Source organism: Macaca nemestrina, chromosome 12 (genome assembly GCF_043159975.1).
Source record: "Macaca nemestrina isolate mMacNem1 chromosome 12, mMacNem.hap1, whole genome shotgun sequence".
Taxonomy (NCBI): Eukaryota; Metazoa; Chordata; class Mammalia; order Primates; family Cercopithecidae; genus Macaca; species Macaca nemestrina.
The window spans coordinates 59,690,504-59,833,298 of NC_092136.1; the positions used below are offsets into that span (position 1 = coordinate 59,690,504).

General features: G+C 44.8%; 3 protein-coding genes, 3 long non-coding RNA genes and 1 pseudogene across 14 annotated transcripts; 3 read left to right on the top strand and 4 right to left on the bottom strand.

Moving 5' to 3' along the window:
• Window positions 1-3,696: 3,696 nt before the first annotated feature.
• Window positions 3,697-27,521, top strand: LOC105488685 (amyloid beta precursor protein binding family B member 1). 6 transcript variants are annotated; one of them, XR_011610885.1, is made up of 15 exons: window positions 3,697-3,847; window positions 11,834-12,568; window positions 18,778-18,953; window positions 19,053-19,109; window positions 19,193-19,278; window positions 19,389-19,452; window positions 19,917-20,066; window positions 20,430-20,662; window positions 20,948-21,062; window positions 21,207-21,291; window positions 21,565-21,648; window positions 26,439-26,554; window positions 26,689-26,865; window positions 26,947-27,179; window positions 27,369-27,521. XR_011610885.1 is itself a non-coding variant. In XM_071075190.1 (15 exons), exons 3-15 carry the CDS (start codon window positions 11,848-11,850, stop codon window positions 27,112-27,114), a joined length of 2,232 nt encoding a protein of 743 aa, XP_070931291.1. In that variant the 5' UTR covers window positions 3,743-3,847; window positions 9,335-9,384; window positions 11,834-11,847; the 3' UTR covers window positions 27,115-27,521. The 6 variants fall into 6 exon arrangements, 5 of the variants coding, with proteins under 5 accessions (XP_070931290.1, XP_011751283.1, XP_070931291.1 ...); XM_071075190.1 differs by adding an exon at window positions 9,335-9,384 and having other exon boundaries at window positions 3,743-3,847; window positions 26,947-27,521; XM_071075189.1 differs by having other exon boundaries at window positions 26,947-27,521.
• Window positions 27,522-27,648: 127 nt separating this feature from the next.
• Window positions 27,649-32,312, bottom strand: LOC105488684 (sphingomyelin phosphodiesterase 1). Its single transcript, XM_011752977.2, has 6 exons — window positions 31,721-32,312; window positions 30,471-31,243; window positions 29,253-29,424; window positions 28,949-29,025; window positions 28,603-28,748; window positions 27,649-28,446 (listed from the first exon to the last, which is right to left on the bottom strand). Exons 1-6 carry the CDS (start codon window positions 32,030-32,032, stop codon window positions 28,037-28,039), a joined length of 1,890 nt encoding a protein of 629 aa, XP_011751279.2. The 5' UTR covers window positions 32,033-32,312; the 3' UTR covers window positions 27,649-28,036.
• Window positions 32,313-33,418: 1,106 nt separating this feature from the next.
• Window positions 33,419-38,205, bottom strand: LOC105488683 (uncharacterized). The gene is made up of 3 exons (XR_011610886.1): window positions 37,800-38,205; window positions 35,926-36,106; window positions 33,419-34,001 (listed from the first exon to the last, which is right to left on the bottom strand). It is a non-coding gene; the product is annotated as an uncharacterized lncRNA (long non-coding RNA).
• A 3,312-nt stretch (window positions 38,206-41,517) lies between these two features.
• On the bottom strand, window positions 41,518-102,820 carry LOC105488681 (uncharacterized). 4 transcript variants are annotated; one of them, XR_011610889.1, is made up of 8 exons: window positions 102,683-102,820; window positions 98,324-98,430; window positions 86,908-87,007; window positions 77,215-77,306; window positions 47,215-47,307; window positions 45,452-45,616; window positions 43,073-43,803; window positions 41,518-42,079 (listed from the first exon to the last, which is right to left on the bottom strand). It is a non-coding gene; the product is annotated as an uncharacterized lncRNA (long non-coding RNA). The 4 variants fall into 4 exon arrangements; XR_011610887.1 differs by lacking the exon at window positions 41,518-42,079 and having other exon boundaries at window positions 42,178-43,803; XR_011610888.1 differs by lacking the exons at window positions 41,518-42,079; window positions 77,215-77,306; window positions 86,908-87,007 and having other exon boundaries at window positions 42,178-43,803.
• LOC105488680 (V-type proton ATPase subunit E 1 pseudogene) lies at window positions 55,331-56,518 on the bottom strand (annotated as a pseudogene).
• Window positions 61,849-73,554, top strand: LOC139357522 (uncharacterized). Its single transcript, XR_011610891.1, has 3 exons — window positions 61,849-61,987; window positions 63,468-63,519; window positions 73,355-73,554. It is a non-coding gene; the product is annotated as an uncharacterized lncRNA (long non-coding RNA).
• CAVIN3 (caveolae associated protein 3) lies at window positions 101,722-104,272 on the top strand. The gene is made up of 2 exons (XM_011752976.3): window positions 101,722-102,287; window positions 102,816-104,272. The coding sequence occupies exons 1-2, from the start codon at window positions 101,904-101,906 to the stop codon at window positions 103,221-103,223; spliced, it is 792 nt and encodes a 263-aa protein (XP_011751278.2). The 5' UTR covers window positions 101,722-101,903; the 3' UTR covers window positions 103,224-104,272.
• Window positions 104,273-142,795: the final 38,523 nt, after the last annotated feature.

A 142,795-nucleotide genomic window follows, 5' to 3' on the forward strand; every position in this document is an offset into this window, starting at 1 on the left:
TAGCATAAAGCCACTACTCTTGGTAAGTGACTCTAGATGGATTTGCTTATAATTCAATTTTTTCCTGATAGGTCCAAAGTAATAATTTTCAAAACTGCTGCCTCAGAGGAACCCACATTGGTCAGAACTATATGTAGCATCTGAAGTGGCTCACAGGCTATTCATTGGTTGCTCCCACACCATAGAAAGCATCAGAAGAGGGAAGAGATTATAGTAGAGAAAGGATGGGTGAAAGGCACAGGTTGATTCCCCATTGGTCAGGAGACTTTGCAGACCTCAGAGGAGATCAAGAATTCAGTAAGACTGCCTGTGGGTCAAATACATAAGGAAGAAGATGCCCATGTGAACTGCACATGGGCATCCCTAGCTAATTAGACTCCTCCCTTCAACCTCATCATGCAATCTGTGTCCTTCTTACCTGAAGAGATTTCCCTGAATACTGCAGCCTTCCTGCTCGATGAGATTGGGAAGACAAATATTTTGGCATGCTATCTGTAAACGGGTGATACTTCTGGATTTTTTTTTATTTTATCAAAAATAAATCTGGATATCATTTTTTTCTCTACAATTCCATAGCTAATCAACCAATTGATCACTGATTTCTGGGAATTCTACCTCTTGAATATTTATTAAACCTATGCAATTTTCTCCCTCCCTAGTCCCACCACTAGAGTCCAAGCCATCATCATCTTTAACCTGGTCTCTTGCTTCCTAACTGGTCTACATTCCTTCAATTTTGCTTTCCTCCTGTCTATTCTTCCTCAGGAGCTGAAAGCGATCTTCTAAAATGCGAGTGTGAACATGCCCCTCTCCTGCTTCAAACCCTTCCATGATTTACCATTGCCCTTAAAATAAAGGTCAAACCCTTAGCCCAGCATACAAGGCCCTCCTTGATCTGGTACTTTCCCACCTTCCTATTTCATCTTATGCCATTCTCCACTATCACACCTGTGTTAGGCTGTTCTTGTGTTGCTATAAAGAAATACCTGAGACTGGGTAATTTATAAAGAAAAGAGGTTTAATCAGCTCACAGTTCTGCAGGTTATACAGGAAACATGGCACCAGCATCTGCTCGGCTTCCAGGGGAGTTTTTACTCATGGCAGAAAGCAAAGTGGGAACAGGTATCCCACATGGGCTGATCAGAAGCAACAGAGTGTGAGGGTAGAGGTGCCATACACTATTCATTTATTTGAGATGCCCAGACTGGAGTGCAGCGGTGTGATCTCAGTTCACTGTAGCCTCCGCCTCCTGGGTTAAAGTAATTCTCCTGCCTCAGCCTCCCAAGTAGCTGGGACTACAGGTGCCCGCCACCATGCCTGGCTAATTTTTTTGTGTTTTTAGTAGAGATGGGGTTTCACCATGTTGACCAGGATGGTCTCGAACTCCTGACCTCAGTTGATCCGCCCTCCTTGGCCTCCCAAAGTTCTGGGATTACAGGCCTGAGCCACCGCGCCTGCACATGCCACACACTTTTAGATAACAGATCTCACAGGAACTCACTCATCATGGGGAAGACAGCACCAAGCCATGAGTGGTCTGCCCCTATGACCTGAACACCTCCCACCAGGCCCCACCTCCAGCACTGGGGATTATAATTCAACATGAGATTTGATCAGGGGCAAATATCCAAACTATATCAACACCCATACTGACCTTCCTGTACTTCTCCTGCTACTTGGAATACTTTTCTCTTCTCCTGGCTGACCCTTCATCCCTTTCCCTCACTGAATTGTCACTTCCTATGATAGCCTCCTAAACTTCCCAGGCCAAATTAAACCCACTCACATAGCTCCCTGTACATCTCCTTCAAGATACTCATCACATTCCTAATTACATGTTTAATGTCTCTTTCCCCTGTTAAATTTCAAGCTATATGAGAGATGGAACTATCTTGTTTCTTGACCGGTTGCTAGCACCAAGGACAGTACCTCACACATAGTAATTATTTGCTGGAAGAAAATGAATGAATGAATGAAGACACCTTTGTTTTTCTGGGTAATTCTTCATCTTACAACTCAGGTCAGATGTCATCTCCTCCAGGTGAGATGCAGTCAAATCTGATTCGTCTTTGGATCCCTAGCGCCTGGCTTGGGACCTGATACACAGTTCATATATCATAGGCATTTGTCAAATCATTATAAACTATTGGCTGTGAGTTGATAATTGTTGAAACTGAACGATAGGTATATGAGGGTTCATTATATTGTTCTGTCTACTTTAGTATACATTGGAAATTTTCCAGAATAAAAAGTTAAAACATTTATATTTACCTCAAGTAAAATAAAAGTATATTCAAAGATTACTTTGAAGCTTCCGGCTTGGGAAGCCACCAGTAGTTGGTGTCATTCATTGGAATGGATGGAATGGAGCTGTGTCCAGTGTGGGATGTGTGTTGTGTCGTGTGTGTGTGTGTTGAAGAGGGTTCTTTTTCACCCCAGTGAAACTCCTTAGAAGACTAATGAAGGGGGATGAAACAATGAATTCAGGCTAGGTACGGTGTCTGACGCCTGTAAACTCAGCATTTTGGGAGGCCGAGGTGGGAGGATCGCTTGAGCACAGGAGTTCCAGACCAGCCTGGGGAACATAGTGAGACCCCCATCTCTACTAAAATACAAAAAGCCAGGCGCGGTGGCACATGCCTGTGGTCCAGGTACTCTGGGGGCTGAGGTGGGAGGATCACCTGAACCCTGGAGGTTGAGGCTTCAGAGAGCCATGATCTTGCCACTGGGTGATAGAGTGAGACCCTGCCTTGAAAGAAAGAAAAAGAACGAATTCAGATTTGGACATCTTTAGTTTTAGGCACCTTAGAGGGATTAGCATGTAGGGCTTTCTGGATGGTAATATAACCTCTCATTATCCTTGATGGCCTCTGGGTCACTGATCTGACCACTGGGATGTATCCCACTATTCAGGGAGGGCCTGTAGTAAATATAGTACCCCACCATCTTTCCTTACATCTTTACACTTTTCATTCACAATATCCCCTTCCTTGTGAATTTCTACGGGGGAGCAATGTATTCTTGATATTTTCCAGGCCTTGATATCAGCTTTATGTTCAGCAGCAGAGGTATTTCAGTGTCAAGAAACATCGGAGTTACAGTCCAAATTCATCACTAATTGTGACTGCGGGCAAATCGCTTTACCTGTCTTAATCTTAGCATCAGTCTCTGAAAAATGAGGATAATAATTCTGGTGATTTTACAGGGCTGATGTGAAGATTAATGCGCGTCAACGGTTTAACACCGAGACCCGCACGGCGTAAGTGGTCAATAAATACGAGCTATTATTATCAGCAACGCTGTGTCCTCAGAGCCTCCCCACCAGGACGTCGGGTAGCGGTGCAGCAGGAGCGGAGCCGGCTGCCTTCCCGGAATCCCTCCCGGCGCGGCAGCGGCCCCGCACCGCCACCGCCACCGCCATTCGGGCTCCAGCCCAGTCTGCGCGTCTCCCGGCGGGGGTGCGGGGCCAGGGCCCTGCGGGGCGCGCAGGGTGAGTCTGTGGAATCGTAGTGGATGGCGCCGCGCTAGGCGGGGGTCCCAGGAAATCGGCTGCAGGGATGTCTGCTGGAAGGGCTGGAACGCGGGGCTCGCCGAGGTCCTAGGGTCTCCTACAGGGTGAGGCCCCCAGGAAGCTGCGGCAAGTGCCGCGCCCGCCGAGCTCGCTCCCGCGCCCGCCCCAAGATGGCGCCCCTCCCCATCCCCCCGCGCGCGCCTCCGCCGCTCGGGGCGCGGCCCCGCGGCCCGCGCGCTCCTGGGCGGGGGATGTTGTGATGGAGAAGCCGCGGCGGAACCCGAACCCCGCAGCCTGAGCCACCTTCGTCATCTGGGCCGGGGCCTCGCCGCGCAGGTAGGAGCTGTCCCTGCCCCGGCCCAGCCCGGGTCGCTGCGTTCCCATCCCCAGCGGCCGGCGGATCGTGCAGCCCCTACCCCGCGGCAGCCTGGGTCCCCCGGCCGGCCCCATCCCCCATCCCCCAACCCCCAACCCCCATCCCCCATCCCCGGGCTGCCGTCTCACCGCGCGCCTGCGGAGCGTCCCCTCATACCCACCATCGCAGGGTCCGCTCGGGCCCTCACACTGCCCCCTCCGCTGCCCTTTACCTCCTGCCCCTCAGGGTGACTAGGGGCGGGTATGGAGGATGAGAAACCAGGGGCGGTGGGGATTGGGGGAGGGGAGGCCCAGGGCCGGGAAGGGGACGTGGAGTGGAGTGGGCTGGCAGGCCGCGCCGATTCCAGCAGGGGTCCCGGGCCCTGGATCTGTCAAGCCGCATTCTGTTGCCCTCGGCGACCGAGGGGTGTGCCCTGGGGCGGCTGTGTCCACAGCTCAGCCAGGAAGCCTAGCACTGGCAGGAATACTCAGTAGGAGGAGTTTTCCCACTGCCAATTCCTAACCTGTTTTGTATCCGCCTGTGTATCTCTTGCATTCTGAGCCCCTCCAGCTATAGTCCCAGCTCTCTCCACCCTTCAGAGTCTACGCTTGCTATCTTCCTTACTTCCCATTCATTCTTAAAATCACTCCACTCTGTGTCCCTGACACCTACTGAAACTGTCCAGGACAAGGTCACCGGAGACCTCCTTGTGGAGAACTCCAGTAGACACTGTTATCTCATTTACCTTTGAGTAGTATTCGGTGGGGTATGTCAACTCACTCTCATTGACGCGTTTTCCTGCTTTCTGCCCTACAGCATTGTCTGCTCTTCTCAATCTCATTTGCTTCCTCTCCTACTCTCTTTAGATGCTGGTGAGGCTCTTGGCTCTGTCCCGAGCTGTCTTCTCTCATTCTCTGTTCTTTCTCCCCAGATATTTTATTCACTCCCAAAGCTTCAAATTTCATATATATGCTAACGATTCTCAAATTTATATATCCAGCCCAGACTTCTTTCCTGATATCCAGACTCATATATTCAGCTGCTCTCTTGACATCTCCTTGAAAGACAAACAGGAATTCCAAACCTATAGATTCCAAGCTAAATTATCTTCCCTGGTTTTCTCTGTACCCTACTTCCAAATCTGTTCTTTCTTCATATCTCAGAAATGGCTATTTGCCAATGTGGAGTCATGAGCAAGACTTGAGATTAACCCCTCTCTCACCCTCTGCATCTCATTTCACCAAGTTCTGTCACCACTGCCTGAATATTTCTCAAATTCATTCATTTCACTCTTTCCCCACTGCCACCAAAGTTAATCTGGGCCACCACCTTTTTTTTTTCCTTGACTACTTTAATAGCATACCCTCTTGCCTACTTCCCTTTAACTATTCTCAACACAGCACCCAGAGTGATCCTTTAAAAAATGCTTCCACTCACTTATTCATGCAACACATATGATTTGGGCACCTAATATATGCCAGGCACTGTGTTATGTACGTCCTGAAGATACAACTGTGAGCAAAAGAGACTGAGTCCTTGGAGCTGACAATCTAGGAGAAAAATCAAATAAGAATAACATTATGAATGTAATATATACCATGAAGAAAAGCAGTATGGTGCCTTGAGAACGCACAAGAGCAGCAACTAAACTGGTCATGAGGATAAGGAGAGAGGGTCGAGGTCAGCTTCTCTGAGAATGTGACGTTTGAACTAAAATATAGTGGGTGAGTAGAAGTTGATTCAGCTTAGAGAGTAGGAGAAGAGGTCCCAGGCAGCATGGAAATCATGTGCAAACACCTTGTAGAAGGAAAACACATGACGTCTTTCAGGAATCAGAAGAAGGTTACTGAGGCTGCAGAGCAGAGTGACCAAAGCCAGGGGCAGGGAGGAGGAAGGCAGGCGCCAGACTGAGCAGGAAATTTAGGCCATTTAAGAATTTTGTCTTGGCTGGGTGCGGTGGCTCACGCCTGTAATCCCAGCACTTTGGGAGGCCGAGGCGGGCGGATCACAAGGTCAGGAGATCCAGACCACGGTGAAACCCCGTCTCTACTAAAAATACAAAAAATTAGCGGGGTGCGGTGGCGGGCGCCTGTAGTCCCAGCTACTCAGGAGGCTGAGGCAGGAGAATGGCGTGAACCCGCGAGGCGGAGCTTGCAGTGAGCCGAGATCGTGCCACTGCACTCCAACCTGGGGGACAGAGCGAGACTCTGTCTCAAAAAAAAAAAAAAAAAAAAAGAATTTTGTCTTAAGGGCCAGGCACGATGGCTCACGCCTGTAATCCCAGCACTTTAGGAGGCCGGGGCGGGCGGATCACCTGAGGTCAGGTTCAAGACCAGCCTGGCCAACATGGCGAAACCCCATCTCTACTAAAAGTACACAAAAATTAGCTGGGCATAGTGGTGTGTGCCTGTAATCCCAGCTACTCAGGAGGCTGAGGCAGGAGAATCGCTTGAACCCGGGAGGCAGAGGTTGCAGTGAACTGAGATCTTGCCACTGCACTATAGCCTAGGTGACACAGCAGGATTCCACCTCAAAAAAAAAAAAAAAGAAGAATTTTGTCTTAAGGTCTTTATCCTTGGTTGTAGTGGATGTGGAGAGTTGATGCAGTTCAGAAATTTTTCTCAGAGAGGCAATCATCAGTACTTAGGGATGGACTGAACATAGCAAGTGCTGGAGAAGGACGTGTCAAGATGTACCCCTACTTCAGATTCACAGAATAGGATGGATTGTATCATTCCATGAGCCAGGATCCTGAAAGAGGACCAGTTAGTGTGTGGGAGTGGGAAACACGAGTGGGTATATTAGCTTGAGACATCCAAGTGGAGATGTTGAGTAGAAAGTTTAATGTACTTGTCTGGAGCTCAGGTGAGGGGTCTGAAATGGAGATTTGACTTGGGAAATCATCAGTGTATAACTGAACCTGTGGGCATGAATGAATATTTATACTGATTATAGGATAAGAAAGAGGAAAGGGCATGAGAATAAGCCATAAGAAACTCCAGCATGTTATGGCCAATAGAGGAAGATGAGCCAGCAGAGGAGTCTAGGAACCCAGCAAACAATAACAAGAAGTGTAAAAGATGAGATGAGATGAGGAGTGCGGAGATGAGAGTGTGGAGGCCACGGATAGAGGCTGGATGAGAGATTCATGGGGTCAGATGCTGCTGGGAGGACAACTAAGATGAGGACTGTGTCTGTTGGATTGAATGACACAGGGGTCATGTTGACCTTGGTAGGAGCTGTTTCTGAGTCGTGTTGGGACTGGAAGCAGGTTTGGAAAGGGTTGAGGAGTGAGTGGGAGGTGAGGAAGTAGCAACAGTGAGTAGAGACAACTCTATCAGGAAGTTTGCCTGTATGAGGGAGGAAAGAGCAGTGAGTGGCTCTGGAGGAACGTCAGGTCAAGTTGGGAGATAGTGGATCCTATTGAGAAGGAGAGGTTGATTATATAGAGGAGAAAATAGATAAACAGTGGTATAAAATTCCTGGAAAGGTATCATAGGAAGAATCCAAATGATAGGTGAAGCAGTTGGTTTTGGGAAGGAAAGAAAGGGATAGGTGCTGAAGTTTGGTTAGGTTTTTATGTTTGAGGATGTTCCCCAGTTGGATGGCTTCCCTTTCCTCTGTGAATTAGGAGGGGAGATCATCCTCTGAGAGGGGTGGCCCACAGAGAGTTATGTCCTAGTCTCAGGCAGGCCTTCGCTGATGTCTTGGCTATAGCAAGCCCCAGGTTCCTGTAATGCCCTCCTCTTCCTCCTTCGTGATATTCAGTCAACAAATAGGGAATGCTATGGGTGCCAGGCACTGTTCTAGATGTTGCCATTACACTGCGTTGTAACAAGTTGTTCAATGACTGTTTCCCCCTAAACTGAGAACTCCTCCAGAGGAAGAACTATTTCTTTTTTATTCATCACTCTCCCCTGTGTCTAGCACAGTGCCTGGCATATGGTAAGCTGTCAGATTGAACAACTTCTGATTTGGAGCAAGACTTAACCCCAACCCCTGTGGTCTGATACCAGGATCTTCAGGCTTAGTGGCTACTTCTTTCAGTTCCTGCCCTGAGGCCCCTGCCCAGCTGCCTGCCTTGAGCCAGAACCCATTTGGCTCTTTGCATCCTTTGGTAACTCCAATGAGAGGGGAGAGATTAGGTTATGTTCCTTCTCTAAAAAAATTGGACTGAGGTCATCTTTTTGACCTCAAGCAGTGGGGTGTTGGTGACCACACCACCTCAGGCTAGATGCTAAAGCTTCAGCACTTAAACAGTTTCCCCGTTCCTCCTCTAATACTTCCTGGCCTGGTGACCAGATTGGCAGGGCTGCCCTGAAGTCAACTTGGCTCTTCACTGTTTCAGCCTTACAGCGCACGCACCCTTTTCAGATCATAACTCCTAATGCCAAGGAGGTCAGTCTCTGCCTGACTTTTGAGAAACCTGGCTCTGTACACCACTGCTTCAGAGAAGAGTTTGCCATCCTTAAGGTCCTCCGAGCATGGCAGAGTCATGGAGTCTTCTACTTCCTGAAACCCATGGAGATGCCACTCTTGAACAGTGTCTGAGCCAAGATGTTGGTTTAAGCTACCTGCCTCACTCCCTTTTCCTAGATCTCAGCCCTCACCTCTCCGGGATTCCTGTCCCATCTTACTTCCCTCTCAGGGACCCTTTGGCATTATCTGACACCCTCCCAAACGCTCCCTTTGCTCCTCTCCAGCCCATTGGGCCCCACAGCCTTTATAGGTATTTATTCCCAGCCAGTTCTGAGCTTCCTAGATCCTCTCAGCCCCTGTGTCTGTCCCATTCATCCCTTCGTTCCTTCTGCACGACAGCCCAGTCTGTGGCGGCACACAGCACACTCTCTTTGATAATGGGAATGTGAAATAGAATAAGACACCGTCTCAGATATTCTGATCGAATGTGGTCCTGGATGTTGTGAGACACGAAGGAGAGAATAGTCACTTGATGGTGGGGAGAGAACAGGAAAGACTGCTTAGGAGCTGTGACTGCTGAGGTTAGTTTTGAAATACAAGCAGAGGTTTTCACAAGGGGAGACAGAATTCCAGGCCGAGGGAGCAGTATAAACAAAGACCCAGGGCTTTAAGAGTGTGCGACATGTTCCAGAATCTGCCACACTGCTTGTGGCTGGAGTATAAGGTATAAAGGAGGTGGGAGGTGGGGAGAGGTCTGACAGGTTATAGAGGTTGGCTCAAGGGGGCTCTTGGGTGTTCTGCTAACGAGTGCAGACATTATCCGAAAGGCAGTGGTGAGCCCTCTAATTTTCTGAACCAGGGAGTGACACAATCTGGTTTCCATTTTTGGAAGATTACTGTGGTTCTGGGAGGAGGCAGAGCTGTCTATTTTTTTCTTCATTTATTCCAGTGGCCATGAGTTTTCTCATTGGCCAGGAGGAGTCACACTGAGCAGATCAACAGCTACACGTGAGGCAGACACATGCACATAAACCTTTTTCATTTTACAGATGTATGGGCAGCATCGCACTAGGGTCTGAGGAACTAGAGACATAGAAAGGTGAGCTGTGGGGCTGGGCTTAGTGTCTCAAGCCTGTAATCCTAGCACTTTGGGAGACTGAGGCGGGTGGATCACCTGAGGTCAGGAGTTCGAGACCAGCCTGGCCAACATGGTGAAACCCTATCTCTACTAAAAAAAAAAAAAAAAAAAAAAAATACAGAAATTAGCTGGGCGTGGTGGTGGGCACCTGTAATCCCAGCTACCCAGGAGGCTGAGGCAGGAGAATCACTTGAACCCAGGAGGCAGAGGTTGCAGTGAGCTAAGACCATGCCATTGCACTCCAGCCTGGGCGCACTGCGCCTGGAGAGATGGGCAAGCCTTGCTCAGGCAGCTGCAACACCTCTGCTCAGTGCTGAGGACACAGAGGGAAGGGAGGTAGTGGGGAGTCGGGGAAAGAAAGAACTCCTTAGTGGAGGAACAGAGAGATAGGGAACTCTCAGATAAGACATCAAGGAGAAAGGTCTGTACAGTGGGAATTAGAAAGAGCGCAGTGCAGTGTTTGTTGGGACAGTCAGTGAGGGAGAATTGTGTGTTGGTGGAAGGGTCGGGTAGGAAGAGAGAATCAGTGAGGCCATCGAAGGAGGAGAGAGTAATGTGGTAGGGGCTGTCTGAAGGACGGCTTGCATGGAGGGCTCAGAATGAGAGAGAAGTGGGCAGTGGTTGGTTAGGGAGAAATAACTGAAATCGGGGGCTGGTAAGGTTCCAGGGAGAGAGCACTTTCTTGTGGGGGTCCGGGAAGGAGAGCAGCAGAGCAGCTGGAAGGTCAGGGAGAGTGGGGAGGATGGAATGGGGCCAAGGGTGGGTCCCTGGGTGGCGGGCTGGAAGGATAGTTGGGACTGAAACGGTTGCGAGAAGCTGAGCCACAAAGGGCTGTGAGGAGGCAGAGGGAGGTGTCGGGAGGGGAGCTGGCCTTGTAGAACAGGGCGTCCACTTCCCTGAAAGGCAGGTGGAGTTTGTGTGGGGCACCATGAGGCTCAGTAACATAACCAAAGTGTTTTCTGATACTGGCAGAGGAGAGGCCAAAGCGAAGCCTGGAGGAAATGGGGACTGATTCATACATTCATTCAACAAATATTAATAGAGGTCCTGCTCTGTGCCAAGACTACACTAGGCACTAGGCATACTGTATTTAACCAAAAAGGCAAAATCCTCACCAACACGGAGATTATAAATTGTAGTCTTGAGGAGACAATCATTAGACAAAGTAAATAACAAATTGGCTTGTCAGATGGTGACAGGCGCTGGGGAAGAGTTAGGGATTGCTGAGGAGGGACTGAGGTAGCCTGTGGTTTTAAAATGGGTGTTCAGGGAAGGCTTCACTGAGGCTGTGACATTTGGTCAAAGATCTGAAAGGCTGGGCCGGGCGCAGTGGTGCACGCGTGTAATCCCAGCACTTTGGGAGGCCGAGGCGGGCGGATCACGAGGTCAGAGTTTGAGATCAGCCTGACCAACATGGTGAAACCCCATCTCTACTGAAAATACAAAATTAGCTGGGCGTTGTGGTCGGCACCTGTAATCACAGCTACTCAGGAGGCTGAGGCAGGAGAATCACTTGAACCCGGGAGGCAGAGGTTGCAGTGAGCTGAGATCCTGCCATTGCACTCCAGCCTGGGTGACAAAAGCAAGACTCCATCTCAAAAACAAAAACAAACAAATAAAAACCCCAAAAAGCAAAGATCTGAAAGGCTGAAGGGCCCAGGGGAAAGGCTCCCATAGTGATCCAGGACAGGGCATTATAAGGGCTGGCAGAGGGACCGGTGCCCAAGGGGAGCTACTTCATGGAAATTGTCACCAAGATGTAGCTTCATCTGGCCAGTGGAGCCGTGAATTGCAGCCGAGCACCCTCCCTCTGTGACCTGCCTTCCTGTGCCATGCCCTGTAGGGCTGGTTCTGCAGCTTATTTCCTCCTGTCCTCACAGTCCCTAGTATGGGGTGGGCTTGGGGGCTGGTTGAGCTGAGTGACTTATGGGAATAGGAACACAGCCGGAGGAGCTTACAGTGGTGGGGCTTGGGATGGAAGTGCAGCAGGAGAGGGGCAGTCAGCGATCAGTGTCCAAAACACACGAGCCAGTCCCACTCTAGTGGTGTTCCTGGCACAGTAAGCCCCGGGTGGATGAGCTGGGGGGTGGGGAGGCACAGAGAGCCATTGTGTGGAGGCCCTGCTGGTGGGATCGAGGGCGGAGCAGGCACCAGCTGTGCCATCCCAGAAAGCTCAGGGCAGGGGATATAGGGATGGGTTGAGCCTCAGACCTGGGCCTGGCCTGTGATGGGGACGATAGTGCTGGGACAGAAGATGAGCCCAGTCATTCTCATAGGATAGAGAGCCATGGGTGCTAGCCTGCTTAGTGCAGGGAGATGAGGAGGCACAGGGCGTAGCCCTGGGGCAGAAGCAGTGATGCTGCTGTTCTGGACCAGAGGCTCAACAGCATCTCCCTTCCCCACCCCACAGGAGCTGCCAAGGCCATGTCTGTTCCATCATCACTGAGCCAGTCGGCCATTAATGCCAACAGCCACGGAGGCCCCACACTGAGCCTACCCCTGCCTCTGCACGCTGCCCATAACCAGCTACTCAACGCCAAGCTGCAGGCCACAGCTGTGGGACCCAAGGACCTGCGTAGCGCCATGGGGGAGGGTGGTGGGCCTGAACCAGGCCCTGCCAATGCCAAGTGGCTAAAAGAGGGCCAGAACCAACTCCGGCGGGCCGCCACGGCCCACCGTGACCAGAACCGCAATGTGACCTTGACCTTGGCGGAGGAGGCCAGCCAGGAGCCTGAGATGGCACCCTTGGGCCCCAAAGGCCTGATACACCTGTACTCTGAGCTGGAGCTCTCAGCCCACAACGCGGCCAACCGAGGCCTACGAGGACCTGGCCTGATCATCAGCACTCAAGAGCAGGGGCCAGATGAGGGAGAGGAGAAGGCGGCAGGGGAGGCTGAGGAGGAGGAGGAGGAGGATGATGATGAAGAGGAGGAGGAGGACTTATCTTCTCCCCCAGGGCTGCCTGAGACCCTGGAGAGTGTGGAGGCCCCTCCCAGGCCCCAAGCCCTTACAGATGGCCCCCGGGAACACAGCAAGAGTGCCAGCCTGCTGTTTGGCATGCGGAACAGTGCAGCCAGTGACGAGGACTCAAGCTGGGCTACCTTATCCCAGGGCAGCCCCTCCTATGGCTCCCCAGAGGACACAGGTACCTTGTGGAGCTTGACATGGGCATGTGGGAGGGTGTGAGGGCAGAGGTTAGGCCTCTCATATAGAGGCCAGTGCCAGCCTGATGTGAGCTGAAAGCCCATGTCCTGAGGCCACATCAGGCCATGTCCAGGCTTTCTCGTTCAGAGAGTGCTTGGACATTCTGGTAGATCTGACCATCATGCATGCCTGGATGGATAGATCTGTTCATTATGCATGCCACTATGGTTGGTAAGTGGACTAGTTTGTTTACTGGGCACTGACTAGGTAACTGGCCCTCTACTCAGCATTTTCAGGCTTTATCCTCACAGTAAAGCTGTGAGGTAAATACTATGATTATCCCCATATTACAGATAACAAAAAAGAGACCCAGAGAGGTTTAGTAGCTTTCTCAAGACCACAGACAGGCTGAGATTACAATAGAGCTGAGATCTAGACCAGGTCTGAGTCCAGGTCTGAGCTCTTGGCCCTGTGTTACACTACCACCACAGCACAGAGCACAGTGCACTTAGGTGCACTTGGGACAGTCTGCCCCGTTTTAACAGGTCACATCTGTGGGGAGCTGCTGTCAGGAGTAGGATATTGACTAAAAGTTAGAAAAGAAAACCCTTTGGGTAGGGGGAGGAGAGTAGATACTAGGATTCCAGGGCTTAATAATTAAATATGTCCCATTTAAATCAGCTGAGTCTCCACATTTTCTAATGTCATGTAGAGAATACAGGAAAAGCTGAGGAACAAAGGATGGAGATAATGGGCTATAGTCACAACCCTGGAGTTCTGTAGATGGGGGTCTAAGAAAGATTAGGAAAGATCCCCATCCTCACCAGGCAGCGAACACCATACCCATACCCCAAACTGTGCAATCTTTGTAGAGAACATGCAGTTCAAATGAGCCTAGGGCTGCACACCATCCCCGTTCGAAAAACTCATTCTGGACATTTTCAAACATATACAAAAGTAGAGAGAAAAGAATAATGAGCCTGATTTACCCATGACCCAGTTTTACCAATTATCAATACATAACTAATCTTGCTACCTACATGCTGTCTTCCATTCCTAGGCCCAGCGTAGGTTATTCTGAAGCAAATACTTTTATTTATAAATGTTTACAGCTGGGTGCAGTGGCTCACACCTGTAACCCAGCATATTGGAAGGCTAAAATGGTCAGATTGCTTAAGCCAAAGAGTTCAGGACCAGCCTGGGCAACATGGCAAAACCCCACCTCTATAAAAAATACAAAGAAGTTAGCTGGGAGTGGTGGCATCAGCAGCTGTGGTCTCAGCTCCTCAGGTGACTGACCTGAGAGGATCACCCGAGCCCGAGAAAGTCGAGGCTACAGTGAGCCATGGTTGTGCCACCGCACTCCAGCCTGGATGGCAGAGACCCTTTTTCAACAACAACAACAAAGTTTACTTTTGCATTTCTGAAAGATAAAACTCTTAAGAAAAACCCACCATAATATCAATGTACCTACAGAAATTTAATAATAATCTCTTAGTATCATTAAATATCCAGTTGATATTTATGTTTTTAAAAAGGCTGGATTGAGGCTGGGCACAGTGGCTCACACCTGTAATCCCAGCACTTTGGAAGGCTCAGGTGGGCGGATTGCTTGAGCCCAGGAGTTCACAACCAGCTTGGCCAACATGGTGAAACCCCATCTCTACTAAAAATACAAAATTAGCTGGGCATGGTGGCAGGCGCCTGTAATCCCAGCTACTCGGGAGGCTGAGGCAGGAGAGTCACTTGAACATGGGAGGCAGAGGTCATGGTGAGCCGAGATTGAGCCATTACACTCCAGCCTGGGCAATAAGAGTGAGACTCCATCTCAAAAAAAAAAAAAAAAAAAAAAAGAAAAAAAAAAAGTAGAGACAGTGTCTCACTATGTTGCCCAGGCTGGTTGTGAGCTCCTGTTCTCAAACAATCCTCCTACCTTGGCTTCCCAAAGCACGAGGCTTACAGGCGTGAGCCACCATGTCTGGCCTGATCCATCTCTTAAAGTTTCGTTTGATCAAGTTCCCCCTGTCTATTTGTTTTTTGCTTGCAGTTTTGCTTTTGTTTTTTAACTGAAGAATCATGTTGTTTGTCCTGGGTTTTCTATGGTCTGGATTTTTCAGACTCTCTCCTGTGGTGGTATTTACCATGCTCCTCTTCCCCTGGATTTCCTGTAAATTGGTAGGTAGTTCTAGAGCCTTGATCAGATTCAGATTTGAGCATTTTTGTGTTTTGCTTTTGCAAGAATATTTCATAGGTGGTATTTTAAATACTTCTACCAAAGGCAAAGTCTGATTGCCTCTCTTTTCATGATGTTAGTGGCCTTTGGCAGTCATTGCCTCAACTCCTTTTAAAAGGAACAGCCCCTCCTGCACTCCAGCTGATTACATGTGGTATTGGGGTGAGGAAAAATGTAGTCTCAATGCAGCCAGTTAAAGGGAAACTGAAAACTAGATATTGGTGTAAAATAGCCCAATTTCTAAATGTTAACGACAAATTCTATTTTTTAAAAAGCACGGTGCAGGCCACACACAATCTGTCTGAGGCTTGCATCAGTCTGCAGGTTGTAGGTTGCAAGTTTGCAAGACTAGGAGGTATGAGTCAGTGACCAGATAGAGGCCTAGTTGCTCAGTTGCCCCTGGGATGGTCACTGTAGTGGCTGCAACTGTGAATAACCTATGAAGCTTCTAGGAATAGGAGGATAGTATTGCTGAAGAGCTGGGATGGGTTTGCTGGGCAGTGACCTCAGCAAGGATGTTGGAGGGGTGAGAGGATTCTCAAGGATCTTGCACTGGTGGAGACTTTGTGAATTGAGGATAGAGGTGGGGGCCAGCCCAGGAAAGGGGCCAAGTCACTGATTACTCTTTTGTGACTGTGTTGCTATGACCAAGAGGGCTGCAGAGAAGGTTTGTGCTTCTGCAGAAATGAGGCTAGAATTGAGCAAAAATTATTTTCTCCTTCCTATTGTAGGATATTCATAGAGCTATGGATTGAATGCATAAATGCATGAATTCATGAATTAAATGAATGATAAATGAATAAACTTTACTACCTGTGTTGAATTCATACTCTGCTCCAGGCCTTGTCCTAAATGCTGGAAATGTATACTGTGAGGCAAAGATGTTTTTGCTCTCCTGGCCTTCACAGCCTGGTGAGGAGACAAAGAAAGAAACAGGAGGTTATGATCAGTGCGATGAGCTCTCTGGGGCTGGGGAAGTCCAGGAGGGGCCCCTGACCCTGCCTGTGAGAGTGGTGGGGGAGAGGGCAATGGGTCAGTTTTAAAGGGACCTGTATACTGATGTCTGAAGGAGAGGTAGGTGATAGCCAGGTGAAAATCGAGAGAAAGGGAGGTGGGCTGGGAGAGGACAAGGGGCGTGTCCCAAGCCAAGAGAGAGAAGGGGAGTGGCCAGAGGTAAGGCTGAGAGGCAGACAGGGGTTCATGACAACACATAAAACCTGGGGAGGAATTTGGACTTTATCCTGAGGGCAGTGCAAAACAATTAAGAGGATTAAGTTGAAAAATTACTTGATTAGTTTAGCATCTCAGAAGAATCATTTGGGCTGTAGTGTGCAGCTGAGATTGGAGGAGACCAGACAGGAAGAGAAAGACCAGTTAATGATGTTTTTGCAATGATCCAGGTAAAAAAATGCTAGTAGCCTGGGCTATGTTAGTTATGTGGGGTGGAGAGAAGGGGAGAGCATTAAGTCAATCACTGATTCCTGAGCAAGTGAGTACACCTGGCTTTGCCACTAAAGGCATTTGTGGATGAATGAATGAATGAAGGAAGGAATGATATGTAAACATTTAATATATTTTATGTGTGTCTGTATGAATCGATGCAGGAGTGAAGGTGTACGTTCTGGAATAAATGCATGTATGTGAAAGCAAAGGCCTGGGTGGGCTGTGCTTGAAGGGAGATGTGCCAAGCTCCAGAAGGGCCTCCCAGATGGCCAAGCGGGGAGAAGCTGCCCTTCCAGGACAGATCGGAAGGATGAAGCTCTTTGAAGCAGGAAGGTACAGGCTGTCAGGGATGGCAGATGGATTGGTGTGTGTCACTCAGTCAGGAGATGGTGAACTGGTCCCCAGATTCCAGAAGTGTCCAGCCCTCCTGAAGCAGACTGTGGCTGTGGAGGGCATGGAGGCCTTAGGTGTGGTGTTTCTGGAAGGTTTTAGCAGGAGAGTCCCGAGGCAATGGAGGGTCTCTGGGGAACAGCAGGTATTCCCTGAGCCTCAGTTAAGTTTCAGGTGCCTATTGAAAACCTTATTCCATAGGGTGTCAGTTAGGGGGAAGTGGGGGCGGGGAGAGGCGGTGATGGCTGCCTAGAAGGTGGATGGGCAAGAGCCACTCCTCTTTGGGTGTCTGTGGGCCCACGTCATTTGGAAGCTGAGGATGGTGAAGCACCCTGCCTGAATAACTCATCAGGTGTGCAGCCACCTTGGAGTAACCACGCCCACTTCCAGCCCTGCTGTGTCTGGTTGCCCAGCAGCTGGGGTCTTGGGACTGCCTGTCCCTTAGTGCTGCCTCTTGGACCAGTCAGGATTCCTGGTTTCCCTGGTAACGGGAAGCACGTCAGCAGTCTGGGCGCTCCCAGCCGGTCCTGGTGCTGCGGTTGCCGAGGAGACGCTGCAGCCTAGCTGGGCCCTGGCAGGTGAGGGGTGGGGGGTGGTGCTGGGAAGCCCCAAGCCCAGCCTCAAGCTTGCTGGGGCTCAGGAGCTCAAAGCCCACCCTTGGGTTCAAACGGCTGTGCAGGTTCTGGACAGGGGCAGGATATCCGAAGGCCTTGAAACCACACCCTATTTATGCTGAGAGCTATAGGCTCTGCAGCGCCCCAGGCAGCTGGGGTATCCCTGAGGGGCTGAGTCTCCTGGTATCCCTAAGACTGGGCTTGGCTTAGGCACTGAGATAACCACTGGAGGGTGGGATGGAGGTTCAGGATTGGGGGAGGGGAGCCAGGGTGAGGAAGAAGAGGTGTGAGCAGGAGGGGCTGGGGTCTCATGAACCTCCCTTTCTCCTCCCTTCCCCACCCCCTCAAGGAGATTCCCTAGCATGGTGGTCCTGGCCCCTCCCTAGCAAGCTTCAAGCGGGGGAGGATCTTGCCTGGCAGACGCTCTGCCCTGGTGAGAAGGGGGCGGGATGAGTTTTTCTCTGCAGCCCAGCACCAGGCTGTGAGCCCCAGCTGGCTGGGCTGGAGGGGCTTTGAGGAGGGAGGGTGGAGGCAGGAGGGGCCGGGAATGAGCGCCACGTTCTCCCAGGACTTTTTCCTGGCCATCATCCTGCAGGACAGCAGCCCAGGTGAGGGGCAGCACGAGGTTGGGCATCATGTGGGGTGGGGCTGACAGGGAAAGAAGAGTTAGAGGACGCATGAGCGGGTTACAGGGATGGAGTGGTGTGGCACTGTCGGCAGACAAGGGTGTATGACACAGATGCGAGGTATGTGTGTATGTGCATGACATGTTTGCTTGCAACTGTGTGCAGCAAGGGTCAGGAAGTGAGCGTCTGTGGTGTGTGCACACATTTGGCAGGGTTTGATGTATGCCGTGTGTCTGAGTGTGGGTCCACCTGTATGTATGGTCCCCACACATGTGTTAGGTGCCACTGTGGTGTGGTATCTGCACACCTGTGTGGCAGGGGCTCATATGTTTAGCTGCATGTGCATGCCTCTGTGGTGTCTGCATAAGTGTATGGCTAAGGTTGGTGTGTATGTTTGCCCATGCACGTACATGTGCACCTGTGTGTGATACCTGCCATCTGTGCTGGCATTTTCTGTGTTGCATACCCTGGTGTTTGTGGCTGCACAGGTGTGTGGTAGGGCTTGTATGTGTTGTGTGTCTGTGTGTACATGTATGTGTGCAGGAGCTAAAAAGTGTTCCCCTTTGTGTTCACTGAGATAGAGATATGTATGAAAGGAGGTTAATTGGGGTCACCCAACCTTCCTTGCTCCGTTCCTTCCTCCTTCCCTGCCTTCCTCCTTTCCACAGTGTGGCCACATTAGCCACCAACAGGGCCCAGGAAGAGACCTGAGCCATGTCCCCTACTGGTGGCCCCACATGTGGTGACTCCAGACTATAGGCTCTAGGCAGAAGCAGGAATTGTGTTGTGGTATAGCTTTTCCTCCACCCCTTCTCAACCATGGGGTCTCAGAGGGGACCGGGCATAGGCACCAACTGTCTGCTCTTTAGGAAGGCTGACCCTCACCAAGCCTCCCACCTGGCAGATTCCTTCTGGAACCCTAACGCCTTCGAGACGGATTCCGACCTGCCGGCTGGATGGATGAGGGTCCAGGACACCTCAGGGACCTATTACTGGCACATCCCAACAGGGACCACCCAGTGGGAACCCCCCGGCCGGGCCTCCCCCTCACAAGGGAGCAGCCCCCAAGAGGAGTCCCAGGTGAGGCTCACAGGCCTGTTGGTTTTGGGCCAGAGGAGGGAGTATGTGCTGCTGGAGTAGGATAGGACACTCGCTCACTACTCCCTTCCCTCCTCCTAGCTCACCTGGACAGGTTTTGCTCACGGAGAAGGCTTTGAGGATGGAGAGTTTTGGAAGGTGAGTAAGGGGACCTGCTTTACCATGGGATAGCTGGAGGAGGTGCATCACTTTGATCCTTATTCCTCAATCCCCTTCCCAAGGATGAACCCAGTGATGAGGCCCCAATGGAGCTGGGACTGAAGGAACCTGAGGAGGGGACATTGACCTTCCCAGCTCAGAGCCTCAGGTGAGCTGCCAGATGCAGTGGGTTGGCAGTGGGATGGATCTGTCTGGAAGGGGCCTTGGGACAGCTCCATTTATGGGGGCCCTGTGCCAAGTATTACCATCTGCCTCCAGCCCAGAGCCATTGCCCCAAGAGGAGGAGAAGCTACCCCCACGGAATACCAACCCAGGGATAAAGGTTTGTTCAAGACTGACACCCATTCTGAGACCAGGGCCCTCTTGTGTGTAGGACAGCCCCTAATATTGTGCTCTGAGGGGTCTCAGTGCAGTCCCCCAGGTCCTGAGTTAGGAGTTCTTCCAGCCTCAGCAAAGAGCCCTGTGAGTGAGCTGGAGGCACTTCCAATTTTTAAATCAACCAGCCCAACAGACAGGTTGGGGGCCCTCGTAGTCTTGGTTCAGGTGCTTTTTTGTACTAGCCAGGGTCTCATATGACATCTCCCTCACCCTCACCACATCCCCCTCTCCCTAACCACATCCCCCTCTCCCTAACCACATCCTGTTTGGGGAGCTTCTCCGTCTTAGTTCAGAACACCCTGCCTCCTGCCATACTCTGTATTCAGGAACTCTGCTGTGTCCTGTGCTGAGGGCTCTCCAGTTTTGACTCCGATCCTCTGCCTCCTGCCCCTCTTCTGTGTCTGGCAGTGTTTCGCCGTGCGCTCCCTAGGCTGGGTAGAGATGACCGAGGAGGAGCTGGCCCCTGGACGCAGCAGTGTGGCAGTCAACAATTGCATCCGTCAGCTCTCTTACCACAAAAACAACCTGCATGACCCCATGTCTGGGGGCTGGGGGGAAGTAAGGACCTGAGCCAGCAGGGGTGGTACTATGAGAGAGTGTGAAGGGAATTATGAGAGATGGGAGGTCTGACCTGCCCACAAGCAGGCTGGGAAAGGGGCATATTGGCCCTCCATAAGTGGCAGCCCTGTGGGATGGATGAGTGACCCCAGGCTAGGACCTTGCGAGATGGTAGCCTAACAACAGTGGAGTCGATGTGAGAGATGACACGTGACCTCCACTAGAGTGAGGCCTGCAGGGCGGGTGGTCTGACACCAAAGCAGGGGCCCCAGAGCTGTGGCTAACATCCCCTGAGCTGCAGGATCAGAGATCAGCTACCATCCCGGCTGGAGTCCCACTGAGTGCCTGCTTCTGGGCCTGCAGGGAAAGGATCTGCTACTACAGCTGGAGGACGAGACGCTAAAGCTAGTGGAGCCACAGAGCCAGGCACTGCTGCACGCCCAACCCATCATCAGCATCCGTGTGTGGGGCGTTGGGCGGGACAGTGGAAGGTGGGAACAGGGCCTGGGATTCCAGGGTGGGAGTTCATCCAGCATCAGAGTTCTCCTCTCTAACTCTGTTCTTTGCCTCTCTTGTGCTGCTGGACCCAGAGAGAGGTACTATGCCTATTTTCCCCCTCCTGCACCTGGACCAGATGCCTGGAAGCACCCAAGCTCCCCTCTTCTGCCCTGCCCCTTCCAACCTGCTATGCTCCACCATTACCTTCCACCTCAGCATGCTTGCCTGTCTACCCTCCCTCCAGAAGACAGCACCTATGGGGGACCAGCTGTGGGCAGAAGCCCTGGAGGAGCTGTGACGGGCAGGGAGGACGTGGGTGGGGTGGGGACCAGGCTTGGCACTGGATGGTACTGGGAGACACTGAGGTGCCCCTCCCCCAACAGGGACTTTGCCTATGTAGCTCGTGATAAGCTGACCCAGATGCTCAAGTGCCACGTGTTTCGCTGTGAGGCACCCGCCAAGAACATCGCCACCAGCCTGCATGAGATCTGCTCTAAGGCACGGCCCCCTCCACTCCCTGGACTATCTGCCACCTTCACTCTACAAGGGTGTGGGTGGGGTTACTGAGTAGGGTGGGGGGGCCCCAGGGCAATGAGGCTCTAATAGATTCTCCCTGGCTCCTCGCCTCCCTTCCTTCCTCAGATCATGGCCGAACGGCGTAATGCCCGCTGCTTGGTGAATGGACTCTCCCTGGACCACTCTAAACTTGTGGATGTCCCTTTCCAAGGTCAGTGTCAAAACCCCTCCAGGTCCAGCTCAGATTTGTTGGCAAAGGTGGGCGACTCAAGGAAAGGCATGAGCTCCAGGACAGCGCTGATAGAAAAATGAATACATGAAGACTGAATACTCCAATAAGTGGAGGGACTCCGGTTAAAGGGAGGCAAGGGACGAGATGGAAGTAGGACCTCGGCTGGGCAAGTGTCTAGCTTATGCCCTGCTGGTGGGGACTGGGGGTGAGCAAGGTCTCCCACCATGATCAACCTTCTGTTCTTTCCCATAGTGGAATTCCCAGCGCCTAAGAATGAGTTGGTCCAGAAGTTCCAAGTCTATTACCTGGGGAATGTACCTGTTGCTAAACCTGTTGGTATGTGTGTCCTTCTGTACCCAGGGGCTGCTACCTTGATCCTAAAGCTCTGCCCCTACCCTCTGCCTTCCAATACTTCTTCTACCAGACCTTCCTCATGCTTCATGTCTCCCTACCCTTTAAAATGCATCCCACCTCCCTGTACTTCTGTCCTAGCTATATTCACTGTCCTGCTTATAGCAGCAGTCAGCATGCCTTCGCTGAGCATCAGCCACGTGAGTGGTGCTGAACCAGGCACAGAGGGAGACCCCACTCCTTCATCCCATGGAAAAGCTTTGGTGGGATTGGGAGGCAGCTATTAGATGACTGGAAACACCAGACAGCAGCCTGTAGCGGGGTTAAGTGTTACAGCACGAGCTGTGGGCTAGAAGTATCAGGAGAAGGAAACAGTGAGCATAATTGTCACATACGTTATTGTTGCAAATAATTTTTTTTTTTTTAAAGACAAGTCTTGCTCTGTCCCCCAGGCTGGAGTGCAGTGGCATGATCTCAGCTCACTGCAACCTCCGCCTCCCGGGTTCAAGCAATTCTCCTGCCTCAGCCTCCTGAGTAGCTGGAATTACAGGCTCCCGCCACCAGGCCTGGTTAATTTTTGTATGTTTAGTGGAGATAGGGTTTCACTGTGTTGGCCAGGGCTGGTCTTGAACTCCTGACCTCAAGTGATCCGCCCACCTCGGCTTCTGAGAGTGCTGGGATTACAGACTTGAGCCACTGTGCCTGGCCTGATCTGGTTAACTCTTATATTTCAGTGCTGTCATAGTATCTGCTATTTATTTGTTCATTCACTTAACAAATACCTTTGAAGCTTACCATGTGGCAGGCCCTGGACTAGGCGCTGGGAGAACAGTGGCCACAGTCCCATTTTCATAGAGGTTATAGAAGGTTGTGGTAGAAAAAAACCAGGAATTAATAAAATAATCACACAAATTGTAAGTTATTCATTGAGAGAAAGTAGCAAGATAGAACAGAGGAATTTCATCTAGTCTGGGGTCATAAAAGACTTCCCTGTGAAAGTGACGTTTGAACTGAAATCCAAAAAATGAATAGAAGTGAATGCAGTCAAGTGGAATGGAGGTGGGGGTAGGATGGGGGAAGATCAGGATCTACAGTGGGTGGCACTTTGGCACTTCCAAGGTACTGAAAGAAAGCCAATGCAAGATGAGGCTGAGAGCCGGGCAGTGGCCAGGCTGCCAGGTCAGGGATCTCAGGGATTATGTTAATGATTTTTTCTTCATCCTAAAAGCAGCAAGGAGTTATTGAAGTCTCCAAGAGTGCACTTGCCTTAATCGGATTTGAATTTTGAAAGCTCACTTTGGCTATTTCATGGAGGGGACTGTTAGGCGGGTGGAGGTGGATGTGAGCAGCTCAGTTAGGAGGCCGTTGCAGTAGTCCTGGCCAGTAATGAGAGTATCTTGGACAACAGTGGAGCTGAGGAGGAGTTCGTGGATTCCAGAGCTGTTTAGACAGGTATAGTCAACAGGCCTCGGTGATTGGTTCAGTGTGGGTGAGGGACAGAGGCATTAAGGGTGACTGCTAGGTTCCTGGCTGTTGGACCTTCTGGATAGTGGATTCTTTCTTTCAAGGTGGCAGATGTTAGAAGAGGCCAATTTGAGTGTGGAGATTGTAAGCTAACGTTTGGACATGCTGACTTTGAGGTGCCTTTGGGGAAACTGAGAGGCAAAGTCAGGTTGGCAGCTAGATTCACAGATCTGGAGCTGAGAGGAGAGGTCTGGGCTGGAGATAGAAGTTTTGGCATTATTGGGTTGTAGAGGTAATCAAAGCCATGGATGTAGAGTAGCTTGACCCTGGAAAGTCGGCATCCTGAAGTGAGAAGGGAAATGAGGCTAGTCATAGCCTTGAGGCCCTCCAACATTCAGTGGATGGGTGGAGGATGAAACTGCCAATGATAGTGACAACAGGAGAGAGGCAGGAAGAAGAAAAGAGACTACTTGAAGAAGTGGTGGCGTATCATGTCAAAAGACACATAGGAGGAACTCAACAGATTTTTGATGAATGAATTTAAAAAATGAATTAATGAATAAATGAGACTAGCTTCAGATTACATGGCCAGGAAAGCTAGACCTAGGAGTCAAACCCCGGTCATCTTTAATTCTCTGCACTTTCCCTCATACCGTGCTGACTTTCATGTCCAAAATCTTACATTGAAAGAGGGGACCCTTCTTAGAAAAGGTGGGGATTGAACTGAGGTTTTGAAGGAAGGCTTGGATTTGCAGAGTGGAGTGGATATTTCATTTGGATTCAGTGGCACTGCCAAAGACTTGGAGCTAGAGTTGAGAAAAGCATGCTGACCCTTATGCCTTTGCTTTCCTCCTTCTCATCCTCAACTTCTAAACCCTTGTTGGCTCTTCCGGTTGTTACCCCCATTCCCATATGTGCTTCTTTGCATCTACCACTTGACTCAGGTCCTCCCTATGCCAGATCAACTGCCTGTGACCCTTGACTGCTCCATCAGCTCCACACTTTTGGACAAGTGGCCTCTAAACTTACTTCCTGCTTTATCTTATGCTCCTTTTTAACCTCCTTTTTTAACATTAGCCCCTCCAGAAGCTGCAGTATTCGTTCATTAATCATTCATTCATTCAACAAGTGGTAATGAGTGCCTGATGTGTGTCAGGCACTATTCTAGCTTCTTGCCATACATTGATGAACAAAAGTGACAAAGATCCCTGCTTTTATTTAGCTTACATTCTAGCAAGGAGAGACAGACAATAAAATGAGTAAACCATGGAGTATATTAGAAGGCAACAACTGATACAAAAAAAAATAAAAGAAAAAAGAAAAGCACACCAGGATAAGGGGGATTGCATGTGGGGCTGGAGGTCAAGGTCACGGTGTAGGTTTTAGTCCTGAGTTGCTATCAAATCTGACCGCCTTTTTCCATACCTTGCTCCACTGCTTTCACTGCTTCCCTGCCAAACCTCCTAAGACTCTGAGGCCGGGCTCCACTTTCCACAGCCCCATCTACTCAGCAGTTTGACTTTGATGTCCCTTTCACACAACTGAACTTTGAGATTTCCAGTTGCCCTGGCCTAAATGTCATAAACATCACACCCCTCTGCCTGGCTTTTGAAGCGCTCTGCAATATGACCTGGCCCATCCACTTCTGTGACACTTGGTTTTACCAGTTTGGGTGCATTTGCTCATGTTGCCTTGAGAGTGACTTGCTCATGCATCTGGAATTTCTTCAGCAGATAAGCGCTGTGTTAGAATTGGGGACAGAGGGATTAATTAAATTCCATTTCTGTTCTTGAGATGGCCAAAGCCCAGTGTGGAAAAAAGTTTGCCAGCAGTTACAAGATGTTGTGGTAAGAGTTGTCTCAGAGTTGTCTTCTCCCTGCCCTGCAGCAGGGATGGCTTCCTAGAGAACACCTAGTCGGAGCCCTGAAGGATGACAGTCTGGAGTTTCTCAGTCCAGCGGGGAAAGGGCAGTCAAGACAGAGGCTTTTCCCTCAGTTGCAGTCTGTGTCCCTCAAGGACATTCTCTTCTCTTGTTTTGTATTCCCCATCTGCCTTACAGGCCATTTGCCAAGATTGGTTGTTAATAATAATGCTACACAAATCATCTGAAGCTGAGGGAGCAGTAAAATATGAGGCTTGACAGCTCTGGAGAGGCCAGTTTTTGGAAGACTCGCATGCTTTTGGGAGCAGTTTGGCCTTGCTCCAGCCAGAAGTAAGATGAGCAAGGCCAAGATGGGAGAAGACATTCAAGGAAGACATTTGTCCTCTGCCCACAAAGAGTCCACATGGTCCGCTCCTAGTGGGAGCTGAGAGGCACTAAAAGGGGCAGAGGGCCTGGGACTGGACCACAGAGGCATATGCCTTTTGCACTGGCATTGTGCAGAGACAGTAGATCACCTGGGCAGCTTATAAGTGTGGGGACTAGGACTGATGCCTTCACCACACCATGTGCTCCTGCCTTGGTGCTTTGCTGAGTGCAAGCAAAAGTGGGATCCATGAGGGGAAATGTTTAACAGCAGTTTGAGGTAGAGGAGAACATGCATTATAAGGGAAACCTGATTGATCTAAAAGTCAGGAACCTTGGGTTCCTTGGCCCTTGAGCACATTATAGACATTCTTGAGTAGAACCTAAGATCTTGAAAGCCCTTGTAGTTCTGAAAACTAGTAATATAGAGAAGAGGTAGGAGAAAGGCATGGCTAAGAACCCAGGCTCTGGAATCAGACTGCCTGAGCTCAGGTCTCCATTCCTTGATGTGACCTAAGGCATGTTGCCTATCTCTACCATTTCCTTATTTGTAAAATGGAAATCTGTTGTGAAGTTGTTGTGCGGGCACAAATGAGGTAATACACTATGATGACTTAGCACAGTGTGATACAGAGTAATCACTCCTCAAATAGATTATCTTAAAAAATAATTGGGTCTTGGGAGAGGACTGGCCTGTAGGGGCTGACTTGGGAGTTATTGTGGTGTGAAGCAATGTGGTGTCTGAGTGTGATGAGCGCTGAGAGAGCACAATTTGGGGAAGTCAGAACTTTGGGAGGTCAGTCGGTTCACAAGTGTGGAGGAATAGGCAGAGCCAGTGAAAATAACCAGCCTAGGATTCAAGATTTTAAAAAGTAGGAAAATGTCCAGTTACTGAGGCCAGGGGACCCAGGGAAGGGATACTTGGACAGCATTGTCTAAGATGTAGGTTGGCAAAGTGGGGATGGGGCAAAGGCCCTGGGTTTGACTGGGTGGAGCTAGAGTTCTAGGGTAGAGCTGGGGTATCCTCTCTCTACCGTCAATGGTGTCTTGTGTCCATATGTTCTAGGGGTAGATGTGATTAATGGGGCCCTCGAGTCAGTCCTGTCCTCCAGCAGCCGTGAGCAGTGGACCCCAAGTCATGTCAGTGTGGCTCCTGCTACCCTCACCATCTTGCACCAGCAGGTAAAGAGCTGGGGTAGAAGTCGTGGCTTTGCCTTGCCGTGGAGGGGAGACGGGGTGAAGGGAAGAGCTGCTAAGATGGATGTGGAACACAGTGTGGGGTGGTGTTCCTTTTTAACTGAGTTCCCTCCATGCAGACAGAGGCAGTGCTGGGAGAGTGTCGGGTGCGTTTCCTCTCCTTCCTGGCCGTGGGCAGAGATGTCCACACATTTGCATTCATCATGGCTGCCGGCCCAGCCTCCTTCTGCTGCCACATGTTTTGGTGCGAGCCCAATGCTGCTAGCCTCTCAGAGGCTGTGCAGGCTGCGTGCATGGTAAGCCGGTAGGGTGGTGTGGTGGTGGCGTGGCCCCATGTGAGGCAGGCTGGAGAGTGACTGCCCCACTTGCCTCCGCAGCTTCGCTACCAGAAGTGTCTGGATGCCCGTTCCCAGGCCTCCACTTCCTGCCTCCCAGCACCCCCTGCTGAGTCCGTGGCACGGCGTGTAGGGTGGACTGTCCGCAGGGGTGTTCAGTCGCTGTGGGGCTCCCTGAAGCCCAAACGGCTGGGGACCCATACCCCATGAAGAAGCCTCTGCCTTCCCTCCACCTGCTTGTGTCGGGCCCCAGCGAACTACAGGGTGTGGGTCAGGTAGGGGTCTAGAGGCTATTCCTAGGCCTTAGGCCTCCCAAATATGCCCCTCCCCAGTAGCTAGGGTTCCCTGCCTAGGAGCTGGGGAGGGAGAGATCTAATCCCTTCAAGGAAGTCATAACACTGGTGTGGTAACAAGAGGAGCAGGAAGCAAGGCCAGCCCTGGCTCTCCATCCCCATGTGTTTCAGGTGGAACAGGAGGAACTGGCCCAGGCCAGGCCTCATACTCCTGGGACCCAGCAGGGGCAGGAGGAAGGGACTGGTCCAGGCATGGGTCCCTTCCCTTTGCTCCGTGGGCACCTCTACTGTATTGATATCACTAATAAAGTCTGTCTGCACTGCTGTGTGCCTTCTATGCCTGTACCACACCATCAACCCCATTACCCTATGCCTCAGTTATGATCTTGCCCCAAAGATCTCCTTGCCCTGCCTGCTTGAAGGAAGAAATTGGTACAGTCACACAGGGGTCTAGAGTCCAAGTCTCTTATCTTTATTTTAACAGACTGGCGGGATCAGGTCGCAGCAGCAGTACAGGGTTCCTGGCTGGGCAGCACAGGCCTGGGGCAACAGCTCCTGTCTTGTCTGCCAGGGCGGTGTCAACTTAGGCCTCTATTCCACGGCTGTGAAAGGACAGCAGCCTCAAGGCAGTTTAGCTCCTGGGCACAGGCAGCCAAACCCCCTCCCATATCCAGCTAAACCAGCTCCAAGAAAGGATAAGGTCCTGTTTCCCCGGCATCCTTGGGGCCCAGGGACTGGTTCTTCCACTGGATGACCTTGCTTGGTTGAACCACAGCAGCATTTGGGCTTTTTCATCCTTTCCTACATCAAGAACTTTCCCAAATGTGGGCCCTGGGGCCCTAGCAAAACAGTGGCCTTGGCCACAGGCTCTGGGCCTCTGGGAGGCTCCCATCTAGCATCAGGTGGCGGCACAGAGCAGGGCTGTCAGCACGGGCAGAGAGCTGGGCACAAAGAGTAGCCAGACGGCAGGGCGTGCCACAGGGCTCTGAGGGCGGGTGGCCCTTATGGTAGAGAAACCAGAAGGTCTGGAAGAGTTGCATGTCGCCCCGCATGCGATATACCAGGTTGTGCCAAGCGGTAGGCAGTGTGTTGGGCAGCCCATAGGTTTCTCGAGCCTTGTAGAGAAGCTGCCAGTGCGGTATAGCTCCCGGTGTGTTAGCCTGGGTCAGATTCAGGATGTAAGTCTCATGGTCCAAGACTATGTGAGAGCTCCCGGAGTAGTTTCCATCTATTTGGTACACACGGTAACCTGCAAGGAAGCGGGACTGACTGGAGGGGAAAGGAGCAAGGGCAATTCCAGGGAGGGGCCACACATCCTGCCCATGCTTTGCAGGCTCTGGCTCCAACCTCCTTCCTCTATCCCACCAACTCCAGGATAAAGGAGGCTCCCTTCTGCCTCACTCACCAGGATTAAGGCCGATGTAGGTAGTTGCACTGGGTGCTAGGAAGGCTACAGCCAGCGGCCGGCTCAGAGTCTCTTCATCATAGAAGACCTCAAATTCATCCACATGAGTGTGGCCAAAGAACTGAGCAGCCAGGGTGTTCTCATACCTGGCCAGAAAATACTACATTCAGAAGATTCTAGGGAGGGGTAGGAAGAGATCTGGGGAGATAGGATGCCCTTTCTCCAACCTGTTCTAGTGAGGAGTCTCCCCACTCCATGGGACAACAGGGATGGTGAGATGCTCAAGGGAATCTTCAGCCTTCAGACACTCACCCTGTCCCTACTCCCACCCTCATCTCCCTCCTACCTGGCTACAATTCGGTAATAATTCCAGCTCCAGCTCTTCAGACAGTGCCCTGGGGGAATGTGGCCAATTATATGCACCTAGCAGGGAGAGTTAAGGATGGTAATCAGGGCATCCAGGGGTCCAGGCAGCCCTGGCTAGAGAGGGGGACTGAATGAAGGCTTTCAACAGTGACCATGAGCTGAACCCCCAGGGAACACTTGTTGGGAATGCCAGGAAAATCAGACTTCTCTGCCCAGAGGTGCTCCAGCTCGACAGAAGCCTGCTTGTCCCCCAGTACCACTGTGTTCCCACCACTCCCCCTCACTTTGTCTCCTCGATCCTCAGCAGCCTGAAGCTCCCCCACCAGCCACTGGAGCTGTCCTGCGGGATCCGTGGAGTTGATCAAGAGCCAGAAGTTCTCACGGGAACAAAAATTCATATTGAGAGAGATGAGGCGGAGACCGGGGTATGGGGAAAGAGCATAGAACCCCCCAATTCTGAAACAAAGTAAACATGAGAGGTCAACACTTGTTCCAATCCTGTTCCTCCTGTGCTGGGCATTTGGGTGGAGGGTAAAAGCATACATGACATCTTCCCCACCTGCAAAGAGCTCACAGTCTAGCTGGAGACCAAACAGTTCTAATTATTGGGTCTGTGTGACACAAAAGAAAGGCTCCGAGGGCAGAGGACTCCAGGAGTATGGTGGAGGGATAAGAGTGAGCTAGAATGGGAAGCAAGGGCCACACAGAGGGAAGATGACATGAGATGGATAAGGTGAGAAAAATTGCAGCAGTTAAAAAAGGGGAAATCAATTCCAGAGGGCCAACATGAGCAAAGACGCAGCTGAGGCATGGAGAGGTTATGCTGCCAGACCTTTGAAGGAGGGTGGCTAGAGATAAGAGTAGAAAGGGAGGGCTGGAAGGCTGGGTGCGGTGGTTCATGCCTGTAATCCCAGCACTTTGGGAGGCTGAGGTGGGCAGATCACGAGGTCAGGAGATCACAACCATCCTGGCCAACATGGTGAAACCCCATCTCTACTAAAAATACGAAAATTAGGGCGTGGTGGCATGCACCTGTAGTCTCAGGTACTTGGGAGGCTGAGGCAGGAGAATTGCTTGAACCTGGGAGGTGGAGGCTGTAGTGAGTTGAGATCGTGCCACTGCACTCCAGCGTGGGTGACAGAGCAAGACTCCATCCCTGCTCCCCCCCCAAAAAAAGGAGGGCCGGGAGCAGTAGCTGACGTCTGTAGTCCCAGCACTTTGGGAGGCCGAGGCGGGAGGATTGCTTGAGGTTAGGTGTTTGAGACCAGCCTGGGCAACATAGCAAGATCTTGTCTCTACAAAAACTAAACTATAAAAAAAAAAACAATAGCCTGGTGTGGCAAAAGAGTAGAAAGGGAAGGTGGAGTCAGATTAGGGGAGCTGAGTGAAGAGCACTAAGGACTTATGCCAGAGCAATCAAAGACAATGCCCCAGGTTCCCTTCTCCCTTCACTTTCATTCACCTTTTTTTTCCCTTCCTGGGTTTCCATGGATGATAAGTACCTGAGGGTGCGCAGGGCTTCAGCAGGCAGCCAGGGCTCCCAAGCCTTGGCCATCGCTTCGTAGAGCCAGCGGGAGGAGTGGTTGCCCTCAATGAAGGGGGGAGGGAAGCTATTGACGGGTGTGCTCTCGTGGTTGCCCACAGCAGGGTACACTGGCACTGGCCCCAGGAACTTCCTCACAAGTGCTGTGACAGTGGTCAGGGCCCGCAGCTGGTCCTGACGAGTCTGGTGCCAGACATCATGTGCAGGGATGTCTCCTGTCCAGTACACCATATCAAAAGGGCCGGCTGGGCCCAGCCCACTCAACAGGCTTTCCAGGGTCCTCAGGGGCAGGTCACACTTGCTGTATTCGCCCCAGTATCCAGCACCTGGCCGGGACGCGGGCGGCAGGCCAGAACCCTGGCGGCAACACAGTGGGTCGGCACAGTCAGGGTCCATGCCCTCCAGGTAGTCATGATCCCAGTGCAGGTCAGTGAGGAAGAGGACGCGGCTGACAGGGGCACCTGGGGCTGGGGGGCTAGGGGGTTTGGGGGGCGGCTTCGGCACAGTAGGCAAAGAGATGTTCCAAGATGAGAAAATGTCCCAGTGCCCACAGGTGGAGCCCAGGAGCAGGCCGCAGGCCTCAGATGGGCTCAGCACTGAGCGTCTCCACACCTCCACCATGTCATCCTCAAAGAGCTGGACAATGGATTGGCACACGGCAGGTGGTGCTATCTTCAGCAGATTGCACAGCTTGATGGCCATGGAACCCACGCGAGCCACATTGGGTTCCTTCTGCAGTGGGAGGAGCACATGGTGAGAAATCAGAGGCAGAGCAGAGGAACCAGGCCAACCCCTGGCCAACACCCCTTGGGCTTCCATTTCCAAACTGGGGCTGGGCAGGACTCAGTGCACCATGGTGAAGAAAGCTCAGTGCACACCTTTGCCTTCCAGATATTACCCTCTAACTCAGGCAGCACCAGGCCATCACTTCCTCTTTAGCTCAGCAGCCTGTGGCATGAGGCCTTTGCTTGACAAGCTGACTTTCTCAGGCACTGTCTGCATTATTTTCTTACTTCACAAAGGTCACAATGGGGTGGTGGTGGCATGTAGCCATAGGTGTCCCCAAAGGGAAGCAAACTCAGTGACGGATTGTAGATGCCACCCTCTCCATCAGGGATGCATTCTGACCCCAGGGCACCAGCATCAGCCCCAGCCCCCAGCCCCAGCACTCCCTTCGGCCTCCTCCACTGCAACCCCTTCAGCGCTCACCTTCAGCCCAAGGTTGATGGCGGTGAATAGACCTTTGCAGACTGGGCAGGTGAGGTTCCCCCACCCAAAGACATCTCGGAGACGGGGCACTATGCGATGTAACCTGGCAGGATGGCCTTGGGGAGGAAGAGGATGAGCCTCTGCCGGAGCCCAGAGAACCAGAGAGTCAGACAGAGCCAGAGCCAGAGCCAGCGCCAGCAGCAGTACCAGGCCCATCCAAAGGAGTCGGGGGGCTCCGAAGGTCCTGTCTTGTCCCTGCTCCCGGCCGGACCTGGGGCGACTCTGGCGCGGTGATGCTCCGTAGCGGGGCATTGTCAGGCTTCCTACACGGGGCTAGTTCGTTTGTCCCGTCCCCACCGGCCTGGGCCCTAGCTGGCCCTCAGGGCCCCAGGCGGCGCTGAGGACACCCGATTACCCTTCTCTGTAGTCGGCTGACTGCTTCGCGGCCGGCCGCAAAGCAGCTCCGCCCCTTCCTCTTCCTCTGATCTCCAACAGCTGATCTCCCGGCGGCGGGCAGCTGTCAACGCTGCGGAGGCGGAGCGGGCTGGGCGCTCCCGGGACCGCCTCGATTCCGCCCCCTCTCCACGCCCCCCGCCCTGCCCCGGGGCGCAAGGGCGGTGGGGGTGGGGACTCTCCCTGAGGTCACCAGGGGCTCGGCCTTGAGGTCACAGCCGGGGGAGGCCGTGCTTGTGCTTTGGGGCTCCATGTGATGTGGTTGGTGAAAGACGCCTCCTTGGTCCGAATCCGCGCTCAGATTCCCAGAATAACTGCCAGACCGACCCCGGCATTTAGCTGGGGTAAGGAGGGTAGGAGAGAGCAGGGCCGGCAGGATCCTCCCACTGGGTGTGTTGCCTCTGACAGGAAGGTGCCTTCCCTCGATTTCCCATGCTCTGCCACTGGCACCAGCACCCTTGAGTCACCCTGAGAATCATTCACCTTTGATTCAGATGAGGAAACCAAACCTTAGAGATGGTGAAGAGACTAGGAAGCCGTAAAGACCATATAGCCATGGGGACCAATAACATGAGCTGGAACTCAGTTGGGTCTCCCACCTCCGTGTATCCATGACGGTAAAAGTGAGCATTTATGGAGTTGTTTACGATGTGCCAAGCACCAATCCAGGCACTTTATAATTAATAATCTTTAATTCTCACAACAGCGCTAAGAAGTACCTATTATATTGGGGCCCAGAAATCCATACCCAAAATATGGTGGTTTGACTTACTAAGTTAAGCCTCAAGGTCTCTCTGACCTTCCTACACCCGCCCCCTTTCTCCCAAAGCCTTTACCTAGCGTCCAGACCCATCAAAAGGAACAATTGTTTTTTTCTTCCCCTCCCTATAAAACCAAAAATATAATCACACCTGAACAGACCCTTTCACATGATCATCTACTAGTTAATGTGTTCCCTGATCCATTCCTTCTCCCTCAGCAGAATTCCTCTTCCCCTCACTCCCATAACCTGCTTTGCCTGGATGGCACATAAGCTTCTGAACTCAGTTGGGAAGTGGTAGTCACTCTGTGGTTGCCCGTGGACACATTAATAAAATTTGTATGCCTTTTCTTCAATTAATCCGTTTTTTGTGGGTTGATTTTTCAGCAGAATTTCAGAGGGTGAAGGGGAAGTTTCCCTTGGTCACTACTGTAAGGGTAAACTGAGGCTGGAGCCGAACCAGGAACGAAGACACAAGGCAAATGGCAGTGAGAATAGCCTTTATTAGGACTCGTGGGTGAGGTTCCTCGGTCCAAAGGTGCGGGCCGAGGAAGTCACGCTGAGGGAGGAGGGTAGGGGCTTCTTATAACCTGAGACGTAGGGAAGCTGGTTGTGCAAACAGGGCCTGGGGGGTCTTGAAACTACTAGGGCAGGAGTTGAGTAAGGGTCATGAGGAAGGGGTCTTTGGAAACTGTCAACCGAAATGGCTGTTTACCAACTTGGGGAATGCAGGTGAGCTGCAGGTCATGGAGGAGTGTGACTGCCCAGCCGGAACTCTGACGCATGTAAGTCTGCGGGTGTGTACAAGGGTGAAGGGAGTCTTTAACAAAAGGCCTGCTACACCGGGTAATGCCGCCATGTTGAGTCTAGATTCCTGCCTAACATTCCGACCTCTTTCTAATAAGAAAGTGAGGCGACGTGTTCATCTGGCTGCTTCCTGCTGGTATGGGTCATCGTGGGGTTTTTCGGAGGTCGGAACTCGGGTATAGGGGTGGAGCAGCATCTGATTGAAAGTGACCTGGGAGACTTCTTTCATGTGGTCCTGGATGAAGTGGAGGACACAGGGAGCTATGAGTAGCAAGAAGCCAATGATTAGTAAGGGGCTTAGAAAGGGTAGGACTTAACCGGCCACAGACGACTGCCACCACCTAAGTGAGGGCCTCTTGGGTAAGTTCTGTGGCAGCCGCCAGGGCTTGCAGACAAGGTTGCCAGCCCTGGACTGTGGGATCTAACTGCTTGGAGAGATAGGCCACAGCCTGGTATGTGGATCCAACCGGCTGGGCTAGGAGCCCAGTGGCTACCTTCTGGCACTCCTTGGTGAATAGATGAAAGGGCTGAAGGGGGTTGGGGAGAGAGAGAGCAGGGGCAGAAAGGAGACAATCCTGAAGCTTCTTGAAAGAGTTGGCAACCAAGGAGGGGTTGGACAGTGGTCTGGTGGGTGTCTCCCTGGCAGCCTGGTAGAGGGGCTTGGCTAGGATCCCGAAGTTGGGAATCCAATGCCTGAAATACTCTACCAGTCCTAGGAAGGACAAGATCTCTTCCGCATCCTGAGGAGGCTGGAGAGTTTTAATGAGGCTTATTCTATCTGCCGTAAGGCTTTTTGTAGTGGGTGTGAGTAGTATGCCTAGGTAGGTGACAGAAGGGGTGCAAAGTTGAGCCTTAGCCGGGGTAACCCGATAAACTCAGTCACCTAGAAAATTTAGAAGTGTAGCAGTGTCTGCAAGGGAGCACTCCCAGGAAGGACTACATAGTAATAGATCATCTATGTATCGTAGAATGGTGCTATGGGTTAGGGGGCAGAGGAGGATGTCCTGTGCCAGTGCCTGTCCGAAAAATTGGGGGCTATCTCGGAACCCTTGAGGCAAGACAGTCCAAGTCCAGCTGGGCACGGTGGCTCATGCCTGTAATCCCAGCACTTTGGGAGGCCGAGGCGGGCGGATCACAAGGTCAGGAGATCGAGACCACGGTGAAACCCCGTCTCTACTAAAAATACAAAAAATTAGCCGGGCGCGGTTGTGGGCGCCTGTAGTCCCAGCTACTCGGGAGGCTGAGGCAGGAGAATGGCATGAACCCGGGAGGCGGAGCTTGCAGTGAGCCGAGATCGCGCCACTGCACTCCAGCCTGGGCGACAGAGCAAGACTCCGTCTCAAAAAAAAAAAAAAAAAAAAAAAGACAGTCCAGGTCAACTGGGAAGAAATATGAGTGTCTGGGTCCTCCCATGTGAAGGCAAACAGACAGTGGCAGTCTGGGTGTAGAGGGATGGTAAAGAAGGCAGCTTTCAGGTCAAGAACAGTGAAATGAGTGGTGTCAGGGGGAATGCGCGAGAGGAGTGTATATAGATTAGGATCAACTGGAAAGGTAGGGACTACTGCCTCATTGATGAGGCGTAGTAAGGTCCTGCATGAGCATGAGGCGATAGGCCCCAGAGCTTTTCCATACAGGCAGGATAGGAGTATTGCATGGTGAGTTGGTGGGAACTAGAATGTGTTGTCAGAGCAGGCGTGTAATGATAGGTTTTAGTCCCTGTCGGTGTTCAAGGGAGATAGGGAACTGGGGTCTAGAGGGGAACTTGGAAGGGTCTTTTAGCCGGATGCGGACCAGAGTGTGGTGCTGAGCAATGATCGGGGTGGAGGTGTCCTGCGCCTTAGGGTTAATGGGGACTGGAAACGGGAGTGGGGGGTCAGCCTGGCAGGGTTTGTCAGGTGAGAGATGGGGGAAGAGGAATGTGAGGTGTGGGGAGGGGTTGGGTCGGAAGTGAACTGAGGCCCCTAGCTTGGAGAGGAGATCTCGTCCTAACAAGGGGACTGGGCATGAAGGAATGATAAGAAATGAGTGCAAGAAGAGGGAGCCATCCAGGCGGCAAGACAGAGGAGGAGTCTGGCGGTAGGTGGAGGGAGTGCCGTCATGACAGTGGAGGGATGGCTGGGGCCACTGAAGGAAGGCAAAACAGAGTAGGTAGCCTCCGTGTCCATAAGGAAGGATATGGACTTACCTGCTACCTGGAGCATAACCCTGGGCTCAGTGAGAGTGCGAGGGGTCCCCGAGTCTGGGCCTCTTCAATCTTCATCGGTGTTGAGAAGCTGGAAGGCGCCTCCAATACCTGGAGGAGGGTTGTCACGTGGAGGCGCAGTGACCGTCCTTAGGTCGGGGCAGTCTGACTTCCAGTGGCCCATCTGCCAACAGTTTGGACAGGGGCGAGTTGGCTCCTTTGGGTTAGGGCACTGCCTGGCCCAGTGGCCATCGTTGCCCCACTTGAAGCAGGCACCAGGTGGCGCTTGGGTAGTATCTCCTTTCTGGGAGCTCCTGGAGCCAGCCGGTCTTAGGGCTGCTACCAAGGCCTGGGGTTTGGAGCTGTACCTTCTGTTTTAGCGTGGCCTGTCATTGGGCCTCAGCTGCTTCCTCCCTGGAGTTGTAGACCTTGAAGGCCAGTTTGACTAAGCCCTGGATGGGAGTTTGAGGGCCTTCCTCTGCCTTTAAAAAATTTTTTTTTTGGATATCAGGGGCCGACTGAGAAATGAAATATGAGGCCAAGATGGTTCCTCCTGCAGGGGAGGCAGGGTCAAGGTGGGTGTACTGAATAAGTGCCTCAGTCAGCTGGTTAAGAAAAACAGCCGGATTTTCATCTGCGCCTTGGACTACCTCCTTTAGTCTTTTAATGTTGACTGATTTGTTAGAGGCTGCCTGCATACCAGCAAGAAGGCACTGAACCATCATGTCTCAGCGGCAGCATCCTACCTGCCCTACCTGGTAGTCCCAGTTGGGCTCAGCCGAGGGCACTGCCTCGGTGCCGACTGGCATGGCAGGGTCAGTTAAATGAACCTGGTTACCATGCTGCCTGGCTGCTGCTAGGATGCGTTTCTGCTCCTCAGGAGACAGGGTTGAAGTCATAACGACATGAAGGTCGTGTCAGGTGAGATCATATGCCTGGCATAGATACCTAAACTCTTTGATATAATGAGTAGGATTGGCCAAAAAGGAGCCTGCATGCTCCTCAACCTTAGACAAGTCTGCCAATGAAAACGGCACATGGACCAAGACTATTCCTTCGGCGCCTGCCACCTCTCATAAGGGACACAGGAGGTAGGTCCTGGACCGAGTATGGGCTGATACAGGCGAGGAAGAGGAGGAGGTGGAGGTAGGGGAGACAGAATCTGTCGGGTTTGGTAAGGGCACAGGAGGGGGAGAAGGGTGGGGAAGCGTTGACGAGGATGGGGATAACAGTGGGTCAGGGTAAGGAGGAGGTTGGGCAGGAGACCAGAGGGGTGGCTGGGATAGGGTGTCAGGAGGCTCAGAAAAAGAGGAGGAATCATCCCTCTCCTTGCTTGAGGGAAGAGAATTTGCGAGCAGAACTTGAGCTAACGAGCACTGGGCGCAGAGATCTGGGCGAGAACACAAGTCCCAAAAGGCCTGAACAAAGGGTATCTTGTACCATTTGCCTAGTCTCTTGCAGAAGTTGGTCAGATCTGTGAGAATGTTAAAGTCTAGAGTGCCTTCTTCAGGCCACTGAGACTGATTATCCAATTTATATTGTGACCATGCTATTGTACAGAAGAAAATGAGCCGCTTTCGTTTTATGTCTTGGCTGAGACTTAAAGTCTGGAGATTCTCCAAGAGGCACCCCAGAGGAGATTTTCGGTTTGGTTTGGACTGGGTAGTTCCCATGGTCTCAAGGCGGGCAGTCTGGAGGCAATGGGCACGTCCTCCCACTGCCACGCACAGTGCAGGGTACAGTGGCTTCCGGGGAGGTTGGATGTCTCCTAGTCCCCAGTGCTGAGGTCACAGCTGACCGGAGAGAGCCCCTGACGTGGCCGCGCATTTCGGACAGGGACTCCTGGAGGGAGCCTTCAGGACGGGGGAAAAACTTACCCAGCAGTGATCGGATTGAGTCAAATTTGGTGAGACGGCTCCAGGCTTGAGGAGGGGATCCCGGCTCAGGGAGAGGAGAGCCTGCCCGACCCGGCAGGGGTCCGGGGAGGGGGGTCTCCTCCCGGGTTTCGGCACCAAATGTAAAGGTAAACTGAGGCTGGAGCCAAACTGGGAACGAAGACAAAAGGCAAATGGCAGTGAGAATGGCCTTTATTAGGACTCGTGGGCGAGGTTCCTCGGTCCAAAGGTGTGGCCGAGGAAGTTGCACTGAGGGAGGAGGGTAGGGGCTTCTTATAGCCTGAGAGGTAGGGAAGCTGGTTGTGCAAACAGGGCCTGGGGGGTCTTGAAACTACTAAGGCAGGAGTTCAGTAAGGGTCATGAGGAAGGGGTCTTTGGAAACTGTCAACCGAAATGGCTGTTTACCAACTTGTGGAATGCAGGTGAGCTGCAGGTCATGGGGGAGTGTGACTGCCCAGCCGGAACTCTGACGCATGTAAGTCTGCGGGTGTGTACAAGGGTGAAGGGAGTCTTTAACAAAAGGCCTGCTACACCAGGTAATGCCGCCATGTTGGGCCTAGATTCCTGCCTAACAACTACAACTATTATTACCCCTCCTTACAGATAGGATGAAGCACAAAGAAGTTAAGTGGCAGAACAGCAATTAAACCCTAAGTTGTTTGGCAAGTGCTTCTGAGGGATCCTCAGAGCTATCAAGTCCTGTCAGTTCTTTCCTTTGATAATTTTCTACAAGTGTTTTTTTCCCCCCAGTTTTGGGGACATCATCTCAGATAGAGTACTCACAGTAATCATTACCATGCATTTTGAAGATTATGTACTATGCAAAAAACAAAACAAAACAAAAACCATTTTATCTGAGGAAGATGAGCCCCTTTAAACTATCAGGCCCAGAGACGCATTTAAAATGTAACAACAGTCACTCTCCCTCTTCTTTGAGCTAAGTAATTATCTTTTGAAACCACCTGCTATGCTAAGTAGCCATTAAATGCCATACACCTGATAGTTCAACAATGTATAGCCAAGCACTAACCAATGTATAACCAGTGTTATTTCTCTAAACAATGAGAATTCCTGATGAACAACTTTTGTAATCACTTCCTCTCCTAATTCATCTTTTTATTCTTTACAAATGTGAGCCCCTCTTTTGTTGTCCAGAGCACTCCCCTGAGACAACTTGCAAATGTGCCCTGGGTTGCAGTCCTCAACCTTGGCCCTTGGCCCAAATAACCCTCTACAGGTACTTTTCTGAGGACTCTGCATTAACTTAATCCCCACAACAAAGTCGGGAGTATAATTATCCCCATTTTACAGAGAAGGAAAGTAGGATTAAGTAAGTGGCTCAAGATCCCACAGCTAGCTAGTAAATGCTGGAACTGGAATTTGAATGTGTCAATCAAAACATGTCTGAGACAGGTCTCAATTTAGAAGTTTATTTTGCCAAGGTTAAGGACATGGCTGGAAGAAATAAACACGGAATCACAGAAACAGTCTGTGGCCTATGGCTTTCTCCAAAGATGATTTTGAGGGCTTCAATATTTAAAGGGGAAAAGTGAACTGGAGGGAAAGAGGAAGGGTATGGTAATCCACATGTCTCAAGAGAAAAGGAGCAGGTAGGGAAATACTCAATTATGTATTTGTCTGGCACGTTACATAAGATAAAGTAAATATAGTGTGGAGACATTTAACCTTTTGTTTTTTGTTTTTGTTGTTTTGTTTTGTTTGAGACACAGTTTTCACTGTTGTTGCCCAGGCTGGAGTGCAATGGTGCAATCTCGGCTCACCACAACCTCCGCCTCCCGGGTTCAAGTGGTTCTCCTGACTCAGCCTCCTGAGTAGCTGGGATTACAGGCATGTGCCACCATACCCGGTTAATTTTGTAAATATTTAACTTTTTTTCTGTAGCTATCTGCTTAGGAACAAAAGGAAAGGCAGCTTTTTACATGATTCAGTTTTCAGTTTATTTTTTTCCTTTTGGCATAGTGAACTGGGGTCCTGAGTTTTTATTTTCCTTTCACAAATGCAACATTCTGGCTCTATTCTTTGCTGTGTGGGGATCCATTCAGAACACCAGAGTTGGTATAACAATTATTTTAAGCTGAAGATATTTCAGATTCAATAGATGCAGAAATAAACCTTCTGGGAGCTTTCTTCATCTGATTAAAACTTCTGGGAAATGTCGACCTAAAGGGAAAAATCTAAGGCAAACTTAATGTAAGTGTAGCAGGACAAGCCGCAGACAAAACCCCTCAGACACCGAGTTAAAGAAGGAAGGGCTGTATTCAGCTGGGAACTTTGGCAAGACTCACATCTCCAACAACCAAGCTCCCGGAGTGAGCAATTCCTGTCCCTTTTAAGGGCTCACAACTCTAAAGGGCTCTACTTGAGAGGGTCGTGATCAATTGAGCAAGCAGGGGGTTCGTGACTGGGGCTGCATGCATTGGTAATTAGAATGGAACAGAACAGGACAGGGATTTTCACAGTGCTTTTCTATGCTATGTCTGTAATCTATAGATAACATAACTGATTAGGTCAGGGGTGATCTTTAACTACCAGGCCCAGGGTGTGGTGCTGGGCTGTCTGCTTGTGGATTTTGTTTCTGCCTTTTAGTTTTTACTTCTTCTTTCTTTGGAGGCAGAAATTGGGCATAAGAGAATATGAGGGGTGGTCTCCTCCGTTATTTGTAGAGAGTTTATTTGGGCCAAGTTTGAAGACTGCACTTGGAAGCAAAGATTCAAGTTGCCCTGAGTATATGCTCCCAATTAGCAGAAGTCACAAGTGGGTTTTTAAAGAAGAGGCAATTCCTAATGAGGACTAACCTCTGATTTTTTCTTATCTTGCCCAAATTCCTATTGAAAGGGTCTGAGTAGTCATGCCCTACAAACCATAAATTCTCATCAGATGGGTTTTATTTGACCCTATATATTGTGACTGACTTTTCAGTCTGACTCTAGCATAAAATTACATGACAAAGAAGAAAATAAAAATATTTACCCCAAAACTTGTTTCTTTGCCATATATATATATATATATATATATATATATATATATATATATATATTTTTTTTTTTTTGGTCAGGGGGCGGGATGGAGGTTCACTCTTGTTGCCCAGGCTGGAGTGCAATGGGGTGATCTCGGCTTACTGCAACCTACCCCTCCTGGGTTGAAGGGATTCTCCTGCCTCAGCCTCCCAAATAGCTGGGTTTATAGGCACCCACCACCACGGCCGGCTAAGTTTTGTATTGTTAATAAAGATGGGGTTTTGCCATGTTGGCCAGGCTGGTCTCGAACTACTGACCTCAGGTAATCCGCCTGCCTTGGCCTCCCAAAGTGCTAGGATTACAGGAATGAGCCACCTCCCCTGGCCACTTTGAAATGGCCCTGCAAAGTTGTCCTTAATGGGGGAAAATTTACATCTGTAAAGAATGTCTAATAACACAGATAGATCTTTTTCTTCTGGGCCCTCCCAATCCTGAAGAGATTAACTGAGAGTCTAGCACCTTTTAAAGATCTGAATAGGAAACATTATCAACTGTTGTCTCTAAGGGCAGCCACTGTGAGACTTCAAAGAACCTTGGTCTCCACAATCTTTTATCTTAACCTGAACATTTCCTTTCTATTGATCCCAGGTCTTCAGACAAACTCAACCAATTGTCAACCAGAAAATGTTTAAATTTCCCTATAGCCTGGAAGCCCCCCCTCCCCCACCTCACCACTTCAAATTGTCCCACCTTTCTGGACCAAACCAGTGTATTTCTCAAATTTATTTGATTGATGTGTCTCATACATCCCTAAAATGTATAAAACCAAACTGCACCCTGATCACCTTGGGCACATGTTCTCAGGACCTCCTGTGGGCTGTGTCACGGGCCGTGTTCACTCATTTGCCTCAAAATAAATCTCTTCAAATATTTTACAGAGTTTCACTCTTTTCCTAGACACTAAGTTGTTCACCAAGAATTTACATAAAAATAACATAAGCTATTGATTGACTATACCTTGTTCTTTGTATCACAAATCCCAGGAATGTGAAGATAAAGGGTGAGGCATGTCTGACTAAGAACAAACAATTGCACCCCAATTCTTGGTTTTGTGGGAACAAGCATGGGGGTAAGGGGTGGAGTGTATGACTGAAGTCCCATACTCATGTCTTTCTGGGCCTGATAAATTTTGCATACCTCAAATAGTTCAAAGTGGTCTGAGCTATTTTTCTTTTATCAGAAATGAAGACTGCCATACATGTCCTCTTCAGCAAGGCTTCCACTCTGAGGAGGGAGACCAAGAGTAAACTCAACATAAATACCCTTTCCGGGGGAGTTTAATGACTCTGAAGAAGACAGAAAGACCACTCATGCTGGCATAGACCACAGTAGCACACACTTTCTGGTCTGACGTTTGTTCTTTTAAAAACTCTTTTGTCTTTCCTTAAGAAATCTCTTTCTCCCCTAGAACTTTCTCCCCTTTCCACTTCTCCTACTAAGTTAGATGTGTAAGCCTGCCCTTCCTTCCTTCCTTCCTTCCTTCCTTCCTTCCTTCCTTCCTTCCTTCCTTCCTTCCTTCCTTCCTTCCTTCCTTCCTTCCTTTTTGAGACAGAGTTTCACTCTTGTTCAGGTTGGAGTGCAATGGTGTGATCTCAGTTCACTGCAACCTCTGCCTCCTGGGTTCAAGTGATTGTCCTGCCTCAGCCTTCCAAGTAGCTGGGATTACAGGCATAAGCCACTACACCCGGCTAATTTCAACCATTTGATGAGCCAGCTACTTCTTTTGTGGTTCCCCTGTGCATACGAATAAATCCTTTTCTCCTGTAAATTTGTCTTTTGTCAGTTTAATTTACAGGCCCCAGCCACTGAACCTAAAAGGATAGAGGAAAAGGCTTTTCCTTCCTGATAGCTACTTCTTTTTCACAACTGTAGGCTTGGATCTATAATCTTCAAGCATTTGAATTTTGGCAGTAGGAAAAAGAGGGAGGAGGGATGTCATGAACAAAATACAAGGCATGAAAGAGCCTGGTAAATTTGCTATGAAACATAATCTCCCATTTCCCTGTCAGGGATTTCAAGTTGCCTCATTCTCCTTCAATGTTACTGTCCATTCAGGACAGTAGATTCAGGACAGAGATTCACTCTGTCTGTCCTTCCTTATGGAGGACACTGATGACCCCAGGGTCCAAATTTTATTGATCTCCAAGACCTCAGCACATACCCAGTAACAATAACATCTTTCTTGATCACATCCTCTTTTATACAATGTTTTCATACCTGTTGTTTTTGATGGAACCATCACTTGCTGCCATATCACACGCCCTTATCCTTCTGGATAGATGATCAAAAGTCCCTTTTCCCTCAACATGAATGACACTGTTCTCTAGGAATCAGGTTCTAAGACAGAGATTAATGTAAGAGAATTGTATTAGAAAGTGCTCTTGAAATGAACACCTCTGAAAGGAAAGAGAAGAAAGCAGACTTGGGTAAATGGGCAAGTCGATCTGTGATGCTGTCTCAGAGAGGTCTTGTTGGACCCCATAGGAGCACTGAAGTTGGGATGACCCTTCAGAGTTGTCCTGAAATGGGATGAGAGAGTTTGTTTCATTTAGGAAAATCCCTGTAGGGGGCTGATGACTTTCTGTTGAGACCATTCTGAGCAGCTGTAATTGCCCAACAGGTTCTCCTTGTCTGCTGCAGAGACAGAGCCAATCTATCAAGATAAGAATTGCAATAGAGAGAGTAATTAGCCGGCTGTACCAGGAACTGGAGTTTTATTATTACTCAAATCAGTCTCCCCAAGAACTCAGGGATCAGAGTTTTTTAGGATAATTTGGTGGGTAGGGGCTCATGAAGTGGGAAGTGCTGATTCGTCAGGTTGGAGATGAAATCATAGGGTGTCAAAGTGAGTTTTTCTTGTTGTCTTCTGTTCCTAGTTGGGATTGCAGAGTTGGCTGAGCCAGGTTACTGGTCTGGGTGGTATCAGCTGGTGCATCAGAATGCAGGATCTGGAAAATATCTCAAGCACTAATCTTAGGTTTTACAACAGTGGTATTATTTCCAGGAGCAATTTGGGGAGGGTCAGACTCTTGCAGCTGAACGCTGCCTGGCTCCTAAACTGTAATTTCTAATCTTGTAGCTAATTTGTTAGTCCTACAAAGGCAGTTTGGTTCAGGCAAGAAGGGGCCTTATTTCAGGAAAGGGCTATTACCATCTTTGTTTAAAAGTTAAGCTATAAGGCCTGGTGTGGTGGCTCTCACACCTATAATCCCAGCACTATATGGGAGGTGGAGGTGGTTGGATCACCTGAAGTCAGGAGTTCAAGACCAGCCTGGCCAACATGGTGAAACCCCTTCTCTACTAAAAATACAAAAATCAGCTGTGTGTGGTGGCAGGTGCCTGTAATCTCAGCAACTCGGGAGGCGGAGGCAGGAGAATCACCTGAACCCGGGAGGTGGAGGTTGCAGAGAGCCAAGATTAAGCTATTGCATTCCACCTTGGGCAAAACTCCATCTGAAAAAAAAAAAAAAGCTATAAACTAAATTCCTTCCCAAGGTTAGTTCAGTTTACGCCCCGGAATGAACAAGGACAGCTTGGAGGTTAGAAGCAAGGTGGAGTCAGTTAGGTCAGATCTCTTTTACTGTCATAATTTCCTCAGCTATAATGTTTGAAAAGGCGGTTTCACAGCTGGATGTTGATGAAAAGAGGCACACTTTGTAAAATACTTGAAGAGATTTATTCTGAGCCAAAAGTGAGCGACTAATGGCCTGTGATAGAGCCCCAGGAGACCCTGAGAGCACACGCACAGCATGTGCCCAAGTTGGTCAGGTTACAGCTTGGTTTTACATCTTTTAGGGAGACGTAAGAGGCCAATCAATACATGTAAAATGTACATTGGTTTGGTCCAGAAAAGCGAGACAACTGGAAGCAGTGGAGGTTGGGGGAGTCGAGGAGAGGAGCCTCCAGGTCATAGATAGATTCAAAGATTTTCTGATTGGCAGTTGGTTGAAAAGAGTTATTATCTAAAGAGCTGGAATCAATAGAAAGGAATGTCGGCAGGGTATGGCAGCTCACGCCTGTAATCCCAGCACTTTGGGAGGCTGAGGCAGGTGGATCACCTGAGGTCAAGAGTTCGAGACTGGCCTGGCCAACATGGTGAAGCCCTGTCTCTACTAAAAATACAAAAAATTAGCCAGGCATGGTGGCAGGTGCCTGTAATCCAAGCTACTCAGGAGGCTGAGGCAGGGGAATCGCTTGAACCCGGGAGGTGGAGGTTGCAGTGAGCCAAGGTCGGGCCATTGCACTCTAGCCTGGGTGACAAGAGCAAAACTCCATCTCAAAAAAAAATAAAAAAATAAAAAATGAAAAGCATGTCTAGGTTAAGATACGGAGGTGTTGTGGAGACCAAGATTTTTGTTTGTTTGTTTGTTTTTGTTCTGTTTTGTTTTTTGAGACAGAGTCTTGCTCGGTGGAGTGCAGTGGTACGATCTTGGCTTACTGCAACCTCCGCCTCCTGGGTTCAAGCAATTCTCCTGTAGCTGGGATTACAGGCGCCTGCCACCACATCTGGCTAATTTTTGTATTTTTAGTAGAGACGGGGTTTCGCCATGTTGGCCAGGCCAGTCTCGAGCCCCCGACCTCAGGTGATCCACCTACCTCAGCCTCCCAAAGTTCTGGGATTACAGGCATGAGCCACCAAGCCCGACCTAGAGACCAAGATTTTATCTTGCAGATGAAACCTCCATGTAGCAGGCATCAGAGCTGTTATCGGACTTAAACAGGTGTCAGACTCTTAATTTTCTTCTGGATCAGAGGAGAGACCTGGAGGAAAAAAAAAAAGGATTGTGGACAGGATGTAGGTTTTCCCCTTTAAGATCTTTTATTTATTTATTATTTATTATTTTATATTTTATTTTTTGCGATGGAGTCTTGCTCTGTTGCCCAGGCTGGAGTACAGTGGTGTGATCTCGGCTCACTGCAACCTTTGCCTCCCGGGTTCAAGCAATTCTCTGCCTCGGCCTCCCAAGTGGCTGGGATTACAGGCATCTGCCACAACGCCCAGCTAATTTTTGTATTTTTAGTAGAGATGAGGTTTCACCATGTTGGCCAGGCTGGTCTTGAACTCCTGACCTCGTGATCCACCTACCTCGGCCTCCCAAAGTGCTGGGATTACAGGCGTGAGCCACTGCACCTGGCCAGATCTTTTTAAATGTTAATGCTGGTCACTTGTTCCCAATTCTGAAGAGAGGAGAGTATGATGAGGCATGTCCAATCCCCACTTTCGATCATGGCCTGAACTAGATTTTCTGGTTTAGATTGGAATGTCTTTGGCAGACAGGGGAGTCTATCAGTCGGTCAGGGGGCTTAGATTTTTATTTTTGGTTTACATGGGGGAATAAGCCCTTTGTTCCTGAAGGGAGGTCATGTGGCACATCACAGTGTCCACCACAGATTACCTCTTGTGCCACTTGGATTCATTTCACAGAAGTCTGGAACAGCTCCTCTAGCATGCTAATGAGTCTCTCTTCATGGTGGAAGTTAGAAGAAAGATAGTGGAAAGAATTATAGCTCTCTGAAGCCTCTCTCAGGACAGCAACTGATACTCATCATTTTCTTCTTTTATTCTTTTTAGCTTTCCTTCACCCTTAGTGGGCATCTCTGCTGATTTCAGTGGCTTACCTGATGGTGTGATGCAAACTTTCTCCCTGGGGGGTCTGAGCCCCAGTATCCATGCTGTTCTCAAGCCATGCTGCTGCACTTGTCTTTTTACCATCAAAATAGGGCAGGGACTACCAAGAGGCACCCAAGTGGGCCAGCTGGCTGCCAAGCATATCCCCCATGTCTCCATTTTCTAACAGTTGTATTATCAGGATCAACAATCAGGATCCTGATTGTCAAATCAGGATCAACTCTACAGCCACTATGATCATGCCTCTTCTTGCCTGCTGGCCTCTGCACGCAGGAACCCACAGTTCCTAGGCAACAACCATAACCCATTCCCCTGCTGGATACATTTCCCCATTGGGAATCAGAGCCTCTAAAGCAGCAGAGCCTAGAGTTGTAGGGGCAGAAATCACAAATTTCCCACGTTGATTACTGGGAGTGATGGTGAACAGGGCCATACCTGCTTTCTCTCTTTGGTTCTGAACCCTTATGTTTTACCTTTTGGGAACAGAACACCAGGTTGTTGGTTTAAAGTGTATACTGCATGCTAGAAGATGGCACCTCCTCCTCTCTAGGAATTACTTCCATGTTTGTGCTTCAGCTGTGCATCTACCAGCTGATTCTATCACTGTGTTAGGCTGGCAGTTTCTAGGTGGTCTGCTGTAATGTGACCAGTGGATACAATAGTCATATGCCCACTTTACACCTCTTTTGCTGAGAAGTGGTTCCTGGTATGACATGATAGGATTCCATACCTGTTGCTCAGACACTCTGTAAGCCCTTGGATAGTAGTGATGGTTGAGGTCCAGGAGGGGAAAAATTCATTATGAACAAAGTTTTCTGCAGGGCTGGTAGTGGGAAAGGTGAGACAACGTTTTAGAACTTCTGAAACCTATTGTGGAGGCTTCTAGGCTATTGGATAATGACTAGAACTTGGGGAGGGAAAGGTATTTAAAGATCGAAAGCTTATACAGGCCCTGCCTCTGTGGCGAACTGAGTGCCTGGCTTGGAGAGTGACTGGCAGAGGGAAAAAACGGGCTGCCTGGTTGGGACAGAGAACTTCCTAGTTAATTTGGAGTAATTTAAACAGGCATTCGCTTAGGGTATCTACATTTTGTTGTGTCAGGAAACCTGTACAAATAATCTGTACAAGTGGCCAGCCAATTCTTGAGCTGTGAAACTGCAAATGGGATTCGAAATTCCAGACAGCAGTCTAGCACTGATGGGGAAAGGTCTCCCTCTTGTGGAAATTTTAGGGATTACTGGAAAGCTGGTAATCTATACATTTAAGAGCCGAAATCCGGAAGAAATTTTCTCTAGTCAGGCAATTCCAACGCAGTGTATGTAGAACCCCCAATAGTAGGGGCTGCAATTTATTTGTTTATTTTTATTTATTTATTTATTTATTTATTTATTTATTTATTTATTTATCTATCGAGATGGAGTCTCACTCTGTCGCCCAGGCTGGAGTGCAGTGGTGCAATCTCAGCTCACTGCAAGCTCCGCCTCCTGGGTTCACACCATTCTCCTGCCTCAGCCTCCGGAGTAGCTGGGATTACAGGCGTCCACCACCACGCCTGGCTAATTTTTTGTATTTTTAGTAGAGACAGAGTTTCACTGTGTTAGCCAGGTTTGTCTCAAACTCCTGACCTCAGGTGATTCACCTGCCTCAGCCTCCCAAAGTGCTGGGATTACAGGCATGAGACACCACGCCCAGCCAAGGGGCTGCAATTTAAACTCAAGCTATCTGGATTAGAATCCTTGTTCTGCCACTTATTAGTTGTGTGACCTGGACAAAGCACATCAGTTTTTGAGCTTCAATTTCTTTCTGTGTGACATGGAGATAAGAGATAATATAAGGTTGTGAAGATACAATGAGATAGTACTTAGATCAACAGATAAGACAGAAGAAGACTTTTAGTACCTGAGGCAAACTTTTAAAGTTGCATCTTATATTTCATCACCAACTATACAGTATCTACAGCCTTACACATAGTAGATGCTTTATCTGTATTGACTATCATTGATTTAATGAGGTCTAGCTGATAACTTCCCCAGTCTTCCATGCCTTGTCCACACTGTCTATTGTCAGGAGAGAGGAAATCTATGGTTACAGTGAGGTGGAGGCCGAAGGAAAAGTTAAATTTTAAGAACTGCCCCTCACCACCCTGCCCTGTGGAAGATGTAGGGAGTATTTACTTAATGACAATAACTTAGCTCTATCTAGAGTCAGGGAATCATCCATTTATTCCCACCCACCCCTGCCAACACACACACTGTTCTGTGTCAGGCTCAGACCAAGAAGCTGGGGATATACCTGTTAGTAGGAAAGGCCCTGCCCTACAGGAGACTCCAGCTCAGGAGAGGATAGGGGCAAGAATAACATACTTTCCTCCCCCCATCAGCCAGCATGAGGAAGCAGCACAGAAGCAGTGCAGACCTCCTGTCAACAGTCACATGAACACCCAATGTCACCAGTGTTGACAGATGATCTTCCAGTCATTCCTGGGAGAAGGCCCTCCATCGCAGCTGCCTACATCTTACATAGGATGAAGGTCACCTCTCTGTGTCCTGAGATCTTGCCACACTCCAATCACACTGTCTCATGTGGAAATTCATTTAAAATGACTCAGGATACTTGTAAGCTCCACTGAAGCCATCAGATCTTTGACACACAGGAAGGGGAGTGTAATGTGGAAGGAAGTGTCTCAGCCCCGTTCTTGGGTAGGCTGAACAAGGGTGAAATCTAGTCCTGAAAACTAGACAGTTATACATTTTATTTTACCCCATCTCTATTCTGTGAAGAAGCTAATCCTTGGGGGGATATTTTTCAGCTTCCAAATAGAAATTAAACTAGGAAACCAATATATGTGGTTGTGCATGCATATTTGTGTGCACATGAGTGCATGGGTGGTGTGATGGATGGGCACCCCCACCAATGCAATAGCTCTCTGACTTCATCAATGCATCCAATCTATCCTCCTTTTCTCTCTGTTTACCCACCTGCTCCTGGCTTTCTGCCATTTAAAATTATACTTTGTAATCTAACATTATAGTAATTCCTTCGCAGATACGCTCAGCTCCTGCATTCCCCTCTCCTCTGTCATTTTCATCTGGCTGAACTTCAATCTCAAATGATCCCAATCACTTTTATTTTCTTCTTCTGAACCAGAATAGCTGAAATTGTTACAGTAAATTCTATAGCTAGAAAAAGTGATATAATGATAAATTCATGATCCCCAGACTCACATGGTTCCTCAGTGCTGCCTGGTAATTTTTCCATGTTTCTCTAGTCAGCTTGCTCTTTTTCTACAATAACTTTTTCATAACTTTGTAGATCTTTTCATATTCTCTGCATCCTCTGCCCTCACACCACCCACTTTCACTTATTGATTTTGCCTTCTATTTTAGAGATAATTTAGAAGCCATGCAGACAGACATTCCCTTGTCTTTGTTACAACAGATTAAAACCCTGCTTGCATCTGTAGCCATCCTCTCCCTTTCCCCTTCTCTTATATCCTAATATTTTACAGATGATGAAATACAGGTGCAGAGAAGTTATATAGCTTGCCTAAGATCACACAGCTGGCAAGTAGTCGAGCCCAGGTCCCAGTTGATGAAACATCCCTCTTACAAAGGGCTGATACATTTATATTCTTCTATCTCTCAGGGATCTGATTATCTTAGTTATTCCCCCTCTCCTAGTTGAATTTTTTTTTTTTTTTTGAGATGGAGTCTCGCTCTGTCACCCAGGCTGGATGGAGTACAGTGCCACAATCTCAGCTCACTGCAACCTCCACCTCTCAGGCTCAAGTGATTCTCTTGCCTCAGTCTTCTGAGAAGCTGGGACTACAGGTGCGCACCACTACACCTGGCTGATTTTTGTATTTTTAGTACAGACGGGGGTTTCACCATGTTGGTCAAGCTGGTCTCAAACTCCTGACCTCAGGTGATCCACCTGCCTCGACCTCCCAAAGTGCTGAGACTACAGGCGTGAGCCACCTCGCCTGGCCCTCTCCTAGTTAATATTAGGTCATCAGTGACAAAAAACTGAAAATAACAGCAGCTTTAAAGGAGGTCAACATTTATTCCTCCCTCACATAGACACAGCCCATGCAGGACTTGCATGACAACACTGTGATCAGCAGGAAACCAGGCTGCTTTGATCTTGCCCACCATCCCCAAAATGTGGCTTCCATCTTGTGGCTCATGCTCCAGCCATCATATCTACACTCTTGCCAGCAGGAAAAAGAGAGCCCTTTCCTTTAAGGACACTTCCTAGAAGTTGCACAAGACATTTCTGCCTTTATTTCCATGGCTAGAACTTGGACACATTATTCTACTGCAAGGGAAGTGAAGAAATGTCATTTTTGTTCCAGGAGGTAATTTACTCTGCTGAAATTCACAGACTCTACTACCATAGAAGATGAGAGAATGGCTATTAGAGGACAAAGACAGTCTTAGCCACACTGTTTCTGACATTTTCAACCTCTCTTGCTCAATTTGAAAATCCCATCAAGATTCTATCATTAAAAGTCAAAATGAGGCAAATCAACACAAAACAAATGCAAGCTTTTTACTAGACCTAACCCAATATCCTTCACTACCAGTGTTTCTCTGCTCTGTTTAACAGAGAGTATCTCGAAAGAATGTCCTGCACATGCTATTCCCATTTCCTTGCATTTTGACCACCACCAATCTATTAAAATGGCTAAGGCACCTTATGACTTCCACACAAATATATCTAAGGGGCCCTTTTCAGTCTCTTTCTTCTCGATCTGTCAGCAGAATGGGATGCATTTGATTGTTCTCATCGTCTTTGACACTTTCTTCTCTTGGTTTCTCCGACATCTCAGTCTTAGTTTTTAGATTGTTAAAGCAAACTAAATATGGCCTGAGAAAGATTCCATACTTCTATATTTGAATCATCATTGACAAATCGTAACATAGCTTAATAGGCACACAAGATTGAAAACCTAATTTAAGACTATGCATCTGTAATGATAGCTGAGTCTTGGCCAATCCCAGCAGTCATACTTCAACCACTCATAGACTGCTGAGTGTTCAAACTGTGTTCAAATAAGGCAAAGGCCAACCTGTAACCTATCCAGCTGTTTCTGTACCTCATTTCCGATTTTTGTATATTACCTTACTTTTTTTTGTCTATAAATTTGTTCTGACCATGAGGAACCCCTAGAGTCTCTCTGAATCTGCTTGATTCTAGAGGCTGCCTGATTCATGAATCATTCATTGCTCAATTACACTCTTTTAAATTTAATTTGGCTGAAGTTTTTCTTTCAACAACATAAATTTGTCACTAATAAGAGTTTTAATTTTTTTCCAGTTTGATTTTCTGTCTTTTGTATTTTGCTTATGGTAGGTTTTGTAATGTGGATTCTTTTTTTTTTTTTTTTTTATACTTTAAGTTCTAGGGTACATGTGCATAACGTGCAGGTTTGTTACATATGTATACTTGTGCCATGTTGGTGTGCTGCACCCATCAACTCGTCAGCACCCATCAACTCGTCATTTACATCAGGTATAACTCCCAGTGCAATCCCTCTCCCCTCCCCCCTCCCCATGATAGGCCCCGGTGTGTGATGTTCCCCTTCCCGAGTCCAAGTGATCTCATTGTTCAGTTCCCACCTATGAGTGAGAACATGCGGTGTTTGGTTTTCTGTTCTTGTGATAGTTTGCTGAGAATGATGGTTTCCAGCTGCATCCATGTCCCTACAAAGGACACAAACTCATCCTTTTTTATGGCTGCATAGTATTCCATGGTGTATATGTGCCACATTTTCTTCATCCAGTCTGTCACTGATGGACATTTGGGTTGATTCCAAGTCTTTGCTATTGTGAATAGTGCCGCAATAAACATACATGTGCATGTGTCTTTAAAGCAGCATGATTTATAATCCTTTGGGTATATACCCAGTAATGGGATGGCTGGGTCATATGGTACTTCTAGTTCTAGATCCTTGAGGAATCGCCATACTGTTTTCCATAATGGTTGAACTAGTTTACAATCCCACCAACAGTGTAAAAGTGTTCCTATTTCTCCACATCCTCTCCAGCACCTGTTGTTTCCTGACTTTTTAATGATTGCCATTCTAACTGGTGTGAGATGGCATCTCATTGTGGTTTTGATTTGCATTTCTCTGATGGCCAGTGATGATGAACATTTTTTCACGTGTCTGTTGGCTGTATGAATGTCCTCTTTTGAGAAATGTCTGCTCATATCCTTTGTCCACTTTTTGATGGGGTTGTTTGTTTTTTTCTTGTAAATTTGTTTGAGTTCTTTGTAGGTTCTGGATATTAGCCCTTTGTCTGATGAGTAGATTGCAAAAATTTTCTCCCATTCTGTAGGTTGCCTATTCACTCTGATGGTAGTTTCTTTTGCTGTGCAGAAGCTCTTTAGTTTAATTAGATCCCATTTGTCAATTTTGGCTTTTGTTGCCGTTGCTTTTGGTGTTTTAGATTTGAAGTCCTTGCCCATTCCTATGTCCTGAATGGTATTACCTAGATTTTCTTCTAGGGTTTTTATGGTATTAGGTCTAACATTTAAGTCTCTAGTCCATCTTGAATTAATTTTCGTATAAGGAGTAAGGAAAGGATCCAGTTTCAGCTTCCTACTTATGGCTAGCCAATTTTCCCAGCACCATTTATTAAATAGGGAATCCTTTCCCCATTTCTTGTTTTTCTCAGGTTTATCAAAGATCAGATGGCTGTAGATGTGTGGTATTATTTCTGAGGACTCTGTTCTGTTCCATTGGTCTATATCTCTGTTTTGGTACCAGTACCATGCTGTTTTGGTTACTGTAGCCTTGTAGTATAGTTTGAAGTCAGGTAGCGTGATGCCTCCAGCTTTGTTCTTTTGACTTAGGATTGTCTTGGAGATGCGGGCTCTTTTTTGGTTCCATATGAACTTTAGAGCAGTTTTTTCCAATTCTGTGAAGAAACTCATTGCTAGCTTGATGGGGATGGCATTGAATCTATGTATATTTAGAAAACCCCATTGTCTCAGCCCAAAATCTCCTCAAGCTGATAAGAAACTTCAGCAAAGTCTCAGGATACAAAATTAATGTGCAAAAATCACAAGCATTCTTATACACCAGTAACAGAAAAACAGAGAGCCAAACCATGAATGAACTTCCATTCACAATTGCTTCAAAGAGAATAAAATACCTAGGATCCAACTTACAAGGGATGTAAAGGACCTCTTCAAGGAGAACTACAAACCACTGCTCAGTGAAATAAAAGAGGACATAAACAAATGGAAGAACATACCATGCTCATGGATAGGAAGAATCAATATCGTGAAAATGGCCATATTGCCCAAGGTAATTTATAGATTCAATGTGGAATTTTTATTTTATATTGTCAAAATCCTGACTTTTCCTTTTATGGGTTATGTGTTGTGTCATACCTAGAAAGACCTTCTATGCTCCAAGAGAAAAATCCTGTGCTTTCTTCTTCTACTTCATTTATTTATTTATTTATTTTTTTGAGACAGGGTCTCACTCTGTCACCCAGGCTGGAGTGCAGTGGCATGAACTCGGCTCACTGTAACCTCTGGCTCCCAGGTTCAAGTGATTCTCTTGTCTCAGCCTCCCAAGTAGCTGGGACTACGGGCATGGGTTACCATGTCCTACTAATTTTTGTATTTTTAGTAGAGACAGGGTTTTGCCATGTTGCCCAGGCTGGTCTTGAATGCCTAAGCTCGGGCAGTTCGCCCACGTCGGCCTCCCAAAGTGCTAGGATTACGGGCATGAGCCACAGTGTCCAGCCAACTGTGCTTTCTTCTGAAGAAGAAAAAAAATAGAAATTGTGGCTCACATGGATCTTCATTCAGACTTGACGTGTCCCACTGGGAAGCTCTGCTGGCCCCAGCTGGTTCCAAGCATCATTTCTTAGAAAATGTTGCAGATGTCACTCCAGAGCAGGGATCTGCTCAGAGGTGGGGCTGGGCAGAAACCCTGTTTGAAAGGTCTAAGGGCCACACTGGAATGTAGGGATTCACTTTTTTTTTTTCTTTTTTTTGAGACGGAGTTATGCTCTTGTTGCCCAGGCTAGAGTGCAATGGCAGGATCTCAGCTCACCACAACATCTGCCTCCCGGGTTCAAGGGATTCTCCTGCCTCAGCCTCCCAAGTAGCTGGGATTACAGGCATGCACCACTGTGCCTGGCTAATTTTGTATTTTTAGTAGAGATGGGGTTTCTCCATGTTGGTCAGGCTGGTCTCGAACTCCCAACCTCAGGTAATCCACCCGCCTCGGCCTCCCAAAGTGCTGGGATTACAGGCATAAGCCACCTTGCCTGGCCAGGGATTCACTTTTTTTTTAAAAAAACTTTAAATTATTATTATTGTTTTTTGAGACAGGGTCTGACTCTCTGTTGCCCAAGCTGGAGTGCAGTGGCACCATCTTGGCTCACTGCAACCTCCACCTCCTAGGCTCAAGCCATCCTCCCATCTCAACCTCCCGAGTAGCTGGGATTACAGGCATGTGCCACCATGCCCAGCTAATTTTTTTTTTTTAAATAGAAAGAGGGCTTCACCATGTTGCCCAGGCTGGTCTTGAATTCTGAGTTCAAATGATCTGCCTGCCTTGGCCTCCTAAGGTGCTGGGATTACAGGTGTGAGCTACCACACCCAGCTGCGATTCACTTTTGACCAAGAGAAAAAACTTAAGATGAATCCAGTTGTCCATAAAGTGACAAGGAATATCTGCTGCACATTTGAGGATCTTCTTATCAACTTAATACAGAATCTGGCATCTTTACATCTCCTTAGGGCCAGATGACCATAGCCACTCCCAGCCTCAGATACTTTTTTTTTTTTTTTCCGTGTAACTCTTTTAATAAATAAAGCATATTCATGGCTTAGATTTTAAATCACATTTACAGATGAGGGAAAACTTCTAGGCCTAAACAGGTAACAGTAAAGTGACTACTGCTGGAAGGAGTGGTGTGCCACACGCACCTTAAGCCTCAACAGTGGGGACTGCAGGGCCAAACACCAAACACATCACCTCTAGGCCAGACGGAGAGTGGAGACCCAGGAAGCCCATGCGACCACCATCTGCCCCTTCCCCTAGTGCTGGAGAACCAACTGGACACTGTGTTACTTTCAGATGAACTGGAGGTGGGTCCTGATCATATTACATGAAGCTTTCCACCACTGTGAACAATTAGGCAAGGCATGAGTGACAAGAGGGGCATCACTGATAAATACAGAGCAATACTGGGGCAGTAAAGAGGAAGCTACAGAGACATTCGTGTTTCTTCAAATATCAGAAGCTTCCACATCATAGCAGGAGAGCTGAGGATGAGCTCCACCTCCTGAAGGCTTAGTCCAAAAACTTCCTGTTGGCATTTGCACCAAACAAGGCTCCCCGGACTTCTGGCATCATCTGCTGGGCTATGAGATCCAGCCGGCTTTCCAGGGTGTTGGAAACCTTTATTTTACGATCCCCATTATAGATCTCAACTCCACCAGCTATGTCTTCAGGCAGGTAGGACTCCTGGTCAATTTGGACATCAACATCGTTTTTGGTGGCAATTTTGTACATAGGGATTGCCTTCTGCACTGCAGCCTTTACCAGAGGGAAATTTTGTTTCCTGCAATGAACAATTATTCGGGGCTCCAGCAACTGGTACAAACCCTGGAGAACCAGTCCATCCAGCAGCGCTTGGTACCTGGTTGTGTCTTTTACCACCTTGCTGAGTCTCTGTTTTGCTTCATTTAGTAGGTCTGTGATAAGGTCATCTCTCGCTCTGAGGACTTTGAGTCTCACTTAATTCATCAAATTGGACATCTGAATTTTCTTCTGCTGCTCAATCTGTTTCTCTTTCTTCTCATAATATTCCATAATCTTTAGTCTTTGGGTTTGCACAAGCCAACGTTTCTCTATGTTGAACTCTTCTTCTGCCTTTGCATTTATTTCTTCTGCTTTCTCATTGGCTTCTTGTTCAATGAAAGCCATCATATGCTTTATCTGCTTTTGCACGTCAGCATCGCTGAGAGTCATGGCGAGAGCAATGCTAGGTCGGTGAGCAGCAGGCTCGAGTTTACGTTTAAAGGGTGAGGGGAGATGAATGGGCAAAGGGAAGCCCTGTGCAGATCTCGGTTTCCTTTCTCAGATACTTTTAATATATTGATGAATTTCAGATTTATATTTTCATTTCATGCCTCTCTTCTGAGCTCAGACATCTCTAACTTAGCTATGTCCAAAATGGAACTTTCGATCTTTCATTCTGATTTTGACACTGCTCCAGTCTTTCCTAACTAGGGATAGGTGCCTTGGCATACCAGACACTTCGAGTCATTACATTTTTAAAAAAAATTTTTTTTAAATTCTTTTTTTTCTTTAAACCATTTTTTCTTTTCTTTCTTTTTTTTTTTTTTTGTTAGGTAGGGTCTTGCTGTCTTTCCCAGACTGGTCTCAAACTCCTGGGCACAAGGGATCCTCCTGCCTCAGCCTCCTGAGTAGCTAGGACTACAGGCACACACCACTGCACCCAGCTCTTGGAGTCATCTTTGATACTTCATCTCCCTTTACCCCTACATTTTATTAATTATCAAGTCATGTCTGTTTCTTCTCTAAAACCTATCCTAAATCTTACCTCTGATCACCTCTGTAGCTATTGTCTTAGCCTAAGTTACTACCATCTCTATCTTAGATTTCTACAAGTTATCCTAACTGGTTTCCCCTGCTTTCACCATTGCCCCCAACCCCACAGTCGATTTCCCATAGCCCACTCTTCTCTTTTGAAATTGTATATCAGATTGCTTCATTCCCCTGATGAAAATTAATTAATTAATTCTACAAATTAGTATAGAGATCTACAGTGCTCCAGGCACTGTTCCAGGTATTGAGGGATACATTAGTGATGGGGATACATCAATGTTTTGAAACTAAGTATTCAAAAATCCCTGCTGTCATAGAGTTTACAAAACAGCAAACAGTGCCATGAAGGAAAATTAACAATGAAAGGGGTTGGGGAGAGCTGGGGTGGGTGTGCAATTTGAAGCAGGGTGATTATGGGATGTCTCATTAAGAAGACTATATTTGGGTGGCCAGGTGCGGTAGCTCACACCTGTAATCCCAGCACTTTGAGAGGCTGAGGCCGGTGGATCACAAGGTCAGGAGTTCAAGACCAGCCTGGCCAAGATGGTGAAGCCCCGTCTCTACTAAAAATACAAAAAATTACCCGGGTGTGGTGGTGGGTGCTTGTAATCCCAGCTACTTGGGAGCTTGAGGCAGAGGACTTCTTGAACCCAGGAGGCGGAGGTTGCAGTGAGCCGAGATCATGCCACTGTACTCCAGTCTAGGTGACAGAGTGAGACTCCATCTAAAAAAAAGGAAAAGAAGACTATATTTGGGCAAAGATTTGAAGGAGATGAGAAAGTAAGCTTTGTGGATATCTGAGAGAAAATATTCCAGACAGAAGGAACAACACGTGCAAGGTGTTGTGGTGGGAGCACATCTGGGCAGTGCTGAGGAAGAGCAAGGAAATGACAGTGGCCGGAGTGGAGTGGGGAATGGAAGGAGTAGTAAGAACTGAAGTCAGGCAGTCAACGAGAGACTGAAGTCAGGCAGTCAATGAGAAGGCCATTGCTGGGACTGATCTGAAGGCCTTGAGCAGAGAGGTGGCCCTGCCTACCGCACCAACCCCAGCTCCTCTGGTTCCTGCCCTGGTACACGGAATGCATGCTTATTGCTGTTTGAACACACTCAAATATTTCCCTTTTATGGCCTTCACACTTGCTCTTCCCTCTCCCTGGAATCCTCTTCCTCCCAGATCTTTATCCCATGCCTCACCCCTTCACATTATTTATGCTTCTGCTCAATGGATCTTTTCTGACCACAGATTTGAAAATAGCACCCTACCTCCCTTCTGTGTTGATTAGGGTCCTACTAGGAAAACAGGAACTACACTGTGCATTTTCATAAGATAAAGTTTAATACAAAGAACTGGCTACATGGGTGATTGAAAAGGCAGAGACTCCAACCAGGAGAGTGAGGCGACCCAGAGACTAGTAACCAAGACAAGTTGCGACCACCCCTAGGTTGGAGGGACAGAGAAGAGATTTTTTTCCAGGAACAAGGTCACTGTGTAGAAGTGACCTATTCAGCAATGGAGGCTTAAATGAGATGCAGTCACAGTGGAGGCAGAGGACAAGGTGGTGAAAAATCCTGGCAGGCTGCTTGATTCTGACTGCCAATCTCCTACCAGTTGCTCTGAATGGTTAAAGTCCACCAGCTAACAGGAGCCTGGGAAATGCAGCCTGCAGAGATCAGCTCCCCAACAATTCAGAGCCAAGCAGGAGGAGCTCTGGAAGCAAACCTGAGGAGCAGGACCTCACCCTGTCCTTACCCAGTTTTATTTTTCTTTAGGTCACTTATCCCTACTCCTATTCCATTCTATTTTGTTCTACTCTAATATGCTCTGTTTAGTTCTTTTCTGTTCTAGTGTTTCTATTCTACTCTCTTCTATTCTATTTTACTGTTTCTATTCATTTGTTCTCTTCTCTTCTATTTTTTACTTGTTTGCTGTCTGTCTCTTCCACTAGGAATGAACTGCACAAAAGTAGAGACTGTTCACCAGTGTAACCCAAGTAGCTAGAACAGTGGTTGGAATATTACAGGTGCCAAATAATTATTTGTTGAGTGAATTAATGAATAAATTTGCTTGCTGTTAAGATTCAAGAGGGCAGGAAATATATATACTGTGTTCATTATGATACACCCAGTGTCTACCACAGTACCTGGTTGGCATGTGTATTAGTTTCCTAGAGCTGTTGTAAAAAATTACCACAAACTTCGTGGCATAAGGCAACATAAATTTATTCTCGTAGTTCTGGAGATCAGAGGTTTGAAATTAAGATGTCAGCAGGGCCACACTCCCTCTGAAGGCTTCAAGGGAGAATCTGCTCTTTCTGCTTCTGATAGTTCCAGGTATTCCTTGGCTTATGGCTGCATCACTGCAATCTCTGCCTCTGTCTTCAGTGGCCTTCTCTTGCGTGTGTTTCTTATAAGGACATTTGCCTTTGGATTTAAGGCCCATCAGATAATCAAGGACCCTGAGATCCTTAACTTGATTACATCTTCAAAATTCTGTTTTCCAAATAAGGTCACATTCACGGGTTCTGGGACGTGGGCATAACTTTTGGGGCGGGAGAAGCAACTATTTAACCTGCTACAGAACTTAAGAAATGCTTGCTGGCTGACTGGCTAGACTGACTAGTTTCCCTGGGTCTACTTTTGCCCCTGCCCAATCCATCTTCCACAATGCCACTAACCTGACCTTTCTAATTAGAAAAAGGCTTCTTTTCTTTTTCGTTTTCTTTTTTTTTTTTTTAAATCATAACTTCCTACTTGGAAGTTTGAAAAAACTTCTGTGTTTTTCCATCCTAGGGGGAAAAAATTCATACTTCTTAGCTCAGCTACAAGATCTTCCATCTGTTGTTCTCTGCGTCCCTATTCAAGTCTCTCTTCTCCGACTCTCCCCACTTTTCACTTTGTGCTCCAACCACATGGGTGACCAGGGTCCTCTGTACGTTTGTGAAGTATATGCAGTTTCTTCTTCCTCAAATAATTTCCTATCCTTTGACTGTTTGGCAAACGCCTATTCATCCTTCAAGTCTCAACCAAAATGTCTCTTCTATGCTGCCATCCCTGCACACTGACCCCACACCCCTATCTAGAATCCTAATATGTAGATGCTCATTTGATATTTGTTTGAATAAGTAAATGAGCCCAAATGGGATGGGGGCTGAGAAGGGTAGGACCTGGATTGGGCTCGGGTCTGGAAGAAAAGGAAAATGGGAAAAGTCACACCTGGTATCTGGGACAGGTGCCAGTGACTGGTGGGATGCTGGGACTGGAAGCATTTGGCCTTTGAGTAATATGGCCTGAGATAGATGTGATGGGAGGCCTGCCTATGGGAGGTGGCGAGATGGCACAGGGGTGTGTGGTCTGGTGTTAGAGGACCAGCAGATGCAAGGCACAGGTGGGCTGTCATGCTATAGAATCTAGTCTTCTCGGGCCACAGTTCCCGGGATGGGATTAATTAACTCAACAGACCACCTTTGTTATGAGACCTGGGCACAGCTGTGGCCATGTCTGAAGGGGGACCCAGGAGCACAGGCAAAACAAAATGCAAAGCCCCGATGACCAGAGGCCTCTCTGGAGACCAGTGGGAGGGGGACGATAAACGGAGGAAACAGATGGGACCTATCCAGCTCTTGGGGATCAAAGAGCCCCCACAAACACCACTCCTTATGTCCACTGAGTAATGGTCTTTAGTTACCTAGGCACAGAGGGTCCTAAAGGAGAGGACTGTAGATCACTGAAGGGACTTGGTCGTGGGCGTCTGAGAGAGGCTCTGGTCTTTGGGAGTCAAGAGCTGTAGGTCCCGGTCATTGAATGACCTGATTGTGAAGCCAAGCCTAAGTGAGCTTGAATGAGGGGTTCTGGTCACTACAGAGCCTTAGAGAGAGGCCCTGGTCACTGTGCGCATGACCTAGGGGCCCTGGTCACTCGGGGGTGGGACTGGGGGCTACATGAGGGGCCCTGATTCCTGAGGAGACTGATCTAGAGGCTGTGGTCACTAAAGGACTTGAGCGGGGGGCTCTGGTGACTGAAGCCTGAATGAGGGGCTCTGGTCAGTGGGGGCTTAAGGGAAAGGCCACTTCTGTTATTCCTGAACTGAGGTGGGGAGGGCTTCTCAGTGCTCCCTGTCAGCCCAGCATTCTCCTGTGCCCTCCCAACCTGACCAGCATGGCTCGCAATAGCCAGAAGATGGCACTGTGGCCTCGCATGATGAGAAGTGGGCAGGCTGCAGGCAGTCCTTGGGGTGAATAAGCTCAGCAGAGACAAGCTCAGGTGCTGCCTCCAGCAGCTTTGGGAGCTGCAAGAATTTGGGAGGGGGTGTGGTAAGACAGACCTTGATCAAACTCTCTGGGGTGATGGCCCAAAGCAGACCCCCTGGAAGCAGAGAATGCTGTGCCATGGGTTAGAAGGCCTCAGTGTCTTCCATAGCTCAGAAGGCAGGACGGGCTTGGTCAATAGCTCCAGAGCTCAGAACAAACTTTAATGCAAATGTGGCCCAACATACCCAGATACACTTTCACTCCAGGATGAATGCAGCTGTCCCTGTCACACCACAGATCCAAGACAAATTAAGATGTACCCTGAACATTAAGCTGTCATTTCCCGGCACTCTCAGTATTCCAGAAGGAATTAAGAGTCTGCACTCTGGCACAGTCAGAACTTGTCATAGCCCAGAACTCAATACCTCACTCATAGGGTGTGGCCACATTCCAGAACCATGTCACAGTCCAGGGCCTTGTCATACCCCAGATATAGACACAGAGTGGGGCTCTGGCATCCCTCAAATAATGGCACGTCCCAGGAACCTCCATGTACAGAACAACCCAGGGCCTGTCCTGTCAATCTTTATATGCTGGCACTTCCCAGGGGCTTGTGACAGCCCCTGCTTGGCCCTGAGCTGTGATAGCATCTGGTATGTGACAGCTTGGATGTGACAGGGCGCTAGGATATGGCAGTATTGAGTATACAACAGAGTCCTGAAATGTCCCTGTATTGAGGGTTGACAGGGCCCTGGGCTGTGACTTTATCCACAGTGTGCAGTAACTGATTCCAAAACTCACACCTGTGGGTCTGGCCGTCATCAACAAGTATTAGTGATCAGAATTCAAAGCAATTATGGTGACAAGCCCCGTGGGGGATACAGAGTGTACAAAGCAGTGATTCTCAAACTATCCATAGTGACAAGACCAATTTTATTCTAAAAATTTGCATTTCAAATCCATTGCAGATTGACATTTTTGTAAAATGCAATTAAATTGCTAGAAAAACAAAATTTGGCCAGCGTGGTGGCTCATGCCTGTAATCCCAGCACTTTGGGAGGCCGAGGCGGGCGGATAACCTGAGGTCAGGAGTTTGAGACCAGCCTGGCCAACATGATGAAACCCCATCTCTACTAAAAATACAAAAATTAGCCAGGTGTGGTGGTGGGCGCCTGTAATCCCAGCTACTCAGGAGGTTGAGGCAGGAGAATCGCTTGAACCCGGGAGGCGGAGGTTGCAGTGAGCCGAGATCGCACCATTGCACTCCAGTTTGGGGGACAAGAGGGAGACTTTGTCTCAAAAAGAAAAAATAAAAGAAAAAAAATTTAAAAAGACACAAAATATGAACCCAGTTTGTAAAAATAAACTTTTTATTTTGCAATAATTTTAGATTTGCAGAAAAGTTGCAGAGAGTGGACAGTTACTGTGTGCCCTTCATTCAATTTCCCCTAATGTTACTATCTTAGATAACTGTGGTACATTTATCAAAACTAATACATTAGCAATGGCATGGTACTATTCACTAAACTACAGACTCTCTTCAGATTTCAGCAGTTTTTCCACTAATGTCCTTTTTCGGTTTCAGAATCTAATTCAGGATACCATATGGCATTAGGTGTACTTTTTGTTATTAGATTAAATGATAAATAATTATTCTGTCAAATTGCTATAAACATTTCAAATGCTTACTCTCCATTTCTGAACTTACTTTCTCATGGGAACAAATAACTTGTAGGTGGATACTGGCCTGTAGGCCACACCTTGAGTAGTGCTGGTATAAAATGGCTACCTGTCATATATACGGTGGTGTGGCAGGGAAGTGAGGGGTGGGAAGCAACTGGCATTTGCAACTAGAGCACAGGGGTGCGGAGGAAGCAAAGGTGGTGGTCATGTGGATGGGTCTTGGCCATGGAACACAGTAATGGAAATGGGAAGCTTTTGGAATGCAGTCCCAAAAGATACCTAGTAAGATGGTGATCCTGCAAGTGTGCATTTGTGTGCATTTTTTGAAGTTTTGTTGTAAATACCTGCAACAACCAGCAGGTCCTGATGATTATTTATGAGCTCATTGAGCTACAAATGTGGGTAGAGAACTTAGAATTTTTTTTCTTTTTCTTTTCTTCTTATTTTTAGAGAGGAGAAGAAATACCACACACACGGATCAGATGCCTCCAAGCTGAAGAAGGTGAGGCATAGAGATCTCTTACCACGAGGGAACATATCTGAGCCAGTCAGCACCAAATATGTTAGCAGTGGCAGGTATCTGAGTTACTGGCAGCGAATCTGTACCCGTCTGCAGCAACCTCAATTCTTGCCTCCGTAGAAGAAAGAATTCAGCCAGGCACGGTGGCTCACGCCTGTTATCCCAACACTTTGGGAGACTGAGGTGGGAGGACCATGTGAGGTCAGGAGTTTGAGACCAGCCTGATCAAAATGGAGATGCCCCATCTCTACTAAAAATACAAAATTAGCCGGGCATGGTAGCGCATGCCTATAATCCCAGCTACTCAGGAGGCCGAGGCAGGAGAATCGCTTGAACCCAGGAGGCAGAGGTTGAGGTGAGCTGAGACTGCGCCATTGCACTCCAGCCTGGGCAACAAGAGGCGAAACTGTATCTAAAAAAAGAAAGAAAGAAAGAAAGAAAGAAAGAAAGAAAGAAAGAAAGAAAGAAAGAAAGAAAGAAAGAAGAAAGAATTCGACTGAGGAGCATAAGGCAGAATAAAGGACCAATGCAAATTTCAGAGCAGCAGTGGAAGTGTATTAAAAAGCTTTAGAATAGTAAGGAAAGAAAAGTAGGGAAGTACACTTGGAAGAGGGCCAAGTGGGTGACCTCAGAAACCAGGTGCCGAGAACTTATAATTTGAAAAGACAAAGTTGGCTCTGGAGATTCCACAGTCTGACCTAGGCCCCTGCCAGTCCAATGACTCTGGTGAGTCAACGTTGTCTTTTAGACTTACGTCTAAGATTGCACGACATGAGATCCGGAAGCACAAAGGTTCAGGGATAGCAAACTCCCCCCGAGGAGGGAGGAAGGGAACAGGACAAGGTGGATGTGTTCATGCTTCAGGGCTTCATCCTGCCCACGTTATGATTTGGGACTCCAGCAAGCGGAGAAGGTAAACACACTGGTCTTAGTCTCCCAGTGACTGTACGGTGGAGTAAATAAAGTAACCCCAAGGAGGATTCTGAGGATGAACTGAGAGTTATATGCAAGTGTTGGCATGATGTCTGGCATGAAGTAGGAGCTCCCCCTTTCTGCTCAGGACAGTCCTTGTGGGGTGATCAGTTTTCTTATCTTTAACTGCTTCTTTTCCTCCAGGTTCCATTGGTTTCATAAAGCTGTAATCAAGGTCCTAGTAGGAGGTGCCTGGCCTAGGTCTCATCACATCCTGGATTCTGTCAGCTTCCTTCTCTTTGCATTAGTGCCACTCATCCTTCAGGTGTCGGAAGCTTCCAGTGGGTTTCACAACACTTCCCTCCCATCACCTCTAAGATGCGTTTGCTGCTAAACACTTTCTGTAGTCTATCATTATTGCTATTTGATTATGAGTATAGTAACAGCAAAAACCATGCATGTCTTATTTTCCACTCTATTTCCAGCACCTAGCCAGTGTCTGGCCCAAAGTCAACATTCAGTAAACCGTTGTTGGATGAATAATTGGAAGTAAAGTATGTGATTTTTTCTTTAAAATATTTTGAGTGTAGTTAACAGACAGTAATAAACAATGCACAGTCAGGTGTCAAATAATCTTTTCTTGGAGCTGAATAGGTTGCCTGGAAAAAAGATAGATCTGATATATATGAATTCAATATACCATAAAAATGGAATAAAAAGTCCTTGGGGGACAGGTGCAGTGGCTCACGCCTGTAATCCCAATGCTTTGGGAGGCCAAGGTGGGAGGATCGCTTGAGTCCACGAGTTTGAGATCAGCCTGGGCAACACAGGGAGATCCCTATCTCTACAAAAAAAAATATATATATTAGCTGGGTGTGGGGGTGTGCTCTTGTGGTCCCAGCTACATGGGAGGATTACTTCAGTTCGAGGAGGCTGAGGCTGCAATGAATGGTGTTTGTGCCACTCCTCTCTACCCTGGGTGACAGAGCAAGATCCTGTAAAAAAAAAAAAAAGTCATTGGAAAAGAATAACATTTTTTTTGAAATGGAGTTTCGCTCTTGTTGCCCATGCTGGAGTGCCATGGTGTGACCTCGGCTTGCCGGAACCTCTGCCTCAAGCAATTCTCCTGCCTCAGCCTCTGAAATAGCTGGGATTACAGGTACTTGCCACCACGCCTGGCTAATTTTTTGTATTTTTAGTAGAGACTGGGTTTCACCATGTTGGCCAGGCTCATCTTGAATTCCTGACCTCAGGTGATCTGTCCACTTCAGACTCCCAAAGTGCTGGGATTAGAGGTGTGAACCACCGCACCCGGCCAAGAAATTTATTCAATATAAAGTTCTGGGAAAACTGGTTACCATCAGATCAGCCTAGATCCTCTTCTCACATTGTATACCAAGTACTTTCCAGATGAACTAAAGAGCTTTAAAAAAAAAAATTCCCAGAAACACCAAAATATTTATCAAATCTCTGGAAGGAAGTAATGTTTCCATCTTAGAAGCAGTAGAAGTGATCACAAAGGAAAAGATTAACTGACTTGGCTATGGAAGTATTTTAAACTTTAGCACGTCAAAAAATAAAAGTTAAGCAAAATAAAAAAGGCAAACTAGGGAAATATTTGCAGTCAGCTGCATCAAGAACTCCCATAAACTGACTTCAAAAGAATACACTGAGGCAGTGAATAGCAGGCAAAATACATGATCAGATGATTTTCCAAAAGAAGAAAGACATAAAATGGTGCTTAATCTTCATAATTAAAGAACTCCAGGAAGGAGAGGTCAGTGGTGGCCAAAGAGTCAGGGAGAATTTTGCAGGGGAGATAGAGTGTAGGCTTGTTCTTGAAGACAGACTTTAAAGAGACGGAGGCTAGAGATGCTCACATTAGTGGGGCCTCCCCTGCCTACTGACTTCTCCTGTGTTCCCTGACTTTACAGAGCTTCTGAGGCCTAGAACTGGATTCTAAGTGTCTCCTGGGCCACCATAATCTCTCAGTAATGGAAGCAGCTTTACTCATAGAAGCATACCACTGTGGAACTTAGGGAAGTCTGGCAGAGGGGAGTTCTGGAAGGAGGATTCTGCAGCAGTGGGGAGCAGGGCAAGGGCCTTGAGCTTCCCATCCCTATCCCCACCTCTTTCCCCAGCAGTCTGAGAGTTTTCTGACTTCAAAACTAACTGCTTGCCCAGCCTTGTCCCCAACCTCTAATTGGAGTTGGGCTGTTCCTTTTTAACAGCTTTCCCAGGAATGTGAACAAAACTTTGATTCCTCTGAACAGTTTGAACTGGCATTTTCATTTTAGGGTCTTTTCTTTATACTGTATTACTGTGAATCTATAGCTTTAAAAAATTAAACAAGCAATACATAGTTAATGAAGAAAGTACTGATATAGATGGCATTTTATGAAAGTTTTTCTGAAGAACAGAGGAAGAGAAAACATAAGATATAAATAGCTCACCTACGTCAAATTTCCAAAGCACAGGATTCGGATCACACAATAAGGAGACCCTGGCACTGGGCTTTCTGGTGCCTCTCCACTAGGTTCCAGGCCTGGCTAGATCAGGACATCTCACTGGGAGGCGACATTGGAGAGATGTCTTGACATCGTTATTGCCTCAGGGCCAAAAGCCCCGATTCACTCTTGCAACTTTCTCCTGCCAGGCCTCCCACTCAGCTCCCTTTCTGGTCTAAAGATTGTGACTCATCCTCAGCCGTGCATGGCGGCCATTCTCAATCTTTTCTCCACCACCCACACACAATGGATGACATCCATATTCATACACACTCTCAAAGGTTAAACCCAATTTTATCGAAACCCTGGAAGAATTTTGGCAGGAAATCAAAGCCAATGGCAAAAATAACGATTACATTTCAATGCAATACAATGACTTGAAAATGACATGACAATTGGTGTGTTAGCAATCTTCCCACCGCTGCTGGGTGCATGTGTAGCACAGGTTTTGGAGAAGCAATTCCTGAGAGCTGGTTGTGGTGCCACTCCCTCTTCTCCCCAGTGAGGGGGACATTATTATAGGGGTAACTTAGTAGTGTGTCACTGTTAAGCCTCATGCATCTATTTTTAATTGCAGTTATTGGGGCTTATTGTGTATCTGTTTACACGTCTGTTTTTTTTTTTTTGAGATGGGGTCTTGCTCTGTTGCCCAGACTGGAGTGCAGTGGCGCAATCTCGGCTCACTGCAAGCTCCGCCTCCCGGGTTCATGCCATTCTCCTGCCTCAGCCTCCCAAGTAGCTGGGACTATAGGCACCTGCCACCACACCCAGCTAATTTTTTTTTTTTTTGTAATTTTTAGTAGAGACGGGGTTTCACCGTGTTAACCAGGATGGTCTCAATCTCCTGACCTCATGATCCGCCTGCCTCAGCCTCCCAAAGTGCTGGGATTACAGGCGTGAGCCACTGTGCCCTGCCTATGTCTGTTTTCACAAATAAACTTTTCTGTTAATTACTGTCTCTTTAGTGTCCAGCACAGTGCCTGACATTAATCAAGAGGTTAAACAAATGACATTAATCAATGATTAAACAAATGAGGGAACAAGCCCACTTTGCCGTGAAGCTTGTATGCCCCTTGCTCTGACTCTAAGAAATTCTGCCTTTCCTGTCTTCTAATCTCTGGCCAGCCCACCAGCAGCACTCTGCAACATTTTCTAAACACAGTTTGCCTTCTTGTTTGAACTGTTTGTGCTAGTCCAATATGTCAACCCTGACACCTTGGCCCTGTTTTCTGGACGTCTTTACTCAACACTTCTGTCTTTTCCAGTCCTTAAGAGTCTTTGAGATAGTCTCAAGAACTGGAGACTGAGAGGTTTCTCTTAACTCTCCCTTCCCTAGCAGGAGCTCTGGGTTGGCTCTCCACGTCGATTTTGAATATTTGACAGTAGATTTATGCCTTATCCACTTATTTTATAGCACCCAGAGCATGTAGTGCAGGCCTAGACAAATAGTAAGTCCATCTCCTTTGTAGTATATATCACATTTTCTTTCTTCTTTTTTTTTTCTCTCTCTCTCTCTCTCTCTTTTTTGACACAGTCTTGTTCCATAGCCCAGGCTACAGTGGAGTGTAGTGGCACAATCTTGGCTCACCGCAACCTCCACCTCCGGGATTCAAGCAACTCTCCTGCCTTAAGTCTCCTGAGTAACTGGGACTATAGGCACATGCCACCATGCCTGGCTAATTTTTTTTTTTTTTTGTATTTTTAGTAGAGATGGGGTTTCACCTTGTTGGTCAGGCTGGTCTCAAACTCCTGACTTCAGGTGATCCATCCGCCTCGGCCTCCCAAAGTGCTGGGATTATAGGCATGAGCCACCGCGTCTGGCTATGTATCATATTTTCTATTAAATAAATAATCATACAGTTTGTCTAACAGCTGTGTCTCCTAATTGGAGGTGAGTTTCACAAGGACATGAATTCTATTTTTTTTAGACAGAGTCTCACTCTGTCGCCCAAGCTTGAGTGCAGTGGCATGATCTCGGCTCACTGCAACCTCTGCTTCCTGGGTTCAAGCAATTCTCTGCCTCATCCTCCCAAGTAGCTGGGGTTACAGGCGTTCACCACCACGCCTGGCCAACTTTTTGCATTTTTAGTAGAGACGGGGTTTCACCATGTTGGCCAGGCTGGTCTTGAACTGCTGACCCCGTGAGCTACCCACCCTGGCCTCGCAAAGTGATGAATTCTATTTTATACACTGTTGTTTCCCCAACACTTTGCATAAGGCTCAATACACAGCGGAGGTCAATAAAGTTGTGTGGTAAGAGTGAATGAATGAATGAATGAATGAACGCATCGACTGAATGGCTGACTTGTTATACTTTTGATAAATGGGAGGGTTTTGTTTTTTTTTCTGAAAAAAGGCCTTAATGCTGAAGGTTCTGTTTGTAGAGGGAAAAACAGGCCTTAGGGGCAGTTGGTAAACAAGAATAGTGGTTAATGTTTAAAGGAACTCCATGGGCAGCTCCATCAAGTGCAGGGAGCCCAGCATGAGTTAAAACAAAGAGGAAAAAATGGCTCTGGGAATGGGGGGAACAGGAATAGGGATGGTGAATCACAGTTTCCTATATCTGGCCCACCAAGTTTTCCTGTAATTTGTATTTACCTTAGACCTTGTACTAAGTTCCCAGAGGATGTGGAGTAAAAGTGGAAGCTGGTTTGTTTATGTTACACTGTTCATGTGGATTACTGCGTGGCAGAAACATTTTGGAGGGTTATTGCTAATCACCCCAATGTATGTGGGCTGGGGCTGGGGTGGTCAAAGCCGGCCTTTTGGGGGACAACCCTGGGATTGCATCAATTAGCCCAGTAGGGCCCACACCTCCTCATGAGACCCGGGCGCAGCTGTGGCCCCTCTCTGGACAAAGGGCATAGGGATGGAGCAGAAGGCAGAGCCTTGGAGATGAGAGGCTCCAACAGCTTCTCAGGGGAGCAGAGGGAAGCAGAAGACAGTTGCGTGGCCTGAGGGAACCTGCCCAGTTCTTGTTATGCTCACTAGACCTTAATTAAAGACCTTTGGTCATGCAGCTCTTAGCTCTTAGGTCAGGGTCCCTGAGGAATGAGGCTGATCAAGACTGTTAAAGGTCTAAGCACATTAAAGATTATGCTTGGTTTCTACATGTTATTCAAAACAAAATGGTATAAGCCATAAAATAAGTACAAAGACAGTTAATAAAATGTATCCTACGATGGTCATATTGATGGTCTTTTGCAAATACTGAATTCTTTTTTTTTTTTTTTTGAGACGAAGTCTCGCTCTGTCGCCCAGGCTGGAGTGCAGTGGCATGATCCTGGCTCACTGTAACCTCTGCCTCCCGGGTTCACACCTTTCTCCTGCCTCAGCCTCCCGAGTAGCTGGGACCACAAGTGCATGCCACCATGCCTGGCTAATATTTTGTATTTTTAGTAGAGATGGGGTTTCACCATGTTAGCCAGGATGGTCATGATCTCCTGACCTTGTGATATGCCCGCCTCAGCCTCCCAAAGTGCTGGGATTACAAGAGTGAGCCACCGTGCCCAGCTGCAAATCCTGAATTCTTAAAAAACTTTTTTTTTCCTGTTTTGTGGTTTCTGCTTTCGTAATGTCATAGCTCTTTCTTATCAGCTTATTGAAGAATCCGTCCCTGATGAGGGGTCTGAGGGAGGATTCCTGTCAATGAAACTTGAATGAAAACTAGAGAAACATGTCCTTAGCTCACGGAGAAGCAGAGTGAGGACCCCGATCATTGATGGGCTCAGTGAGGACCCTGGTTACGAGGGGACTGAGCGAGGGTCCCTGGGAGGCCTGTGAAGGAGACCCCTGGTCACTGAGGGGGCTGAGCTGGGGCACCTTTGTTGAGGTGTCTCAGAGAAGGTCCCTAGTTACTGACTGGGGTGAGGGTGAGCTTTGGTCCCCGAGGAGCCTAAACAAGATGCTGTGGTCATTGGGGACCTGTGGAAAAGTACCTGATCACTGAGGGGTCTGAGTCAAGGGCCCTACTTGCTAAGGGCCTGGGTGGAGGCATCTGGTCACTAAAGCCTGAAGGAGAGGGTCCTGATCAGTGGTTCCTGAGTGAGAGACTCTATTACTGAGAAGGCCAAGGAGGACGTTTGTGTCACTGAGTTAGGGTGACCAACTCCTGACAAAACTGAGGGTGGGGGCCCTGGCTCTCAGAGGGTTGAAGAAAGGGCTCTGGACACTGAGACGACTGAGGGTATTCAGTCAACGGGAAATATAAATGAGGTGCTTTTCCCAGCAAGTATGGGCTCACATAGGTGGGACAAACTGCCCAATGTGGGATCTGGTAGCTGAGATTTCATGGCCGGGTTAAACCACAGTGGTCCTTAATTCTTCCTCTTCCTCCTTCGGTCTGACCTGCAGGTCTTCTAGATACCAGTAGATGGCACTGCAACCTCACATGTGGAGGGGGCAGCTGGCTTAGGTCCCAAGAAGGGGCCCAGGTGCAAGCAGGTGAGACGTCAGAGAGAGAGGAAATTAGTTGCCCCTCTGACCAGATTCCCTGGAGAACCAGGCTTGGTGGCTTAGATCCCCTAAGCACAGCCACCTAGAGGCCAAGTCCTGATATCACAGACCAACTAGTTCCAAATACACTCTTACTTTTTATGTTGGATTCATTCATATGTTTTTTGTTTTTTTTTTTTCAGCAAGTGTACATCCAATATATGATAGAATTTGAGTTAGGTGCTGAGGATACAAGGGTGATTAAGCAAGGTCACTATTTTTAGAAGCTCATGGTGTCGGAGGTGAAAATTAATATACATAAAATAATTACAATAAATGTGATAAGGACTGAAGAACAAGGATATGCACAATGCTTTGGAGGCCCAGGGAAGGTCTGAATATGCAATTTGAGGAGGTTGTGAACGTGTGAGGAGGAAGAGGTAACATTGAAACAGGGTCTCAAAGCATGAACAGGGATTTTGTTTGTGAGGCACACATGAGGGGAAGTATCTGGGGCAGGAGCAAAGGTGTGAGTAAGGATGTGAGGTGTGTGAGAGAGCCTGGGGTGTCAAGGGATCTCCATGCGATCCAAAGCATCTGGGAAATAGAGAACACTATAGAGGTGGGCTGGGAGGATGGTGAGGAAGAGGAATGACATATAGATATGGGGGAAGATCATTAAGAATCTTATACCCATATTTAGGGCTTTGGTCATAGTCCTTAAACAGATGAAGAATCAGGAGAATTTTCAACAGGCAGCTGAAATATTCTGGTTTCTGTTTAATTACTTTGGTAGCCAAGTTGTAATTAGAGGAGGGATAGACTGCAGGCAGAAACCCAACTAGGCAACCAAGTTAGAATTTATGAGAGTTAAATAAAGAAGGATGTTACGGAAAAGAAAACAGATCTGAGGGGTGTTTAGGAGGAAGGATGAGCAGAATTTTGTGTCAAAGTAGATGTGAAAAGTAAGGGAGAACGAGGAATGTAGAAAAATAATAAATATTAATGTTTACTAAACATTTAACATTTGTAATACTTTATCTCAATAATCGTAACAGCACTCTCTAAGGTAGGAATTATTACCCCTGTTTTCAGATGAGGCAACTGGAGCTCAGAGAGGCTACGTGATTTGTCTAAGGCCACACAGCTAGTTCTGTCCCCTGCCTGGTTTTCCTATGTTAAGCCTTTTCTGTCTCCAGCTTCCCCTCCAGAGTGAGATTTAGGAAATCCTTCCTTAAAATCCTCCAGTGGCCCCCTATTGTGTACTTCACAGTTGCATCAACCTTTCTCCACCTCATTCTAAAAATCAGGCAGGCAGGACTGCTGGCATCTCCCCAAAGGGCTAACTTTTCCTGCCTGTGTGCACTTTTATATGTGGTACACTGCTGACAACTCCCCGACGGGCTAACCTTTCTCGTCTGTGTGCACTTGTATACGTGCTGCACCGCTGACAACTCCCCAAAGGGCTAATCTTTCTTGCCTGTGTGCACTTGTATGTGTACTGCCCTGCTGATGCACATTCCAACTGACACCTTCACACATGCTGGCTCCTTCCGCCTCATCTGCACCTCCCTCCTACCCACTGACCTTATTAACTTATACTTGTCTTTCGAATGTCATTTCCTTAGGGTAGATTTTATGACTCACCCTCAAGTCCTTGAGGTTAGGTCTATGTATAATGTACTGTCACAGCATTTAGTACTTTTCTTTCATAGCATAGATCACAATTATAATTAAGTCACTATTTTCATAATTACTAGCTTAACGTCAATTTCTTCCACTGGATTATATACGTTTTTTGAGGTGACGGAGGGGCTACTTGAGGGGTATTCATAGCAGTTTTGTTGTAGCAACAAAAATACCATGAATTAGTTCATAAAATGTGATTAAATATTCCTTATAATGGAATATTATGCAGCCACTAAAATGAATGAGAGCTCATGCCACCCTCTCTCAATTTCCAGCCAGGCCCTGTTGACAGAAGAGAAGACTCAAGCCTGATGTGCAGACAGCTCTGCATGGGACACAGCCACCAGATAGAAATGGCCAGAGGGAAGGGGAGCCCAACTTCCATACTGCCTGGAATAACACATATCCTGGGGACAGGTTTACACTGATTTCTGGGTGGTGTCTGGTGATTTTGTCAGACTGCGAAGAGCTAATGCAAGGCATATATTGGAGTTAATCACTTTTGTGAGCAACTGAGCTCTATCTGTTGGATCTTCTGAGAATAAGTGTAAGATGTTCCATTTATTTATTTATTTATTTATTTATTTAGACAAAGTCCTCCTGCTCTGTCGCCTAGGCTGGAGTGCAGTGACCATAGCTCACTGTAATTTTGAATTACCAGACTTAAGTGATCCTCCTACCTCTGCCTCCCAAAGTCCTGGGATTATAGGCACAGCCACCATGCCTGGCCTGCATTTGTGTATCTCCTGGCCTTACCCCTCCTTAGTCAAGGGTTACCTCTGGGGTGTTAGCTGCCTCACATTTTGAGGTTGTGTATGCAGCAGTGTGCCCTAGGCAAAAGGTGAAGCTGAGTCCAACTGCTGACAGATTCCCTCTACAGGAAGTTAGTTGCCATCCTGCTTCCTGATCAACTAGCTGGAGAAAAAGATAAGCCAAGATGTGGGTTGGGACCAAAGGACACATCTGATACATCAATCAAGTCTTCTTCCCTAACCTTCCCAGTTTTTGCCCAATGGATTAATGAATAAACTGGCAGTGAGATTAGGGATGTTAACTAGGTTTTGGCTCATAATAGAATTCTCTTGGCTGTGTCTTATTTGGCTACTGCCACAGCCAAATACGCAAATTGCCAATTAACAGTGACAAACTCTTAATCCATATTATGAGACCATAATTTAATGGGATCAGCCAGCTAATGGTACCAGCTAGATTGTTTTTAGACATGTTTCATTACATAGGTGACAGACATTTGTCCTCATTGGAATAGACACTTTTTCTGAATTTGGGTGTTTCTTCTCCCTTTGTCACACTCCTGCCAGCACTGACATCTGTGAACTTACTGAAAGTCTTATGTATTGTCATGGAATCATGTATACTTTTATATCCTGTTATCAGTTATTTAATGCTGTATAATAAACCATCCCAAAACATAGTGGCTTAAAACAGTAACCATATATTATTGCTCATGAATCTGTGGGTCGCCAGGTTGATCAGCTGCAGGTTGACTGGTCTAGGATGACCTCATTCACATGTCTGGTGGTTGGCTGGCTGATGGCTGGGTGACATGGGAGACTGGGACATGTGTCTTATCAAGTATCAAGCTACCCTGACCTTATTTACATGGCAGGGTCAGGGCTCCAAAAGAGAGACCAGAAGTTTGAAGCTTACATTTAGAACTAGCATGAAGACACTTCTGCTGCATTCTATTGGCCAAAGCAAACCATAAGACCAGTCTAGATTCAGTGTGTGAGGAAATAGACTTTCTTGATGGAAGGATTGAAAAGTCACATTTCAAAGAGTATGGATACAGGGGAGGCAGGGGAAGCATAGGATCTTTTATTTTATTTTATTTTATTTTATTTTTTGAGACTGAGTCTCACTCTGTTGCCCAGGATGGAGTGCAGTGGCGCAAGCTCTGCTCACTGCAAGCTCCGCCTCCCGGGTTCACGCCATTCTCCTGCCTCAGCCTCCTGAGCAGCTGGGACTACAGGTGCCCACCACCACGCCCAGCTAATTTTTTTTTTTTATTTTTAGTAGAGACGGGGTTTCACCATGTTAGCCAGGATGGTCTCGATCTCCTGATCTTGTGATCCACCCACCTCAGCCTCCCAAAGTGCTGGGATTACAGGTGTGAGCCGCTGCACTCAGCCAGGGCCCATTGTTGTAATTAATGTATCACAGCTCTGTCAAGAAATTTTTCATAGAAAAAGAAGACAAAGAACCAATGTCCATGCCATTCATTGATTTCATTATGGGACCTACAGTGGGTTGAATTGTGTTCTGCAAAAAGATATGTTGAAGTCCTAACCCTGGTACCTTTGAAGAGGACCTTATTTAAAAATAGGGTCTTTGCAGGTGTAATCAAATTAAGATAAGGTCAGACTGGATTACAGACACCTAAACTCAATGATTGGTGTCTCTATAAAGAGAGAAAGATTTGAAAACTCTCAGATACAGAGGAAAGAAGGACCTGTGAAGATGAGGACAGAGATTGAAGTGGTGCAGTTACATGCCAAGGAATGACAAGGATTGCTGGGAGCTATCAGAGGTAAAGAATGATTCTCTCCCAAGCCTTTGGAGAGAGTGCCTTGCTGAGACCTTGGGCTTCTAGCTTCTAGAACCATGATATAACAAATGAATATGTTTCTGTTGTTTTAAGTCACTAATTTTGTGGCACTTTCTTATGGCAGCTCTAGGAAGCTAATATAGACCCCATCAGACAGAAGTTGCTGGCATTACAGAGAAATGACTGTTCAGCTTTGACTCCAGCTGGGGGACAATTTCTTGTGAGTTAGGCATCTTGTCTTGCTGTTGATGATTTATGCTCTCTGCCAGATTCATATATTCATGTCTCCAAGTCAGAATAAAAAGGCCCAGGGATTAAGAGTTGGAGATGGGAGCATCACCACTCATAATTATACTTCAATAATCATTCTCAAAATGCTGTCTTTCTCTAACCAAGATTCTTTTACTACCAAAGTATTTAGCACCTTAGGGTTCAAAGTGAAACAAAAACAGAAACAAAACAAAACAAAACAAAACAACAAAACCAAAGCAAGGTGAGAGATAGTTTCACTAGGGGTCTGTAATAATGATCCCATTATATTGGAAATTGGAATCTGGTCATTTCACATTTCTCATGCCACATGCAGAAATGGAAAGAAGATGTCCTGCTGTTATCTAGGATAATTAATCTTTTTAAAAAATTAATTTTTAAGTTGACTAATATAAATTGTATAGATTTTTTAGTGTACAACATGTTTTGATACATGAATATACTGTAGAATGGTTAAATTGAGCTAATTAATATATCAATTAACTCAAGTACTTACATTTTTTCTGTGGTGAGAAAGCATAATCTACTCTCTTAGCAATTTTCAAATGTATAATATGTTGTCACTAACTATGGCCATCATATTGTACAATAAATCTTCTGAGCTGATTCTTCCTGTTTAACTGGAGGAAACTTTTGTGCCTTTTGATCAGTGTCTCCCCAATATCTCTACTCGCCCATCGCCCTAACTCCCAGCCCCAGCCACTGGTAACTTCTATTCTACTCTCTGCTTCCATAAGTTTGACTTTTTAAAGGTTCTACATATTTCTGAAATCATGCAGTATTTGTCTTTCTGGCTGGTTTTACTTCACATGATGTTTTCCAGGTTTCTCCATATTGTCACAAATGAAAGGATTTCCTTCTTTATAAGGGCTGAATATATCCCACATTTTCTTTATCCATTAGGATGGTTAATTTTGACTACAACTGGAGAAAAGTGCTTTTCTTCTCTCAATTGTTCATTTCATGTGGAGGGAGCTCTTTAGAGTAACAATGCTAGCCTCCCTCTCCAGAAGAGAAGTCAATGACTTAGCTAACTGATACATTTGGGAAGAACAAGCTTCAGCTTTCCCAACTGTCTCTTTGGGATCCAGGTTGACCTCGAAAGCATGCACTTCGAAGGACATTCTAAAGGGGCTTGCCCCATTGGTAGACCTCAGTTTTCCAGTATGATCTACAGCCGTGTAGGCAAACCTCTCTTTATTTCTGGGATTCACTATTAGATAGTTATCTTATCCAGTGACATAAACCCTCTTTCTAGTATTAACTTTGTCAGTCATAGAAATGATTATTGGCTTCTACCTTTTAACTGGTGTTGAACTCAGGAGAGGGAAAGATGTGCCGTTTATTGAGGATCCACACAACTTCAACATCTCATTCACTGGACCAGGAGCCTTAAAAAATAAACAGGGAGTGAAATTTGGAGACCCAGCTAATACGTTAAGAGGCTTTTGGTGAAGTCAGTTTTGGGTTTGGACTTGAGCAAGCATACATTTGTGATTGCAGTGGTTTTGTGGAAGCTTTTAGTAAGCCAGAAGGCTCTTTTAATGGATGTAATTGGTTTTTATCAGTTGTAGCTGGGCAGGAAGTTTCAGGTTTTCATTGCTGGCCAGGGGGGAACTTTTTTTTTTTTGTGATGGAGTCTGGCTCTGTCGCCCAGGCTGGAGGGCAGTGGCACGATCTTGGCTCACTGCAACCTCCACCTCCTGGGTTCAAGCAATTCTCCTGCCTCAGCCTCCCAAGTAGCTGGGACTACAGGTGTGTGCCATCACGCCTGACTAATTTTTGTATTTTTAATAGAGACAGGGTTTCACCATATTGGTCAGGTTGGTCTCGAACTCCTGACCTCAAGTGATCCACCCTCCTCGGCCTCCCAAAGTGCTGGGATTACAGGTATGAGTCACCATGCCTGACCTCAGGTGGGACTTTCACCTTGGTGGGACCTCACAAGTCTTGGAACTTTATCCACAGGTGAGGATCTGTTTTTAATATGAGCCAGGCTCTGGGCTGAACTTAGGGGAGCAGTAGATGGGTCTTGTCTGCCTTCAGCCAAAATGTCTCTGTCAAGGTGCATGTGGGTGTCCTTAATATTCAAAAGGGTAGGCCTTAGCCAGATGCCACTGTGGGCAGGGTTTGAGGATGGCTCTGTAAAGGCACAACTATAGCAAAAGTGAGAGCTTTGGGTGTAATGTGCTGTAGATTATTCTTGAACTACAAAGGTATCAGAGCTAGGATATGTGCATGAGCCACGTGAGGGCTATGAAGATGCTGGTGAGCTGCAGTGCCTTAGTAAGCAGGGACAGCTGAAGTAATGCTTCAATCAAGGAGAAGAGAGAGAAGAGAAACAAAGAGAAAGGAGAGTCCTGTATCTGTAAAAGACACCCTGAATCTTTTAGATGTGGGCAGGATGCAGAACAATTATTTATCAGTTGTGGTATTCACCATTGTAAGTAGGCTGCTCCAAATCTGACCCACTAAGATGTTTTGAAATGACTTTATCCAAGAAAGGGAACTATGGAGAGACTATCCTGGAATTCTTATGGCTTATCTCAGGCTCAAGTGCTACTCTCATTATATCTTGAGAAGACTAAGATACATGAATAAAAAAGGAAAAGGAGATGCAACTAGATGTAATTGCTCTTAAAGAGAGTATCAGAAAATATAAGCTGATGGAATTATTATTAGCTCAGAAACAGTCATTAGGTCCTAAGTAAATCTAACAAGATAAAAAAAGTGTAGATTTCAGTGCTGGCTGAAATTACTCCTTCAAAAAGGATCTAGGTATAGAAAACTATTAAGGTGCAGCATCTCAAAATTGGGGTGGAGAGACAGAGAAAGGGAGGGAGGGAGGGAGAGCATGAGGGAAATCATAGCATGAGCAAATAGGGACTTCTTCCTTAAAGATGGGGACAGATACACAAGCTAGTTACAGAAACACTTAATGGGGTTGAGGGGAAGACCAGAAAGATTATTGTAAAGTACTAAATGCATCACTAGGAGTTTCCAGATAACAGCTTATTGTATGTCATATCTCTGCTATGTGGAGGTTTAAGTACTCCCTGTGTCCTGAGAAAATATGTCTGAAATATTTATAAATCAGGGACCTAAGTACAGCAGAGATAAGAAGTATTAATGTGGGACTAGGAAGAAAAATGATGCATTGGGTCTAGGTTTAGGTTGGATGCTGGTCTGTTGAGAGAACACCTTCTGTGTGGGATTATCCAACTCTGGATGGGCACTTTCGAAGAGTGAGGGCTTTGGCATAACCAGAACCCATTGATTTTATGTCTTAATTACTAGCCATGAAATAAAATCTAGAGAAATAGGGTAGTAAAACAAGTGTCCAGTAGCAGAAAGAGCTGCTACTCAAGTCTTAGACTATTCAACAGTCAAGAAAAGACAGTATCTTAAGGAAGCCCATGGCTGAATTATTGACTGGTATTTATTAGGCCTGAGGTGGATGACCAACCATCCTGGTTTTTCTGGTTTTAGCATTGAAAATCCTGCATTTAAGGTAAACCAGGATAGTTGGTCACCCTATTAATAGGGGTCCGAGTTTCCAAAGTGTCAACAGCATTTTCAGTTCAGGAATCTGGTGATAGTCATTCTCTAGTGGGAACAAATGCAGAGATAGAGAGAAATTTCTCTAGGAAGCAGGTTTCTTGGGTTGAAGACATTATTTAACAGGATGCAGTGGTAGCAGCTACATAGGTAACAGGACTGAAAAATGCTGCCTACTGCCATCCCAACGCACCAGAGCGCTATAGTCTTGGAAGCTACAACACAACAGGCATACCACCGGGGTACACTGGGATGCCAGAACTTGGGGCTCAATCAGTGTATTGAACTGTATAGGAAAATTTGAGCAGGCTGGATGGGAATTAAAAATCCCTTCAACAAGGCCTAATGACTGAAGTGGCATCATTGCAAATTTCTACACTTTGCAGAAAGAAAAGAATGTTTCTGATATCTCTCTCTCAGAGCATTGGGGGAAGATATAAGTGCACGATTGGATTTACTCCCAAAAGTTATTAAATGCAGAGTACTTAAATAGAAGAGACAATGGTATAAAGATTCAGGTACCCATTACCCACTTTAACAATAATCAACTCAGGGTCAATATTGATTCCTCTACATAAACCAAGGGGGAAGCTGTAATTTTTGTATAACATCTGTGAGTGGTTGGGTTAGTCTCCCTAATTCTGGTATTCAGAATCAAGCGACCCATTTGCTAAATGATATAGCCACATTCGTCAATATGAATTTTATCAGTAACATTGTGGTTTTGATCTCTTATTACCTTATTCTTTTTTTTTTTTTTTTTTGAGACAAGTCTTGCTCTGTTGCCCAGGCTGGAGTGCAATGGCGTGATCCTGGCTCATTGCAACCTCCACTGTGCCTGGCCTCTTATTACCTTATTCTTTTACTTTATTTCTCAGTTGGTTGAGAACTAGAACAAGAAATTGGGGTATTATTTATCAGTGCCCTTAAATCCTCCCACAACCACTGAGAATAAATAGGCTTGCTACTTTGATTAGACAAACTTCTGCACCTACCTGGACCACAGATCCTGTAAGAGTGGACTATACCTACCACTTTCATCTCAGTCCATTACCCCTGGGCAATAGCTTATTAGATCTGACCCAAGGCTACCAGTTAGATGTTCCCTGTCTTTATTGATCAAGGAATTAAACTATGAGGCCAGGTATGGTGGCTCACACCTGTAATCCCAGCACTTTGGGAGGCTGAGGCAGGTGGATCACCTGAGGTCAGGAGTTCGAGTCCGGCCTGGCCAACATGGTGAAAATTTCTTTCTTTTTAAAAATAATTCGCTTTTTTCTCACTTTATTTCTTCTTTTGTCTTTAGAGGCAGGGTCTCACTCTGCCACTTAAGCTGGAGTGTAGTGGCGTGATCATGCCTCACTGCAGCCTCGACCTCCCAGTCTCAGGGCATCCTCCCCCTCAGTCTCTCAAGTAGCTGGAACTACAGGTTCATGCCAGTACACCCAGCTAACTTTTAAAATTTTCTGTAGAGATGAGGTCTGGCTACGTTGCCTAGGCTGGTCTTGAACTCCTGGGTTCAAGCGATCCTCCTGCCTTGGCCTCCCAAACTATTGGGATTACAGGCATGAGCCACCATGCCCAGCCAGGGATTTATTTATGTGCAGCTCTTATACAGCAAGGCAGGGGAAGGTTAGAATAATACTTGTAAGTTTTATGGCTTGCTTTGTGGGAGAGTGGTTCTGGTTTCTATAACCCACCTTGGAGAAGAAGGATCATAATTTTTTTTGTTTTGTTTCGTTTTTTTGAGACGGAGTCTTTCTCCGTCTCCCAGGCTGGAGTGCAGTGGCACTATCTTGGCTCATTACAACCTCCGCCTCCCGGGTTTCAAGCGATTCTCCTGCCTCAGCCTTCCAAGTAGCTGGGATTACAGATGCCTGCCACACCTGGCTGAATTTTGTACTTTTAGTAGAGATGGGGTTTCACCATGTTGCGAAAGGATAATGGCCTCCAGTTCCATCCATGTCCCTGCAAAGGACATCATCTTGTTCTTTTTTATGGCTGCATAGTATTCCATGGTGTATATACCTTTTAATGTAGATTTCCTTGATTACAGGAACAATATTGTTACAGATTTTATCATTTTTGAGAAAGTATAATGAAAATTGTGTCTAACAAAGTAATAAGATTCCTTTCTGTCTATATGGTGAAAATGCTCAGGATGTTCACTACAGCCTGCCTCACCCTGGAAAAGGGATGTGAGGATAATGAGAAAGATGAGTATGTTCAGTGTGGAGCATGCAAATTTGCATGAAAAGTAAATGTAACCTTGTGCCTAACTATGACTGGTTCCCAGAGATATTTTAGTTCTCAGTTTTAATAATGTGTCTAGCACAGAAAAGCCTAGAACATAAAAGGGTCCAATACAAATTTACTGATTTAAGAAAAAATAATGTTTGTTTTGCTAAGAAAGGTAAAGCACCAATAAGAAATGAATCATACTTGCAGTGAGATAGATAGATAGATAGATAGATAGATAGAAAAAATAAGTTAAATTTAAAGTCAAATAAAAATCCAATGTCAATTGGATAAGAAATTGATGTTTAAGTCTAAAAAGTAAAGCTTGTCTTTATTTTGTCCATATTTTATTTAATTTTATTTGTGATAGGGTCTTGCTTGCTCTGGAATCCAGATAGGAGTACAATGGTGCTACCATGTCTCACTGTAGCCTCAACCACCTGGGTTCAAATGATTCTCCTGCCTCACCCTTCCAAGTAATTAGAATCACAGGCATGTGCCACTATGCCCAACTAGTTTTTAAATTTTTTTTTTTTACTCTTTTAAAATTTTTTATTATACTTTAAGTTCTAGGGTACATGTGCATAACGTGCAGGTTTGTTACATATGTATACTTGTGCCATGTTGGTGTGCTGCACCCATCAACTCGTCAGCACCCATCAACTCGTCATTTACATCAGGTATAACTCCCAATGCAATCCCTCCCCCCTCCCCCCTCCCCCCTCCCCATGATAGGCCCCGGCGTGTGATGTTCCCCTTCCCGAGTCCAGGTGATCTCATTGTTCAGTTCCCACCTATGAGTGAGAACATGCGGTGTTTGGTTTTCTGTTCTTGTGATAGTTTGCTAAGAATGATGGTTTCCAGCTGCATCCATGTCCCTACAAAGGACACAAACTCATCCTTTTTGATGGCTGCATAGTATTCCATGGTGTATATGTGCCACATTTTCTTCATCCAGTCTGTCACTGATGGACATTTGGGTTCATTCCAAGTCTTTGCTATTGTGAATAGTGCCGCAATAAACATACGTGTGCATGTGTCTTTATAGCAGCATGTTTTTTTTTGTAGAGATGTGGCCTCTCCATGTTAGTCAACTTAAAAATTAATTTTTTAAAAGGATTAATTATCCTAGATAACAGCAGGACATCTTTTTTCCATTTCTGCATGTGGTTCTATGCAGGTTTCTTCACTAAAGAGGCAATTTCTGAAGAGTGATTCTACGTCAAAGAGGAAAGAATAAAACACTCCTTCGACTTTCTCTTTACTTCTCAAAGAGATGTTACCTGCAGGTCCAGATCCTTCACAAGCTCTCTGGCCTTTAGATGCACAACTTTTCCTTCTCCATGGGCCTCCTTTTAAAATTTTATTTATTAGGAACTCCATCGATTTGGTTGGGAAAACCCCACACCTATCCACAAGGAGGGATCTCACTTCTTGGCTCTTTCTTTCTTTCCAAATTTACCATTCTTACCTTACCAAAGTGTCTTGGTCTGAGTGTGCAAATTAGAGGTAGGGTCCCCAGGACTTTAACCAGATAAAAATGATGCCTACTTTTATCCAAGCCTTGCAAAATTCTGTGTATAGAAGTGGGCTGGGGGTGGGGAAGGAAGAAAAGACTCTAAGATTGCAGTTTGTTGTGGATTTAGATCTTCCTGGCTGAATTTCCTTTTCAGTATTCCCACATGTGTGAGGAGGAACTATGTCAGTTCATTTGATCAATAGAATTGTTATATTAGCTCATGCACTGCTCCCAGGAACAAACATTAATTTTTAAAGAGTACAATCTAGACTCATATTGAAAAAGGATATATTTCCTCAATTAGAAGGTATCTTACCTTTTCCCCAGAGTTAGTAGGCGCCATTATTGTTCAGAAAAGAGGTCTGGTTTCTTTCCTGCTTTGCCTGGGAAGCTATTGAAATAATAAATAAGCTGTATTATCCTTTAATGGATCCTCCCTTTTGTTAATTCAGGAAAGGCTCCAGACTCAATAAATTGTTTCAACAGTCTACTTTGGGAGCTGGGGTGGCCGCCAATTCTCTTACAATAAACCCTCCTTCACTTAAGTTACCTGAGATAATTTCTATTCTTTGCAACCAACTGATCTCTGTCTAGAAAATAAATGGATTTTGAGAAGTAGGTTTGCAAGCAATAGAGCCTCAAAAGAATGTGGCTACTGTCCTCAGCATTTTGGCATGGTCCAGAGTGGTGAAGATTCTCTCATCCCAGGAAGGCCTAGCTAGCTTGACTAGACTTTTTTTCATTGCAAAAAAGTGGCACCTGACCAAGGTCCATTATGATAGGGGCCTGGGGGAATATAATTAGAAAGTGAGAGAGCTGGTGGCATGACTTCTTATACTGCCATGCCTGGTGGCAAAGGCTAATTAAAACATTGACACCATTCTAGGCTAATTCATGAAGGGTTCAGACTCTTTGGGTATGAATGAAAGTTTGAGTCAGTTCACTTGGTAAAGAAACTGTAACCAGTGTAGATACTGGTTAAAAGCATAAACAGGCTGGGCGCTGTGGCCCATGCCTGTAATCCCAGCACTTTGGGAGGCCGAGGAGGGCGGATCACCTGAAGTCAGGAGTTCGAGACCAGCCTGGCCAACATGGTGAAACCCTGTCTCTACTAAAAATGCAAAAATTACCCACGCATGGTGGCACACACCTGTAATCCCAGCTACTTGGGAGGCTGAGGTAGGACAATCACTTGAACCTGGGAGGTGGAGGTTGCAGTGAGCCCTGATTGTGCCACTGCACTCCAGCCTGGGAGACACAGTGAGACTCCATCTCAGAAAAAAAAAAAAAAAAAGCATAAACAACATGAAATGGATTAAAAGAGAAAGACAGGCAAGGTGAGGTGGCTCACGCCTGTAGTCCCAGAACTTTGGGAGGCAGAAGCAGGAAGGTCGCTTGAGCCCAGGGCAACATGGAGAGGCCACATCTCTACAAAAAAAATTTAAAAATTAGTTGGGCATAGTGGCACATGCCTGTGATTCTAATTACTTGGAAGGGTGAGGCAGGAGAATCACTTGAACCCAGGTGGTTGAGGCTACAGTGAGACATGGTAGCACCATTGTACTCCTATCTGGATTCCAGAGCAAGCAAGACCCTATCACAAATAAAATTAAATAAAATATGGACAAAATAAAGACAAGCTTTACTTTTTAGACTTAAACATCAATTTCTTATCCAATTGACATTGGATTTTTATTTGACTTTAAATTTAACTTATTTTTTCTATCTATCTATCTATCTATCTATCTATCTATCTATCTATCTATCTCACTGCAAGTATGATTCATTTCTTATTGGTGCTTTACCTTTCTTAGCAAAACAAACATTATTTTTTCTTAAATCAGTAAATTTGTATTGGACCCTTTTATGTTCTAGGCTTTTCTGTGCTAGACACGTTATTAAAACTGAGAACTAAAATATCTCTGGGAACCAGTCATAGTTAGGCACAAGGTTACATTTACTTTTCATGCAAATTTGCATGCTCCACACTGAACATACTCATCTTTCTCATTATCCTCACATCCCTTTTCCAGGGTGAGGCAGGCTGTAGTGAACATCCTGAGCATTTTCACCGTATAGACAGAAAGGAATCTTATTACTTTGTTAGACACAATTTTCATTATACTTTCTCAAAAATGATAAAATCTGTAACAATATTGTTCCTGTAATCAAGGTAATCTATGTTAAAAGGTATATACACCATGGAATACTATGCAGCCATAAAAAAGAACAAGATGATGTCCTTTGCAGGGACGTGGATGGAACTGGAGGCCATTATCCTTTCGCATCCTAAGGATATAAAAAACCAAATACTGCATGTTCTAAGTGGGTGCTAAATGATAAGAACACATGAACACATAGAGGGGAACAGCAGACACTGGGGCCTTTCAGAAAGTGGAAGGTGGGAGAAGGGAGAAGATTAGGAAAAATAACTAATGGTTACTAGGCTTAATACCTGGGTAATGAAATAATCTGTACAACAAACCCCCCAGACACAAATTTACCTTTGTAACAAACCTGCACTTGTATCCCTGAACTTAAAATAAAAGTTTAAAAAAAAGTATATATTTTTGAAAGTCCTGATCCAGGTCCTAAAACATGGGGCTGTTTCAGAAACTAGTCTTCTATATCTTTTTGTATCGACTTTAAATGGTCCAAATGCTGATGGAAGAGATCACTTCTCCATTAATTGCCCTGTAACTTTATTTATATTGATCTTTTCTTGTCAAGACATGGCTTTTTGGCTAAATGAAAGATTTCCTTATTTCTTTCTTCTCATCACTCAGAGAAGCCTGTGTATTTATACTTGGCATCTTGGAAGTTTGGGAAGGAGTTTGGGGACCACACGCACCCTGTGGGATTGTACTGAGGAGAGGGATGCATCCAATATTGTAGCCACTTGCCACATATGTCTGCTAAGCACTTGAAATACAGATAATGTAGCTGAGGATTAAGTTTTACATTTTATTTAACTCTAATTAATGAAAATTTAAAACTAAACAGCCACATGTGGCTAGTGGCTATCATATTGGACAGTGTAGGGCTGGAGAAACCCTTAGACAAATTTAGGAAAATGGCTTTTGGGTTACACTGCTTGTTTCAGGTGGCTGGATTGTGTTTTTCAATGTGATAATATAATAGCTTGCACTTTGTTGTGGATTTAGATCTTCCTGGCTGAATTTCCTTTTCAATATTCCTACATGTGTTAGTAGGAATTATGTCAGTTCATTTGATTAATAGACTTGTTATATTAGCTCATGCATTGCTCCCAGGAACAAACATTAATTTTTAGAGAGTACAATCTAAAAGCATGCTTGGGCTGGGTGCGGTGGCTCACCCCTGTATTCCCAGCACTTTGGGAGGCCAAGGTGGGAGGATTGTTTGAGCCCAGGAGTTAGAGACCAGACTAGGCAACATAGTAAGATCCTGTCTGTATGAAAAACTGAAAAATTAGCCAGGCATGGTGGCATGTGAGTCCTAGCTACTTGGGAGACTGAGGTGGGAGGACCACTTGAGTCTGGGAGGTTGAGGCTGCAGTGAGCTGTGATTGCACCACTGCACTCCAGTTGTTGCAAAACAAAACCAACCAACCAAACAACCAAAGCATATATCTGCATGCTTGTCTGAGGGACTGTGGATGAGCGGGTGGATAGACAGCTTACCCCTCTTGAACTTACACTCTCCTCTTGAGCATCAGTGGTGGGAGTTCCACAAAGGTACTGCAGCTGGGCTGAGGCTAGATGAAGACACCATCTTAGTAAAAGGCTGTGGGGTATCCTGACCAGATGGGGAGAATTTGGGGAAATATTTTCAGCTGCTATTCAAAGAATGGCAGCAATACCCCACTCTGCAAGTCTCCCTCCTCTTTGAGGTCCCATTTTTCTGCTACATAGTCATAAGACCTATTTATGCTCTGGCAGCATTTTGCGAAGTTCTCTCTTACCCACCATCTCTTTGGGGAGGAAATGAGGTAGGCCTGAAGATCAGAGAGGATAAATGAAGTGGCTAAGGTTACCCAACAAGTAAATGGTGAGTGGCAGAAACAGGATTCACAGCCAGTTCTCTGCGTGTGCTCAGGACTTGTTGCTCCTTATCGAAACCATCCTAGTTCCTCTTTGCTGCCAGTCATGCATGATCGTTGAAAACACTCAGCACTCAGAAAACATTAAAAAATTATTTTTAAAAATTTCATTTCACTCTTGTAAGGGCATAATGCTTACTCTAAACCAGGATCAAAAATAATAGAGTTCAATAAAGAAAGAATATAGATGGGAAAGAAAAACATATTGATAATTCATTGAGGGACATCAGTGTGATGAATGTCACTATTAACTTTTTGTTTATCCGTTTTATAAAAGCAGCAAGGTTTAAATTAAGTGAATTATCCAGAGTGTATACAACCATGGAGGGTACAGCCAGGATTTGAACATAGGGGTGCCGATAGAAGCCCTGGTATCCTACAGAACCTGGAGGGGCAGAAAGCTTACCCCTCTGCTATTCTGCCCCTTCCCCAAGGTTGTTGTGGGCATCAAAACAGACCAAGTACCTACAAGTCAGCTCTTACTGGACCCTCAAATTCACACAGTGCCTCTTTTCAGCTCACCTTCTGTTTCACTTATCTCCTTAATTCTCCTTTTGTTTTTCTACAGTGTCTGCTGAGGTCATGGGTTGGATTGACACGTAAAATACAGGATGCCCCATTAAAATTAAATTTAACATGAATAATGAATAGCATTTCTAGTATATTGCATGGGACACACTAATACTAGAAAAGGTATTCGTTGCTTATCTTACACTAAAATTTAACTGGACACCCTATATTTTTATTTGTTAAATCTGGTACCTCTAGTCACCTGCAAATCCCCTGTCATGAGCATTAGTGTGGTCAAGGTCCCAGGCTTCTTCTAGTTGAGGAGCCGAGTAGCATCTAGTCATTCAGTCCAGAGATAGGACATAATACATGTTTAGCTTCAACTTCGTGCAAAATACTCTATTGGCCCTCTGGAGGGATGAAACTGTAACTTGTTTGGCCCCTCCTGTCCTCCATTTCTTCCTATGGGAAATGGAGATGAAGTTTAATTTGGACCAGGCTCAAACCCTGATGCTGCCACTTAGAGTTATGGTCTTTGTGCACGTTCCTCTTCCTTTCTGATCCTCCTGATTCCTTCACTGGGTAGCAAGTGAAAGAAATAAATTCAAAGAGTATGTGAAGCTATATGCAAATAGTTATGTGGTAGTGAATGTTTTTTTTCCAACAATTCCAAATTCACTGGATTCAGATTGCTTCTCTAGCTGCTGTGATATTTTTGGTAACATGGTTTGTTTGCCTAAGGAGCAGATGCCAGGGTTGGATTCCAGCCCTGCTATTTATCAGTAGTGTGATCTTGGCAAGTAATCTAATCTCTTTGTTTCCCCATTTCCTCACTGTGAAGTGGGATAGTAATATTGCCTATCTCAGATGGTCATTGTGAGGATTAATTTAATTAATACTCGTGAAAGGCTTACAATTGCCTAACAAAAATCAATTCTGTTAGAAATCACTAGAGCAGCTACCCTCCAGGGCCAGCGTGAGAAGGAGGTGGAAGGCAGTAGATTTTTTAAATAGAGTTCAGGAATTAGCAAATATCTCCAGGATTATTTATTTATTTATTTATTGACAGGGTCCTGCTTTGTCACCCAGGCTAGAGTGCAGTGGCGTGATCTTGGCTCACTCTTGGCTGTTCTCCTGGAGAAGTAGAGCAGCTTCTACCTGTCCTGGAGAACTTTAGATTTTCAAAGGCAATAGAATTGGTAGGGTCCAAACTTAGATTTCTAGGGAACAAAGGGAGACCTAGGTAATACTTGGGTTATAAGTCGAAAAAACAGAAAATTATACTAAAATTATATATATATGTATGTAATTCTATATATATATAAAATTTTAGTGTATGTATATAAAATTTTCTCTCTCTATATAGAATTATATATAAAGAGTCAATTTTCATTATCTGATGTAGTTATAATCTATAAAATTGCTGAGAACACCAAATTAGTGACCACTGAACCATTTCTTTTGGGGAAAATGCGGAGTTAGGTTCCTGTAAGCCATAGTCACAACAGTTTCATCAACCAATCAATACATAACCTTGTTTTATGTGTGTTTCTGTTTAAAAACACCTTATTTAATATATATTATTGGGTTTTTAACATTGAACTCCGAGCTGACAGCATCATAGCTCATGTCTGCACAAAGCCTACCTAACCCATGTATTTTCTCTGTTAAGACACCACAGCCTGTGCTCAGGCGCAACAGACAGTACTTCAACACTACTCTTGGGGGCCACTATAAACAGTGAAATTACCAACAAAAAGCACAAAAATTGAAAACATAGCACTACATAGATCGTGAAAAAAAAGGTATTAATATTTACCGTACCAGTGCTGAAACAAGAAGGGTTTGTTGCCTTACTGGACGTCATTTGGGAATGTTCCCTGTTGAGCAACTCATATTTTTGTCCCCTTTGTGTATGTCTGCAAATGACCACAAAAACTCCTGAGTGTTGATTTTGGGGTTACAAATACATTTTTGTAAGTAGGCAAATTTGCAAATACTGAATCCATGAATAATGAGGATCGACTGCATATATAAAAAGGTGGAATCAGCAAATAGGTGGCACAGAGGAGGGTGAAAGGATCTAGAGGTCCAGAAAGCTAGGCTGGATGGTGAGGGGAGTGACTGCAGGGTCACGTTTTATCTCCTCCCCCACCTTCAAGAACTGATTAGCAACTGGTTCAAGCTCTGTGATGTGAGTTGGTGACTCTAGACCAGAGAGCACTTTCTCAGTGCCCAGCTGCCTGAGGCAGCAATGTGCTCAGTTTGATGGAGCACTATCTCTTTTTTTCTAAAGAAATTTAGAGGCTTGGGACATTAATTCCGCCTTTTCTTTTTTTTCTTTTCTTTTCTATTTTTTTTTTTTTTTTGAGATGGTGTCTTGCTTTGTTGCCCAGGCTGGAGTGCAATGGTATGATCTCTGCTCACTGCAACCTCTGTCTCCTGGGTTCAGGTGATTTTCCCACCTCAGCCTCCTGAGGAGCTGGGATTACAGGCACTTGCTATCATGACCAGTTAACTTTTGTGTTTTTGTAGAGACAGGGTTTCACCATGTTGACCAGGCTGGTCTTGAACTCCTGACCTTAGGTGATCCACCTTCCTTGGCTTCCCGAAGTACTGGGATTATAGGCATGAGACACCGTGCCGGCTTCCACCTTTTATATCTATGTGGGATTGGGCTCCTCCTCTGTCACTCTACTATCTACACGGGAGTCAATTTTTACCAAAATAAGAAAATACAAACATCAGTCAAATAAGGGAACCTTAGGCCCAGATTCCTGCAGAGATTAACTCTTGATTTTCTCTCTCATCCCATATCCCACATAATGCAATTTTAATTAGTTTAAATTTAAATTTAAAAATGTATACTTGATTCAGTTATTGGAAACTTTTAAGTATATTGGAACAACTTGGGTATGTAAATCTACTTTTTCATTTTATGAAGTTGTTAAGCAAACTAAATATGGCCTGAGAAGGACTCTGTACTTCTATATTTGAGTCTTTGTAGGTGAACTGTAACCTAGCTTAATAGTCAGATAAAATTGAAAACCTAACTTAGTGGTGTGCACCTGTAACAATAGCTGAGTGTTGGCTAATCGCAGGGGCCATACTTCAACCACTCATAGACTACTGAATATTCAAATGGCATTAAAATAAGGCAAATGTCGAGCTGTAACCAATCTCACTGGTTCTGTACCTCACTTCTGATTCCTGTATGTCACTTTACCCTTTTTGTGTATAAGTTTTTTTCTGACCACGAGGCACCCCTAGAGTCTCTGTGAATCTGCTGTGATTCTGGCACCTGCCTAATTTGCAAATCATTCATTGCTCAATTAAACTCCTTTAAACTTAATTTGGCTGAAGTTTTTCTTTTATCAAAGTCTAAACAGAGAGCCATCATTTCTAATGAACATTGAATATGCAAATTGAGATGTTCTATAAATATAAAATATACATCAGATTTCAGAGACCTAAAAGAATGTAAAATGTGTAATTAATACTTAAAAATATGATTACATATTAAAATGGCAATATGATGGATATATTGAGTTAAATAAAATATTTTTTAAAAGTTAATTTCATTAAAAATTTTTTTTAATATGGCTACTGGAAAATTTTAACTTACATACATTATATTTATAGTGAATAGTACTGAACTAGGATCTTATTTGCCCCTGCTCACATTGTTTATGATTATGGCACCAGGCAGTAGAAACACAGGTGTCTACTCATGAGTCATGGACCTGACCTGCTGAGATTCCACAGGCCTTCTCCAATGCTCTTAGCCATTGAATATGACCAGTCTTTTTTCTGGATCCCATTTGTTCTTCTAACCTTGCAAAGATCCAAGCTTCCTTTTTTTTTGATAGGTCCTCCAGGCTTCACCAGGTAGTCCTCTAATCTGATTTCCTGAGGAAACTTCAAATCCCAACAAGTTCAAGAGTAATTTCTATTTTTCCTTTGAGGATTCACGTTTCAGCCTTTGAAAGTACAGTACAATCCAAACACCATGATTTTCTGTCTCCTAAATTTTCCCATTATAGATGGAGCTGTATAAGTATATGGTCGCCTCAATATATTTTATAAGTTTTCGTGTGGAAGTATATATGAGTAATTTTCTTTCTTTCTTTTCTTTTTCTTCTCTTTTCTGTCTCTCCTTCCTCTCCTTGCTCACCTCCCTCCCTTCCTTCCTTTCTTCCTTCTCTTTCTTTCTTCGTTGTCTAAATCATCTTTAGCCCACATCAATTACATGGTTTCAGCTACTTACAGCACTCCTCCTCCTACATTAGCTTCCCAACCAAATCAATCTCTGACTGATCTACGTGGTTGGAGACCTGACTCCAAGGTCAGTTCTTCCCTTCTAGTCTCTTTTGCCAGGTCCAGGCACTACAGCAGTCTTCTGCATTCTTTACGGGCAGGAATGCCTTGCTTACTGCTCTTTAGCCCATTCATTATGTGACTTAAATGCCACTTGGTGACAAAAAGAGTATCTTAAACCCTAATCCTACCTATGACAATTAATATTTCCTTCATCCAAATCCACACAATAAAAAGGAGTCGTGATTAAGCTGCAGTTCCTACAGACAGGCAAGTTGAATAGCAGGCAGTATATTGATTTTGCACAGTATACTATCTCTGGGCGACTCAATGGATTATTGTGATATGATCACACTTAACCAGATGGGGGTCTCAATGCCAAAAAGTTGAAGTACCATTCTTAAGAACAAGTCTACTAGTCTCAGGAATCATTCTCACCTTTCGATTAAGTGAGTAAGCTTTTAGACCTATTAAAACATTTTAACTCTTTCTTCTCTACTGCCCTCCCTGGCTGGCTTAGTAAATGGATTGTTGCACATATGGTCTGGTTCTGAGCAGTTTTCTGTCCTGCTTCTAAAATCCACTGAATCCAAAGAAGATGAGAAATATTCGGTAGGGTAAATTGTGTTGTGCGATAGTGCTAAACCATGTCAATTGCCCTAAAGTGGCATGGAGTGGAAGAGACAATGCTGTTCTTTGCCTAGGGTAGACTCACTTCTTTCCCTTCCTTTGTTGAATTGATTAGCAACTATCTATTCTTTAGACAGTAAACAAATGATAGTTATTCTTCAAACAAAATCTCATAGTAAATACCATTTAACTAATATAGTGCCTAAATCTTATAAAAATTAAATTATTTCCCAGTTGTGGTAGATACGGGATGGCTAAAAATGACTTCTTTTTCCTTGGACTCAGCACCAAATACAAAGGGGGATGTCTGTGCTAAGATAAAAGTAATTGCAGGGCTCTAGTTATATACAATAGTCTGCAAGTGACTACCCATCTGGAATTACTGACCATGGAATTATGGCCAAGCCCCTCCTCAGTGGTTTATTCTATCTCTCTCAATCCAGGTGAGAGGTAGGGCACATCATCCCCCAACGATCTGCCCTGTCCTTTATCATATGGGTGGTAAAATATATTCCTGGATTAGAGGCTTTAGTTGAGAAATACCATATTAGCTCAAGGTGGAGGGCTGCAGTCCTTTGACGGTGGCTTCTCAGTGATTTGCCTAAGAAAGCAAACTCAAACCCAGGCAAGGCTTCCCTGCTGGCAGAGCCCATTGAATTCCTCAGATTACAGAAAGAGATTCAATAGAGTCTATTTAGTAGTTCCAGACTTTTTTTTTTTTTTTTTTTTTTTTTTTTTTTTTTTTTTTTGCGTCTTGGAATGTCCCAGGGCATTTTTGCTGAAGGAGCCCAAACTCCTACATCCTGACAATTGGCTCCAGCAGTAATTACATATTCAAAATGTGAACTTCAGCCAACCTAGTTCTCATCTCAGGTGTCTAGTGCTCTGATGCACCCAGTGTGCCTTGGCCAAAACAAACATCCATGACATATTGATGGATTTACTTGCTTTTAAATTGTTTTTTCTATCCCTAATCTTTTTGGTAGGTGTCTATATATGTTCTAGTTTTCTAGGTCTGCCATAACAAGTTACCACAAATTAAATGGTTTAAAACAACAGAAGTGTATTTTGTCAAGGCCCAAGAAGGCAGAAGTACAATATCAGTATGGTAGAGCCACTCACTCTGGAAGGTTCTGAGGGAGAATCCACTCTATGGCTCTCTCTTAGTTTCTGATCCTTGGTATTCCTTGGCTTGTGGCTGCCCTCCAATCTCTTCCTTCATTTTCATAGTATTATCTTTTTTGTGTCTCTGTGGCTTCTCCTCTACTTATAAGTACACCAGGCATTTGATTTAGAATGCTCTCATCTCAAGATCCTTAACTTAATTATATCTGCAAAGATATAGTTATATCTGCAAAGGTCATATTCACAGGTACTAGGGGTTAGGGCTTAGACATATCTTTTGGGGGGACACTATTTGCTATTGTTTAAATGTGTCCACCAAATTTCATGTGGTGGAAACTTAATCTCCAAATTCATATGTTGATTGGAAGTGGGGCCTTTGGGAGGTACTTAGGATTAGATAAAGTCAACACGGTGGGGTTCCCAAAATAGGACTGGTGGCTTTATAAGAAGAAGAGGCCTGAGCTGACATGCACACTCCTGTCCTCTCGCCATATGATGCCTTCACCATGCTATGATGAAGCAAAAAGGCTTTCACCAGATGCCAGCACCAAGCTGTCAGACTTCCCAGCCTCCAGAACCATGAGCTAAATAAATCTCTGTTCTTCATAAATTACCCAGCCCATGGTATTCAGTTTATAGCAACGGAAAATGGACTAAGACACTATTCAACACACTAAAATATGAGATACAAAAATAGTCATTTGAGTGAATAATGTGCCTGATTCTTGCTATAAAAGGCATCCCTAAGCCTACTGGTCATAATATACCATTCCAAGATCTTCCAGCCATTTGGATATTTTAATTTCTGGAGTCAGTACAAATTCACTTCCTGATGCCTCAAACTTATAGCTATTGTAACTGCCAGTGACACAGAGCTCCCTCATTGTGTGGAATAACCTTACCTCTTCCGTAGACAGGATGTCTATGACAAAGGGTGGAAGGTGGTGCCTGTCTACTGAGGCCCACTGCCTGTTAAATGAGTGGTTCTATCTGTGCCTCACATTGTTACTTTTGATTTAAAGGTTAGTGCCCAGAGGATGCATCAGTTTTTCCGGGCAAATGAAAGTGAGGGTCCTGGTCAGGGATGTGTCTTTTATAATGAGCTCACATAGATATCTCTCATCCTTTCTTAGATTTTGATTTTTCTATTTAATAATCAAAGACTGTTAAGTTACATTGCTATGTGAGACAAAGGGTTCCAACTCACAAAACCACTCACCGACCTCTGTTGAGTCTCTTCACTAGCACTGTTACTCCCCTCCAGTAATCAGCCAGCAATTGTTTTTCAAAAGCAGTGTAATTCTCAGCTGCTAAAAGCATTCCTTAGTCAAACATCCTAAATACTTATGCTATATTTTCCCTTATAGGATCTGCCCCCCTCCCTCCTTGACGAATCATCTTGGTGGAAGAGGTAGAAATCACAGAGACTCCATGGTCTCATTTTTCTTTCTGAATCATAGGACCCAAAGGCTAGAATTGACCATACTGTGGCTTCTTGCCAGTGTTAGTCACCGAGGCTCCTCTCAATCCTATTGAAAGTATGCAGACTTTTGGATGACCCAAGATACAGAGTGTGTGAAAATTCCAAGGTGAAGCATTTGCTGACTGTAACACCTCCCTCTTCTTTGTTGCAGCAGGAGGTGTTACACGTGTTTCACTACCTGTCGTGAGTGAGTTTAAGCACTACTATTCTAGGTAATCCCTGTGTGCTGGATTTCTGGTGGATGCTCTCTGAACCCAGTGGCACAGACTCATCCTCTTGGGTATGATGTTAAGAACGGTAGTGCCTTTGTCACTTTTGTTTTTAGGGGATCTTGGCAACTTCATATAGTGGGGCACCAGGCAACTGAAAGAAGAACGAAAACAAAGATGCAGAATGATACCATCTAAGACACTATAATCTGATCTGTCTTTTTCAGAGATTTCCTTAAAGTAAAAGGAGCACCAAGTTGTTCTTGAATAGGTAGAGACAGAGGGCCACCCTTAAGCAGATGTTTGTTAGGTAGATATATTTCAGGCAGCCCCAGGTCTAATGAAAGGTGTAGTGGATTTTTTTCTCCTTAGTACAGCCAACTCTTCGTCATAGTATGCTGTGCTCTGGGGACGGGGTGGGCCAGTATATAAATGGAGCCCTTGACAAGCAGTATGGGTAATACCTTTTAGTTTTTAAAAGCAGTTGTTAGCTCAACTGCCATAGTATTCCACTAATTGTTGCAAGATATCTGGCCAACTACTGGTTTAATTGTCTATGTTCTACTGGGAGTGTTCAGGTTTTATTAACATTTCCTACAGAGAATCTAATACTTTCACATAATTGGAGAAGTCATTTGCAGGGGCATCCTGGGTAATGAGATACTGTAATACTGATGTTGATTAATCAAAGTTGTTATTAGTTTTCCAGAGCTACCAAAACAAAAAAAGTCACAAACTAGGTGGCTTAAAACAACAGAAATTTGCCAGGTGCGGTGGCTTATACCTGTAATCCTAGCATTTTGGGAGGCCGAGGCAGGTGGATCACTGGAGGTCAGGAGTTTGAGATCAGCCTGGTCAACATGGTGAAACCCCATCTCGTCTTTACTACAAATACAAAAACTAGCTGGGTGTGGTAGTGAGCACCTGTAGTCCCAGCTCTTCAGGAGGCTGAGGCAGGAGAATCACTCAAACTCGGGAGGTGGAGGTTGCAGTGAGCCGAGATCATGCCATTGCACTGCAGTCTGGGTGACAAGAGTGAGACTCTGTCTCAAACACCACCACCACCACCACCACCACCACCAAAAACCCCAGAAACTTATTCTATCATGGTTTTGGAGGGCAGAAGCCTGAAATCAAGGTGTTGGCAGGCACATGTTCCTTCTGAAGCTCCTAGGGAAGGATCCTCCCTTGCCTCTTTTGGTTTCTGGGACATTCCTTGGTTTGTGGCAGCATAACTCTCATCTCTGCCTCTGTCGTCACATGGTGTTCTCCCTGTATATCTCTTCCCTCTCTTATAAGGACACCAGTCGTATTGGATTAAGGGCCTATTCTACTTCATTATGGCCTCATCTTAATTATATTTGCAAGACTCTATTTCGAAGTAAGGTCATATTCATAGGCACCAGGGGTTAGGACTTAAATATATCTTTTTGGGGACACAAGCAACCTGTGACAATAAGCTTCTGCTTTTCATGTCCATACCATGGGGTATGAGAGAGTAGATGCCACCAGCCACACCTCTAGTTTACAGAATAGAATTTTTTTTTTTTTTTTTTGAGGCAGCATTTCACTCTTTTGCCCAGGTTGGAGTGCAATGGTGAAATCTTGGCTCACCACAACCTCTACCTCCCAGGTTCAAGCAATTCTCCCACCTCAGCCTCCCGAGTAGCTGGGATTGCAGGCATGTGCCACCATCTCTGGCTAATTTTGTATTTTTAGTAGAGACGGGGTTTCTCCATGTTGGTCAGGCTGGTCTCAAACTCCTGACCTCAGGTGATCCGCCCGCCCCGGCCTCCCAAAGTGCTGGGATGACAGGTGCGAGCCACTGCACCTGGCTGAGAATAGAAATTTTTAAGACAACTGCCTTAGAGGTGTTAAAAAGATTTTCAATTGGGAGGCCCTCAGGCTGAGATGGCTCCACCACATTTGATTCCTACATAAGCAAACCAAAGCCCAATGTAAAAAGTAAAAGAAAACTAGGGACCTTACCAATCAGAAACCACCAGCTAACCTCTAACTAAGGAATTTCCGTATTAATGAATCAAATATATTTTCTTTGTCTTACTTCCATGTTCAGCCTATAAAAGCTCACTGCCCACACTGCTACAGCTGAGCTCTCTAAACCTCTTTTGGCCTCGAGTGCTGCCTAATTTATGAATTGTTCTTAGCTCAAATAAACCCTTTAAAATTTTAAGGTTCCTAAATTTATTTTTGAACAGAGGGCATCATTCTACATCTTTGTTTTCTTCTTTTCTTACCCTTTTTGGAAACTGTAATACAGCTCTTCCTTTGATACTCTATAATCAAGGTCACTCTACTACAATTTCTATCAATCTCTGCTTTATTGACTCAGGCATTCTTCTAGCTGGCCCCAAGTTATTTTTACTTACCTCATGGGCTTCCATTTTCCACTATCAGCCAGTTCATATGGCTTTTAAACTTGGGGCTTTGGGGAGACCGGTAGAACCATCATTGGTTCTATTGTTAAGTTTAAGGTCGTCCTTTTTCCACATACCCAGAGAGGGAGTTAGTGCTACAGGAGATGGAAAAAAATTATTTAGGCAGATAGTGAGGGTAAAAGAGTCCTCAGCAGAATTTCCCTTTTAACAAAAAACAGCCCCCAAATCATTTATTTTCTAACAAAGAACAGCCTGAAAAATCAAGCTGCAAACATAGATAAGCAAGTTGGAAGCTTGCAGGAGTGAATGCCGGCACCTCTATCAATAGAAAAGGGTTACCTGGGGGCCAGGTATGTTCAACATGGAGGCTCATCTTCCCTTTTCTTTGTCACCACATGTACAGAAAAGAAACAGGCAACATGGTACTGGCCAGGTAGAGAACCCATCTGCAAAATAAAAGATTAGGGTGGGGATGGTCATCTTTTTGTGCCCTATACAAATGGCATACCTAGCCCTAACCAGTTTTTCGTGCTCTATGCAAATGGCACACCTGGTCCAACCAATCTTTTGTGCCCTATATAAATGACACACTGCCTCCTTAAAGTCACCTATAAAATCCCTTGCATTCCACTGCGGAACCAGTAACCCATTTCTCTGGGACCCATCTCTGCTGCAGAGAGCTCTTCTTTTTCTTTTGTCTGTTCAACTTCTGTGCTGAACCTCACTCTTTGTGTGTCCATGTCCTACTTTTCCATAGCTGTGAGACAACAAATCTCGGGTATTTACTCCAGACAACAATGCCACTTCGTTACCAGGTTTTAAAAAAATATCTATCTACGCTGGGTGTGGTGGCTTACACCTGTAATCCCAGCACTTTGGGAGGCCGAGATGGGTGGATCACGGGGTCAGGAATTCAAGATGAGCCTGACCAACATGGTGAAATCCCGTCTCTACTAAAAATACAAAAATTAGTTGGGCCTGGTCACACGTGCCTGTAATCCCAGCTACTCAGGAGGCTGAGGCAGGGGAATTGCTTGAACCCGGGAGGTGGAGGTTGCAGTGATCCAAGATCGCACCTTTGCACTCCAGCCTGGGCGGCAGAGCGAGACTTGGTCTCAAAACAAACAAACAAACAAACAAACAAACAAACAAAAACTATCCAAATCTATCCAAGTATCTATCCAAGTACTTCTTACTTCCAAATGCACTGAACTTCCTTAGCCCCACTCATCAAGGCTGGTGATTCTTTCATAGGCTTCCTGTAATTTAATATCCATTCCTAGTAGTACCCAGATTTTTGTACAGATACCCACTTTTCCTTCCATACCACCCTAATACTCCTGGAAAAGCTGAATCTACTCTACTTCAGAATTGATCTAACTTGTCAAAAGGCAATTATTAGATTTCTTGTCAGAGATTGGTTAGGGAACATACATCTAAACCTATCAATGCATGTCATTTTTGTAGCCATAGAATATGGATTTAGAAAAGCCGTGTAACCCAATGGAAGGCAAGTGTAAAAATTCTGGGAGGCTTCTGGAAAATAAATGTCCTAATATTTAAGATAGTCCCCTTTTTCTTTTAGATCTTGTGCAGAGTTGTGAGGCCTGGAATGAAGCTGACACCTGTGTGTATGTGGGCACATACACAGGGGTAGGGGGTGTGTGGGGGACATAGGGGAGTGTGAGAGGTGCGGGATGGGGCTCATAGTTGAGCAGTTGAGAGAACTGCAGAGAACCAGATTTGGAGCTGTGAATGACTCACACTTAATCACCACTCTACCAATGGTCTTTTTCAGTTATATTTGAATTGAGTTTCCTGTTACTAAGTACTGTTTGAAATGAGTTTTTGTTCCCTCAGTCTGAAAGCATTTTAACTGGTACATCCCTGATGGATCTCTCTGGGTAAATGTAGTTTCACTGGAAGAGATGGTGATTGGTGATTCCCCTCAGATTCCCAAGAGAGTTTATTTTCTCTTGTATTAAGCCGGGCGGGGGTGGGGGGGCACTTAGGCTTACGGCCTGGTAGAAGCCAGCCATCAACTTAGCATCACCAGATTTCTGGCGTTAGCTGCCCACTGTCTGTGGCACTTTAGGCCCATGTAACTATTTCCAGAGTGACACAAGTTTCTTCCACAGTTGTTATCAAGTGGCCCTCACAGGTTCAGTGAGAAGAGGAAGAGGGAGAGAGATCATTAGGATTAATGGATTACTTGCATTTGTGAGACGGTTTGCCAAGTATTGCTACAAACAAGGCATGGGATTTTCTTTTCTTTTTTCTTTCTTTTTTTCCTTTTTTTTTGAGATGGAGTCTTGCTCTGTTCTCCAGGCTGTAGAGCAGTGGAGCGATCTCGGCTCACTGCAACCTCTGCCTCCCAGGTTCAAACGATTCTCCTGCCTCAGCCCTCCGGAGTAGCTGGGATTACAGGCGTGTGTCACAACGCCCTGCTAATTTCTATATTTTTAGTAGAGACGGGGTTTTGCCATGTTGCCTAGGCTGGTCTCGAACTCCTTGCCTCACGTGATCCTCACCCCTCGCCCTCCCAAAATGCTGGAATTACAGGCGTGAGCCACGGTGTCCGGCTAAGGCATGGGATTTTTCGAACCGCTGACATTAGAAATTCACAATCCACATCATTAACTGGATCCTCCACGCCCACTCTCTCCCTCTCTGTAGCAGCAATTTTTTTTTTTTTTTTTTTTGAGATGGAGTCTTGCTCTGTCGCCCAGGCTGGAGTGCAGTGGCCCGATCTCAGCTCACTGCAAGCTCCGCCTCCCGGGTTCACGCCATTCTCCTGCCTCAGCCTCCCGAGTAGCTGGGACTGCAGGCGCCCGCCACCTCGCCCGGCTAGTTTTTTTTTTTTAGTAGAGACGGGGTTTCACCATGTTAGCCAGGATGGTCTCGATCGCCTGACCTCGTGATCCGCCCGTCTCAGCCTCCCAAAGTGCTGGGATTACAGGCTTGAGCCACCGCGCCCGGCTGTAGCAGCAATTTATCTTTACTCTCCGCATTCCACAGAACACAAGAAACAAACCAAAAAAAAAAAAAAAAAAAAAAAAAAAAAGAAAGGCAGGAGCCCAAGTAACCTCTATCAAAGCAAAGACCAGTGCTCACTCTAACCCTTTTAAGGGTTTTAAAAGAAGAGGTGAGGAGGTGTCCTGCTTATCCCCCAAGCTTGGGTGCTGGAGCGAGGGGCGGCTGAGATTTAAAGAAGGAGAGGGCAGAGGGCTAGAGAAAAGAAACAGGATAATTCTACCCAAGAGGACGAAATAGAGAAGCAGGAAACGAAGCCTGCGGCTAAACCCTGGTGATGACTATTAGGGAAACACCAGAGGATGCCCCGCCCGCCAGCCCACAATGAGCAGCCTGTCCAGTCACAAAGCGGGGCCTCGGGCCTTGACAGTTCGCGATCTGTAACCAGAATGTTCCAGGGCCTCCCTGTCGCCTGTGTCCAGCCTGGGAGCCACGAAAATACAATCTTCAGCGGTGTGGGAGGCCGAAAGTGGACGGCGACTGAGGCCCCTCTTGCCGTGCCAACATAGTTTCTGCGCCCACTAGAAACTATGCATGAAATAAAAATTTCCGTAACTCGCCCTTTGCAGTGGAGAGACCAGAAACAGGCACACCAGGGAACTGGAGCGGAGGAGGGTAACTCAAACTCACAGTGAGAGGGTTTGCAGGGGGCCGATTTGGGGCCAACATGCTTCCCAGTACCCCGGGGCGGGGCAGCGGAAGGCGAAACGCTTTCAAGAGACCCCGCTGCCGACATCCCCACGCCCTTGCGCCCTCCCGCTGCCCCAGAAGGCCAACTCCGCCTGCCTGAGTCACAGCTGGAGCTGGGGAGGAGCCAGGGAAAGGCAGCCCCAGACTGTAGTGCAGCCAGCGGTTTCAGGCAGACGGAGCTGAGCGGTCAGGGATCATGAGGGAGAGTGCGTTGGAGCCGGGGCCTGTGCCCGAGGCGCCGGCTGGGGGTCCCGTGCACGCCGTGACGGTGGTGACCCTGCTGGAGAAGCTGGCCTCCATGCTGGAGACGCTGCGGGAGCGGCAGGGAGGCCTGGCTCGAAGGCAGGGAGGCCTGGCAGGGTCCGTGCGCCGCATCCAGAGCGGCCTGGGCGCTTTGAGTCGCAGCCACGACACCACCAGCAACACCTTGGCGCAGCTGCTGGCCAAGGCGGAGCGCGTAAGCTCGCACGCCAACGCCGCCCAAGAGCGCGCGGTGCGCCGCGCAGCCCAGGTGCAGCGGCTGGAGGCCAACCATGGGCTGCTGGTGGCGCGCGGGAAGCTCCACGTTCTGCTCTTCAAGGTCAGTGACCTCAAATGGTCCCCAGTCCGGGGCCTTTGCCGGCCTTTGGGCCACCAGCTGGGGGCTCCCCGCTTCCATCCACCTACCACACCCACATTCCTGACCCCTCTCGCCGTCTGTTGCTGTGGAACAGACTCGCAGAGCCGCACCCATTTCCCAAGACCCAGCCCCATCCCTCCCTCTCACGCCTGAGCCCCGCCTGGCCAATCCAAGCCCGCCCAGCTCTAGCTCAGGCCACGTCCGCAGAATTTGGTCTAAGTCCCAGTCAATCCCTAAAATAACGGTGGTTGAAAGGGCATTCCGTGACTGTGGGCACCATCCTCCTCTCGCCCCTCACCAGGCCTCACCTACTTTACAAAGTTTTGCAGTTCGCACGCAGCTTTCCCTCCCCTTACCTTCCCACGCCTGCCTTTACCCCCAGACTCTGGCTGCAGAGTTAAAAGGTTTCCCTTGTGTAATTAAGGCGTGAGTTTCGGGTTGCTGGAGGTAAGGAGCTGCCAGGATCAGTGCTGTGTCCGTCATATGCAGGAGGAGGGTGAAGTCCCAGCCAGCGCTTTCCAGAAGGCACCAGAGCCCTTGGGCCCGGAGGACCAGTCCGAGCTGGGCCCAGAGCAGCTGGAGGCCGAAGTTGGAGAGAGCTCGGACGAGGAGCCGGTGGAGTCCAGGGCCCAGCGGCTGCGGCGCACCGGATTGCAGAAGGTACAGAGCCTCCGAAGGGCCCTTTCGGGCCGGAAAGGCCCTGCAGCGCCACCGCCCACCCCGGTCAAGCCGCCTCGCCTTGGGCCTGGCCGGAGCGCTGAAGCCCAGCTGGAAGCCCAGCCTGAGCTGGAGCCCATGCTGGTGCTGGAGCCAGAGCCTCGGCAGGACACCGAGGAAGATCCCAGGAGACCTGGGGCTGCCAAAGAAGTTCCGCTCCAAATAGAGAGTGCAGCCTGAGGGCTGGTGTTGCCTGTCTCCCCTGTGCTTGTGCCTTGTCCTAAAATAAATCCTTTCAGAATGTAGCACTCACGCCCTAATAAGGAGCGAATCCTGCATCCACCAAGGCGGGCGCTCTGGCCCTCCCTTCCTTAAGCCCAGTCCTGTGTCCTCTGAAAGAGGTGCAGCCACTCACACTTGCTTGCCCTCACCATCAATAAAAGTAATTTCACCCGAACCAGACTCCGTGAGAAGGGATGGGGAAGCAGTTGGATGTGGGAAGGCAGTTACAAGGAATAAGACAAATGTTGGAACCTGGAATCATTGTACGATTTCTCCAGTTTCCACGGAGTCCTGGGTTCTAGACTCCAGTGACATATAGAAATATCCTTCTGACCACTTGCTCTTTAAACTTTCCTCATGGGAACACACAGTTGCAATTTTTTTTTTAAAGCATCGAGTACAGTCCTTTCTGTAGTTGCTTACTAAGTGTCAACTAATGGTTTTCCTCTTAGTCTTTTCTTCCTTTAGCACCTCCTAAAACTTGGGTTTTCCAGTATTCCTTTCTTGGCCCTTTTTTTACTCTGGGTACTTTTCGGCTGACATTCATGCCTAGGCCTCCCCTACCAGCTGCATACACCCCATACCCCTGTCTTGAGCTGCAGTTGAAAAGTACTTCAAAAGTAGCAAGTATCTTCTACCTTTTAAATTCCATTTCATTCAATAGCCATTTATTGAACACCTACTATGTGGCAGGCCCTACTAGGTATGGTTCAGAATATTTCCCCCTCTTGTGTTTTCTTTACCGATGAATGGTACCGTCATCCACAGAGAAACTTGGGAGTCCTTGTTGGCTCAAGGACTTTCTCTCATCCCCCTCCCACATGGAAACAGCTATTCTATTGATTTTACCTCTGCAATCTGTCCACTTTTCTAATACAGCGGCTGCCTTATTTCAGGACTTTCACTTGACCAGTGTTTGAACTGCCAATCTCATCACATCATTGTCTTGATTCAAATATTTCAGTGCTTCCCCATTATCTTCAGAATAAAGACCCTTTGTGATCTGGTCCCTGCCTATTTTTGTAGCCTCATCTGTCACCACTTCCCCTCATGCTACCATTGAGTCACACTGAGCTCTGTGCTCTCACTCTCATCCCTGCTGTCCTGCCAAACTTAGAGAAGCACACCTGTTTCAGGGCCAGGTGTTTCTCTTCCTTCTCTCAAAGCACCACTTGCACACTTCCAGTGCTAACTGCACTGATTGTGAGGGTTTGTGGTTATGCCCCCACTCCACTCTACTAGATTGTGGCTCCCTTGCAGTAGGGACAGTTTTATTCATTTCTGTATTTCCCACACTAAGTACTGTGTCTGGCACAGGGTAGACCTTCTTGAGGGGCCGAGGAGAGTTCCCTGCAGCAGTAAAGCAAGAATATCACAGAAGGGGCTGGGCGCGGTGGCTCATGCCTGTAATCTTAGCACTTTGGGAGGCCAAGGTGGGTGGAGGACTTGACCTCCGGAGCTCGAATCCACCCTTGGCAAGTTGATGAAACCCCATTTCTACATAAAATACAAAATTTAGCTGGATGTGGTGACTTGTGCTCGTAGTCCCAGCTACTTGGGGGGCTGAGGTGGGAGGATCACTCGAGCCCAGGAGGCAGAGGTTGCAGGTAAGCCATTGCACTCCAGCCTGGGCTACAGAGCGAGACCATGTTTAAAAAAAAAAAAAAAAAAAAAAAAAAGGAAGGAAAAAAATAAAGCTAGAAGTGGGACTGGGGTGGTTAAGGATGAGGAGCACGGTCATATACTCCTTCATTCAGTCACTATCTTATAACAACATTTTTAATACCTACTTTGTTCGAGGCCCTATGCTAGGTCTCATGAACGCCTCAGGGAGCTCAGGATTTAGAGGGAGATACCATCACCAATTGTAATGAACGATAGTTACATGTAAGCTATTTTGAGAGCAAATGGGGAAGGGGCATGACCCAACCTGAAGGAGGAAAAGTGGGAGATATATAAGGAATTGTTCTTGGAAATGGTAAATAGTGAGATGGAAATCAGGAATGGTGAGGGACAGTAGAGCTCAGTGGTGGGTAGTTTGGGTTCTCTGTTCTATTATCTATCAAATGAGATAATTATAGCCCCCTACTTGGGCTGTTGATTTATGCATTAAGTGACATAAATCAAGTGCATAGCAGTGCTGAGGTATCATTTTTGCTCCATAAGCTTCAGGTATATAATTCATTTGTCCACTCATTCAACAAGTACTTACTGAACTCTTAGGGTCTTCCAGGTACTATTTTAAATCTAAGGATACTACCAGGCGTGATGGCTCACATCTGTAATCCCAGCACTCTGGGAGACTGAGACCGGCAGATTGCCTAAGTCCAGGAGTTTGAGACCAGCCTGGTCAACATGGCGAAACCCCGTCTGTACTGAAAATACACAAGTAGTTAGCCAGGTGTGGTGGTGCACACCTGTAGTCTCAGCTACTTGGTAGGCTGAGGCATGAGAATTGATTAAGTCTGGGGGGCAGAGTCTGCAGATTGCACCACTGCACTCCACCCTGGGCAAGAGGGTGACAGTCTGTCTCAGAAAATAAAATAAATAATAAACAAATAAAGTAAATAAAATAAAATCTGAGGATACAGTGACACATAAAAAAGACAAGATCCATACCTCTATAGAGTCAAATTCCAGTAGGAAGAGACAGGTAATAAATAAGTAAACATGTAAACCAGATAAAAACAAGTAAACACATGAACCACAAGGGCGTTCTGGTTTTGAGCTCTGAAGAAAAAGAAAACAGACTAAGGATACAGATAAGGGTTTGTGGGGGTGTTCTTTAGATAAGGACATTGGGGATTAATATTGGGACCAGGGTTACATGTATGAGTTACTCCTTGACACTTGAGTTCAAGTGGTGTCACATTTTTATTTTCATGGATTCAATAAGAAGAGTTTAAGCCCCCACCTGCCTGCCATGCTGTTGGGAAGTTGATTATTAGTAATTTTAGTTGTCTTCCCATTTTCGAGATTGTGCAGTACTATGGGGCTCACACCATCTCTCAGCTTTTGCATATCTCTGCTGCCCTTGCTCCTTATGACCACACGATGTCAGTGTCGGGGAACCAGTGTCCTAGTTGGTGCCTCGTCTAATTACCCCAAGGTCAGCCTGTCCAGCAATATGTTGGGGACAGTTAGGGGTAGAGAAGGTGTGGGGGGCAGGGGTCCTTCCATGGAGGGTGGCTCTGCAGTAGCTCCCTTTGGTCTGGGGAAATTTAGCACTTCTCCTGCAGGCTCCCAAACCTGGTGCTCAAGACTGTGCCCCTTTCAAGGTGTGGCCGTCTCAGTGGGACTGGTATGAGCAGGCTCAGTTCTCTGTCCCCAAGGAAAAATAAATCCTTTTTTTTCAAAATTCCTGGAAGTCTACTCGATTTTCCCTGTTCAACCCACAATCAGAATTAAGAACCTAAATGTGCATTTTCCATATAAAACATCTTGACCCCTAGAAACCCAAAGGCTTGACTAATTTCGCAAGGGAAGGGAATATTACTTTTTATTTCTTCCTGAGTTGTCTATAGCAGCAAATAATAAAATCAAGTTAAAACAAAATTAGTTAAATTTCTTAATAGCTCATTTTGTTATATTGTGTTCTCCATTATCACTGCTGGTTATTATTATTAATATTGTTAAAAATAAATGGCCAGGTGCAGTGACTTATGCCTGTAATCCTAGCCTTTTGGGAGGCTGAGGTAGGTGGATAGCTTTAGGCCAGGAGTTCAAGACAATCCTGGGTAACATGGTGAAACCCTGTCTCTACAGAAAACTTAAAAAAAAAAACTAGCTGGGCTTGGGGGCACACCTGTAGTTCTAGCTACTTGGGAGGCTGAGGTGGGAAGATTGCTTGAGCCCAGGATTTTAAGGTTGCAGTGAGTTATGATTGCGGCACTATACTCCAGCCTGGGTGACAGAATGAGACCTTGCCTTTAAAAAAGTAAAATAAAGGAAGTAGAGACAATGATACAGAATACCAACTTGTCATCCAGCATGTGTGGCATTTAGGCAGCTGTTTAAGCAGGCAGAAGGCACATTAGTGGATCATTAAAATTCACTTTGGCTCTCAACTCTTCAGGCCAGAAACACAAATTTATCATGCATTCCAGCAAGATTAGACTGATCTGCAATAACTGCACTCAGAAAACACTGATTAATTTGATTTCTGGATTCATTAATTTCTGTAAGAAATCTAATGGCCAAGTGACTGGAATAGTCTAGCTAGCTATTCAAAACTTTTGTCATCCTTCAACAAAGTCTACATGGGAAGCCAAAGTAAGATCTTAAACTATGTATAATGCAATAGAATAGTAGAAACTGGATAAAAGTAATGGGCAGGATAATCTAATCTAATATGCCCACCTTTTGCTGTGACATGCCTCTTACATGGGCAAAAATATATACATTCCTGGTAGAAACTTCTTCCCTAGTTAAGGACTAGAGGTCCTTTTGATTTTCCTTTATTGTGAGCAGAGGACTCTTACAACCTCAGCATTGAATAGAACTTGAATGCTGTCTATTCCACAAGCATTTCCAACACTAAAGTGTTCTGTACTGTCTTGACATCTATCCTTGTGGTTTCAGATGTATCTTAGTTTCATCAGAGACAGACAGAGTTTGCATTCATGATCCTCTTTTCTGTTTTAGAATTATTTTTAACATGATGGTGGAAAACACAGTCTTTATTCAGTCATTTTGAAACAAGAGTCCAACAATCTTCCCCTACCCCCAGTCCTATGAGATTGAGCTTAATTATTCTGATAGCTATTTTATTTAATCCATCACCTGTGTCTTAAGCATGGATGTTTTGTTAGGAAGTCTGGTTTATTAGAGAAGATAGGTTTGAGATGATCCCATATTATGAGTCATATTGTTTCTAGACCTCTATAGATCTTCCTCTCTCCAACACAGAATGAAGACAGAGCAGTCCAACCCAATTTAAACAACTCCTTTTATTTCTCAGAGACTCAAGGACTAGACCATTCTAAAGTAATGTGGATTATTTTAAATGTAGCATTAATTTTATGATATCATTATTACTTCTTGTATTATTTATGTATTTACATGCGTGCTTTATTCTTTATTTCTTTACCCACTTTACCAAACAGTCTACCTGTTTTGCCCTAATTTTTAGATATCTCTAAATCTGGCTAGTCAAAATGTATTTTAATACTCTTGAACTGAAAAGATTATAAATGTACCCTTCTTATGTTTGCTTACCATTTGAAATTGTTAACATCTGTGTTGACCAATGCTCTGAATGTTTGATTCAGGTAACTTGATCATTATTTCATAATTTTATAAAGCTAATTTGAAAGATACATATCTTACTTTTTAGTATGTTTTCCCTTCTTCCACCTCTCATTTTTAGAATAGTTATGAATTTATGGCTCTTTTTAAAGACTCAATTGGTATCAATTGCTGGCTGGTAGGTTTTCTCCTTATGCTTACCTGTCACTTCTTGGTATATGGGAGCTCCTTTCAACGTGTTTTTTTTTTTTTTTTTTTTTTGACAAATGGAAAGGAAGACTTTCTAGAAGAAAATGATGTTTATTTGGGAATAGGCATTACAATGGGAATATGTATGTTTGCCACAGTAAATTATGTGTATATTCAGGGATATAAAGGAAGACAAAGGTTTTTAAAGGAAAAATGAGGAGGATTATATAAGTGTTTTGAGATAATTATTCTTGACTACAAGGATTAATAACAAAGGTGGTGCCAGCCCAAGATTGGACAGAGAGTCGCTAGGCAGATGTCCTCCCAGAAGCATTATGATGATGATGATGATTATTATTATTATTATCATTATTTTGAGATGGAGTTTCGCCCTTTTGCCCAGACTGGAGTGCAATGGTGCGATCTTAGCTCATGCAACCTTCACCTCCCGGGTTCAAGCAATTCTTCTGCCTCAGCCTCCTGAGTAGCTGGGATTACAGGCATGCACCACCATGCCCAGTTAATTTTGTATTTTTAGTAAGGATGGGATTTCTCCATGTTGGTCAGGCTGGTCTTGAACTCCTGACCTCAGGTGATCCGCTCGCCTCGGCCTCCCAAAGCGCTGGGATTACAGGCATGAGCCACTGTGCCTGGCCAGAAGCATTTTTTTTTTTTAATGTGTAAGGTTGTGATGGCTTTTGTGCAGGCTGTGGTTTTGCAAAGTCTTTTGTGATATCAAGAATTCATGCACAAGAATCCCTCCTTCATAGCCTTCCTCAGCTCTCTTTGTCAGGGTTTTTAACACAAGTGACTCCATTTTGATTTTGACAATTTTCACAGTCCTCATGAATGGATTTGCTGCTATAAAAAGTGCTTGTGGGAGTGGGTTGACCCCTTTCTGCCTTCCATCATGTGGGGACATAACAAGAAGGTCCTCAATAGATGCCAGAACCTTGATCTTGGACTTTCTAGACTCCAGAACTGTGAGAAATAAATTTCTGTTCTTTATAAAGTACTGAATCTCAGGTATTCTGTTATAGCAGCACAAAACAGACTAAGCTTTTTTGTCTGTTTTTTTCTTAAATACTTGAATCATCTGTGAAGGTATTCTTTTTTTCTTGTTACAACAGTCTATTCCAGTCTTGCCTTGATTTTCTAATATTTGGCCCAACTTATCTGGTGATACCTTCTGTGACAAACCAGTATAAGAGACCCAAGTCTGATTATCGAGTAGATTGTTTCCCATGCTTCCCTTGCAGGCAGGGTGACATCAACAGCTGCTTGAAATGTTCTTATGACAATCAGAGTCTATTAGAGTCATGAGTTTATTCTGATTTTTTTTTTCTTTTTAATTGAGACAGAGTCTCACTCTGTCACCCAGGCTGGAGTGGAGTGGTGCGATCTCGGCTCATTGCAACCTCCGCCTCCCAGGTTCAAGCGGTTCTCCTGCCTCAGCCTCCCAAGTAGCTGGGATTGCAGGTGCCTACCAGGACACCCTGCTAGTTTTTTTTTATTTTTAGTAGAGACTAAGTTTTTACATATTGACTGGTCTTGAACTCCTGCCCTCAAGAGATCTGCCTGCTTAGGCCTCCCAAAGTGTTGGGATTACAGGTGTCAGCCACCGCATCCAGCCTTATTCTGATGTTTTTATTTAACTTCAAATTCTTACTTACTTTAACTCTTTCAAGTTATTTTTCTTTTGTCAAAGCAACTATTGTTTACTTTAGTACAACATCCTTTCACAATCTTTGATAAGCCAATATTAGATATTCTCAGATCAAACCATTTGCTTATTGTATTCTTGTTTAAAACATTAGAAACTTGTTATTTCATTTTTAAAAACATAATTTTACTTTATCCAAGTATATTATAAAAGGACACCCATTTTGGGCTTTAGGGAGAACTGATATATTCTATAACATGGTAAAAATGCATAAGAATGCATGGGTATAGCAAATATTGTGTGTAGTATAATAAATATGTATCATTTTCTCTCCTCCTATTGTTTAAGAAACTTAAAATTGATTTTATAGAATATAGATCCAAACAGGGTTTCAGCATCATCTGAGCATAACAAAAATCTCTCTGAAAATTAAAGGAAAATATAACCTCATCCTTTGCATAGGTTAAAATATGACCTTCCCATATTCCCCAAATGCATTTTTTGTAATAATTTGCATGATTATATAAGCCAGAGATAAAACATGTGGCCATCTTTAAAAATTAAGGTCCAGACACAGCTTATTTCACCAGTAAACATTTTTCTATTTTAATTAGCAGCATCTAATAAGGAAATGTCCAAACTGAGAGATATTATGTTTTTTACTATATTATATCATATTATATTACATTATATACTTTTACTGCTATATTTTTGTATTTGAAACAAAACATTTAGTATAAAAGTTGCCAAACTTAAAATTATACAGATTAACTTAAGAAATCTCATGCAGAAACTTTACTAAAATGGGAACTGTGATAGATTCTTCCCCTTCTTGATTCTGAAGCATTGTCTCAAGGCAGAACTGGCTCAAAAGACTCCCTCTATGCTCATTTCTCCCACTAGAAACAATATATGATGTAGTTCATTTTAGGTATCTTTTTTCCCTTCTTGATATGTTGCTTAATTCAGCCTGTCAAGATCTTACTTATCCCTGAAAGTGAAGTTTCTTGGAAAATCCATTCTGGAAAAAAAAAAAATAAATAAAAAGCCGTGGCTTTAGACATGTTTTAACTCATGGTGGTAGTTTACTTTCCTTAAATAGAGTCCTTCTTACTTCAGTATACTTGAAAACCACAGATCATTCTGGAGTAAACAAAGTTCATAGTTTTTTTTTTTTAATATCTTCACAGACAAATCACACATTTAACCAGAAGCTGATAAGATTTATAATTTTTCAACTTCTTACAGGTGTAATTCACGTATTTATTCTGGTCAAAACACGCTCTTCAAAAAATAAGTTTCACAATGCGATCCCACCTTACTCCTGCAAGAGTGGCCATAATAAAAATATCAAAAAATAATAGATGTTGGTGTGGATACAGTGAACAGGGAACACATGTATATTACTGGTGGGAATGTAAACTAGTACGTACAACCACTATGGAAAACAGTGTGGTGATTCCTTAAAGAACCACCATTTGATTCATCAATTCCACTACTAGGTATCTACCCAGAGGAAAAGAAGTCATTATACAAAAAAGATACTTCCACATGCATGTTTATAGCAGCACAATTTGCAATTGCAAAAACGTGGCACCAACCCAAATGCCCATCAATCAACAAGTGGATAAAGAAACTGTGTGATATATATATATATATATATATATATATATATATATGTGTCACACACACATATATACATATACATATACATATACATATACATATGATGGAATACTGCTCAGCCATAAAAATGAATGAGTTAATGGCATTTGCAGAGATCTGGATGAGATTGGAGACTATTATTCTAAGTGAGGTAACTCAGGAATGGAAAATCAAACATCATATTTCTCACTTATAAGTGGAAGGTAAGCTATGAGGATGCAAGGCCTAAGAATGACACAATGATCTTTGGGAACTCAGAGGGACAGGGAGGGAAGGGAACGAGGGAAAAAAGACTACAAATAGGTTGCAGTTTATACTACTTGGGTGATGGGTGCACCAAAATCTCACAAATCACTGCTAAAGAACTTACTCATGTAACAAAACACCACTGGTGCCCCAATAATCTATGGAAATAAGCAAAAATAAGTTTCAAAAATAAGTTTCTTATGCTTATGAATGGAAATTTCATGTCCCCAATTGAGTATTTTATAACATTTGCTTAGAGGACATCTGTTCAAGCAAATATATTTTGGAAACACTGTCACATAATTTTGAGGTCAGAATACATCTCCTGTCCCCTTACTCCCCACTTCTGGAAGACATTCTTTTCCACCATGGATGGAAAGATTAAACATTTACATTTCAAACAGAATATCATAGTTCAAATTATCAATTTACAACCAGCAAAGGAATAAATACTTACAATTTCAATGTTTTGACTTGTTTCCAGTCTTTTATTTGCCATTCCTTTAGAGATGGTTGGTGAATTTGGAGAATATACCTATCTCCATTGTCACCCTCTTTCATGTCCAAAATCTTGTCTTCTATCCAATTTCTTTGCTAAATTAAGATTCCTCATTATTTCAGATCTTCTCCATTTTAAAGTTGACATTTTACATGCCAACTTTATGTAAAATGTGCAGGAACATTTTACATAAAGTAGAAACTATTACTTCTTTAATTTGATAGAATTTGTTTTTAAAATTTATAGAACATGACGGATGTGGTAGCTCACACCTATAATCCCAGCACTTTGAGAGGCCGAGGCGAGTGGATCACCTGATATCAGGAGTTTGAGACCAGCCTGGCCAATATGGTGAAACTCTGTCTCTACTAAAAATATATTTCAAAAAATTAGCTTGGCATGGTTGTGCATGCCTGTAGTCTCAGCTCCTCTGGAGGCTGAGGCAGGAGAATCCCATGAACCTGGGAGGTGGAGGTTGCAGTGAGCAGAGGTTGCACCATTGCACTCCAGCCTGGGCAACAAGAGCGAAGCTCTGTCTCAAAAAAAAAAAAAAAATTATGTTTTTTTTTCTTTGTATCATTTTGGTTTTCATTCTTTCATTTTTCTCTTTTTGCTATGTATAGACACATGCATAGCCCAGGAAATTTTTACCGTAAAGAGTTAGGCAATCAGCATAGGAGCTAATATCATAAAGAAAAATACAACATCTGCAATAATAAAATTTCATGCAGCTATCAAAAATGATTTAAACTAATTTTAATAATGTGAGAAAATTCTAATAATATAATGGTTACAAATACCAGAAAACAAAATAATTTACATAGTATGATTCCAACTATGTTTTAAAATTAAAATGTACATAAGAGGGAAAAGACTGGATCAAAATGGTAATAGTGGTGAGAGTTTAGGTCACATACTCTCTTCTTTATATTTTTTCTTAACTTCCAAATCAAGTTATGTTTACAATGAGTACATATTCCTTTTATAAACAGTGAAGAGGAAACATCAAAAATGTTCAGCAACATTGAAAAATAGACCCAAGCAAATAAAAGCTGTCAGAAGTGAAAATGAAATTTATGAGCATAAAGTAGTAGCGAAAGGAAGATTAAAGCAATTCTATGCTGACATACGGAGAATTCAGAGAAGAGTTGAAGAGACTCAATTTAGTAAAAATCCTTCATTTGATTTATAGAGAATCGTGTCTTGAGACTGTAAATTTTATCCTTCCAGCATCCACATCAGGACTGTGCTGAGAAGCAAGGAAAAAAAAAAAAAAAAGAAAGAAAGAAAGAAAGAGAGAGAGAGACAGTTCCCGAGTTGCTGCAGTCAATCATTCCTCCCCTGACAGAGCTTCGTAATGGCGTACTCCTCCATTCCAGCTGAGCTGGCTCATCCCAATTACATCAGCGCCAACACATGCAGGAAAATAAAACCGTAGGCGTTTGAGTTACTCATAGGGAGCTAAGGCTAAATAAAGAGGTGACAGGGTATAGGCGGTGGTGATGGCATGAATCCTAAGCACTGGCTTTCAAGGCATACATACTTATGCTTCTCAGAGTATCTTTAAACCAGGGGTGTGACTGTGAACAGACAGAATCAAAAGACAGGAGTCCTAACAAGGGGAAAATAAGGTGAGGTGACAACACTCTATGTAATCACCAACTTCTTATGCATGCAGTGTACCAGCCTATATAATCACCAGCCTCTTGTATATTTGGTGTCTTGTATTTACAGCAGCATCTCAAAAACAAGCTTGCCATCTTCCATCTGATTTCCCTTTTTCTTCCTTACTTCAGCTAACCGTATCTCCATTGCCCCAATTCCCAGTGCTTCCTTTCTCCCCATCTCAATTATCTCCCATATGCAATTAGTCAACCAATCTTGAAGATACTAGGTATACATTTCACAAATCCATTCTTTCATTTCTGTTTCATTGCCACTATCCTAGCATAGAATCTCATTGACTCTCATATGGGCTCCTGAAATTATCTCTTAAATGTTTATACTTGAATCTATTTTATATGCTCAGTTGGTCAGAATGCTATTCCTGATTTTTAAAAACATATGAACTTCTCTTTCTTTTAGTCAAAGTGGCATTCTTGTATGACGTTTTTATTATATACTGTGTTTGTGCAATTGTTCCATTCTTCACTGTATTGTAAGCTCCCTGAGGGTAAGGACATATTGAGTTTATCTTTCAGAACTTCACAATGCTGCATGTATATTCAGAAGTCATAAAATGCTTGTTCCATTCCATAATGGGCCCTTGGTATATAACATAGCATCCCTTCTCCTCTTCTCTGAGTAAGAAGAAGCTCCTTCCAAAAGTATGCCTTAGGTAAAAGAAATGGAATTGATGTGTCCTCTTTGAACCATAAAATCTACCTCTGTAGCCTCTGTTTCTCCCCAAATCACCAATTAGTGATGGAAATACATTAATTCCCAGTCCATCCAAAACAGGCTGAGCTTATCATCCTTCTTTCATAATTGCCTGTTTGCTGGTAGGTGTTAGTACCTCCATTTTTGTTGGGAATTTGTGCCTAAGAACTGTTTTCTACTAGGCACAAGTAGATGTCCCTCATGTACTTTGATAGATGCAAGTTCCTGACTGCACCCAACTCTGAGACGACTGCTGTCACACTGTCACTGCCACCCAGAATGCTCTGCTTACTTTCCTGGAAGCAATTTGCTCTGTCACTAGGAGTCTGTGTTCTTCAAGCTTTCTCCCATTCTACCATTGCCAGTGCTTTGATATTCTGCTACAGAGTGCGGCCTCTCTGCCCTTGCTCCAACTAGGTTTGGGGATGAATGCAAGATTTCAAAGGGGAAATCTTGCTGATCTCACAATGTCTCTGAAAGCTCTCAGCTCTTTCAAGCAGTCTATCTCAGAAGAAATTTCTCATGTTTTAGGATTTCTCTTCTGAGTTTCTCAAACTCAGCTTGCAACATTTCTCTCAAGGGAAAGGCTGAAATCTTGATCTTTTCTCTAGGTCAGTAGGTTGGGGTATCTAAAAGAATACTTCAAGCAGACTCATTTTGACATTTAAGCATTAATTACCCAGCCAGACTGTTAAATACAGTGAACTTTATGATGGTGAGGGGTTTGTTCTTCTAATCCTTTTCGACTAGCTGCTAACTTGGCTGCAGACTTCCAAGGTTTATAAACAAGTAAGCCTCAAATATACAGTCATGACTATCCACCTTTTATTTCTTCCTGAAATACAGACATAATAAAACTCACACATTTTACCTAGCAAATTTCAGGTTATACTAACGAGAGGGAGCTAAATAGAAAAAAACAACATTCTAACTCAGATTGGACAAAAATCAACTTAAAGCTTACTTGAAGACGGCAGAATACTAAAACTGTGAGGATAATGGAATACCTAAAACAGGGGAAAAACTTCAAAAACAAATAAGAAATAACTACAGACAAAAATTAAAAATAAATATAATAAATTAAAAAGCTTAATAGCATGCTTTAGTCTGTTGTGGCTACTATAAGAAAATACAATAAACTGAGTAGCATATAAACAACAGAAATTTATTTCTTATAGTTCTGGAGACTGGGAAGTCCAAAATCAAGATGCTGGCAGATCCAGCATCTGGTAGGGGTCTGCCCTCTGGTTCACAGATGATGCTTTTTCTGTCTGTCTTCACATGGTAGAAGGGCTGCGGACTCTCTCTTAGGCCTCTCTTATAAGGACATTAATCCCTTTAATTCTCATGATCTAATCTCTAGTCACCTCCCAAAGGTGCCACCTTGTAATATCATCACCTTGTCTGTTAAGATTTCAACATATGATTTTTAGGGCAACACAAACAATCAGACCATAGCACGACTTCAACAAAGAGCAAAGCTACAAAAGCCAAACCCTAGAGGGAATCTCCACAGTGTAGTGAACACTCAGCAGATTGACTTTTCAGCACTGCTTGAAGGAGCAGCCACATAGATTCAAATAGAATTATGCTGTACTTTACTAATCCTTGCTCCTTGATTCACAGCTAACTGACCCAGCATTATGCACTCCATCTAAACTAGGTCAATTGCCGTCTTTTCTCTAGACCAATTGTTCTCAACTGCAGGCATCCCCTCCACCACCCACCCCAGGGGGGACATTTACCAATGTCTGGAGACACTTTTTAGCATCACAACTGGCACCTAGTAGATGGACATCAGGGATGCTATTAATCATCTTACAATGCACATGATAGTACCTTACAACAAATAATTAGCCTATCCAAAATGTGAATATTGCCGAGGTTGGTAAACCTCAACATTTGATTGATCCCTGATGTGATCGTTAAACAGACTATTTCTTACTTGGGTATCTATAGTTAAGAATTCGTGAAAGATATTCTCCTAGCATGTGATGAAGGGTGAGATGGGGAAGCTTTAAGTTTTATCACTTGTTTTTCTTTCTTTCTTTTTTTTAAGTTTTACTTATTTTTTAAGTTAGAGAGAAGATATTGACTAGAATTCGTAAAAGCACTGCAATGATACAGGTTGTAATTCCAGGTTAATTGTTTGGTAAAGAGAAAGTTGGGTTTCTTATTTTTTTCTTAGTAATAATTATTTATTTCTTAGTTAGTAATAAACTTATTCTATGCCTTTTTCTCTACAGTACTCAATATAAGAGACTGTGTTGAAGCATTAATGTAACAATATTGTTAGTCAAGATGAATCCCTCAATCTGGAGTCCTGTAATATAGAACAAGCTATTTCTGTTGTGAAGACTCTACAATTCATGCTTCTTCATATGGTGCATAATGGAAAAAGATGCAAAGTTAATTTAGGATGACCTTCTACCTTGCCAATGATACTACATCAGACAAACTCCAGGAATGTGTAGAAATATTTTCACAGGGATGTGGTGAAATTTTGTTTTTTGTTTTATTTTCCAAAATACCAGTACTCATTATCAGAACATCTTTCTGTGTCTGTGGTAGAACAGGGTTCTGGAGTGTTCCCCCAAAAAGGCACCAGTGAATATACACCATCAGAGCCACCAGTAAAGCAAAATAAAGGGGATTGAAAGCATATAAGATTATTTGCAAAAAGTAATTTTTCGGGTAAGATACAAAAGGGTAAGAGTATACATATTTTTCAGAGATATCTTAAAAATTAGTTTTTTAGAGGGTTTTTAATTTTTAAAAATAATTATAAAAATTGTGTCATTTGTAAATTATTTACATATACATGCTGCTATCAAATGTACTTTTCACCTGTGGAGGAACAACTGATACCAACACGAAGTTAGTAGCAATAGTAAGCGAAAATAGAAAATTGTCACATGGTAGTGTTATTAAGGGGTCTCACCATAACACCATGTCATTAATTTTAATATGGATTTTAATATTTAATATGCATACAAATTAGCTTTAACTATGATTTTCTGCTTTTGATTTAGGTGTGATTAAACAGAAAGGGGGAAGAAACATAGTGTGGATCCAGTGTAGATACACATCATCACCACAGCGGAAAGTTAAAAAGGGGTTTAATGATGTAGAAAAGGGCATTCAGGTCAGTGCATGCTGACCGGGCTTGTCAGCAGTTTGTCTGAAAGTAACAAGGAGGATTTAAAGTCCCGGAGACTCATGTCCACTTAAGAGTCATGCCTGTCAAGAACATCATTGTTATGGAAAGGGCACCTGTACAGCCAAGTCTCAGTCCATAGTGCCTGGTTTGGTGATTTGTTCAGCTCAGGCAGGACAAAGTGGAGGGGGCAGAGAAGGCTTCTGTGACAGGAAAAAGGACTAAAATGCTTAGGAGAAGCTGGGTGGTACCTGGGGCCTCTTAAGAATGATTTGAGGAGGTAGATATACCTCTGGGACAGATTAAGCACTGGCAAATGCTTATAGATCATTAGGGCTGTTGAATATTTCCATAAATTTTGTTTCTGTTTAATTTAATACCCTAGAAGGTGGTCAAGAGGGGATATTCAGAGACTCCTGAAAAAACCAGAAGCAAGTCTTGAATATTTTGTTCAACTCGAATGGGTTGGAGAAGAGCCAAACAAATCACTATTCTCATGGTATGGATGGCAGTTGAGTTGTATATAGGAACTTTCCCAGTGTACATTTCAAACATTACAGTAAATCAGAGCTTATTGCAGACATGTTATCAAAGTTAACAAGAACTATTAGAAAGAATAGAGGTAGGCTGGGCACGGTGGCTCATGCTTGTAAATCCAGCATTTTGGGAGGCTGAGGTGGGCGGATCACCTGAGATCAGGGGTTTGAGACAAGTCTGGCCAACATGGTGAAACCACATCTCTACTAAAAATACAAAAATTAGCTGGGCAAGGTGGTGGGCACCTGTAATCCCAGCTACTTGGGAGACTGAGGCAGGAGAGCTGCTTGAACCTGGGAGGCAGAGGTTGCAGTGAGCCGAGATTATGCCACTGCACTCCAGCCTGGGTGCTAGAGCAAGACTCCATCTCAAAAAAGAAAAAGAAAAAAAACAGAGAAAGAATAGAGTTAAACAGAGGACAAAGACAGCATTTTTCTGGTCAGGTAATGGGTATCAACATGTCATGTCCTGTGGACTTCGATTATCCGAGGTCAGGGTTTGGGGATAGAGGTGGCTAACACGATCTACAGTGGGAAGCTGTTGGGCATATGAGAAAAACCTTAAACAGCTACCTGATGGACTCTTTAATCTTCCCTGAAGCTTACAAAAGCTAAGGCTTTTCTGGGAAATAAGGGGAGACTCCTCACATCTTTTAATATGGCTCTGAGCCAACATTATGTGGGTCCTGGGCCAGCTCTCAAAACAACAACCCTGAGCAGGTAAGGAAAATAAAACACAAGACGCTGTGTTTTATTTCACTCTTTCAGTATGTTATGCTGCCATTCATCCTTATGGCCCTATATAAGTTTTAATTTTTACCAGAAAGAGAGCTGCCTCTATCACCCCTCTAATGAAGCCTCCTCTCCATCCAAATACTGTGCTATTTGGCCCGCAGTTGAGGGGTTGTCTAGCAGGCCATGCCTTCCAGGGAGGCAAGGGTCTGTCAGGAGCTACTTCCTAGATGGCTTTGCAGTGATCAAAGGAACCAGGGCTGCCTTTGATCTGGTTGTTCTTTGGTTGTTCTCCTCCATCCCCCTCTGGCTGTAAGAGACTACAACCCTGCAAAACAAACCACCTTTGAGCAACATTGCAATGGAACTCAGATCAGATCTCGCCATGTGGAAAGCCTCAGGTTTCTAGTATATTGCTCATTGCTTATTTGGGTAGCACAGTTGCAAAAAAGAACAAAAATGGTCAGGAAGCGACATCCCCGAATATGGGTTTTTTCTATGTGTACAACTTAACTATTGCCTCTGAAATGACAAGAAGCAGCACATGGATTTTTGCTTTTGTGGGGATGGTTTTACAAGTAATTCCAGTAGGTTACTCTGCTACAGTGCTTGACAGCAGCACCCTGGAGGGCCATACCCCTTCCTCCGTGCTTCCCTGAATATTTGAGATGTGCACAGCCTGCCGAGCAGGTGTGAAGACTCATTCTCAGGCGGTACTTGTCAGCAGAAGGACTTTTTAGACCTATCAAAAGGATATCTTGTAGTGGCTCTTAGTGGTATTCTGTTTCCAAAAAGAAGGGTGATGGAATGGGGGTACATCTGTTGAGCCAACAGTTATAATTAGTCATGGTAGATTTTAAAAAGAGCTATATATTTAGAATTCACATTTATGATATGGTTTCTCTTGTTCTGGCAAGATACATTGAGAATGATGTAAAGGATTCTGAGATTCTGCATGTGTTGAACATGGAAAAGCATTGTTCAATTACATTCTTATCATGGGCCCTGTTCATTACACATCCACAATCACCATGTCCACAGTGTCCATGGAAATTGGGTTTTCACATAATTTTCCACAGCTGTTTTCTAATTTGATATCCTGTAAGTGACACTGTAACTCCCTGTATGATGACTGCCAGAAGCAAAAGCCCCCAGCCAATTTTCCACAGAAACACTGATAATAAATATTGAGGTGTTAGACAGCATCTAACTGTTCCCTAAATGGGAACAGTTAGATGTTATCTCTGTTCCCTAATAAAGTTGGAATAGAAGTATGTGGCAACAGTAGAATTCCCAATCCTGAACTCCTCTGGTATTAGAGATTTGCCAAGTTATAGTCTGACCTGAAAAACCAGAGTCAAGCAGGCATCAGCACTACCGCTCTGTAGATAGGAAGATTCCCAGAGGGAGAGAAAGAGGGCAGGAGGACAGGGCTGGGCCACACACACCCAGTTCCCCTTTCAAGTCAGGTAACTCACTTGAGAGGCATAAGACCTAGGGTCAGAGGATTTAGGGAAAAATCCTTCTCATGAAAACAATATGTACTGCAAAGGAGCCTTCCTTTACTAACACTGGATTTTCTCAATTTTCCAGAAATTTCTTTTCCCTAGCTCAAAATAGCTTTGTCCTAAATTAGATGATCCAGAAACAAAGGACTGAGTCATGACAGGCTATATATCAAACCGTTAACAATGACACACTTGTGGTAAAACTTTTTGATTTGTTTTGTTCTTTTTTTTTTTTTTTTTGGAGTCAGAGTCTTGCTCTGTCACCGAGGCTGGAGTGCAGTGGCCAATCTCAGCTCACTGAAACCTCCGCCTCCTGGGTTCAAGTGATTCTGGAGCCTCAGCCTCCCGAGTAGCTGGGATTACAGGTAAGTGCCACCAGGCCTGGCTAATTTTTTTGTATTTTTAATAGAGATGGGGTATTGCCATGTTGGCCAGGGTGTTCTCGAACTCCTGACCTCAGATGATCTGCCCGTCTCAGCCTCCCAAAGTGCTGGGTTTACAGGCGTGAGCCACCTCGCCTGGCTTGTTTTGTTCTTGTTACTTACTTTGACTCACCTGTCACGGAAGTCCTCTGCTAAACAAAGATGTTCGTGGATGTTTCTTCCCTGAGCAATAATTAAACAAAGTTTTTCAAATTGTCAAAATCATTCCAGCATTCTGGGGAATGCCCTTAACCTTGATGATGGACTTTCCAGCTACTAACTTGGGGCTTTATGACTCAGAAACTTGACATATTCCCAAGGTAGCATTAACTTCTGGGTTTGTTTATTAACTGTCCTAAGCAAAGGTCTCACTCTCGGCTGTTAGGAATACATGTTTTAATAATGACGATGGTCCTACACACATTCAAGCAAGCCATAAAGACCCAGGAGGGTATATGCTGTGGTGAAAGAGGCAGGCTTTTTTCCTGAACTGGGCAAGTATCCTCAGCATTTTTCCAGCAAGCCATTATCATACCATCATCTATGCATTGACAATAGGATATATTAGCCATCTCTAAAGTGGGGTGCACAATCTCAGGGGCTACTCAGGACACCCTTTTGAAATTTCCATTTTGATGATGAGATACCAGGTACAACTTCTCAGCACATTACAATGTCTGCCAAAAAAGTGTCAGGACACTTCAGTCAATAGAACAGAAAAAACAGCAAGTGCTTCTGAACAGGGCTGTCATCAGAAAGCTTCTAGAAAGTTTCTGCACTAGGTTGCTGGGAAGGTCGCCAGATTGGGCTGCCTGAGAAGTCTCTGATGCTTTGTCTTAAAGTCTCTAGGCCTCTGTGGCTAAAGCAAAGATGGGGACAAGCCATTAAATGATAATTTAGTTCTAAGTAGGTATTAAAAGATAATTTTCATAAACAGGTAAGATCAGTACTCTTCTATAGATATGAGAATAAATATGAGTTAAAGGTTTTATTTAACGCATTCACGAGGAAACCAGTGAAGTATTACAACCAGGTGAAAGGATAATTCCAAGGACAGACACATTTATAGATCAGGAATATTAAAATGACTGTGCAAATAGAGCCAGATGGGTTTTTTTGTTGTTGTTGCTTTTTCACTGGACAGAATCCATTTGCATGTCTATGGACAAGAATGATTTAGCATTGCTGCCAGTTATCTACACTTTATAGAGCTGCAAAACAACTCCCGCAGAACTGGAATAGGACAAGTCAGGAGTGCTCTGGAATGACAACACACAATTTTCAATTTAAGCACAATTTTTTCCTTATAGTCTTTCCACTTTTTATTACAAAGAACCTCAAAGACTTCTGATGACAAAATGAGTATGGTCTTATTAGATTTGGCCTGGTTCTTTAAACAGGTGCAGCAAGAATGTTAACCATATGAGCCTTTGGGCCTTCTTTAAGTTTGTTCCGCTGGAAGTTCTCTAAGAAATTTCAGCTTGATCTTTTACAAGCTTCTATTCATTTGCTATCCTGAAGCTAAGAAAGTAAGTCCAAGGAAATTTCTCCATAAGATTTCATCTGTAGTATCTATACATTTTGGCCTAATTTCTTTTTTCTTGGATCTCTTTCTTTCTTTCTTTCTTTCTTTCTTTCTTTCTTTCTTTCTTTCTTTCTTTCTTTCTTTCTTTCTTTCTTTCTTTCTTTCTTTCTTTCTTTCTCTCTCTCTCTTTCTTCCTTCCTTCCTTTCTATCTCTCTTCCTCCCTCCCTCCCTCCCTCCCTCCCTTCCTTCCTTCCTTCCTTTCTATCTCTCTTCCCCCCTCCCTCCCTCCCTCCCTCCCTCCCTCCCTCCCTCCCTCCCTCCCTTCCTTCCTTCCTTCCTTCCTTCCTTCCTTCCTTCCTTCCTTCCTTCCTTCTTTCTTTCTTTCCCTTTTCTCTTTCTCTCTTTTTCTCTTTCTTTCTGTTTTTGATATGGAGTCTTGCTCTGTCACCCAGGCTGGAGTGTAGTAGTGTGATCTCAGCTCACTGAAACCTCCACCTCCCGACTTCAAGCGATTCTCCTGTCTCAGTCTCCCGAGTAGCAGGGATTACAGGTGCTCGCCACCAAGCCCAGATAATTTTTGTATTTTTAGTAGAGATGGGGTTTCGCCATGTTGGCTAGGCTGGTCTCTAACTCTTGACCTCAGGTGATCCACCCACTTTGGCCACCCAAAGTGCTGGGATTATCAGCCTGAGCCACTGCGGATGACCTCTTCTTGAATTTTTCAAAACCTCTCAAGGATCTTGGCCTGCCACGAAAGTGACCTCCCTTACCACCACCAAGTCTGGATCCTGGATAAATCCAGGTACCAGGATACTTTTCCTTGGAGAGCTTTGCCAGCACTGGCTCCATCAAATCAACCTTAGTTCCCTAAAAAGGGCTGATCATGTGCAGGCTATGGCTTCCCTGGGCTGGCAGGAAGCTCCTCTGCAGTCGCTGTTCACAGAGCTGTAGCCTGGTGGCCACTGATGCCAAAGACTGGGGACTTGGAACCGCTGGTGTGTTTGTCAGCAGAGGGTGCGCTCCCTGCCACCTGGGCAGAGAGGACTGGGGAGGATGACGTAGGGTGAGGTTGGCGGGCACGGCTTTTACTACCTTAATGCTAACTCTCACAACTGTTTGGAGATGAGCCCACCACTACCTGCCCCTGCTTATCTCAAATCTTTTCCAAAAAGGACAAAAGAGGCTCACCCGTTGCTCCTCATGTTCCTGGTAACAAATTATTTGGTAAAGTTTACCCCAGAGATTGTCTTTAGAAAAGTTTCAAAAATCATTTAGCAAGAATATGAAGCACAAACAGAAGGACCTGTAAACCACCATGTCAGGCTTCAAGACATAAGAATTTTGAATCTGAGCCATTTTTACCTGTACTCTGATTTCCAGGTATGAGCCATCATATGACTGATTACTGCTTTTATGTTATGTTTAAGAAATCTTTGCCCACTCCAAGGAAATCTTCTTGTCAAATCATTAGAAGAAGCTTTAGGTCACCAACAAAAATGTGGGACTGTGACTCAGTCTCAAAATCAGGAAATTAAAGCAGTCAAAAGAAAGAAAGAGAGAGAGAGAAGGAAGGAAAGAAAAAAAGAAAGAAGGAAAGAAAGAAAAAAAAACAAAGAAGAAAAAAAGAAAGAATGAAAGAAAAAAAGAAAGAAGGAAAGAAAGAAAAAAGTAATTTAAACAGGAAGAGAATATTGCCAGTTGCAGTGGTATTTGGACCAGTGAAAAATAAGGCATAGCAGGAGAAAAGGTGAATTGTGGTGCAGAGGTTGCCCCCTAGTGTTCCTGGGCAAATTTGTAGTCTAACTGTAGGGAATGAATGCATTATCATTCCTGACCTTTATGAGCTATTCCTCTCAAGAGGAAACGAGTGGTGAAAAAACTCTGGTGAAACAAGTTCTCTCTGAACACACCATTCTCTCTGATAGAGAAGGTGTACCCGTGGTGATCCTGGTGCTGGTCTGGAATTAAGCTGGATGGATCCTATGCATTGCCATCTCTCTACCTACATCTTTTTGAAGAGCGGCCATTTCATGATATTTTACATAGTATGGTAGCAGCATATTTGTTACAGGCCTGATGATAGTTATGTCCAAGGATGCATGTCATTGTGGTAATGCTCATTCTCAATTTGGAAGAGACCAATACCTTCATTACATTTGCAAAGGTCTCATAAATAAGCCATGCTAGTTGGTCTTCTGTGTGGATCACAGCAACATGTTAAGATATTTTGCAACATTTGAAGTATTCTCTGAAGGCAATTTCTTCAAACTGTTTCTTCAAGTCTTATGGCCTTACACCAGACACATACTTAATAGATAGGATCTTCACACTGTATCCTAAATCACTACTCTACTTGATCTGTTCTATCCAGTCTGAGATGTTTTGCAGAGACAGGAAGAAATTTTTATTTAGAACTGGACTAGGAACGCTTCATCTGTATGAAGATAGTTTCCTACAGATGGACTTGATTCATATTGCACAGTTTCTAACTAAACTGGCAGAGGCTATCACATCAGAAAAGCTGTTTAGCTGTATTGCAGTCACCTGGACACAGAAGAGTACCAAGAAATGTACCTTGGTCATTGTGTCTGTAATGAAGCATATTAAAAAAGGAGATAAGGAAATCTTTTAAATGCAGCATATTTAAAGTATTAGAAGTTCAAATCCATTTTTTCTGGGAATTTTAAGAATATTCTTTTTATATAAGTGCTTATTTATCTCTATCAGCCAATCAGAAAAGAGCCTCTTTAAAAAGAGATTGATAATCTAATTCATTAGTATTATCTAGAGGTAGGAAAATTTCACATACTTACGCAGTGAAAGGTAAAGATCTTTCTAAATTATGGACACACAGACAAACCGAGACAAATAAAGAAAGCTTATACTTCTATTAAAAATTCCATCATGGGTTAATGGTAATACAGAAACCCCAAAACTCACCAGTCTCAGTATGAAAGATTTGTTCTCCTTCCTAGTGAGCCCAGGATTCTTAATTCATTTGGGCTCAAAGTAGACAAATAGACAAACAAAAAGAGCTAATAATCCAGATTCTCCATTTTCTCCCACACAAAAGAGAATATATCTCTCTAAGTCATTCATCTATTTACAGAGATCACCAAATGGTCAGACTATGAAACCCAATTCTCAATCATTGCTGCTGCTAATGATTATTGGCTACAAATGAACCAAAACCAAAACACAAAATTAGTAAAGAGAAAAATTAAAATTACAAAAATAGCAAAGATACATGTGTAAATTGAACCCAGACTCGTTTTTATTTGGAGGTGGGCTGGGTTAGGGAGGTAAGAGGGAATAGTGTTTTGCATTGCTGTTATTTACAGCCTAGAGTTGTAAACGAGTTCCCATAGAAACAGATAAGAGGAAGGGTGGGCTATTGACAATGCATGGCTTTATTGAAGCTTAAAATCTACTCTACATAAGGTTATCATTAAGGTTGGGATGCTGATGCCATTTTCAGTGTTAGAAAGATATGGTCCTAACTGGGCCTGCCTGTAATCTAGTCACTTCCAAGCCCCAGTACACTACTCTAGGATTCTGTTTACAACTCTTCTCCAACCCCAACCAGCCCCACGACTTTCATCCAATCAGGACAGGCACCCTTTCCTAGCACTCACAATATCACCAGTCAGGCCACACAAAATGGGGAAAAAAATCAACCCTCTTTCCATGTTTTTAAAATCCAGATGTGAAGAACTAAAAATAATTTTTTAAAACATGAATTTGTTTAAAATCTCCCTAAGTTTAGTTTCCAATGTAAAAAGCAAAGCAAAGCAAAGCAAAACAAAACAAAAAAGCCACTCACAAATCTAAAGGGATTTTCTTGAACTGTTTCTACAAGAAAAACAGCAGGCTTCTACTTCTCTGCAGTTCCTAAATAAAATTTTTTTTCTGACTCAGAGTCACGGTGAATTGTTCAACTTTATTTCTCAATGTAAAAAAAGGAAAAGAGAAATCATCATAAAAATACTGTAATAAACTGTTAATAAGGACAGAAAGAAAAAAAGAAGGCAGTCTATCATTCACATGTCTAAAATAGTGCTTGGAAAAGGTGGAGATGCTCCCTTCTCTGAGAGCTTTAAAATGAACCTTTATGGGTGCAATGTGGAGCTATAGAAAGTATGACATGACATTAAAATGAGTTCTGTCTGTCTTAGATGCAGCTGAAGCCCAGAAGCAAAGTAAATAACGAAGGTGGCAAGTCCCCTACTTCAAGATGGAGTGTTGGACCACCAACGCAGGATCAGCAAAGGTTTTGTGAGCTACGGGTCAACATCCATTCCTCAATCCCTCATGGTTTGAGGTTGAAGAACTGATGAAGTGGCCAGGCACGGTGGCTCATGCTTGTAATCGCAGCACTTTGGGAGGCCTAGGCGGGCGAATCACTTGAGGTCAAGAGTTTGAGATGAGCCTGGCCAACATGGTGAAACCCTGACTCTACTAATTAAAATACAAAAATTAGCGGCGGGTCATGGCAGGCGCCTATAATCCCACTACTCAGGAGGCTGAGGCAGGAGAATTGCTTGAACCTGGGAAGCAGAGGTTGCAATGAGCTGAGGTTGTGCCATTGCACTCCAGCCTGGGCAACAGAGCAAGATTCCGTCCAAAAAAAAAAAAAAAAGAACTCCGGAAGAGAGACTCTGGATAAAAAAAGTTGAGGCACTGTGGCACTTTTTCCTCCACCTCCTCACCTTGTGGTAGACTGGAGGTGGTGAGATCCTCCTCACCCTGAGTCTCATGAGATGGGGCTTTAAAAGATCAGCTGGAAAAGCTGGAAAACAATGTCTGTAGAACTGACAGGGCCAAAGTGACTGGTCTTTGACCCATGCTGGAGAAAATTAAAGGCAAAGGCAAAGATTAAAAGTAGGGCTGGAGAGTGTATTTCTTGTGAACCAGAAGGGGAAGGGAAAAAATAAACGTGAAGGTTGTTTTCCAGCAGATCTCACTTTAGTAAGTCGGCTTCCTCCTAAAGGGTGCTAGGCAGCAGGTGGTTAGAATCAAACGCAGAAACCTATGGAACAGGTGGCCAGCAGGAGGGGCTGTTACAGACCAATGTGTTCAGTGGAGCCATCTGCAAGGGCTGCACATAAGTGCCTGGTGTGAGGAGTCCACACTAAGCATCCGTGAAGATCATGGAACACTACCACCAAGTACTACTGTTCCCCTGAACTAAGGTCTTTTCTCCTTTCTCGCTGTTGCCTTCTCCCGCCTCTACCCCAAACCCTGTCAGATCCATACCCTAGAGAGAGTAGGGGAGGAGAAGCAGAAGGATTAGGTTGGAAAATAAAGAAGCTAGCTGTGCCAATGCCTACCCACACCCCCACCCCTGCCCCTGGCCCTGCCTCCGTCTCTTCAGTTCAGGCTTCCTGAATGAACCTTTGAGTGAATTCAGCTTCCAGCCTGAATTGGCTTGGGCTGGGGAAGGAGAGAAAGAAGAAAAATTTGTCTTAAATAAAGTTCAGAGTTTTGACTATTATATGAGACTGGACATTTCAGCTACTGAAATGAGACCGTTTCATGACTAAAAATGACTGGAGGACTTTTTAATTTTTCTGAGTGTCTGGAGAAGCTACAGGAACCCACCTACCTGAGGTTTACTAAGAGGCAAGGAAGAAACTAGCCCATGAGCAGAGGGAGCAGGTTAAAAAATAAAGTTGCCTTATGATTGCATCCTATCAAATGCCACCTGTTTTAGTCTTTTTTGTGCTGCTATAACAGAATATCACAGACTGGGTAAATTATAATGAAGAGAAATTTATTGGCTCAGAGTTTGGGAGGCTGGAAAGTCCAAGATCGAGGGGCCAGCTTCTGGTGAGGGCCTTCTTGCTGTGTTAACCCATGTTGGAAGGGCAAAGACAGGGTGAGAGAGAGAGAGAGCAAATGAGGGCCAACTAAGGAACCCACTCCTGCAACAACAGCGTTAATCTACCTTTAAGAGAAGAACTTTTATGGCCTAATCATCTCTTGAAGATTCCACCGCTTAATCTATCACAATGGTGATTAAGTTTCCTTCATGCGCTTTTGGGAGCCACACTCAGACCATAGCACTACCCTTTTAACATAATATGGCTATACAAGTTTGCTCCAAAGAGAACGGTCTCCCTTTCCTAACCTCTAGTGAACAAACTACTATACCTCTTAGGTCACTAAACAGGACTTGAGAAACTTTTATCCTGAGGATATTTGAATCAGAAAAATACCCTGCAGTCTCTGAGAAATTTGTCAACTACAAAGGACAAAACAATCAAGCTGCAAAATAACTTTCTGACTTGAGCTTTCTAACATTGGCTTCATTTTTTTTTTTTTTTTGATGTGAAGTCTCACTCTGTCTCCCAGGCTGGAATGCAATGGAGCAAGCTTAGCTCCCTGCAACAACTGCCTCCTGGGTTCAAGCAATTCTCTCATCTCAGCCTCCTGAGTAGCTGGGATTATAAGCACGTGCTGCCACACCTGGCTAGTTTTTGTATTTTTAGTAGAGATGGGTTTCACCATATTGGCCAGGCTGATCTTGAGCTCCTGACCTCAAGTGATCTGCCCACCTTGGCCTCTCAAAGTGCTGGGATTACAGGCATTGGCTTCAAATTTTTACTACATCATGGGATTTATCAGACAGAAAGTTCTGGAGATAAGGGCTTTTTAGAGGAGAAAAACAATACCCCAATGCTGGCTCATTCAGCTGGTCAAAACCATAGAGAAAGCAAACTAGACAGAGGAAACAATGAATTCTAAAACCTTACAAGGCAGGTCTTTGTATTTTCTGAGAGTTATGTCCTAGGAAGCATGCCAAAGGACCTCTGAGTGAATTCTAGAAGCTTTGCACCTTAGAGTGGCAGGTAGACACCAGCTAGAGCCCTTTTCCACCTCTCTGCTGAGAGTGGTACTGTCCTTACCAATCTTTGATATAAGTTATGAGCTGATGAAAGAATTATGTTTAAGGACCATGTGCATATATGATTTCAGTGTAAGCTTTGCTCTTTATTTCTAAGTACAGTGAGTGTTTGTGTGCATTTGCTAACAAGCAGGTGCATAATAATCAATTCCTTCTGTATAATATATTAAAATATCTTTTTTTTTTTTCTGACATGGAGTCTTGTTCTGTCACCAGGCTGGAGTGCAGAGGCACAATCTTGGCTCACTGCAACCTCCGCCTCCCGGGTTCAAGCGATTCCCCTGCCTCAGCCTCCTGAGTAACTGGGACTACAGGCATGTGCCACTACTCCTGGCTAACTTTTTGTATTTTAGTAGAGACTGGGTTTTATCATGTTGGCCAGGATGGTCTTGATTTCCTGACCTTATGATTTGCCCGTCTTGGCCTCCCAAAGTGCTGGGATTACAGGAATGAGCCACTGCACCCAGCTGAAATATCTTAAAACACACCTGAAGAAGAGGGTATTATGTAGTTACTGGTGCAGATGATAGCAACATTGCTTCAAAATGAACAGACATAATGCTGCCCAAATGGATTCCCTGCAGCACTACTGTGGTAGACCCAATAGGCTGACTAGCTGATTAGCCAAGGAGTCCTTACTGGCAGTGAAGACCATAGGCCAAAGGCAGGGAAATGGAGCCGTGAGGCTAAAAATGAACTTAAATATGAATAACTGGGGTGGGAGAATCCAAAAATTCTGTCCTATATATCAGTACTTTTCAAACTGTAATCTGTACGGGAATGATCTAGGGGTGTTGTTAAAGTACAGACTCTGATTGAGGTCTGGAATGGGCTTGAGAGCCTTCATTTCTCACAACTTCCCAGGGGATCACCCTGCTAAATAATCTTTTTAAGAAGGAAATAAATTGAGGAAAAGATTTAAAAAAAAAAAAGAGGGGAATGAAGGTGGAATTGAGCAATGTAAGCTCCAGTGCTCTCCCCCAGGGCCATGCTCTGGGACCACTTCCAGGGGAATACCTTTAGATTCTTCAGCCACCAAATCTCCTTGGAGGAGTCTATTGCAGAATTCCCTTACAATAACTGCACCACCTTGTTTATTTTGAATCTCTGTGGTATAGAGTTGGGGGGAGGAGGGGTGTTCCCTCTGCATTTGGAGGAAAACTTCACAGCTCTAGAGTAGTGAAACCCTGGTGGTAGTGACAGCAGTGTCCCAGGGCAGTTGAAGTACTCCAAGGAATGGAACAGAAATCTTGCTGAGACTGCATACAAGGGAGCGCATACAAGGGATCTCATGGAAGGCATACAGAGACATCACTGAAGATTCCTACAAATATATTTCTGGTGGGAGGTATTATAAAGGGGCATGAGAAGAATTAGGCAAATACCTGACCTCCAAATAACCACATATATGCTCCAGAAGTGCCAGCATCTGGACACCTGCCTCGCAGAGGCCATCACGCCAGTCTGTGTTAGCCAGAGAAGCAGTAACCACCCACAGAGAAGGGAGCACAGCATCACCTGGCCAAGAAAGGGGACACTGCCTTTCTCTTTTCCTTCTTCCCCAACACTAGTTGGAGGAACTGTAGGAGGAAAGTGATGGGAGTATCTGAGAGTCAGACTATACTCCATCTCTTCTTTTTACTTTGATAATAACATTACAATTTTTAAACATATTTCTTTCTGTGAATTTGCATGTTTATAATGTTTGCTCATTTTCCTATTGTGCTTGTATTTTCTTATTGATTTATAAGAACTCTTTATATACATAAGTATATATACATATGCATTATATGTATATGTATATGTGTATATATATAAAGATACACAGATTTATATATATATAATGAGAACTTTCTCATATATATGTACATTGAATCTTAGAGATTGCCAGTTATTAACAACAATAATAATGGCAGCTAATCTTTATTAATAATTTTCCAGGTACTCTGTTAGATGTTTCACATAGATTTTCTCATAATCCTCTGAATAACCCTACGAGGCAACTGCTATTACCTCAGAAAACTGAGATTTAAACAGTATAGACAACTTATCCAGTGTAACACAGCTAGTGAATATTAACACCAGGATTTGAACCCAGGCACACACTCTAGAGAAGAAGACAGGAAACGCAAGAGGCTCTTGAGAATTCAGAGGGTCCTGAGAAGGGGGTATGCCGAGGCTGTGGGCTAAGAGTTATTAAGGTCACAATTTCCTCCTTCCTCTCTCTTTAAAACAAATATTAATGGTGCGAGTGGGCTCTGGGCTAGGTACCAAGTAGAGGGTGGTGAAGGACACAGATAGGTCCCAGAGTTTACTGTGTGAAAAGAGAGAGCCACAAACAAAAATAAGCATGTAATCTTAAATATTTGTACATGCTCTGATGAAAAATTAGAAGGACGTAACATGTAACAGGTGGAGGACAGTTTAGACTAAAGGAGAAGGAAAGGCTTCTTTCAGTAAGAAATATTTAAACAGAGACCTGAAAAAGGAGTATAATAAATTAGTCAAATGAAGAGGAGGGGAAAAGAAGAAATTGCTAATGAAAAGAGAGAAATCATTCCTGATGTAGGAATTGTAAAAGGAAAGTAAATCTCGGGACCCCCAAATCACTAAGCCAAAGGGAAAAGTCAAGCTGGGAACTGCATTGGGAAAACCTGCCACCCGTTCTATTTTTTCCTTCCACAGAACAAACAGGACTTTTGAACAAGTGCAAGATGCTGGATCAGTAGGCAGGGGTTAGAGCAGGCAGAGAAGTGTTGAAAGTTTTGGGAGGGGACTTACAGGGTCCCTACTACTGGAATGAATTAGCAGAGGATTTTGGCATTTTGAAGCTAAAGTCTCAGAATTTGTTGGTCAGTTATGCAGTCAGAAAGTGACCCTTGAAAGTGTGGGGCTTGGGGTTCCTGAGGCAGGAACTGACCTTGGGCTTCGCCTGTCTCAGGGCCTCCTGGTGTCAGTAGATTTTTCAGGGTCCACGTTCTCTTCTCACCCACCCCTTCTCTCCCGCAATTTGGTCAGACCTCTGCAACGAATTTTCAAACTGTCCACTCATTTCCACCTGGCCCTTTTCTATCTCTCCATCCACTTAGCATAGCATTTTCTCTTCGGGTGTGGAAGAAATAGTTCATTTATTTTTTTGTTTTTACTCAAACCAGCTCTGTCATTTTCTATCTTTCTTCCTTTGCTCAGAGCTCCTTGTCGTTCCTGGAATTTGACTCTCTTTTCATATTCACCTGGAAAGAATTTTAGAGCTGTAGAGAGCAGTCTGGCTCAGAAGGTAGTTCCTCCACAAAGCTTTCTCAGACCCCCACAGTCAAAACCTCTATTTTGCTCATTATTGCCCATACAAGGAGATCATAGTTGGCTTGACTTAAAATTTTATTTCCTGTACATCTGTGCCTTCCAAAAGTGAGTGAACCTGTCTAGGTATGGACCATGTTACATTCATCTTCCCAGATCTAGCCCCTTGCCTGCAGTTTCTCCTCTCCTTTCCTATAGTGGGGAATATTTGTTCACTCAGATTGATCAGTGGTGTGACCAACTTTGTAATCCTCACCTCCTAACCGTATTCCCAATATTCCACAAAGGTAAGAGTCACTTGGATGTTTGTTAAAAAGTCAGATTCCTGGGCTTTGCCTTAAACCTAATGAATCAGATTCTTCAGAGAAGAGAATCAGAAAGTGTATTACTAACAAGTCCCTCAGTTAATTCTTACCATAATAAAAATTTCTAAAGTACTGCTGAGTACATTTTAAGTCAGGGAATTATCAGGTGTACTCTAAGCTAGGTACTTGTTCATTGACTTTTTTTTTCCCATGCTGTGGCTGAGCAGTTGTTATTGCAATAAAACTGCTTTTGCTGAAGCTTCCTGCCCTTTGTACTGGAAGGAAATATGTGGTAGATATGTAGGTATTTCAAGATGACTGTTTGGAACTGAGAAGAAACCTGGCCTGGAGACCTAGACTGGACTGTAAATTTGCACAAATCAAAAACCTGTTAGGGAAAGAATCTGCATAGATCAAGAGTACCTAAATTATAGTAGGAACTATTAGGTGCTTTATATAAAACTCGATACAAATTTAATCCTCACAATTGTGCTCATAAAGTAGGTATTGTTTTTGCATTTTGCAGATTAGGAGATTGAGTTTCAAAGAGGTCAAGTGATACGAGTTTTAGGGCAAGTAAGCAGAAAAGTTCCCAAATGCAGTGCGATTCTTTATTCACTCAACAAATAGAGTCCCTCTCACATGTTACATACCTCTATTTAAACATAATTTATATTTTTTCCCTAGCAGCTTTTAAGTTTTTCTCTTTTTCTTTGGTTTTCTTTATTTTCACTATGATGGCTCTATGTGTGCATTTCTTTTGTATTTGCTGGAATTCGTAGTGTTACAGAAAAGGGGTCCTGATTCAGACCCCAAGAGAAGGTCCTTGGATCTCGCACAAGAAATAATTCAGGGTGAGTCCACAGAGTAAAGTGAAAGCAAGTTTATTAAGAAAACAGAAGAATAAAAGAATGACTACTCCATAGAAAAAGCCCCGAGGGCTGCTGGTTGCCCATTTTTATGGTTATTTCTTGATGATATGCTAAACAAGGGGTGGATTATTCATGACTTCCCTTTTTAGACCATATAGCATAACTTCCTCATGTTGCCATGGCATTTGTAAACTGTCATTGGTGCTGGTGGGAGTGTAGCAGTGAGGATGACCAGAGATCACTCTCGTCACTATCTTGCTTTTGGTGGGTTTTAGCTGGCTTCTTTACTGCAATCTGTTTTATCAGCAACGTCTTTATGACCTGTATTTTGTGCTAACCTCCTAACTCATCCTGTGACTTAGAATGCCTTAACTGCCTGGGAATGCAGTCTAGTAGGTCTCAGCCTTATTTTACCCAGCTCCTATTCAAGATGGAGTTGCTCTGGTTCACATGCCTCTGACATGTCCCTCTTCCCTTTTATAAATGAACCCTTAATCCTAAGGTTGCAGAGGGATGATGATCCATCTTTTGTAACTTCTTCACCTGAATAGGGGTGATGATATTCCTGCCTCGCTATTACAGCCTCTTGTGTTTAGGGTAGAGAGGAGCTCAATCAGAAAGCATTGGTATGGCGAGGGCCAATCATAACTTTGAGTTCTGAGAAAAGGTGATATCTCGCAGATTAATAAGTATTTAGTTTAAGAAAATGTTCAGTAAGCTTATCCTACGTTCCTACACAAAAACAGCAAGATATTCCACAACAGTAAAGCAAAATAGTAAAACTATCCTAAGTAAACTAAATTAGAAGGCTTTCTATGAATTGCGCAACTTTTGGAACCAAGCTAATATAGAATTGCTAGATGGTTCCAGTACATGCCCAGAATTAGAATACTGATTCAGATTTTCACATTACCCATCCCTTTTGTTTCTTCTGAGCAACAGTCAGAGATTATTGGTTGGTTCACAGGAATAAGCAGGGTTAGCCTAAACTGCAGAAACAAACTTAAAAACAACTGATGAGACTAGAATTTAATAACCAGTGTACCATAGTTCCTGAAACATAATTTCTCTCTCCAGTTTCCCATTTTTATGAAAGATAAATTATGGTAAGACCAATTTGCTTTGTTGTGCTTGGCCTGATTACTTGTATAAAGTGCAGCAAAAATAATTAGTTTTTTACATAAGCTATTTTTGCACTGGCTTTGATGGAACTCTGTTCCATAGAAGGAATCTTACATAAGACTTTTTTAGAGCCGAGCCCTTCCATGGGTTCGTACCCTCAAATACCTATGAGTTGAGTAAATTCCTCTCCTCTTGGGGTCGCAAGATAACCTGGTGCTTCTGGACCTGTTAGAAAGTGACATTCTTTACTTACCACAGGTCAGAAACCCTGTATGGGGACTGTTGTAGGCAAGGTCTGAGGCGAATTCCCCAAGGGGCGTCTATTGGCTTTACAAGTCAGGTCTGATTCCTTAAAGAAAAGCACACCATTTCAGTCAAAGTGTTGGTAAAATAACCAATTTCTCCAATTGTGTCCTGTTGCAAAAGTAAACATTCTTATTGCACTTATGCAAATACATATATTGCCATAACTTAAGAATATTCACAACTAGTTTTCAAATTTTGCAGAAATCAAGTAGAGAGAAACAAATATGCTCCAAATTTTGTTCAGAGGAGTATACTTTACTCAATTGCTAAAAGCTGTAAATAGCTCAAAAGAAAAGTTTTCTTGACTCTGAAAAACAAAACAAAGGATTAGCAATGTTTTAAGCAAAAAGTTTAGAAGATACTTCAGACTAATTTAGTCTATGCAGTTAACTTTTTTTTGATATTCATGAACATTTCAGCTCTCTATGAGAGTTCTGAAAGTTTTTTCCCTCTGTTCTGATGTCACAATCTCCGAAGTTATCAGAAAACCTACATTTAAGAACACCTGTGTAGCTCTATAGCTGATTGTAAACCACCTTCTTAAGAGGAACAAAACAAGAATACAATTATTTTGTGGATGACAAAAAGTTTTAGGACAGCCACTATTAAAGCCAAAATTGACTAGGAAATTTTGATTACCTTTGTGGCACACAATGATTTTATGTAACAATCATACGCTAAGTCCTATCAGAATTACAGGAGTTTTAAAATAATTTTGGAACACATACCAATAACACATTTATACAAATACGGCCCAAAGAAAGCCAAACACTATTTTATATTTAACAATGCTTCCTGTATGATTTTTATGCCAAAAAGGTCAAATGTCACCGCTGCATTAGGGCATTATTGATGTCAAACCCAGTTCTTAATAAAACCTTACAGACAAATCTACCAATTTTTAATGTTTGGCCATAAAGTAAGATTCTCATAAACCTTTACTAACCCTTAAAAATTTTTGTTAAAGAGCAGATTATAAGCAGGTTTTTGCTTTAAGAAAAACCTGTTGTGCTTTTGTTCCAATGTTCAGTTTACAGAAAAACTGAATAATGCCACTTTAACTTTAGCCAACAAGTTTACACACAGAATTTATTTTACAATTAATTCTTTACAAACTTTCCATAACTTCTTCAAACCGTTAGCTTTATTCTATTTAACTTAAAACAATCCTTTGACCCTTTAAATTTAGGCCAAAAATCCACATTCCTATGCCTTCTTATAATCTTTTACCAAAAACACCTTTTACTTTTTTTTTTACATGCCTTGCATGTAGAACTGTTTCCTCAGTAGTCTCAATTACACGTTATAGTGTTAACTCTCGGCAACTTTTATTTTTGGTGAAAACCTTGGTAAGTTTGGGATTTTAATGATGTACTAGGTGTGGAGCCTAGCCTAGGACACACTAGGCAGAAGTGCAGCTAAGAGCTGACCCTCCAGTATAGCTAGGGGACATGGCTAACTCTACATGTGTTCAGGCCTTACCTAGAATCTAATGTCTCCAAGGTAGGTAAATTGAACAATTATTATTATTATTATTGTTATTATACTTTAAGTTCTAGGGTACATGTGCACAACGTGCAGGTTTGTTACATATGTATACATGTGCAATGTTGGTGTGCTGCACCCATTAACTCGTCATTTACATTAGGTATATCTCCTAATGCTATCCCTTCCCTCCCCGCTTGCCACAAGAGGCCCCGGTGTGTGATGTTCCCCTTCCTGTGTGCAAGTGATCTCATTGAAATTGAACAATTTTTAAACGTCAAAGAAGCAGTTTATGACCTTAAAGCCTTTAGCAAACTTTATATCTAATCTGTGTAATTTAGACCAAATGTTTATATTTTTGAAGATATTTTTATTTTACCAATAATCTTTAAAAAGTCTCTATTTTCCGAAGATTACTTAAGTCACATGAACTAAAAGGCATTATACTTTTTACTTTTCTGACAAAATATTTGATTTAAGCTTTTATTATTATTAAATCAATTAATCAAAGCTCTTTTAGATGTAAATGTCACACACACAACACATGCAAATACACAGAGAGACAGAAGATAAAGGAGTCATCCCTAAGCCAGGAATTGCACCCTAAACTTGGACCACCATTGTGAAAAGGGAAAGCACAGCCACATGGTTACAAGGTCAGGCTCCCAAGGACATGACTGACCAGAGGGAAAACACACGCACATACACACACACACACCCCCAAAACAAACAAACAAACAAAAAATAGAGAGAGGCCAGGAGTCTGACTGGTAAAAAATTCTTACCCTTTTGCTGGCATGCCAGGTTTCTGGGTTCCCTTTCTCTGAGTGTCCCTAGTGACCTGTCTGGCTGCACCACAGCCCTGGGGACCAAGATGCAACACAAAGGAAAACTATCTTTTTCCATTCTGGTCTGAGCAAAATATGTGTGACAAAACATAGACATTAACCACTCTGCTTAGCACCCAGTAGCAAACTGGCAAGGCTCAAACTTGCCCCTATCATCGTAAATCCAACTTCCGACCAGGAGTTTCAACATGTGTTCTCTGGGTAAGATGGTCACCCTGAGTAATAGAAAATAAAGAGAAAGGAGAGAAAGGAAAGCATTGCTTGTGGCAGGGTGGGGAAGGCGAGGCTCTCAGGGAGGCCAGAGAAAGACCCACCCATTGCAGCGACCCTGAAAAGTTCAGGCAGCCGCTTGTTGGTAGTGAAGAGATCTTTTCCAGCAGTCCCACCAGCTCTCAAGTTTCCCCTTTTAGGAAGCAAAAAGCTCTCCATGTCCCATAATCCTGTATGTGCCTAATTCTGTCACTCACAGCCGTCAGCAAAGAGTGCAAGGCAGATTGATCCAAAGAAAATAGCAGTTAATATCCCATAATACCAAACCCATTCTTAGAGGAGAGGGACTTTACTGAGAGGGGCCTCTAACCCCCTAAATCTTAGGAGGGACTCTAACCCTCCTAAGTTGGGCCTCTAACCCAAGGTCAGTCAAGCACCCTTGCCTTTTATTAAGAGGGGCCTCTAACTCATTCTGTTCTGGGAGAGACTTTAAGTAGCCTAAGTTGGGCCTCTAACCCAATCCCATTCTTTACCTGAGTACTCTACCACCTACCCAAAGTCGTCCAATCAGTACTGCGGTCTATTTCCTTTGGATTGGTGGGTCTCCTCAGTTTCGTACCTTCTGTGGTTCATGAGAAAGATGCTACAGGACCCCACCACTTACCCAAAGTTACCCTTTGGGTTGGGGGTTTCCACACTGTATTCCCTTCTGTGGTTGTCAGAAAAGATGTTACAGGAAAGGGGTCCTGATTCAGACCCCAAGAGAGGGTTCTTGGATCTTGCACAAGAAATAATTCAGGGCGAGTCCACAGAGTAAAGTGAAAGCAAGTTGATTAGGAAAGTAGAATCGAAGAATGGCTACTCTACAGAGCAGCCCTGAGGGCAGGTGGTTGCCATTTTTATGGTTATTTCTTGATGATATAACAAGAGGTAGATTTTCCATGCCTCCTCTTTTTAGACCATATAGGGTAATTTATAAACTCATGGTACTGGTGGGAGTGTAGCAGTGAGGATGACCAGAGGTCACTCTCGTCACTATTTTGCTTTTGGTGGGTTTTAGCTGGCTTCTTTACTGCAACCTGTTTTATCAGCAAGGTCTTTATGACCTGTGTTTTGTGCTAACCTCCTAACTCATCCTGTGACTTAGAATATCTTAACCATCTGGGAATGCAGCCTAGCAGGTCTCAGCCTTATTTTACCCAGCTCCTATTCAAGATGGAGTTGCTCTGGTTCAAATGCCTCTGACAATAGGGTGTCTTGAGTCTGCAACTTTAATTTCTTGCTAGAAGCTGCCCTAAGTTCCTTGCCATGTGGGCTGCTTCAATATGGCCACTTACTTTACAACAGCTTCCTTCTTCACAGCTTGCAATGGAGAGAGAGTTTACTAACAAGACCCAGTCTTTTATAACATAACTACCCTGGGAGTGACACCCCATCACTTTGCCACTTTCCAGACACTTGAGGTAGAGGGAGCTTAGAGCCTGTCCACCACAGTCTTCTATGAAACTTCCTACTTTGCCAGCCCCTGGCTTTGATTTCTGTACACTGAGACCCTGAGTGATGGTGTCAAATATTAGAAATGGGAGAATATGCAAGTGCCTTCAGGGCAAAAGTGATTTCCATGGTTTACAAACCCTCTAAGCTTTCCCTTCACTTTTTGAAATGATAATTCCTTATTTTTTGTCATCTCCTTATTGATTTTAAGAAAACATTTCTCATATTTTGTCCAGTTTTTCTTTTTAAAATTATTTTCAGCAGGATAGTTGATCTAAGTAACTTAGCTAACCACTTACTAGGAAAAAGAAGTCCTGATTTTAGGGCTTTAGAAGTTCTAAAAACTTGTTTAGTAGTTTTTAGATGATTCACTGAGACTGCTGTTTGGAGAACACATGTAAGGATGCAAGCATGGAAGCAGAAAGATAAGTTAGTTATTAATATTACAGTAATACAATTGAGAGATGATGGCGGCTTCATCTAAAGTGGCAACAGTATACAGAAACCCCAGAAGGAAGACATAAATAATTTTCAAATAAGCCCTCTAAAAACAAACACCTAAGAGTTTAACATCCTCATTTTCTCTCAAGTGACACAACTGAGATCTACAGGGTAGTGTTACCTTTCAGTATTTTGTTTGTTTGTTTGTTTTGCCTTTCAGGACTTTAGCCTTTGTTTCAACCATACTTACCATCAGGCAACATGTTAAAATCCTATATATTCTAGCTACACGTTTTTAGAGAACAAGTCCTGAGCTACTGTGTAATAAACTTTCACGTACTGCCACCAATAAAATGTTTCCCATTTTTCTATTAAGAGAACAATGCGGCTGGTCACGGTGGCTCACGCCTGTAATCCCAGCACTTTGGGATGCTGAGGTGGGTGGATCACCAGAGGTTGGGAGTTCGAGATCAGCCTGGCCAACATGGTGAAACCCCATCTCTACTAGAAATACAAAAAAAATAAGCTGTGCATGGTGGCAGGTGACTATAATCCCAGATACTCAGGAGGCTGAGGCAGGAGAATGGCTTGAACCCAGGAGGCAGAGGTTGCAGTGAGCCGAGATCATGCCACTGCACTCCAGCCTGGGCAACAAGAGCAAAACTCCGTCTCAAAAATAAACCAAACCAACCAAACAAACAAACAAAACCCAAAACAAACAAACATACAAAAATAGTGGGAAGGTACCACTCCAGAGGCATCCTCTAGAGGGAAATCACCTGGGACAATCTGCAGCTTTAAATCAGGATTATGTCTCAAATATCCTCTCAAACCACCCTTGTTCTCTAAGTTGGAGAAGTTGGTGTGGTGCTTAACAAAGTTATTTAGGCCACTTGGGTTTTGTGTTGCACACTGGTGGTCTTTGTGTTTCCTCCCTATCACCCACCTAATTCCTTCTTTGTTTAGGAGGCTTAGCATGGTTGGAATGGGTTTCCTCAGTCTCACTTTCTCTGCCATTCTGTAATATTAAATTGGGGACTCCAAAGGGGACATTCCCATTTCTTCTGGCAGCCCATCCCTGCCCAGATTTCATATCCTACATTGCAAGGACCCCAGAGTTGAACACCACCTTCCTCTCTGACCTCATTTTTTTTTTTTTTTTGAGACAGAGCACCCAGGCTGGAATGCAGTGACACCATCTCAGCTCACTGCAACCTCCACCTCCCAGGTTCAAGCGATTCTTGTGCCTCAGCCTCCTGAGTAGCCGAGACTACAAGAAGGTGCCGCTATGCCTGGCTAATTTTTGTATTTTTAGGAGAGACAGAATTTCACCATGTTGGCCAGCCTCCTCTGAAACTTCTGGCCTCATGTGATCTGCCCACTTTAGCTTCCCAAAGTGCTGAGATCACAGGTGTAAGCCACTGCATCCGGCCTTGTCATGCCATTTTCCCACTGCTCCCTGTGTTTCAGCCTCACCAGACTTTTGTTTCCTGAACTCTAGGGCAAGATTACTCTTGCCCTAGAGCCTTTCTGTCTCTGTTCCATCTGCCTGGAAAACTCTTCCCTTAGACCTTCAGGTAGCTGACTCCTTCCCACCAATCAAAAGTTTTGGAATCCCTAGTGTTCAGAATCAATAGCTCAAAAGACCACCTAAGTTATATGGGTCTTGCACACCAACCAGAAAAAAGGCGAATCACCTTCTAAAACAATAGGGCAAGCAAAGCAGCCTAAGAGATAAGACAAAGGTGTGTGATACCACCTCACTCCCGAAGAACAAGGAACAGCAATTTCACTTGCACATATTTGACATCTAAGCCATGAATGAGTTCCTGATGGCTCCCAAATTACTAAACTGATTGTTATTTTCGCTGAGGGAATGCTTGACATGGGGCTCTACACTGAGGACTCTCAGAGCTGCTACAGAGGGACCTGAAGACATGAGGTCTAAGGTGAGAAGCATCTGCCTTCGTAGACTGTATGGACAAAGAAGGAATGGTTTTTGAGGGTGGGGATATTTTTTGGTGGGCTCAGCCCATCATCACCTGTGTGTTACTTCTTGTCACTGAGTCACTTCCTGCTATAATAATAATTATTATTATTTTGAGACAGAGTCTCACTCTGTGGCTCAGGCTGGAGTGCAGTGGTGTGACCCCGGCTCACTGCAACATCTGCCCTCCAGGTTCAAGTAATTGTCCTGGCTCAGCCTCCCGAGCAGCCGAGATTACACGCTCCTGCCACCATGCCCGGTTAATTTTTGTATTTTTAGTAGAGACGGGGTTTCACCAGGTTTGCCAGGCTGCTCTCGAACTCCTCTCCTCAGGTGATCTGCCTGTCTTGGCCTCCCAAAGTGCTGGGATTACAGACTTGAGCCACCGTGGCCTATAATCCCAGACTGGTCAATAATGGTTTTGATAAAAATCACAACCAACCTGTTGTTTCTGTTCAGTCACGTACTTGATCTATGACTCTGA

Coding starts and splice junctions, on each gene's coding strand:
- LOC105488684 (XM_011752977.2), bottom strand. CDS start 32,032: ATGCCCCGCTACGGAGCATCACCGCGCCAGAGTCGCCCCAGGTCCGGC. Junction 31,244..31,720: donor CCATCAACCTTGGGCTGAAG/GTGAGCGCTGAA, acceptor CTCCCACTGCAG/AAGGAACCCAATGTGGCTCG. Junction 28,447..28,602: donor CTACATCGGCCTTAATCCTG/GTGAGTGAGGCA, acceptor GCTTCCTTGCAG/GTTACCGTGTGTACCAAATA.
- LOC105488685 (XM_071075189.1), top strand. CDS start 11,848: ATGTCTGTTCCATCATCACTGAGCCAGTCGGCCATTAATGCCAACAGC. Junction 18,954..19,052: donor GCCCCCAAGAGGAGTCCCAG/GTGAGGCTCACA, acceptor CCCTCCTCCTAG/CTCACCTGGACAGGTTTTGC. Junction 19,279..19,388: donor TTCCCAGCTCAGAGCCTCAG/GTGAGCTGCCAG, acceptor ATCTGCCTCCAG/CCCAGAGCCATTGCCCCAAG.
- CAVIN3 (XM_011752976.3), top strand. CDS start 101,904: ATGAGGGAGAGTGCGTTGGAGCCGGGGCCTGTGCCCGAGGCGCCGGCT. Junction 102,288..102,815: donor TCCACGTTCTGCTCTTCAAG/GTCAGTGACCTC, acceptor CGTCATATGCAG/GAGGAGGGTGAAGTCCCAGC.